Genomic DNA, 118,712 nt, shown 5'->3' with positions numbered 1-118,712 from the left:
TTAGCCAACGGACATTGCTGTGAAGCGGGATGTACTTGTCTGCACTGTACATCCCCTCAAGCAGAACATGAAACTGCCTGTACGTCAAGGCAAATCGAGCAACAAGAAAATTAACTGTCTTCACCACCGCAGTCATCACATTATTAAGCTGAGAATTAGAAATCTTAGCACAAAGATTTTCTTGATGAATAACACTATTGCGGTTCTGCGAAAACCAGCACTCCCCCGAGGCGATGGCACACAACAACAACGAGACAGTTATTTCATTAGTATTCGTTTTAGATCCAGTATAGATCCAGGTTTTAGATCTGCTTGGTAATCAATAGGTCGAAACCACCTCAAAATTTCTCTCATCTTTCTTACGATTTAATTTCCTCAGGTATGATTCTGATAGCACCTGTTGTGTTAGTGCAAGTAAGATTGTCGAAGTTTGAGGATCAGTTTCGCCCTGCACTGGTTTTCTATTTGTGTTTTTGTAAATGTGTACATTTTCTTTTTGCCAAACCTCACAAATCTTTGCTTTCCCCTATTGTACGAATATTGCTTTTGTATTAAAACCTTTGATTATTGTGCCACATACTTTTCCTCACCCTCGCTTGTAATAAATTGCTTATATTAAGCTTAGAGGCAACTCACCTGGGCACTCACCTGGTAGCGCCTGGATAAGATAATCAGGGAACCACTGATGATAGGCATGGATGACCCGCAAAAAAAATATATATATATATATATATATATATATATATATATATATATATATATATATATATATATATATATATATATATATATATATATATATATATATAACGGAGGAGAAAGTAAATACCTATGGATTTTTTTTTAAATGCCGTGAACAAACTTTGGTACATCATGGGTGATAAACGTTGTGGTCAAGTTTCATCGGAATTGTGTGTGTAGTTTCGGAGAAGAAGTTGCACGTATGTGTGGATGGACGGACGGATTGACGGACGGACAACGCGCCATCTCATTAGCGCCCCAGAACTATGTTCCTGGTGAGCTAAAAATGCACCCAGCTCGTCGTAGCTTTTCCTCCATTGTTCCAGCGTAGTCCTCATGTAGTGTTAACCAAGAAGTTTTACCACACCGATTTGCTCTGGTTCGCCAGCGTACACCTACTGTATCACTCGGCAGTAATCCGGGTGTGTGTTGAGGGCGCGAAACCCACCTGGTGCAGTCATCTAAAGGTAAGGTACCACAGAAAGTAGTGAAACCTTGCCAGGATTGGCAGTACAAATCAGCGTTCGCGGTTGCTTAACAACCCACCAGGCTGTGTAGTTATCCGTGACTGGTAGCCTCAGGACCGGGAGTTCGGGAGGAACTCGAGTGCTTCCCCTCGTGGTGAGCCTCGAACCCCGGGCCATAACAATACAATGAAAATTTACCATTGGGTGGCCAATTTGATCCTCAATGATCTCTACAAATCCCTTCTGTCTTGCGACCATAGCAGGGCACCGTCTGTTGTTACAATAAATATTTTTCTGATGTCAATTCCTCTTTTCTTCCCCTGTTGTGCCATGCATGGGCTTCAAGCAGCATACCTCTTCTCGAACTCCATCTGAGTCACAGTATCTTGCAGCAACTGCTAACAGCAGTGCATCATTTATATCCACATTCTCGTTAAGCGCGACACTAAATACCACTGCATATTTTAACGCCACCGTCTGTTGTTAACGTTTTCTGCCATTTCACTTATGCCTCTCTCCATCGGTACTTATATCTTTAATTTTGGAGATGATTGTGTCTTCATTGGGCAAACCATTGAACAAAACATCTGAACAATTGAGAAAAGCCTCCTTTATATATTCCCCGTCTCTAAATGGGTTTTCATGTTTTGCAGCACTTTATGTTGAGCTTTATGTTGAGCAAATCCGTATTCCTCTCTCGAAAAGAGCTGAAATGTGCGAGCATTTAACTTCGCTTTCTTAGGAACTGCCATTTTGTCCCCCCAAAAAAACACGTGATCGGTGGCACTTCTCACGAGATTTGCCACAAATTCAGATTGGCTGGGCCCGCTGAATGTAACACAGTAAGTAAACCAATTGAATCGTTTTTTGTTCTCCGTCAAAGAGCTTTCATTGGGTATAAGTAGCACAATGAAGACCCGAGTGCGAGAAGTACTTTAGTTACAAAATAACACTTTTGAGATATTGAGGATCAAAGTTTTCAAAACATGCTGCAGATACTTTTTTTTAAAGGTGGCATACGATGGAGCCTGTTGCAGGTTCCAGGGGCTATACAGAGCAGACAAACCCTTTTTGGTGGAAAAATAATCCTCTTTTATGAAGAAAACGAGAAAATTAGTTATGGACTTAAGTACTTTTTGTGGCCAAATACCTGGACTTGGGTACTTTTAACACACAAAGCCCTTTATTGCTCATTTGTGATTGCCAAACAGTCATTTTTAATACGTCTCATTGGGCTGTACGGTGTACATACATCCAATACATGGAGAATCTGGGTCAGCACAGCATTGCACTGCACTGCCACATGCACAGTTTTACGAGGGTTCAAAAGTTGATGACGAATGTTGTGCCTTTTTCAGTACCAGCAAAGTATAATGCATAGAAACGACATACCTGATGCTTTGGCATCCTTCATTCTCTTTGTAGCCCAGTCTCCAGGGTTTCTTTTACGTTTTTTTGCCCCTGTCATGCCTGTTATCAGGGTTATCCTCATTCACACTATGCTGTCCAGCCTCCATGGTCACCATTTTCACAGCTTGTCACGTGACACATACTAGCATTTTGATTGGACAGTCATGGACTTAGGAACTTCTTGCTCAAACATTATGGACGTGGGTATTTCTTGCACTACATTTTAGTGAATTCAACAATGACCATATACCAATATACAGGACTTGAGTACTTATTTTCGGAATTTTTTGGTATCAATTGATGCTCTGGCCATTACAGATTATAGTACTGGTGCCAGATCATTTTTTTTTCAAAAATGTGACTTAAGTACTTCTTGCACCCAGGTCTTCAATTTAGACTCCAAGTTACGCTTCCCAATGAAAGCTCTTGTTATTTTAATTTTAGAGATGGACAGAGCAGTCAAGCATAGTTTTTAATCAGGTTTTCTTTTCAACTTAAGTTTCTTCTCCGTTAATTAGATTTTTATTATGCGCACCACTCATGGCACACTTTCCGTACGTTGCTGACACTTGGGTTTGACCGTCCGCTCTGAATCCGAGCCTGGGAGGACAAAAGGCACAGACAAACAACCCTAACAACAATGCATTGTTAATCATCATGTGGGCCTGCTTTGATAGGCTCATGGCCTTCTCCTGCATTGAAGTTCCTTGGAAGGGAAACTCACATTATTATTATTATTATTATTGTTATTATTATTCTTATTATTATTATTACTGCTACTCTTTCTGCTGCCACTACCTTTTTCGGATTTCTTTCTCATCAATCTTCTCTCCTATCCTATTTGTAACCCTCAAAATAAATTTAAGATTTGATTTTCGTTGATTCAGGAAAATTTGGCCACGTGTCGGGAGGGATGTGTCGTCGATGCCGAACTTTTGTGCATGTTTGAAGCGAATAATGGAAACTTTACCCGATCCTCGAGAAATGGACGAACTACCTCTGTTGCCCACGCGGTGGTGCCACGAGCGTGTCAATTCGAGTCGGTTTCAGGAAGCCACTTGTGGTCTCGTCTCGCCATAGTGCGACAGGATGGTGATTTGTGAACTGGTCGCGCACTTAGCCTTAAGCTGCACAGAACTTTTATCTTTTTCTCTGCAACCGCTTGTCGGATTGACACGAAATTTTCAGCATAATCTTTTTATTGATAACTATGACATCCATATCAGAAAAACGGAAAAACTTTGGACCTCTGTATCTCTGAAACTGTACCAAGGAAAAAAAATTGAAACTTGGCATGTAGCAAGTACTCCTCATGGGGAATTAGTGTGATTTTTTAATGGCGTCATAGGTGCCCTCATTATGACGTCACAATTGCATCTGTAGAACGCCACATCCGATCAGTATGAACATTTTTGAGCGCCATCTAGGGATAAAATGGTCCACCGAAAAGAAATAATGACGTCATCGGTCATATTGTTTTAAAAAAAAAAAAACAAAAGCTTCAAAAATCTTCTTCTCTGAAGTGGCTGAACAGATCGAGGCGAAACTTTACGTGTATGACTGCCTGTCCATGAGGAACAAAAGGTTCACACATATGATGTCATAGGTCACATGGTTTGGCAGCCATTTTTGATTTACCCTAAAGCCTATAAAAATACCTATAAAAAGCCTAAAAGCCTATTAAAACCACTCAAAAAGAAGTCCTGTCGAGGGTCTGCAATCTCTGATTGCTCTTTTTCTTGTTTTAGGTTGTATTCGGCGAGGGATCAATTTTAATTCAACCCGTCCAGGATTGTGCTTTATGTTGTTTGTTTCTCACCAAAGAATCACCTTCCACCCTCCCCCCTCCCCGAATAAAATAAAAAAACTACAAAAAGAAAAAACATTTCACATTTTTCTTTTTCATCTCCATTTTGGGCTGTTGTTGATGCGGCACAGGCATGATGGGCCGAATGGCCTTCGCGTACGTCCAAATTCCTTGTGTGTATCGATCGTTCCCATCCGGATCCGGCCTCTTAGGACTTGGGGGGGATACAAATCGTGGAGTGTTCAGCTCGGAGGAGGTGTGTGCTCCACCAAGTCCTGTTTCAGTTCACACTGTGATGATACCAAAGCACGTGCTCTGTGCTGTGACGCAATCCAAACCGCAACGTCACACTTTTGGGAGACATAAATATAATCTCTTACTCCCGAGACCGATAATAATAATGAATACATTTATAATTTATAGCTGAGTAACGTTCCTACTTTCCCATGTCATTGTTATTACAATTTACGACCCGTAAACACGTACGTATTATGTCTATATGAAAAATCTTTGTATTGAATTGTTGTTGTTGTTGTTGTTCTTCTTCTTCTTCTTCTTCTTCTTCTTCCTCTTCCTCTTCTGGTTATAGTTCTTCTTCTTCTTCTTCTTCTTCCTCTTCCTCTTCTGGTTATAGTTCTTCTTCTTCTTCTTCTTCTTCTTCTTCTTCTTCCTCTTCCTCTTCTGGTTATAGTTCTTCTTCTTCTTCTTCTTCTTCCTCTTCCTCTTCTGGTTATAGTTCTTCTTCTTCTTCTTCCTCTTCCTCTTCTGGTTATAGTTCTTCTTCTTCTTCTTCCTCTTCCTCTTCTGGTTATAGTTCTTCTTCTTCTTCTTCCTCTTCCTCTTCTGGTTATAGTTCTTCTTCTTATTATTGCATCCATGTTTGAAGAAAAATAAGTATCTTGTATTAAGAAGAAGAAGAATAAGAAGAAGTATCTTATATGAATAAGAATAAGAATTATCTTGTATTAAGAAAAAGAAGAAGAAGTATCTTATATGAATAATAAGAAGAAGAAGTATTTATCAATATTGGAAAATAAAAGATATTGGTATTTGTTGGATCGTTGTGCGCTTCTTGCGCCGATCTCTTTCCAAGACCTTTATTGTTCGATGACGATGGTTTCGGCGAAATTGCTTCATTTTGGGAACGTTTTCTTCATCGGAGGAACATCAAGGATGATGCGGCTGTGTTTTGTTTGTCCGTACGTACGTACACAGTACGTCACACAAACAATTCACTTAATTCCTGTACTTGCAAGTCCACAGGCACGGTCTTCTGTTTATTGTAATCGATTTTTACTTTGTGGTTGTCTCCCTGGCAGGTTCGCATCCACCGTCGAGGTTGAGGTGGCTCTCCTCAGAGCCGGCCGGATCTGCCTTTTGGCGCGACACGGCTTCATCTGATCCCGCAAGAGTCACGGGATCCGTGGTGTCAGCAGGGGGCGCCGCATCTCGGAGGGGTCCGTTAGGAGGGGACTGAACGTCTCGGGGCGTTGTTGGTGTCCACGGTGGGCGTCACACACACACACACACACACACACACACACACACACACACACACACACACACACACACAACCGACTTACGTTTCGAAAGGAGGGGGCTAATGTGTGCCGGTGCAGATGGAAAATTTAAATTTGCGACCGCAGTATATAATATGGAGCACTTATATACAGCATACATACCCTTATATATCATACCTAAAATCATAAATGATGCAACCACCAGGACAGACTAGTTTGCGTTCACTCGATGGACACAACAATAGTGATTTGGATGAAAACTTTGAAATGAATCTTGTCGGTAAAAATATCTGTCCTTGTTGAGCACACAATCCCGTTCTGGAACAAGTGTAATTAAAAAAATGTTCTGTTGTGTACAACAGCAATTATACAGTATTGTTGTTATCATTGATGTTCTTAATACGATTATAATTGTAGAGATCCACATCAACCGGAGTTAATTTTGCTGTGTTCTTCAAAGTCTCTCTCTGCTTGCGATCTGTTGTGCGCATTGCATAACCACGTGACTTTACCCCCCCCCACATGACAGCAACCGCATTGCCGGATATTTCGGGGGCGGTTATGAAAGGGGCATATCGGATTTTGTGTCGCGCGCCGCGGTTCCAGCGGTGACGTTGGATCAGCAACTCGACTGTTGGTGCCTCGACCCGGGGAAGCCCTCACTGGAGCAGGTTTAACCACGTTAGCACGATCTGGGATACAGACCCCGTGCCTTCCCTTTACCCAGTGGATAACACTACCTTCACCTTTACTCTCCGGCTCATAACCTACCTTCCCTTTACCCAGTGGATAACCTTACCTTGTCTTCACCTGGCGAATCACCCTACCTTTCCTTTACACAGGAGGATAATCCTACCTTTATTTGGTCCAAGCAGCTTCACCAACTTTGTACGACCTTTACATTCTACCCCTGTACCGCCTCCACCTGCACACCTCTCTTGCCCGCACAGCTCCTCCTCCTCCACCACTCTTCTTTCGTTCAATGCATGGACGTTCACCGTAATTTGTTTTATTTTTGCGCTAAACGCGCCTCGTGCGGACATCTTGCCCGACACCCCCTGGACAACTCGTCGGCATCACTCGCAAAGTCCCCAACATGCTGTAACTGCGCCTACCACCGTGGAGTCCCACTCGTGGGACTCAGAGGGCCATGCCTCCGACGCCCAGATCCACAAACGGTACCGTGGGGAGCACCGACCTCTCAGACGCCTGCCACGCAGACAAGTCACCGTGGTTGCCCGCCTTAGGGGCTCTGATCGCCGTGTTCGTTCTCTGCGCTGTACTAGGGAACCTGCTCATCATCGCTGCTGTGGCCCGCGTGCGCCGCTTGCGCACACCGACCAACTACCTGGTGGCCTCGTTGGCATGCGCAGACCTCCTCATGAGCATCCTGGTGGTCCCATTCGCCGCCGTTCCCCTCTTCCTAAAGTGGCCGTTCGGGCAGGGCGCGTGTAAGTTGTGGACAGCCGCAGATATCATGTGTGTGACAGCGAGCATCGGTACGCTTTGCCTCATCGCCGTGGAACGCTACGTCGCTGTGACACGACCTTTGCGCTACCAGGCTGTGCTCACGAAGGCGCGCGTGTGCCTGCTCGTCGTGAGCGTGTGGCTCGTGGCGGCACTGATCTCCTTCATACCGGTGGGAACAGGCTGGTGGCAGGACCAGCGACAACCCGAAGAACTTGGGAATTGCAGCTCACGCGAATGCCTCTTCAACATCAATGCCACGTATGCTGTGGTGTCTTCTGCTGTGTCATTCTACCTGCCTCTCTTCGCCATGATATTTTTCTACTCTAAGGTACATGTCGTCCTAGGTCTTCGTGCATTGCGATGTTGCGGCTGTGTACAGTCCATGCGGTACAGAAATTCACCAATGTTGAGGTTGTAATCTCTATTAAGCACTGGTTAAACTCCCAAACTCTTGTGAAACACTCAATATACCTGAATATAATATATATGTTTTTTGTTTTTTTTTACACAAAGGTACCCAACGTTACCGGGTCACTCCTCCCACATCTTCCTCTCCCTCATTCCACCTCTTTCCTTACCCTCCCTCATCCCACCCCTTCCCCTCCCTCCTTCCATATCCTCCCTTATCCCCCCTCCTTCTACATCCCCACACCCCATCCCTTCCCCTCCTTCCTCCCACCCCTTACCCTCTGTCATCCCACCCTTCCCCTGCCTCCTCCCCCACCCACCCCTTGTCCTCCCTTCTCCCACCCACCCTTTGCCCTTCCTCCTGCCATCTCCTCATACACCACCCCCCCATCACTCCTTCCTCCTCCCAACACACCCCTTCCCCTCTCTCCTCCCAACAGTTCCCCTGCCTCCTCCCATTCCACCTCCTCCCTCTGGACTCCCACCCTTTCCCCATGACAGGTAAGATATTAGATAGCATAGCACTCATCCACTGGGTGGGTTGAGTTTGTGAATTACTTGCTGAAAAAAGTATGGTCTGTGTTTTTCCAAGAAGACTATAGATGTTTGTGTGGTGTGTGCTGAAAAGGTTTGAGATGGTCTAAACTCGAAAGGGTACATTCCAATAGTAGTTAATGTCTAAGGGGTCGATCTAATCTCTCAACCATGTAAAAAAGGTCCAAGTAGTCTAATCTGTGTGAAGGGTGTAAGGATCTAATGGGTCTTCAGAGTCAAAAGGGTCTTCAGGGTCTTAAAGGGTATTTTAGGTCCTGAGGGGTATTTTGGGTCTTAAGGCTCTAAAGGGTCTAAAGGGTCGTCACGGTCTTAATGATCTTAAGGAAGTAAATGGTCTTTGGGGTCGAATGGTTCTTTGGGGTCATCGGGGTCTTAAAGGGTCATCGGGGACTTTGGGGTCTTTCAAGGCTGAAGTGGTGGATGAAAATACCCTTAGGACAAGAGAAAGAGAGGGGGAGACAGAGGTGTGGGAGGAGAGTGCTGAATTTTACTAGGAGGAGGGAGTGAGGAGGGGACAGAGAGGTGGAGGGGGTGGGTGAGAGAGAGAAAGGTGAGGGAAGGAGGTGGGGATAGCAAAGAGAATGATATGTTATGCTGAATAACCACACACACACACACACGCAAATCTACATACATATCAAGTACATAAAAACGACAAACACAAAGATTTACCTTTGACTAGAGCTCTTTGAAAAAGGAATTCAAGTGGAAGATTATTAAAATTCAATTAAAAAAGAAATTAAACTACAGAACACAAAATGTCAGCCTTTGCTTTTCCCAACTCAAACCAACATGGCGGAACTCAGAACATGAGGTCGATGGAAATATATATATATATATATATATATATATATATATATATATATATATATATATATATATATATATATATATATATATATATATATATATATATATATATATATTGTTGCAAATTCGCGCCCGCCGGCGTGCGAGCGGCCACGTAACTCGAATCACGGCACGTCGCCCACCGGACGGACAATTCCGTCGTGACCCTCTCGGACTAACGCCGGGAACTAGTCACGGGTGGGCCTTTTGGCCTCACCACGATCGTGCCAACCGGCCCCCCGCGTGAGATAGGGTTGTTCGCCAAATTCGACCTACCTAAGTACCCACACGGAGGGTAGACCGGGCGATCGCACCTCTCCGCAGGTCGACTTCGGACACGGGCCACTTTAAGCGACCCGTTCCGTACTATCGGGATAACCGAGCGGTGTTATATCGTCGACCTCGACGGTTCCGATTAATTATCGGGCGTATTTAGCCCACTACCAACCCTCTACGTGAAGTAAGATGGAGATGCAATTAAAGAAAAGACGAAGCGAAACGGGAAAAACAGTTCAACATAAGGCACATTTATTCCGCGGCAAACGGAAATCACACATATACAATTACAACAATTATGCACCAAAAGCAAATGTAACAAAAGGAACACAACAATGCAGATCTACTACCGACTACGCGAGCACACGGCAACACTTACACAGTTTTACTTTACAGACGGCGCTGACAACACATATACTCAAAAGAAAAAGAAAAAGGGCCACCCTCAAATACAAGGGGGCAGACCTGTGGCACGAGACTGCGTGGAGCCTACCCGTCTTGTGATGATCCGCAAATGCCGCGGCGGTGCCCCGACTCCGCGCTCCTCCGTGGGTTTCGTTGGCACTGCTTGGAATGGGGTGGGAACGGGGCCCCCTTTTCGCACTATCTCAGCGCGGGGGGAAACAGGGGGGGTTGTTGATGCTCTGGGGAAAGAGGATAGCTGGCTTGCTTGGGTCCCGCAACGAGCGACTCCACTGCGACCTCGACCGCATTCCCGGCTTCCCCTCTCTGCAGCTCCCCGACAGACTCCGAACCCCGACAGACCGACCCTCCTCCAGACCCGTCTTGACTGCTGCTGCCACACTTCACCGCCGCCACACCTCTCCAACTCGCCCGAGCCCGAAACAGAAACTGACTGAATTCGCCCCGCGCTCGGTGCTTTATAGTACGGCAGGAGAATCCATATGCAAATTTCCGGATCAGGATGAGCTCGGGGGCGGAGCCACGCTCGCCCATTGGACGGAGGAAAAGTGGGCATGAACCTCCCCTGATCCTCGAATTTGCATATATCGATTCTACTCTGACTCGCCTGGAGGCGGGGCCAAATCGCCCCGCGCTCGCTGATAGGACGGAACAGAAGTGGGCGTGTATCATTCCTGATCCAACTTCCCCTCGGAAAGGCCGCTTTTTGCACCCGAGGCTCGGCGCGCGTCCCGCACGAGGTCAGGACAGCCTGACGCTCGGTGTTCACAAGTGGTGCGGGAATGGCCGCAGAAGGAGAAGAGGTGAGGGTGGTGGAGGGTTTATTGTGGCGGTGATAGCCATGGCGACGCTTGGAATGGTGGTGATGCGATGTTTGCGAGAGCGAGCTGTGAAGGTAAAGGTCGTGGCTGTTGGCGTTGTTGTTGTTGTGAAGCAGCATTGCGGTTGGTGGTTGTTGTGTGATGGCGGTTTAGACATGGTTGGTTCAAAATAAAGATAGAACAGAAAGACGGCTATCTTAAAGGGTCGCAGCCCGAATGAATCACTTTTATTCCCTCTAAACAACGGGTTTGGGGCTAACTACACATGTACTTACAGAGATATCTCACCTACGGGACCTGAATGGTGGTTTGTGAATTTCCTCAACCACAACAATATATATATATATATATATATATATATATATATATATATATATATATATATATATATATATATATATATATATATATATATATATATATATGAATTGATGTCGAAGTGACTGGTGGATAATGAAAGCAGATTGCACAAAGAGGTTAAACAAAGTGATATCGTCTAAAGATAAAATTGCACATTTTCAGCAGGCGAGACACCGCCTGAGGCACCGCACAGCACCATGAGACCCAACACAGCACCGTGGGGATTGACACCATGGGTGCATTTGCCATGTATCGCCATGACTTTGAAACAAACAACCAAGCAGCTTGTAGAGCACCAGCCAAGTGTCTTAAGTACTCAAGCAAGCACTCCAACAAAACTGTTGATAAGGAACGGCAGGCTTGGCAAGCGATTGGCAATTGCCGATCAGTTATATTAAGCACCATGCACCTGGAGACACTCGGAGTGTCAAACAATCTCCGATTTGGACAAATGAACAATTTTTTTTTAGCATTCAGAACTGCTGCTAAGGTCAACTCCACAGTTTAAATTTTGAAATTCAGCTCAGGTTAAGAGATTCTAGAGCTTATCGCATGTGCGGAAATGAAATAAAATCATGAACACTGGCATTTCTGGGCATTTATAAGCATTGCGATGTATCCAGTGATCCGTAGGTATAATGATCAGGCATTCGATGATATAAGTGAGGAAAGTGGGGGAAAAAAACGTTATTGTTAAGAAATCGTTTCAGCCTGTTCCAAGCCAAGATTGTTGAGCAGGCCAAAAAAATGGTGCCTTAAGACTTGTGATCTGACAAAGGGCTGACCAAGATGGCACGCTGCCATCTTGGTAGGGTTTATTTGGGTTTTTCGTGATGAGCACCACCAAAATTATCTTCAAAATGTGTGTTTAAATTAACTCAAACACCCAATTTTTATTCATACACCACCTTGGAGTTCCCTCAGTGTGCATGCAAAGTTTGGGGCCGCTCGGTTTCATGGTTTTAGAGTTATCGAGGAGACGGATGGACAAACGGATGCACACAAATAAAAGTGGGGGAGGAGATGCTCCGGAACTTGGCGCGGAAAGATACACACAGACCCCTGGAGTTTCTTCGTGGCACAAGACGCACCTGCCTGCAACCGTCTACCAGTCACCACCACAAGCCGCACCCACTTTCTCCTTGTGCGAGTTCCTGCTCACGGCACGAACTGTTTCCCACCGGGACTATATCTCTACTTCGAGAGTTCATACTAAGAGAGTTCATTCTACTTAGAGGAACTAGAGAGTTCATAAACCACGTTAGTTATTCTTTGCAGTGTTCAAGTATATGTTTCAATTTAATTAATATCATTGAAGATGTCAAAATTTAAGATAATGAATTAGTATTAAAATTTCAAAGATCATTAAAAAATGCTGGACGTTTAACCCTTTGAACCTGAGCTGCCGTATTACCAGCCGCTATTCAAACCTTCATATATCCGAGTGGCCGGATTTTTCTCCAGGGAGCGCAGGGTAGAGGAGCCAAAAGTCCAAGTAGCTCAGGGATCAAAGGGCTAACTCTATTGAAGCAGTCTTATATATCGCCCTCATACACAACCCTATTTAATATGTCCAAGTACTGCAAAATGGAGGGGTTTTGAAAGTGCAAAGGAGGCGATTTGTGTTCTCCAGTGCTCAAGTATATAATTCAATTTATATAAAATTAAGATTGTAAAAGTTGTATAAATAAAATAATTCTGGAATTTACTGCCATTTTACCACCATTGATGCAGTCTATTACACCATTAACGCGTTGCATTAGTTATTTGTCCCTGTTGTATGTGTCCTTTATAACATCTTTAAAAACAGTAATTTTCCTGTTTGAAATGATTTTCGATTTTGTTTGACTGCCAGACAGACAGACAGAGTAAAAACAATTCTCACTCCTCTCTGAACATGTGCGATCAGGACGAATTCAGAGACAAAGTACTGTTAAATAACATGTTTGTTTTCAGATTCGTGTTCATAAATTCGATTTGGATAAGTTGGTCCTCGATCATAAACTGATAAGACAGATGGAGGGACACCAATTCCTTCACCCTGCTTTTCACTTTGTGTGCGTTGTGGTAACTACTGTTCGTAGTGCTCTGGAGCATGTATGGGTGTATCATGAATAATTGTACTGCTTCTGTGTATTCCCACCCTTTTTGCTTGCTTTAAATACACTTTTACAATTATAAATCACTTGGTCACTCAGTGATCCAGGTTGCCCTGATAGCAAACGTTTTTAGTACTTAACATCTGTTAAAGGACCAATTGGGTTGTGGAGATTAGTGCCAAGTATGAAAACTTACCTGCATCCGGCGATCTCCACTCTGATCACTACTTTAGGTGATCGGGGACACGGTACAGATCAGCACGCCTCCGGATTGGCTCAGGTGTTCCACTGAGTACGGTAACGCGGCAAACAGGCCTGGGAACCTGCTCGGAGTGCCAGAATCAGTTGGCCAACATGACTGCTTTGACACAGTTTGTAGGATTCAGACCAGGCAACTGGACGAGTCTGGCAACAGCAACAATATGTGTGATACACTCTGGGATTGATTTTTTTAAACATTGCCAAACTTCAAAATTAATGGCAATTTTTTTTTTCTTGGAGCTAAATGTACACTTTCTCTGTACTTTATCAATTACGGACAAGTATTTCATCACAGCAAAATGAATTTAATTAAACTTTCTCAAGAATTAATTTATAATATAATATCTACAGCTTTACTTCAGTAAATTGGCATTATTGAAGAGCTCATTTCCTCCTGTTTGACAATACTGTACAGATATCGGTCAACAAATCTTTGCGCTTTTCTCTTCTCTTCTGTCATGACACGATTATTTTTCTCAAATAGAAACGTCAGTACAACATGCGTGATCAATTGTTTTTGCAGACAATAACTTGAGCCAGGATAGGTCTCAGTCGGTAGCATGTCATTCCCAGTGAGTATTAGTTGATAAGCGTAATGACTGTGTTTTGCCTGGTTCCTGGGGGTTCTCTCTCTTAACTGGACCCTTGATTTGACCATCAACTTTTCTTTTTTATGAGCTCATTAATTTTGCCTTTCTTTGTTGTATTTGGCTCAAATTTGTCTCTCATGATGGGAAGGACATACAACAGCAACAGCAATCCGATTTATTTAATGCCAATGACCTCATTCTGGGTACCATAACATAACCATGGGTAAAGTTTGGTGGAGATTGGCCCAGCTGCTTTCGATTCTATAATGATCAGAGGTACATACCCATGTACAGAGAATTGCCTTATTTTAGTTAGTTATAGACGAACACACTTTGAGTACCAAACACATTCTATTTAGTGATCCACAATCAACTTTTAAAATTAAAAGCACATTAACTCATAGTATATATCAAAGCAAAATAATGCCCCTGTGCTTGAATATGGCAGCGTTGGACTGATTTTGACAAGGTGCATTATTTTGTCATCCTGTACCTTGGCAGATGACAAAATAATTGCCTTGGTTAACATTCAAATGACACATTGTTCGAACACGTGGTAGAGCAAGTGTTTGACTCTTGATGAGATTCATTCCAATTATGCACAGATTTCTTCCCAAATTTGACAGAAATGACAGCTGTGGTGATTTTTTTATCCTTTGGCCAAAAATAATCTGAACTTGAATTTCAATAAAAGCAACAATCGTTTTTATTTTGTGTCTTGTTGACATGGTGAATTTGTGTATATATATATATATATATATATATATATATATATATATATATATATATATATATATATATATATATATATATATATATATATATATATATATATATATATTGTTACGGCTGTGGAAATTTTCAATACACCAGAAAGGTCTTCAGGTTAGATATATCGATAAGTTCATGTGTAGGTAGTCCACACCCGTTGTTTAAAGGGAATATGTGTGATTCATCTGGGCTGCGACGCTTTGAGTTAGCCGTTTTTCTTTCTCTATCGTTATTTTGGACCAATAATCCTCCAACAACTCAAACACAACCACCTTCGCCTCTTTACCTCCACAACTCCATCCCGCAAACATCGCTTCACCGCCATTTCCAAACGACGCCCGCTAACAAACTCAAACCACCACAGCAAACCCCCCACCACCTTCGCCTTTCTCCTTCCATGACCATCGGCCACGCCACCTGTCGGCACCGGGCATCGTGCTGTCCAGGGCCCGTTCGGTGATTCTTGCCGAACGCGTCGAGCCGCGAGTACAAATGGATGCCTTTACGGGAGGGAAATCGGATCAGGAGAGGCTCACACCCCTTTTTGCCTCACCAATGGCTAAACGGCGGGTGGTGTGGCCCTGCCCCCAAGCGCGATGCATGTGGACTCCTTTTAGGAGGGAAATCGGATGAGAAAAGGCTCACGCCCCTTTTTGCCCGACCAATGGCTAAATGTCGGGTGGCGTGGCCCCGCCTCTAAGCGCGTTTTGATCCGCGAATTAGCATACACGCTGCTCCCCCGGTCTATAAATACGCGAGCACAAGGCGACTCGTGAGTGTTGGGTTGTGCTGAGCTGTGGGTGCTGTGTTGGGCTGGCTGATCAAGTGAAGACGGAGGTCGTGGCGTCTGAGTCGTGTGTTTGCGGGGATCGGACGGCGAAGGGGACGGAGCTCGGAGTTGATGTCGAGAGACGAGTCGCGGAGTGAAGCAGGGACAGGGAAGAGGGCTCAGAGGCGAGAGTTCGCCAGAGTCGGTGCGGTCCCAAGGCCCCGCGAGCGGGACGGAGCATCCGCCATTCCCCTCTCTCCACCCCGCGCATCAACAATTTCCCCCATCCGCAATGACATAGCGCCGGTAACCCCGTCTGCTCCCCGCCCCAACTGTGGTGTCGACCGACCAACACGTGCCTGCGCAACACGCCTAAAAGAGCTCACCGACCACGCCAGTGGCACGGAGTCAGACACGTTACGCTGACATTGCGGCTAGCCCGCCATCGCGCCACGAGGGCACGGGTAAGACCCCTTCGGTCTCGTGGACCTGGCCGCTCACCCAGGTCCCACGTACATTTGGTCCACGGACCTGTCTGCCCCCTTGCCTATGAGGGTGGCTTTCATTTGCTTTTTGTGTAAATGTGTGTCTGGTGCCAGTCTTTTAAGTAAACCTGAATAAGTGCTTGTACATTGCTTTATTCGGTTGTAGCTCTGCGTTGCTTTCATTGCTTTGACTGTATACGTGCATTTTTGTATGGCTGTAAAATACGTGCTTGTCTGAGTGTGTAATAAACTACTTGCTTGTTGAACTGTTTTCCCGTTTCGTTGCGTCTTTTCCCTTGTTTGAAAGTTCCATATTGCATCACGTAAGGGATTGGTAGTGGGTTTAGACACCCAGCAAGTAATCTGAACCATCGAGGTCGGCGATAACTCCGCTCGGTTATCCCCTTAGCACGGAACGAGCTGCTTAAGCGGTTCGTGTCCGGAGCCGACCTGCGGCGTGGTACAACTCCTCGGTACGCTACTCGCGCGGGTACTTAGGTATATCGACATTCGGTGATTCACCCTATTTTGCGCGGGTAGAATGCGGACTGGGTTGTGGTGAGGTTAAACCTCCACCCGTGACTGGCTCCTGGCGGTAGTTCCAGGAGGGTCACGACTGAATTGCCCGTCCCGGTGGGCGAGGTGGCTGCTATTAGTTACGCGGCCGATCGCACGCCAGGCGGGCCAGAATTCGCAACAATATTATATACATATATATTTATTTATATATATTATATATCATATAGGAAATTCTGGTTAGTTTACATTTTGTGATTTTGTAATTCTGGTTAGTTTAAGAGATTCTCTCAGTTATTCATATGTGCAAATGAAATAAAGCCACGAATGCTTGCATCTCCAGGCATTTGCAAGCATTGCAATATACCCAGCGATTCATAGCTATGACGAACAGGCATTCGATGATATGAGTGAAGAAAGTGAAAAAAATATTTTATTGTTGCGGCCTGTTCCAAGTCAAATCTTGGTTGAGCAGGCCATAAAACATTGCGGCTTCAGACCCCAGTGAGGTTACCCAGGAAACACCTTAAGACCCCAAACAGCGAGGTGGCCAAGGATCACCTGATGAAGGATATAATTAAATGAGGCCATTAATTATCTTGAAAGGGGGTATTTTAATTAACTCAAACACCCAATTTTCACTCTTGCACTTCCTTGGAGTTTTCTCATATTGCATGCAAAGTTTCAGGCTACTCGATTTTTATAGTTTTGGAGTTATGGAGGAGACACGCTGACACGTACATGCATGCGTGTAAACATGTGGAGTGTCACGAGCACTCCACCGATCCCCATTAGACACAGTCTACACCAAAGCGTCACCTCCAACACAGAGGCCTCGGCTGAGTGACTCTGTCAAAGAGACAAAGATTATATGGTCATCATCAGTTAAACATCAAACAGAGCCACAGATCCGATATCGAGCTTATTTGCCCTCATCAGGACAGCACACGAATAAATATCCAACCGATAATGACCACATTAGTAGTTTATACATCAGGCACACCTCCCATCTGTTATGGTGAGCATCGCCATGGAGTATATCTCACACGGTAAAGCCGCATAATCCGCAAAGAACAACCGTCCGTCTGCCACCCAGATGATTGTTCCCACTAATGCGAACAATTCAACCAGATGGTGCATGATGCGATCGGCAGGTAAATCAAAATATGTGGAATGTGACGAGCACTCCCCTGATCTCCAATGGACATAAAATCTGGATTGGAGGTGACTCTTTGGTGAAGGATAAAAAAAACAAGCTCGAATGAGCGAAGATCCTCGTCCTCTTTATGATGACGTCATAAAAATGAATATGACGTCATTGTTGTGGATCAGCTTTGCAATAAATTATCTGTGCTAATGTCCAACTTGATTCCCACAAACAAAATTCAAACAGCTTGCCTAGTTTCGGAGGTCATGGTATAGACGATTTCCTCGGCGATATTATGACGTCAACTTTTTTTTCTAGGAAGAAATTCCAAAATCAGAGATGGTTACTCCCTGCGCGTGGGCTTTCTGCATATGCATGGCAAGTTTCACGAAGATCCGATGAAAACTCTGGGTTGTGAAACAAAAAATGTCAAAAAATAGGAATAACATCATAAAAATTGATATGATGTCATAGTGATGTATCATATGTGCGATAATTCATCTCTGCTAATGCCCCGTTCGATTCCCGCAAACAGAATTCAAAAACCTTGCCTAGTTTCGGAAATAATTTTTTAGGCGATTTCCATTAGCGGAGATATTTTGGTGTCGTAACTTTTTTTTCTAGGAGGAATTTTCAAAATCGGAGATGGTTACTGTCTGCGCAGGCTATTTTTACATGTAGATGCCAAGTTTTAGGAAGTTTCAATGAAAACTGTAGGCTGTGAAACAAATGAAACAAAAAACGTCAAAAAATAGGAATGACGTCATAAAAATTGATATGACGTCATAGCGATGTATCATATGTGTGGTAATTAATCTTTGCTAATGTCCTGTTCGATTCCTGCAAACAGAATTCAAAAAGCTTGCCTTGTTTCGGAGATAATTTTTTTAGACAATTTCCATTAGCAGAGATATTTTGACATCATAACTTTTTTTTCTTGGAGGAATTTTCAAAATCGGAGATCGTTACTGTCTGCGCAGGGTATTTTTTACATATATACGCCAAGTTTCAGGAAGTTTCGATGAAAACTGTAGGCTGTGAAACAAAAAAGCCCACAAGAACAACAACGTGAGTAAGACTTAGAGATCCTCCACAAGGATCTAAAAGAAGAAAAAAAAAACTTAATGCATTAAATCAAAGATGCTCCAAAAGCTCAAAAGCGTACTTGCACAACAGAGGCTTTTGATGCAAGGCTTTCTCAGCTTGTGTAGGTAAGCTTCTTTGGTGATCATTCTGATAAATTGATACACTGTACTGTGATTTCAAAATTCAAGTGAACAAAATTAAGTTTATAAATGATAACATTATACAAGTTATAAGTGATGTTCTAACTTAAACGAGAAAAAACACATATCTCAGAAAACGTAAGCGAAGAGGAAGAAGAGGAAGTTTCTCAACGAATGTAGGTAAGATTGTTCCGTGATAATTCTGATTATTCATACATTGTGATTTCAAAAGTAAGTTTACAGATGATAACATTATAATTTTCAAGTTATATTGTAGGTTTATAACTTACACAATAAAAAAATAGATCTTAGGAGAGCAAGGAGGAAGAAGAGGAGGTTCAGGAGTGTCCATAACAAAAAAAAAGAGTGGCTTGTGAGTGTCTCGTCTGGAGCGAACGTTCTGAGAGAGTGCTTAAGGTGCTGTCACACCTTGACGATTTAGCCAGCAATGGCAACGTATAAAAATGTATGTAAAACGTTGGCATACGCTGAAATTTTGATGTTTTTTTTTTAAGTTTTGGTCGTATTCATAACGTGTTGGTAATATGCATAACATATGAGTAACGGGCACAGAACGTTTCGTTGTCTTATAGATAACTTATACCAACGAATGCTTAGCCTGTTGTCCGCATTCACAACCTATGCCCAACGATAGTTTAACTTAGGCATAGCGCGCTGCACGTATCGCCGACAAACTCGTGGCGTAGCCTGTTAAAAACCTGCCGCACGCCGATTTAAATCATAACCGCCTGAGAATTGGAAGTGTCAACCACGCAGTCACACCTTGACGATTTAGCCAGCGTATGCCGACCTCTGAAAATGTGTCTAAAATGCTGACACACGTCGAATATGGTATGGGTAAGTTGTGTATACGTTAAGAGCACGCTGAAAAACGATGAAGTACGCTGTCATACTTCGTGGTACGTCTAGTACGTCATGAAATTTCAAGCATGTTGAAAATTTTACGAAGAACTCGCCGTATGGCTCACACGTTCCGCTACGCTAGGAATAAGTTGTAGGCATGATATGCGATCGTTGACACACGTCGACACAAGTTCCTTGTAAGTTACTCATAAGTCGAAACACGTCGAGGTAATGTTTAGCATACCCGAAACTTATTTTCTCTGTCAAGGCACATTTTCTTTTTTTCTCCTTGGCTCCGTGAAGGCACGTGACGAAATATCTGAAGTTGTTGTTGTTGTTTTTTTATATATATATATATATATATATATATATATATATATATATATATATATATATATATATATATATATATATATATATTTTAGTCTATCACGAATTTTAAAATATAATCGGACATTTGCTTTTAAGTTTCGAAGTCGACGTGACAATATCCTCAAACAGAAAATATTCACAGAGGATGAACTAAGAATAAGACATGAGCAAACTTAAGAGGCAATCAGACATGACGTAACAGCACGTGACGAAATATCGGGTTATTGTTGTTTTTTGTTGTTGTTTTTTTAAACGCTGCCAATACACCATAATATGGTAGCTGTAAATTAGGAACACGTTCAGTAAGTTCTGTGGTTGTCCGGAAGATGTCAATCATATATGTCAATATGCGTTGGAGGTACGTTACACATAGGTTCAAAGCACGTTACTCATAGGCTATAAATAAGTTTTGGGTACGCTAAGCATTACCTCGACATGTTTCAACTTATGAGTAACTTACAAGTAACGTGTGTCAACGATCGCATAACGTGCCTACAACTTATGGCCAGCGTAGCGGAACGTGTGAGTCATACGCTGGCATACGTCGTAAAATTTCAAGCATGCTAAAATTTGAGGACAACCACAAAGTACAACGATGAAAGCCAGTGTACTACGACGTATGGCAGTGTATTTCAGCGTGCTCTTAATGTTATCAAAACTTAAGGCCCGGTCACACCTTGACGTTTTAGCCAGCGATGGCAACGTATTAGAATGTATGTAAAACGCTGGCTTACGTTGAACTTTTGATGTTTTTTTTTAAAGATTCGGACGTATTCATAGCGACTTGGTCTTATGTATAACGCATTGGTAATGGACACAGAACGTTTCGTTGTGTTATAGATAACTTATACCAATGAATGCTGAACCTGTTGTCGGCGTACACAACCGATGCCCAACGATAGTCTAACTTAGGCATAGCGCGTTGCACGCATCGCCGACGATATCGTGACGTAGCCTATTAAAAGGCTGACGCACAACGATTCGAATCATAACTGCCGTAGAAATGGAAGTGTCAACATCGCGGTCACACCTTGGCGATCTTGCCAGCGTATACCGACCTAAGAAAAATGTGTCTAAACGTGGGGGCACGTCAAATACGGTATGAGTAAGTTTGGTATACGTGAGTAGAATGCTAAAGTACCCTATCATATGTCGTAGTAAGTAGAGTACGTCAAGAAATTTTAAACATGTTCAAAATTTTACGACGTACTCGGCGTATGACACACGTTCCGCATGCGATGGGGATAAGTTTTACACACGATATGTGGACGCTTACACACGTCCACAAAGGCTACTTATAAGCTACTCATAAGTCGAAACACGTCGCGGTAATGTCTTTTTTACGTGAAACTTATTTCTAACTTATGTTTGATGTGCTTTGAACCAATTCTTTACGTAGTCCCAACACACATCGACGTATGTAGACGTATTCCAATGACGTCTTCCGGTCGACAAAAAAAAAAAAAAATTAACGTGTTTCTAGCTTACAACTGCCATATAAAGACGTGTTCCTAGCGGTTTTGGGAATTGGTATATAAAAATGCTGCTCATAAAAGGGGAACCCAACAGTGTTTTCGAGTCCTTTTTGAGTCGATGTCCATGTCAGTAGTAACAGTATCAGTATCAGTATTAGTATTAGTATTAGTAGTAGTTTGTTCATGTTGGCAGTAGTAGGTGAGTGTGAGGGGGAGGGTGTGGGTTATGATGGATCGTCCTTGCGTCCGCATGTCCATGGGTAGGAGACATCTTTTCACCATTGTTCGAAGTTCTTCGCGGCTAATTTTTTATGGGGCTTTTTCAACAATGAGCTATAGCTTGTTTTTACAATTTAGGTCTATTCATAATGGGTTGGACAAATGCACAATGAACTAACAATGTGCATAGAGCACTTTGATTAATTATAGATACGATATACCAACGAATAATTATCATGAAGCCGGCGTTCACAAACTATGCCCAACGATAGCCTAACTTATCCATATCGTGCGGCAGTTTATCTTTGCCGGTGACGGAGGGTTTGCTATTCATAGGCTGCCACTCAACGATTTAAATGGCTGCATCTCCACTATTGAAAGTAGACGCTTGCGCTTAACAATTGGATTTTTTTTACACTCAACGACTTTTAAACGGTACCACTCAGCTATTTTCATTGTTTACAATGAACGATTTAAATTGGTCACTCGCCTTTGTTTTTTGACGCTGGGGTTTGGAAATTTTAATCGTTTCTATTGAACGTGCTAAATCGCTCAAACCCCACTATTGAAAGTAGACGCTTGCGCTCAACAATTGGATTTTTTTTACAATCAACGACTTTTAAACGGTACCACTCAGCTATTTTCATTGTTTACAATGAACGATTTAAATTTCTGTCACTCGCCTTTGTTTTTTGACGCTGGGGTTTGGAAATTTGAAGCGTTTCTTCTGAACGTGTTAAAACGCTCAAACTCGACTATTTTAAATAGACGCTGCCGATGGACAATTGGAATCATAGCCAAGCTAGACATCGAAGTGTGAACATCCTCATCATGCCGAAGATAAGTTTGAAGAATGCTGCAAATAAGTGTCCTGGCCGTGGCCATGGACGCTGACGCAAGAACGATCCATTATACCGACGTCTTTCAGCCTATGAGTAACTTAAAAGTAACGTCTGTCTGTGTGGCAACGATCACGTAACGTGCCAACAACACGTTAATCATAGGTTAGAAATAAGTTTTGGGTACGCTATACATTACCTCGGTGTGTCTCAACTTATGATTAACTTACAAGTAGCATGTGTTGACGTCTGTCAACGATCGCAGACTGTGCATACAACTTGTGGCCAGCGTAGCGGAATGTGTGAGTCATACGCCGGCATACGTCGTGAAATTTTAAGCATGAAAAATTTTGAGGACAACCAAAAAGTACAACGTTTAAAGCCAACGTACAACGACGTATGGCAGTGTTTTTCAGCGTGCTCTCAATGTTATCAAAACTTACCCATAACATATTCAACGTGTGCCAGCGTTTTAGAAAAAAAATTCAAAAATCGGCATACGTTGGCTAAAACGTCAAAGTGTGGCCGGGCCTTTACCCATAACGTATTCGACGTGTGCCAGCGTTTTATACAAATTTTTCATAAGTCGGCATACGCTGGCTAAATCGTCAAGGTGTGACAGCGCCTTTACAGAGGAGTAATATGCATAATAAGCTAAGAGGCGCTAGTCATGTACCCAACCTGTGCCCCAAGTTTCATCTGAATCCGTCAATAACTTTTTTGAGATATCATGCTATATATCATTTTTGGCCCTTTCTCACAATCGTAAAGAATCACTTTGAAAATTCGAGTATCCGGATCCGGATGTTCACGGAAATATATACATTTCATCCTTATCACACACCCAACCTCTCCACCAAATTTATTCTGAATCCATCCACAACGTTTTGAGATATCCTGTTCACATGCATACAGACAGAAAGACAGGGGTGAAAACATAACCTCCATCCACCTTCGGTGGCAGAGGTTAAATTATTGGTTAAATCAAGCACATTACCTTGCAGATTATACTCGCATTTCACAGCATGTAAATTTTGCTGACCACTAAATTGAGGTGTTATTCAAATACAGAACCTGCAATTTTAACACATTTCCCACCTGCTCTTCTGTGTCTCCTAGCAACCACTGAAAATACTTTAAAATGTATTCATTTCATTGCCTCATTAATATTTTTTTACCATTTTTGTTGTATTTAATAAATTATATTTGGTGTAGTTTTGTGAGCTTTAAAAACACTTATTTTACTCTAACTTTAGACATCTGACGAGATATTTTAATCGATTGATAAGTTTGGTTTTTATTTATTCGTATGCAGCCTGTGGCTGCTTGGCTGCATCATTTTCTGGGGGCGCAGCTGTGCTACAGATGCAATGCCCCTGTTGCCAGCACACTGGTACTCATTTTGCCAACCTCAGAAGGATGACAGACTGAGTCAACCCTACCTGGTGTTAATTCGATGGCTTGACAGGGGCTTGAATTCAAGACCTTAGGATCTTGAGACAAGCACGTTAACCATTAAGCCAACAACATGCCTTGATAAGCTTGGTGCTGTGTAAATGCTCCCACTGTTTTGATTACTTTACTTGCTCTGTACCAGAGAAGCACTTTTTAGGAATGTTGCTGCACAAGAAAGGCACTTGTCTTGTGTAGATTGGAAAATCATCTCATTTATCAAATAATTCAGTATAAAATTGATTATTATTGATATATATATATATATATATATATATATATATATATATATATATATATATATATATATATATTGCAATTCTAAAAAAAAAGGTGTAAGAATGAGTTTGGTTTTCCTTTTTTCAGCATTAAAAACACATACAGCATTCAAGCATTATCAGAACTCGAGAGTTCGTAGAACATGATACCCTGCACACTAGTGTTTAAGTACATCCTTCAGTTTTAATAAAATAATGATTTTAAAGATCGTTTAAAAAAAATCCAGAAGCTGAGAGCAACTGAAGCAGTCTAATACACCACCCTTATACACTGTAATAAGTTGACTCACAGTTTAGAAGATGAGGCTTTATTGATCACCGTCATAGTATGCAGCTTTAATCAGCAAAGTACATAGCCATATCGATGGCCTTTTCTTCATTCGGAGACTGTACCCTCTCACATACCACGCCCTCTCATGCTATATTATTGTGGGCTGGGCTTCGGTGGCAATAAACAACCACCAGGTGGAGCAGTAGAGTCGTCTCCCACCGAACACCCGGAATTTAGGTCGTGACCCTCGAACAACTCCGAAAGGACACAGGTCCATTAGCGGACTGTGGTCACCAATATTTCCACCGCGTGGCATAGGGTTAATTGTCTCAATCTCCAATATACCTAAATAATACGCAGTCTAGCTCCCGGGGAAACCACACCCTCGGCCGACTCTGTCCGATCCGAGTCGCAGGTAACGACTCTGAACCGGCGTAACTGAGCTGAGTTACCAGACCCGCGCCGGTCCCAATGACAACTTACCGGCCCCAACGGCCTTACTATTTCTCAATACGCACCTTGCTAGGCCAATGAGAGAAAGCACAGAAAACGAGCTGGTACATTTAACAGGGGTTTTATTTTACATTAGTCGGGAGGGAGACACAGAGGAGAATTATCCGAATAAAAGAAATGCAAACCATGTACAATGAAAAACACTTAATTTATACTTATACAGACTGGCGCCACACACACACACACACACACACACACACACACACACACACACACACACACACACACACACACACACACACACACACACACACACACACACCCAAAGAAATGATGGCCGCGGCCTGTACTAGCACCTGTACGCCTCGTGCGGCCTGCTCGAGCTTGTCCGGTGGTGGGACTCGGACCCGCCGCCAACAACGCAGCACCAAGGACCAAGAATAGCACCACGGTCACACGCGTGGGGCTCGTGCCCGCGGAGGAACTCAAGTCAAGTCGTCGGAGTCCCAGGGCGAGAATCAGGGTCCGTCCCGGACAAGACCCAGCAAATCTCCAACAGAGCTGCAACGAATCCTCCAACAAATGCCCCCCAAAACCATCAAGAGCTCACTTTCCCCACTCAGACCCCTCTTCAGATGGGAGGGATTTCTTTCCTGGCCACTCGCCTCCTGATTGGATGGTTGTATCGTGCGATCCGCAAGCCGTCCCTCATTGGACAGGCCCACGGTAGGCGGGGCAACTTCCACCTTTCTGGGGTGGAGTCGGAGCTGAGGCGATTGAAACTCTGCCTACCTCCTCACCTAAGGCCATGTGTGTAATGGCGACGGTGGAGCGAGGCAACGGTCCGCTGTCGTTGTTGTTGTAGTTGAAGTATAAATTCTAACTATAAAATAACTCGTAGCACACACACAAAATTCCCATTAGACAGAAGGAGAGATTCTAACTATAAACACATACTTATCGAAATAACTAAGCTATGGGGACTGCTGTCTGCTTGTGTGCAAAAGACTTGCAGATTCGTAACAATATATCGATACATAGCATGGTTCTTAGAAGTATTATGAAGGCGATTTGTGTTCTACAGTGTTCAAGTAAGTAATTCAGTTTAACTAAAGGTTTAAAAGCATACAAATATATTAATTCCAGGTTTTACCACCATTTTACCCAGTGTCATTTACCCAGTGTCAATTTACCCATTACATTAGTTCTTCATGCTTGTGGTTTGTGTCCTTTATAACATCCTTAAAAACAGTAAGTTTCCTGTTTGGAATGATTTTCAATTTTGTTTGACTGCCAGGCAAGCAGACAGGGTAAATATATTATCGCACCCATATCTGCGCATGCGCGATCAGGCCAAATTCAGAGCCAAACTATGGTGAAAGAATAAACTTGTCTTCCTATTCATTTTCCAATTTGTGTTCAAAATATAACATTAATTTTAAATAAGTTGTTTATCGATCACATACTGATGAGGTGGACGGATGGATGGATGGACGGACATGAACCAGTTGCTTCACCACGCTTTTTGCTTCGCGTGCGTGGGGTAATGAGAGATATGCCAATGTTTTTATTCCAAAATATAAGTACATATGCAGTTAGTTAAAAAAGTTTTACATATACATACTGGAATTTTTTTTCAACCACTGACTCACTGATATAAATGTTTAATACTTTCTAGGTGGGCTAAAAATTGAAATTTTGCTTACTGATTTAACTCAAAGCCACAATTACAGAAAATAAAATAACAATGGTTCGTAAATGTCTGAAACAAGTCAACAAAATTACATTTGATTAAGTCTTGTGGAGAATAAAGATTAAGTTCCAGACACCTACCCAACACCAAAAATGGTATAGATGTACTGGGGGGTATACTTGCAGACTGCGAGCAGATACTAGGATGTATCCTATGTGCAGACATAATAAATCTAATCGTTATGATGTATTTTTATGAAGTGGATTGTGCTTGCCTTCTGCTAGCAGCTAAATGAGTGATCAAAATGAGCTCTTAACTTAACAGTTTACAGGTATAGTAATTTTAATGTAAAAGTTTAAAAGTTATGAAATAAAACTATTGTTTACATTCTAATGGGTTACTAAGCAATGCTAACGGTAGAGTTTATGATTCTAAGTCAAAGACAAACATTAAGGGATGGAACTGGAGCATTAAGCCAAAGATGAAACGAACAGTGATTCTCGTGTTGTTATAGATGTTCTCATGTTGCATGTCGTTAACAACCGAGTGAATTTGAGTTATCATGTTAAGTTAGCATCTTTGTTTTTTGATACCTTGATTGAATTTAGATTAGTAACAATTGTGGAGTAGGTTACAAGAGAGATGGCTGTCTGTCTGGAATGGGTTTAATTCCCAAACTGACATGAACTGCAGTACAGAAGAGTACAAATCATTTTTGCAAATTTTCAATAGATGTAATGAATGACAAAAATTTTAACTTTCTCGCTCACCCAGAAAGTTCTAAACATTTATATCAGTGATGAGCAAGTGAATCAGTCAGTCAGTGGTTAGAAAGAGCTTTATATATTAGATATATTTTATATCTTGGACTTTTATGAGAATGTCATTTGTGGAACGTTCATGATATCTGTGTCATTTTATTGGAATTACCAAACAATCCATAGCACATTGACCAATTCTCCAATCGGTATGATCATACATTCTTTGCATAAAATATGTATCTTTTTGATAAGTGTAACCTTTAACATGATAGTTTTGTTTTATTTTTAACACTGCAGTGTTTGCGAAACTTTTCCACATTTTCTCTAAACGTACACAACTTATTTCCCTAAAACACCAGTTTTCCCTAACTTCATTTGTGTTTTCACAAAGTGCGAGCTCTGCCTTTTCCGGTAATCTTCCCGGTATAGCCAGCGGCTAGTGCTGGACTGCTGTGTTTGATCGTTTATTGTCCATTACAGTTCCCTCATCAATTGCTTGAAACATAGGCTTTAACAGGACGAGACATGCGTTTACTCACTCAGAGATGATTGCTGTTATGTCTGCCCAGTGGATATCAGTGGCACAACCACACCCTTGTAAAATGATGTAGCCAAGCAGCCATCGGCTGCTTACGAGTATACACAAATGCCATTTGTATGCAGCCCTTTGTGACATCATAGACATCAACTGATTGCATTTTGAAACAGCAAATCTTTCGGCATTCAGCAGGCCAACTATGCAGATTACAAATTTACTACTACGACTACTACTTCATTGGCACCCATTATTCCCACTTTCTTGTTGCTGTCGGCCAGGCAACTGTTTTGGCCTGTCTTTCACGAATTGGCTGGTTCAACTGAAGATGATTTGTGCAGGAATTTGTAATTGTTCAGGGTAACCCTTCATTAATAATATCGTAGAAATTTTATCATCTACCAACGACCAGTTTCTGCGTCCTTAAGTTTAACCTCCTTCCGAAGATGTTGTACACATCGCCATGCATGCAAAAGACCAGGATGACTGAGCTGTCTCGCCTGGGTTTGAATCTCAAGGTATAAATTTATGGTGAGTGCACATACCTCTAAGGTGAAGCTATCTTACCAGTTCTTACCCTTGTATGTCAAGCTGGCACTATCCTATAGATTGTCCACTTCCATGTGATGCCAGTAGTTAGTGGAACTGATTGTCTTAATTGTCCTAAAAAAATACACAATGCCATTTCAAGTATTCAATAGGTAGTGGATGTATCATCCACAGATCTAGGAGCAGTGCTCATCGAAAGTTTCAATTTACATTTGAAAACTTTGTTCTCAAACTCTGCACTCAAACGGCACGCAATGTTTTGAATATTCTGTTGTGTGTTAAATGGACTGTGGAAAGTGTTTTGAAAAAAAAAATTATTGTTTTGAGGAACTTCAACCACATTGAAACTTATCTGGTGTATCCACCCTCCAAAAACTCACACGTGATACGAAATAAGCAAATCTATGGCTAAATCACGTGAAATTGTTTAAAAAGTCAGAACCACTTTTGTGGTTTTTAATCGCAAAATAATGAGATAGCTGGAGTTTACAAGAGCCCTTACACTTTGGATTGCCATTATTTATTTCATCCTCATCTTGCGGTAATATCAAGAACAGGTGTTATATGTATGAGATGGTGGGTGTCGGGGAGGGAAAGGGGGTGGAAAGGCAAGCCTGCGAGGATGCAGGGAATATTTCCTTGGGGCCCACTAGGCAACAAGGGGGTCTTGGAGAATCTGTTCATTCTTTAACGGCCCCAATTGATACCATATTCTTGTGGGGTCAGCTGGGGAACATTTTGGTGCAAGCCTTTCATGAATTGGCTGCCCAGGCCTGATGATAAACTGGAACTGGTTTGTACAAGAATGTGTCATATGTTCAGGGTGCTAGCGATAATTTAATTAATGTCCACCAACTAATGCTAGTAAATGAAACACTGAGTTTAACCTCTATTAGAGGGATGGCACTCTTGGTGAGGTAAATTCCTGCTCACGAATCACCAATCTGACAGTTTACAGTCCAGTCTGGAAGCAAATCAGGGCTAGACAGCTCTATCTCTGCACCATCCTGTCAGGACTGGGGGTAAAGTGGGTGGTGGGGGTGCACTAAATTGACAAGAATTCAAGCGTAGAAAAAGAAAAGACTGGATGATATAGAAAAGAAAAAAGGAGTTCATGGGAGCGTGGGAGTATAGTGGGCGAGACGGAAGAGAAAGATGTTTGGGGAAGACATGCAGTAGTCTGCAAAATTATTCACCCCCCTACCTGTAATAATGTGCCACATTTATATGAATAACAAATTATGTTGAAACAATTTTTCCAAACGAATATTTTTATTCATAACTGAAGAGATGAAACTAAATACTGTTATTCTTGAATGAGGTTAACTGTCAGGAATACCTACAAAAGCATTTCCAAATCAAAATTCACTGGTTGTGCAAGTATTCAGCTTCTTCAGTGAGTACCTGGTGGAAGAATCTTTTGTAGCAATGACTGTTATGAGTCTTTTAGGGTTGGTCTCTACCAGCTTTGCACAGTGAGATGGTGAAATTTTTGCCCATTCTTCACGTGAAAATTGCTCTAGTTCTGTCAAGTGTGATGGGGATCGCCGATGGACTGCAATCTTCAAGTCTCGCAATAAATGTTCAAGTCAGGACTTTGACTGAGCCACTGGAGAACATTTATTTTCTTCTTATTCAGCCACTACAGTGTGGCTTTAACTTTGTGCTTAAGATCATTGTCCTGCTGAAATGCGAATCTCCTATCCAGTTTCAGATTCATGTCTGACTCAAGCAGGTTTTCATTAATGATTCTCCTGCGCTTTGCACCATACATTGTCCCTTCTATCCTGGCAAGCTAGCCAGTCCCTGCTGATTAAAGCAGCAACATGATGCTTCCACCACCATGTTTGACAGTAGATATGGTGTTAACTCGGTGATGTGCAGTGTTAGGCTTGCACCAGGCGTAACTCTTTGAATTTAGACCAAAAAGTTCATTTTTGTCTCATCTGACCACAAAACATTTCTCCACATGCCTACAGTGTAATTTAAGCTCCATGTGAGCTTTTAGGTGCGTCTTTTTCAGTAATGGCTTCTTTCTTGCCACTTGTCCAGAGAGGCCAGGTTTGTGAAGGGAACGGGATATTGTTGATCGACGAACACTGACCCCCATCTGAAACATTCAGCCTTGCAGATCTTTCAAAGTCATTGTTGGATTTACAGTGATATCCCAAACCATTTTCCTGCTTGCCTGGCAGCTGAATTTGGATGGACGACCTGATCTGGGTAGAGTCAGGGTGGTATGATACGTCTTCAACTTCTTAATGGATTTCACCGCACTCAAAGCGATAATGAGTGACTTTGAAATCTTGCAACCCTTTCCTGAACGGTGCTTCTCCACCACTTTATGTTTGACTTCTTTGGAAAGCTCCTTGTTCTTCATGTTTGCCTTGTTGGTTGACCAAGTGAGTTGCACGTTAAAAATCAGATAAGTGGGGGAACTTAATTTTTAAGTTAAACCACTGATTACATCCAGGCAAAGGCGTACGAGGCAGGAGGTCAGGGTGGTGGGGCAAATCCCCCCCCCCAAATCGAGCGAAGCTTTTATAATTCGGGCATAAAAATATCAGGATGACAAAATATTGCAAGATGAGAGAATGATGACAGCCTATGATGTAAAAACTCAAGTGAATTCTCATATATTTGAATATTTTTGCAATTATCAATTGTAATCTTATTGGGATTAAAATCCTAGTGAGACAAATAGAATAAATATCAAATTTAATATATCTCTAGCAAGTGGCAGCTCTGCCCGACTCCCGAGACTTCGCCCACCCTCAAGCCCTTTCAAAATGATGTATAATTTTTGTCTTTGAATGCGTGTTACGCAATCACACAAATGCAGAAACATAATTGGCTGATGGTCAAGCAATCGCCAATACGTTATGGAAGGGCAAAGTCGCCGTACAGGGTTCTGGGACCTCTAAAAATCTGATCAGAAGGCTTCTCAACAATTTGCTGATTGGCTTTCGTGTTGTTAGATAATGTCTACAGAAAGTCGAATTATTTCTACGGAAACCGTCCGCAATACCGGGACTTCGTGAGCAGGTTTGTTCTCACCTGCCTTCGAGGGAAGCTGTGCGATGTCTCGGGACTTCTAATCGGCGGTTCATTGAAGGGGTTTCATATGTTTCTTTATTGGCTGTTCGTGTCGTCTCGGAGCTGTTATTAGTTAACCAGGAAAACAACAATTGTTAGTTAACCATTTTAAAATTGATCTTAGTTGGATTATTTAGTTTGCTCAAAAGTGTTTAAAATTATGATAGAAGGAATCACCCCATGCAATGGCTGGCTTATTAAGGCTTGCCTTGCGTTGGGGGAAGGGGTTTCCGAAAACATGTGTGCAGCGCATTGCACCACTTGGGCTGGTGGAGGGTGGAGGGATGGTGGAGTGGCCGTTTTAATTTACACCATGTTTTGTTGCCTGTTGATGTAAATATTTCAATTCACTTCTTATATGTATATTCATTTTTCTTTGTTTCAGATCATTCGTCACCGTGTGTGATGAGGTTACAATAAAACAAAAAAAATGTTCCCCATGAAATCGCGAAAGTGACCCTATCGCTATCGCGTGAAATGTGATTATCGCAAAAAAGAAATGGACTCTGACTACCAGGAAACGCATGCCAAAAAAGGCACGTAATGGCTTGAAGTGTACATTCAGGCAACGTAGCCATCATTTGGTCAAATTTGTGGTCGCCTCCCTAAAAAAAATCGGCTCGTACGTACCTGCATGCAGGTGAAACCCATTACACTTATTTTGTAACTTTTCAAGGAAATAATTTGCTCCTTAAGTGGTGTAGGGTTAATTAGGCAAAGGATTGAATACTTATGCAACTGAGAATCATCTGATTTTCTCTGTTAATCAAACTTATCTTCACATTTTATCTGCATTTTTTTTAGCTTTATCACTTTGGAGAAGTTTGTGAAGACTATATACATAAAGTTTGATTTGAAAGAATCATGAAATCAGCTCAGGTGGTATTAAAATGTGAAAACAGTTGTGGGTTCTTCCATCAGTTGTGGATTGAGGGAATGGAAGCCACATTTCTACGCATCTCTCTCATCTCAGTTTAATTTCACTTTCTTACATTGCGGAGGAACTGCGTACGTTCCGACTCTAAATATCTTGTTTGCGTGTCACACAAAGTTACGTGACAACATAATGCAAAGAACAGACCAGTAACTTATAAACCAACTCAAAGCTGAGACCACACGATATGCTGTAGCTGATTACACCGCCATGGCCAACAATATGATAAAAGAGCAAGTGCAGAAAGAAAAGTGCAAAACCAGCACAAATACACAATGCACTGTGGATCTTAATTAATGCAATTAATTAGCAACAGCTTCTTTACACTTCCATTTACTATCGAACTTTCATTTAATTGTCATCCATTACCGATATCCAATTACTCTGAATGACAGTTTTGCATTTTCTGCTGTTCTGTTCCTTCGCCATTACTTTTCCACATATCTGCGCCATTCATTAGCGGACATAAAAGATTTTACAAAAAGCCTTTTCCCATTTTCCACGCAACAATCGTCGAATCGATAATCATTACCCATCAATCATCACCTGCCCTTTTCCTTTAATACTCCCACCGTCCCAAGACTACTCACGCTCATTACATTTTATGGCAACCCAACAGTTTCCCATAATTGGTAATAAGTATTCATTGCAATCCTTGGTGAGGAACAGAAGCTCTTTAAGTTTCAGCATTTTAGGAACATATATGCTGTGAGTTAGATGCTGTTCTTACTGCTGGCAAGCAAGCTTGGAGGTATGGGTAGTTGTGCACTCGTCATTGAATTGTCTCAGCTGGGTTCGCTTCTCAACCCAGATATATACGTGCAGGGTGATGCATCCACCCATCCATTGGGACCATGCTCTTATGCTGCTGCCGTGTCGCTGCTGCCAAAGCAGTCTCCTGGGCTATTGGGCACAATCCTGGACAGGTCAGCACTCCGACGCAGGATACTCGAATGGCTCAATCATCCCAGCAAGCTGATACTCATTTTGCCGACCTCAGAAGGATGACAGGCTGAGTCAACCCCACCTGATATTAATTCAACGGAAAGCGCAATTTGAACTCAAGACCCTAGGATCCAAAGTCCGCCACCTTAAACCATTAAGCCAACACCAGGCATGTTATGCATCATTGTGTGTGCAACACATCTCAAGGATGTTAAGTTCGAGGATCCGTCGACCTACACGGGTGATTGGTTAGCCAGCCATTCCTGAAAGTATTGGGCCAAAAACATTATCCGACTGATTCACAAGGCGGGAATAATTTGGGACAGTACTAGTAGTAGTGATAGTAGTAGTTAGGTGCTGTGTTGAATGCTAATTTTACCTTCGACATTTACATGCGAGTTACCTTGTACGACATTTAATTCAATGACTGAGTAAGAATAATTTGCCCCTTGAATGGTCCCTTGCTTGGCAAACATCCATTGATTTCAGTCCCACTTGTCAGTATGTCTCCCACAACAACCAGCCTTATCGAGTGGAGGAGGAAAGGACAGGAGCCATCATGCACATAATAAGGCCAAACAAAATGCTGGCAGTGAAACCGGAGACATCTGAGAGATCATTGCACCACAAGTCTTGTTGTTTTGTATGCAGCCAGTGGCTGCTGGTTGCATCATTTCTGGAAGCACGGTTGTGCCCCTGATGCAGTACCCCTGTTAATAGCAAGCTGATGCTCATTTTGCCGACCTCGGAAGGATGACAGGCTGAATCAACTCATCCGGTGTTATTTAAACGACACTACAGGGATTCCAACTGAAGACACGAAGTTCTTAAGCCAGCAACCTTAACAATTGTGCCAACATCAGGCTTACCACAAGTCTGATTTTATCAAAGAACAATCTTAAATCTTGCAGAATCCCAGGGAATAGATGGGTCGTTTACACTGCTTAGACAGATGCAGTCACGCCGACGCAGAAGAAAATATGAGCTGTCGTTGTAGCCAAAGACAGGTTCCCATGTGAAATGTGAACACCTGGAGGCATGAATTTTGTTTATCATGTGCGAACTGCTGCCCAGACAGCAACGGCACTCTCAGCTAGCAAACAATGTAACCTGATGTCAAGGAATACCAGAGAAGATCAAACCAAGTGTCAGTTACCTGCAGTTTGGACAGGAATTTGTAATTTGTTCAGGTTGTCACAGATAACTTGCTGCCTCTTCGCAAAATACACCGTGGAATCTTTAACTTCCAGTGGCTAATGCTGCCAGATAATGCTGGCTTAGTGTTCATCCGAGAGACGTCACACACACTGATGTCCTGTCCTGTACCAGTACCAGGGTGAGAGTTTGGAGCTGGGTCAGGATTTGAATCTCAAAGGCAAGAGGAGAATTAGAATGGAGAGATAATTGTAGCATTGGATCATATCTGGAGAAGTAAAGAATGTACGTTTCTGGTTTTTAAAATTTTTTACCATGGGCCTTACATTCCTGATGTCATTATGTGACGGAAGTAATACAAAATGATTGTACCTTATATACAAAGAAATCCCTACTGAGTTCTATCTCTCTATTTTGTCCCTCAACCATGCTGTTGGTGTGTCCACCCCTTTCTCTTTCTGCTGTTCCTTCTGTTCTGTTACGTCCTAATCTGTTTGATGTTCTAGCTCCTCCATGAGTCTCGACTTTGGACACAACAAGTACCTCTGATTGAGAATGCCATTAGCTAGCTATCCTGTGCAGCTGCTGGTCGCATCATTTTCTGGGGGTACAGCTATGCTGCTGATGCAATGCCCCTGTTACCAGTAAGCTGGTACTCATTTTGCTGACCTCGGAAGGATGACAGGCTGAGTCAACCCACCTGGTGTTATTTAAACGACACAACAGGGGCTCAAACTCAAGACCCCAAGATCTCAAGCCAGCCACCTGAACCATAAAGCCAACACCAGGCTTGAGAAGGCATCTGCACAGCGACCAAGGGCAGGTCTAAAGACAGGTGGACACATAACTCACACCGTGGAAAACGTATCCACCTGAGAATTGGTCTCCGGCTCGTTTCACTGCACTTTCATTTATCTGCCAAAGTCGTCATTCATGCCTTGAAAGGAAGGATATTAATATTGAGAGCAAAAAATAGCCATTTGTTTCGCACGTTGTCAAAAAACAATTGCGTCCCGGTTGTATTTCTTCAATACGTGTTTATAGCATGCGAGTATAAAAAGGGAGGCCTTGCAGTGAACAGGTGATACACATAATGAATGTTACAAGAGCACAATGTGCTGTCACCGGTGACTGTCAAACCTGAATGCAAAGGTGTGCGCTTTGTTGGAGAGGTTGTTCTTGCCTTTAGTTGTTTGAGTGGTTCAACAACAAATCTGTTTACAATGGAGCAAAAACGTTCTGTTCTTTCAGGAACTTCTATTTTCTGCAACCTGTACTTGTTTGAAAGGCAAACATGGTGGTACGTATGTCCCGAGCGTGGTGTGCTTCTGTGTCCTGAGTGTTTGCGCATTTGTTCTGCAAAACTGCCTCCCGGTTATACAAACAGCAAACTTGTAAACTCCTTGATGCACAATGATTGCTACTGGAAGTTTCTAAGCAGCAGCCGGGTAGAGGGCACAAACTTTACTTTCGGTAGCATTTTCGGTGCTGTATGAGTATTCACTTCTTTCAGTACCGTAGATTCCTTTTGTCAATCTTTATGGCATAACAGAGTTTTTTTTTTTCATGTGCATTGCAGCGAAGGATGGCTCCCATAGCTCAGAAGTATCTCATGCATCAGAAGCACATCCATGTCCCGAGAAAATGATCGTATTCACAGTCAGGTGCTGCACATGAAGGACGAAGAAGAAGTCAGGGGTTGCTCTGTCAGTTTCCTCGATTTTCAATCGTCTAGTCTGGGTTTGAAGCTCAAACAGAAGAACTGATTGTCAACGTGTTTCACGAGTGAGGTGATTCATCCCTGAGTATGCCTTGCTTTTGGAGGGGGCATCTACCAGCTCTCCAATCTGCGAGGACTACTCCATAGTCTGTAATCCATAGTGCATTTTAATAATCCCATGGACCATGATGTTTGTTTGAAAAGAGTAGGCAGTGTTCCAGTAGCCTGACGAAATTGCTGCCTCGCTATTCTCTGACCAAAGAATGCTGTAGGTGACATTACAGAGTAACAGAGTATCAGGCACTGCAGGCAGCACAAACCTGCAAACTATTGGAGACGTTTGTTCGCAGTGGTTGTACCCCCCAACACAAATCGTTGTGCCAAATCTTCCCCATTCTTCCCTGCTGCCTAGATTTGTCAGGGCAGTGTGGTCACGATCAGAGTGTCCCATGGACCGGCCGTTTCCCTCTTGTCTCTCTCTCTCTCTCTCTCTCTCTCTCTCTCTCTCTCTCTCTCTCTCTCTCTCTCTCTCTCTCTCTCTCTCTCTCTCTCTCTCTCTCTCTCTCTCTCTCTCTCTCTCTCTCTCTCTCTCTCTCTCTCTCTCTCTCTCTCTCTCTCTCTCTCTCTCTCTCTCTCTCTCTCTCTCTCTCTCTCTCTCTCTCTCTCTCTCTCTCTCTCTCTCTCTCATGGCCCTGACTTCGTGAAGGCAAGTGTACATTGTACATCATCCTGGATGTGGGGGATCTCTGGGTCGCTCCTGGGAGATCTGTCAGCTATTTCCGTGCTGCGAGTTTGTTTGAGACAACTGTCTGGGGCGATACAATAACAACAATAACAACAACAACAACAACAACAACAACCTGCAAACTGTGAAAAATACCATTTGGATTTTGAAAATTTTCCCCCTTTTCTCTGACTTATGCAACTGTTTTCCTGAAGCTGTTCAATCACAGTCTTTCCTCCAAAGCTTCCAGAATGGACAGTACATTGCCAACTTGAGTCTCTCTCCCTCTCCCTCTCCCTCTCCCTCTCCCAATCTCTCTCTTCTTTCAGTACCATAGATTCCTTTTGTCAATCTTTATGACTTAACAGAGTGTTTTCCTTTGCATTGTAGTGAAGGATGGCTCCCATAGCTCAGAAGTATCCCACGGTGTCCTTTGAGAAAGGTAGGCAAGCTCACCTGCAATCTTTTCCACTCACATTAACCCAAACTCATACAACCCTCTAGTTGCAGGTTACTGTGGTCCTCCTCTCTTTCTTTCTCTTTCTCTCTCTCGCTTCTTTTTTCTGTTCGTGTTCATTACCTTGCTCGTTGTGCCCAAGTATTGCCCCACTGTCAATAATGTATTGGCTTTTTACCCACTGTTACCATACTCTTCCATGAGCTCAAATTGTATATGAAAAATATATATTTTAATTCCCTCGTAAGGAAGAATCGAAGCAAGAACTGTTGACTGACCCATTATATTATTGCTGTTTGTTGAATTCATCATCGTCATGTATTGAGTTGTGTACATTGTCACATATTCACGTATTGAGTACCTTTCTTTTTACAGGAAAGAGGGAGCACTCGAGTCCATTGTTAATGATGGAATCGGACTCTGACTCGCAACGTTGCGACTAGAAAACTCAAATGGAGCACTGAGTCGAGCCCATTGTCATGATAATGTCTAAATTCCATGTATAAAGCATTTCCAATTTTACTATTAAATTATCCTCCTGAATATAGCTCGTATGCTCGTATTAGTGACCGCTGTTTCCGCCAAGAGTGCTTCATTTTATCCAATTTAATTGGCCATTCATCTTCGAGTGAATCAGACATTTAAAAGAAAGACACTAGTGGCATTCTAATGGTTCTATGACAGACAGTCACAATAGTCCAAGATGCATCAAAAAAAAGTATAATGATGTGCACAAGCCCTTATATAAATAAATAAATAAATAACTTTTTTTTGTCCTAACCAGAATCACCCACTCCTTGGCAGCCAGGGGTGTTGTGTTATTATTCTTATTCAAATGTGTAATTCAAAACGCCTCACTGTACTGTAAAGGGTGGAGATTTGTAATATCCTCTCCCACCTGAAGCGGCGCTACACGATACACATTTACATAGAGAATTTGTGTCCCCCCTTCCCGCCCCCCAACCCCGAACCCACTCCCAAGACCACTGGGAAAGATAAAACACCCCTATACATTAACAGGGTCATGCTGATCCTATGGAGCAAGTCTGGATGTAATCGGCCCAAAACTGGAGCAGGTGTAGCGTGTAACAAAGAAACACACACACACACACACACACACACACACACACACACACACACACACACACACACACACACACACACACACACTGGTCTGTGAATTATAGTAAAGATAATCTAAATCAATATTCTGGTTGTGAGTCTGCTTTCCAAAATTGCAGATGACACAAAGCTTGGAGATAAGGTAGATCGTGGAGAGGATGTTGATCAAATTCAAGAAAGTCGAGATACTTTAAAAGGTTGGCAGATGCTGTTTCACATCAATAAATGTAAGGTGCTGGGGATGGGTAAGAATAATAACAATAGAGATCACGTGATGCAATGGGCAGTCTCCGATTAAAGAAGTGGAGAGTTGGCATAAGGCAAGGGGTCTGCTCAGAGTGAAGTGAATCAGTAAATGCAGGGAGTAGTCTCCCTGCAAAGGTAATGATAATAGAAACAGGAGATAGTGCTTTTAAAATTGAATTAGATAGGTACGTAGAAGTTGTGGGGATGTGGGAATCCTTAGCTGTTGGCATGAATGTGTGCAAGCTCAATGGGCCTAATGACCTCCTGCCTTTAAGTTCCTTCTACTACTACTTCAACGGCCCCTTTTCTTCCCAACTTCTTGTGGGATGGCTAAAGTAATGTTTGTGGCCCATCTTTCACGAAACGGCTGTCCAGGCCTGATCAACTGAAGGGGATTTTGGCAGAAATTTGCACTCTAATGTCCACCAATGACAAATGCAGATATATGGGCCCTTCAGCCTAATTTCCTTCCTGTGGCCCAAGATGCAAAACACCAGGGTGACAGTTTATGGCTAAGTCGAGCTTCAAAGCTAGCCTAGATAACTCAGAAGTGAACGCACATATACTGTACCTGTCGAGTGTCTCGGCTATCGACATGGCAGATAACCGAACTGTGAAAAACTTGGTTTTACACTGTATGGTCCCTCTATTAGTCTTGTTCTTAACGTCTGCTTAGAACACTGTATTTACCTCATTCACAGCCTCAACACAATGTGGCATATATCCAAGTTGTTTCAAAGTGTCTAACATTATGTTAGATCATGCTGTTGGTATTGTTATTTGCAAGTGTACAACCTATGATAAACTTGTGACTTGGCCTTGTGTATTTTTATTTCCGTCTAGCTGAGCAAAACGTTTCAGCTACAGGATGGCTTTAACCAAAACGGAAGGCCTGTTTGATGACCGTGTCACATGACCTTACTCCTTTGGTAATTCAATACGCGTAACTTGTACCACCTCCGGTCTTCAATTTGCTTACGTCTTTGCCCCTTTTTAAAATCATTTTCAGGTTACTTCCTATTGTGCTGTACCTACAGCTTTGGAGTACTTGTTTGATCACATGTGACATCACCTGGACAACCTGAAAGGCACCTTCCACATTCTTGTGTTACGGAAAGTGATTCAACCCATTTTACACATTTTGTCGAGGAAGGCAAAATACGATCTTGTATAACTCTTAATAAAACTACCAAATGGTGTTAAGTGGTGTTTCGAGGGGAGGTTGAGCAAACTTCTAAAAACATCTTATTGGCGTCTATTTTTAAACGTCTCGTTTCCTTCTTGGTGTTTGTTATTCTCCTCCACTTATGGAGGGTGTCGGGAACCCGTGACCAATAAACGATTCTACAGCTGAAAATGTACTTCTTGACAGATCGTTAATCCATCACATGGTGCTGCCAAAGCTTGAGCTTTCAACTAGTGCAGGAATTTGAATTTGGCCAGCGTACACACACACACACACACACAATGGAGTCCAAAGGGATGATGCGCATTGAACACGTTTGCTTTTAAGCACACAAGTCTGGGTTCGATTCCCGCCTGAAATGACTATAAACTGTCGGATCGGTGCTTCGCATGTAAGATGTTGTTGCATCATAAAGTGTGCTGTCCCTCAGGTGGACTTTAAACTGGGTGTCCCATCTGCTAGTATTAGTTGGGAGATGTTATAAATCCCACCATGTCTTTCTCCAAATAGGCGAGTTATCGCCAGTACCCTGAATAAATTACAAATTTGTGCTCGAATGTGCTCTGCAAAGTCCAACCACCGAGATGGGGGCTTTGGTACCCACTATGGATCAATGGTCCATGACAGACCCTTAAGATAGGTAATAACAAAAAATAGCAGGATGACTCAGTTTATTTTCCAAGGTGAACCTCTCCATTGTTCTCCATTCTTGATGAGTTCCTTTGCAAGGACCTTCTACACAGGAGGAGGGCCTTAGGCCCATGAAAGCTTGAGCTGGTGTTGCCAACTTATGGTTGTTTGTCAGTTCTCTATCCTTTTTCTATGCTGAGGGTCAACAAGGAAGCAGCATGCACTATTTTCGAAGTCTTTAGTATGACTTGGCCAGAGTGTGAACAGCTGACCTCCCAGAATGAGGGAGATGCTCTATCACGAAACTGAGTTTGGTTGTTGGTGATTAGCCCCAGTCAGTTCTGCTCGAGCAGACCCGCGACATGTAGCTAGCAGATTGATCTCCCAGGAGCGACCCAGAGATCTGTCACATCTAAAATGTTTTGCTCTCGTCTTCATGGAGACAGGGTCTACCACGCAGTCCTCCATAATCAATGGAGTTTGATAGTTGGTGTTGTCGTCGTTGTCATCTTTTTTTTCAACTTGCACATTAACTAACATGTTACCTCTCCACAAAGGTATACATGAATGTGGATTGGTCAAGCCACTTCCACGTCCACCTTTTATATTCTTCTTCTTTGGAATGGTCTTTAGATAGGCCTACAAAGTTTGCTTTCTTATTCAATCATATTTCTTTTTTTCTGGACAGTGTGATTGTTCTTCTTTTCTCCTGCAGTGTCCATGAAGAACCCTGTAAATAGAACACATGCAGAAGTTGAGTGGTTTCATTTTCGGTTGGCTTGTTTTGTGGCATTCCATCGAAGCACTTGAATCTTGTTATGCTACGTTTAGCCCTTCGTCCAACTCCACTGTGCAAATTTGTGTATAGTTTGCGAATTGGCCTCATCTTTTGTGGGATGATATGATTGATGGTTAATTAGATCACTCGTTCCAGTGGACAATCAGTATTTAAATTTTTATGAAGACCCAATGGCCCTATAACTCAGCTGCACATGATCGTCTTGACCTTTTTCGATCCCAGGATGAGATTTTAGGAACTGGTTTGGTACACCGTCCTTGCAATCCAAAAAGGAAGTTCATTCTCCAACTTTGATCAAAGCCTTTGGCGAGCTTAAGATCTTAGGGTCTTGAGTTTGAGCCCCCGTCATCCCGTTAAATTGCAACAGGTGGGTTGACTCAACCTGTCATCCTTTTGAGGTCAGCTGCTTCAGTGGCACAGCCTCCAGCAATGATGCAATTAGCAGCCACAGGCTGCATACAAAATAATAATAATAATATTAATAATCAAAGCCCTTGGTATTCATGTAATGATGGAGTTGGTTTGGGGTTTTTGACCCTCACACTGACTCACATGAGATGTATATTTTGGGATCACTCAAATAAAGTTGTGATTGACTACTGTTCGGAAGGTTTCTGCCCCCAAGTGATATGAAAATCCCACCATCATTTTTGAAGAAGTTTATAATGTTACCAGATGGATGAACGGCTCAGATGGTAAAAGCTTCCCAGAACTTTGTCCCAGATTTGCTTAGATAAATATAGAATAGGAATGTTTTTGGAGAAATATACCCATTCAGAGAATTGTGGTAATATTAGATAAACCACTACTACTACTACTACTACTACTACTACGTTTAATGGCCCCAATTATACCCACCTTCTTGTGAGGTCAGCAGCGGGATTGGTTTATTGGCTCAAGTCGTTCTTGAATCGACTGGCCATGTCTGACGATCGGCTGAAGGTGACTGTCGTAATTTTAACATCCATCAACGACCAGTCCTGGCAGATAGGTCATCCGGCTTAAAACCCATCAGATGGACAGCGCACACATTGATGCCTAGTCCTCTTTGTGAAACACCAGGATGACACTTTATAGCTGGGTAGGGATTCAAACCCAGACTAGACTGCTCACAGGTGAGCATGCATACCTAGAAGTTATCCTACCAGGCCTACTAATTGATCATCTTATTGAAAGTTGACACTCGACGGTGAGCAAGCCGATGTGTTGTGAACAAGGCCTACAGTAGAAGAAGTGATCGGGATTGTCGCTGGAGTTGTACTTGACTGACAGCACGTTAATATGGTTTCTCCACTAATTAGTAACTTACACTAGTGTTTGATCGTTTTGGTGAAGACACGTCTTCCACAAATGTTTTCTCATTGGTTTTGAGATTTATGCCTTAAGGCTTGGTCACAACGAACCCACGACGCATTTGTGCCATGACACGACAGAAAATTTGGGCAAATCGGGGGTCGTCGCAAGACAGGCCTACGAAATTTTGAGCATCGTGGCATCGACTTGCCGTCATGAGGCAAAATTGGACATGCACCTTTTTTGCTCGACGATTTCTTTGTGGTATCTATGTCTTGTGGCTGTCGTGAGTCTGTCCTACGTTATATAGTCGGGAGACGGACGCGCGAGCGTCCCATGACTGTTGAGCGACAGTCGCACGACTGTCGCACCCGCATCCCACGAGTGAACCACGACCTGATCACGTGAAAAATAGCCCCCCGACAATGCCCGACAACTCACGATGGTCCCACGACTGTCGCACGACTGACTTGCGACACACCCACAACACAACCAAGACATATCTTTTTTTTCTGTCGCGTCCCCATCGCCAAACCATCTTTAATGTGTCGTAGCCCTTGTGACCACTCGAAATAGATTTCGGGCATGTTGCAAGATCTGCCACGACAAATATTTTATGGGTCTACCACGACAAAATTTCGTACGATCCATTGTGCCGGGGACTTAGGCCCACCTCACACAAGTCGACGCAATGCAACAACATTGTCGGCGACAGTTTTTGACAATGGTGTAAAGTGCGGCGGTTGACATGCCTTGTCAACTAGTTTTTCAGATGCATCAGTGACAATTGTAAAAGTGGAACATGTTCAACTTTTACGAAGTATTCACGGTAATCGTGCATCATGGTGTAGTGTGTGCCAATCGCTGACAATCACCGATGCGCGAAATCTATTGACAGCTTTCAGTAGTTTCAATCCGGAGTGCCATATCAACTTCAGCATAAATGTATTTTTTTTTTTTTAGCTTTTGTTAACTTTGAAGCCCAAAAAGTATGATGAAAGTTCAGTGTAGTCACCTGAACCTGTCTTGTGTTTCCTAAGTATTGAACAACAAACCTTCAGGAACAATACATTAGTGCTATTTGAGGCACTGTTTTATAAAAACTTTTAATGACAAAGTCTCTGCCTTTGAATTGCATTGATATATACCGACTAGGTAGGTGTGTGTGTGTGTGTGTGTGTGTGTGTGTGTGTGTGTGTGTGTGTGTGTGTGTGTGTGTGTGTGTGTGTGTGTGTGTGTGTGTGTGTGTGTGTGTGTGTGTGTGTGTGTGTGTGTTATTAATTGTTATCTCCATAATTCGGGTTTCAGAAGGTGGAACGGATCCCTCCCAGGACTCGAAGTATCCACCTCCGTTTCGGAGAAGTATCATGATTCATTTCCTCAGTTGCGAAGTTGTGTTTTTCTCAGTTTTGTTCCGAGGGCTCCTTTCAGGATCGTCACTGAGCCCTGGACAGCCTCCAACTGTAGCTCTTTTGTAGTAATTTTCCCAGAAATGGTTTTTAATATCCCTGTGATGTTCTTCTTTATCACTACAGAAGCTCCAACTATCACTGGGACAACTTTGGCATTCTTCAGTTTCCAGGATCTTTTCACTTCATTCTTGAGGTCTTGGTATTTGGTCATTTTCTTGATTTCTGCATCGTTTAGTCCAAAATCACTGCTATTAACACCTCAATCAGCAATGCTTTCTTCTCTTTTTTTGGATTTGAGTACTATGTCCAGTCACAGTGCTTTGTTTTCTATGTTCACACTGGATGGGATCAACAGGTCGTACTTGCTCATTATGTTCTTGTTTTCATTGATTGCTTTTGGTCCGTGATTCCATGAGTTTTGTGGAACTGGGATATTGAAATTTCTGCCGATATGCCAGTGGATTACTCTACATACCTCGTTGTGCCTTTGTGTGTACAGCTGTTCTGACATGAGTTTTTACCTCCTGATATGAGGTGACTCGTGCTTCTGTTTCTACATTGCAAAATCGACACTTGTCAAATTGATTCAGTCCGGCCATTTGTTTTTTAAGCCATTCGTGTAGCGTCCTTGATCTTGGGCATTTAAAATGATTTGCTCTCCGCCCCAATTGAGCTGACCTCTTCTTAGCCATTCCAGTGATCCTTCTTTATTTATCCCCAATCTGTCCAACCCTTTTTTATATATATATATATATATATATATATATATATATATATATATATATATATATATATATATTTTCCCCTGCTTTTTTGTCTTTCTCCCAGTTGTAACTATATATCGGTTGATATTTCGTCTTGTATTTTTCTACTGTCTTTTTTGCAATCATGGGGGTTTATTTGTTTCTGTTTCGATTTGGAGCATGACATCTTCTATTCATACCTGTTTTTGGAAGTTTTTTACAAGGTGAGTAAGAGATATCTTTTCTGGCTTGTTATGTTCATGCTTGTGTACAAACTGTATTCAGTAGTCTGTTGAACTTTTCGCATACTCTGATAATTATCTTACAGTCATCGCTCGGTGCACTTGATTGAGTTCCATTAGGCCGCCACCCCCTTTCCTCGGCAAGTACATTCTCGGGATGCATTGATTTTTGTGTAATAGTTTGTGGATAGTGAGAAGTTTCCTTGTTTTGATATCTAGTTTTCTGATTTCTGCTTGTGGCCAGTTTACTATTCCACAACTGTAGTGGAACACTGGTACTGCTAGTTGGATTACAGCTTTGATTTTGTTCCTTGGGGAGAGGTATGTTTTCAGGATCAGCCTCGTTCTCCACAGGTATTCTTTGGTAATTGTTTTGCGCATTTTTTAAGACATATTTGGTGGCCCTCTTCTACTCCAAGGTATTTGTAAGATGCTTCGTTGTCTTGCTCCTGTATTGTTGTATCGAGGTCGATTTTATGTTGTCTGTTTTTGTTGGTCTCCCTTGCACGAATGTGCACTTGGCACACTTTTCTTGGCCAAATTCCATTTGGATGTCGTCAGAGTACCGCTTCACTAATTTCAGTTGTTCTGTCAATTTTTCGTCATTCAGTGAAATGAAATCATCTATGTAAAGTAGATGTGTCACCTTTCTTGTTTCCTTGGACATTCTTTGATAGTTATCTGTGTGTGAATGTGTGCGTGTGTGCGTGTGTGTGCTTGTGCGTGTGCGTGTGCGTGTGTTGGGGCGGGGGGGGGGGTTATAACTGGTTGTTATCTCCATATGCAGTTTTTAGGAGGCAGAACTGAGCCATTCCAGGTCTCAAAGTATCCACCTCCGTGTGTGTGTGTGTGTGTGTGTGTGTGTGTGTGTGTGTGTGTGTGTGTGTGTGTGTGTGTGTGTGTGTGTGTGTGTGTGTGTGTGTGTGTGTGTGTGCGCGCGTACACAAGTTGCTGTTGTTTGCTGCTATCTCCACATGTCGGTGGGTTTTGGGAGGTGACAGAGACCAGCCAGGTCTCAAGGTATCCACTTCCTTAAACCTCTCAAAGTGTCCATTAATATCCTTCGTGTTACTGCCTGCTACTGGCACGACGTCTGCGATGGACCAGCACCAGTACCAAAACAGCTGCGCTCAGACCTTTTATTTCCCCTTATCATCGTCTCGCTTTATTGATTCTTCATTGCCCTTTTGTTTAACGAAAATAGTGACACAGACAGTCGTTTAGTGTGAGTCAAGTGTGCGGCAGTGTCCGAAAAAACAAGATTGTGCAAGATGCGTCGCCGACAATGATGTTGCATTGCATAGGTGAACATCGGTTAGTTTGTGGCGGCCTTAAGGGTGACTCTGCTTTCGATCGCACATTCATTCCTTCATTCTCCAGCTATGATGATGTAATGGTTGGAGCATCAGCTCAGAGTCTGGGATCCTTCATTCGCCAGCTATGGTGATGGAATGGTGAGAGCGCCCGCTCAGAGTCTGGGAGGTGAACGATTTAAACCCTGGCCGAGTAATCCCAATGACATAAAATAGTACGTGCTATCTCCTTGCTTGACACTCGGCATTTAAAAAGCTAGAACACTGACAGTCCCCATAGGTTGGCATCCATTGAAGAAGGAAATTCCTTCCGAGGAAATGCCCCACTGATTGCTGTGATAAAAGCGGTGACATTGTTATGGTGTAAATGGTACCCAGAGTGCCCCAGGAAGTGATGGCTTCCCCCAAGCTCAATGGATGTATTTGTCTCATTTAACAGTCCTGCATTGTGCTTCACATATTTGTCTGTATGTTTTTGTGTGTGCTCGCTCCACAACGAGCCTTTAGATCCTGTAAAAAAAAATAAAAAAATTCCCCTCAATTTCATTCCCAACCATTGGACAGCCATATAATTCTCGGGACCATTTGGTTGGATCACCAAGGATTCAAAGAGATTTTTTATTTTAAAGGCTTTTGGCCATCAAACCTCCCTGATGACCTGGATTAGGGAAGAAAAAGAGCACAAATAGGGAAGGAAATATGAATAAAGCATTTACTCCAAACCCTGTTTTGTGTTGTACCAATTTAGTGTGTTTTTAATTTTTTTTGTATACAATGTCAAGGCTTGTATAAGAGCCAACACACAGAATGTACAACAAGGGGAACAGGAGACAAGAGGGGAGGGAGAGGGAAGGACAAAACAGTGGGGAACAGAGACATTAGGAGGTCTGTGGAAGAGGGAGGGATGGGGTGGGGTATACGGGGTAAACAAGATGGACACAACAGGGACTTTCAGGACCTTACATGACAGGGACTTTCAGGTCCTTGCACTTCAGGGACTTTCAGGAAGGAAAGCAGGGAATTTGAAGGAGGTGGGTTTGGGGTGGATTCATGTGGGTAGAAAAGATCATGTTTTTGGATGGGGGAAGATAAGAGATGGTGGTGAACAGCTGTTTTGAAGACCTGGAAGGAAGAGTGGGATTAAAGAGAGGGTGGGAGTTTTTTTCAAATGTGGGGAAAAAGATGAATGAAAAAGTGAAGGTGAGCAATGATTCTTGATTTTGGTAGTTTTACCAGAAGGGGGTTGCTGATGGACCTTGAGTGCTCTGCGGAAATATGGGGGGGTCAGGTCAGGTCAGGTATGGGAGCATGTGCCAGAACAGCACGTCACTGCGTCCACTTTCCGCCGGTACTCCAGGGGCCTCCGTCTGGCCATCCCCCAGGCAGATGCCAGGCCCATCCCCATCTCCTTGAGATGATGGTCAACCTGTTGCAACCATGAGGCACGTGGTCGACCCACTGGCCTCCTCCACTCATGAGACTCCCTCGCTGAGAGAATCTGGTGAGCAGGATCAGAGTCAGGAAAACGAGCCACATGTCCATACAGCCGCAACTGACGCTCACGGACTATGCAGGTAACAAATCTCATCCGAGTCTCTCTCAGCAACCGTTCGTTGGACACAAAATCCGACCAGCGATAGCCAAGGATTCTCCGAAGAGACCTGGTACCAAAGGAATTAAGTCTCCATCTCAGATCCTTGGTCAGAGTCCAAGTCTCGCACCCATAGAGCAAGACTGGAAGTACCAAGGACCTGAAGACTCGGACTTTCGTCCTCCCGCACAGGTACCGGCAGCGCCACACCCCATGATCCAGTGAATCCATGACTCCCCAGGCCCGACGCAGACGTCTATTGACCTCTGACTCGCAGCCAGCAGAGACATGAATATCACTGCCAAGGTAAGTGAATCTCTCCACGACCTCAACATCCTCACCACAAACAGACACAGACAGGACAGCAGCATCCAAGATGTCACCGAAAGCCTGGATCTTAGTTTTGACCCAAGAAACCCGTAATCCCAACGGCTCCGACTCCTCATTCAGCACCTCGAGGGCCCCCAAGAGGATGTCTAAAGTCTCCGCAAAGATGACTGCATCATCTGCAAAGTCAAGGTCCGAGATCTTGACATTCCCAAATGACGCACCGCAACTTGATCTCTCCGACATCCTCCCTAGAATCCAGTCCAGACAAGTGCTGAAAAGTGTGGGGGCAAGTACACATCCCTGACGAACTCCAGTAACAACTGGAAATAAGTCAGAGATGGTACCACCACACTTCACAGCACTCTCAGTACCAGAGTAGAGTTCAGACATCAGATCGATCAGTTTTGGTGGCACCCCACGAAGACCAAGAATCCTCCAGAGGACATCCCGATTCACTGAATCGAACGCTTTACAGAGATCAACATAGGCTGCAAGCAGCCCCTGCCGAAACTCTCGTCTGCGTTCGGTGAGGACACGAAGAGCAAGGATACGGTCAATCGTTGACCTCTTTGGTGTAAAGCCTGACTGCTCTGGACGCTGGTGCTCAAGCAGATGGTGGCGAACCCTATCGAGAATTATCCGAGCAAAGACCTTGCCCGGCACTGAGAGCAGCGTCACCCCTCGGTAGTTGTTGCAGTCTTGGCGATCACCCTTCCCTTTCCAGAGAGGGACAACAAGGCCCCTCTTCCAATCAGTTGGGATGATGCCTGTGTTCCAGGCAGAGCACAAAACTGCATGCAACGACACGAGTGCAGCATTTCCACCAGCCTTGAGAAGTTCGGCATGGATGCCACAGATCCCTGGAGCTTTGCCCCGTTTCAACTGGTTCACCGCAGCCCGTGTTTCCACAAGCGTAGGTGGACCACAGTTGATTTGAGGGTCAGCAACAGGGATTGTAACACCCTTGACGTCCAACTCGACAGTTGGGGGATCAGCCTGGTACAACCGCTCAAAGTAACCGGCCCAGCGGGCCTTCACTTCAGACTCCTCTGTCAAGAGCCTACCACTCTCTGCTCGAACTGCAGTGCTCCGAGGGATGGGCTTGGATGAACGTAATGCGCGAATTCCGCTGTAAGCGGGACGAGAATCACCTGTCCACAGGTGATGCTCTACCCCCTCACAGATTCCTCGCACATAGGCCTCCTTGTCCACCCTCAGTGCACGTACAGTTTTACGCCTCAGCTCCCTGAACAGCTCAGCTCTGCCATTCAGCCTGGCCCTGCGACTCTGGTCAATGGTACCCAGTGTCCCTTGAGAGACAAAATTCTTCTTTGCCCTGCGGTGAGCTCCAAGGCATCCACCGGCAACATCAAGGACGGTGGTCTTGAAGGCGCTCCACAACTCTTCAGGACCCCCCAAAGCACCCAGACCCCCCAAGTGTCCACTCAGCCTGTTCGTAAACTCCTCAGCTACTCTCTCATCCCTGAGCTTGGCAACATCCAGCCTCGGCTGGGATGGTACCATTCTCCAGGATTTAAGGTGCAGCTTTAGAGTTGCTACAACAAGCCTGTGGTCAGTATTGAGGAACTGAGCACTCCGGTAGACCCTGCAGTTCTGGATCATCCTCCAACGACCGTCAATGAGGACATGGTCAATCTCCTTTGCCACACCGCCAGCGTTGGAATACCAAGTCCAGCGATGAGCTTGTGGGCGCTGAAACCATGAACCAGCCACCCTAAGTCCATGACTTCTTGCAAAGTCAAGGAACTTAGTGCTATTCTGGTTCATAGTTCCTGACCCATGGGGACCAACACACACCTCATAACCGTCCCTATCAGTTCCAGTCGATGCATTGAAATCCCCCAAGACTAGAAGTGTATCTCGTCTGGGGCACTGATCAACCACAGACTCGAGTGTGGCGTAGAATGCATCCTTCATGGTGAGATCACTCGCCTCAGTCGGAGCATAAACAGAGACCAGGGAAATGACACCTAAGGAGTGACGAATCCTTAATCTCATAATACGCTCGTTGACCGGTGTTACCTCAATTATCATTGGGGTCAGCTTATTGGACACAGCTACAGCAACTCCTTGGGTATGGTAACCATCAGAGCGACCAGACCAATAGTAGGTGTAACCACCCACCATTATCTCGCCGCAATCCGGTCTCCGAACCTCAGAGAGAGCTGCAATCCCGATGTCCAAACGCTTGAGCTCAGATGATAACAGAGACAGGTGATCATCCTCTCTTAAGGATAGGACATTCCAGGCACCCACCCGAAGGGACCGCCTCAGGTTAACCCAAGGAGACCGCCGTCTGGTGGACGACACCTCAGCACCACTCCGACACGCTCTCCCGCAATCTGACCCAGGGATGTTACCCCGTGGTTTCCCTCCTATCAAAGATTGGGGGTCCCGAAGGCTTTGCCCCAATCCCGTCATCCGGTGAGCTGCCCTGCGAAGGGAAGCTGCACAGGAGGTACTCCCACGGAGTGGGTTTTCAGATTTTTTTGCGTTTTTTGCGTTTTGCGGAATGAAGGGTTTTACGGTGGCCGGAGTGCAAATCCTGCCACCAACCTCCAAATAAGAAGTGACCCAACTGCAGGAGGACGTCCGCAGACACAGTTGGGCACTAGATATGGATGGCCGTTGGCTCACAAGGAGCTCCTCCGCCCTTTAACAGGTTTTGTTTTTAATCCTGCTGGGTGTCCATATCCAAACACCCTCCTCACCAGAAAACCTGGTGGGGGAGACGGTTTAGTCGCCGACAACCCGACCATGGAACAGGTTAGTACAGGTTTACATGGTACCTGTAGCAGGTCACAGATCGAACCTGACCTGACAGACGGGTGGGGGTGGGAGGGGAAAGATGACAGTCAGAGCCCTTGGGGCAAGGCTGGAGAGGAGACTGTAGAAGACAGAAAGACCACCGACCTGCCTTTTGTGAGAGAGTGAGTGGGTCAAAGACTCGGCCTCATTGCAGGAGGTACCAATGATCCTAAATGCCCTTGGTTTCCACAGCGTGAATCCAAGAAAGGTGAGAGGTAGGAGGACCAGCCCAGAGGGGAGAGCAGTACTCCATCAGGCTGTGGACGAAAGCTTTGTATGTGGTCAGGAGCTCAGGTGTGCCAAGGAAGGACTTTGCACGACGGAGGATGCCCAGACTTGGTTTGGAGGCCAGTTTGGAAATGTGACTTCCCCAGGAAAGGTCATGGCAGATAGTGAGACCCATAAGCAAGTGGATGGGGGTTAATTTCCAGATGGTCCTTTCAGAGAGACATAGTGAGAGTGTTAGATTTGTCAGGATTTAAAGACATGTTCCAAGTCTTGGATCAACTTGTGATTTTAACCAGACCTGCAGAGAGTGAAGAGGCTGCTGCTTGCTGGTCTGAGGGATGACAGATGGTACGACAGAGGGTGAAGTCATCAGCAAAGAGATAAAGAGGATTTTCCAGAAAGTCGGAGAGATCATTGATGATAACCCGAAAAAGCACAGGGCCCAGAACGCTACCTTGAGGAACTCCAGCCTGGACAGGAAGAGGGGATTAACGAACTCCATTTAGGGCCACACGTTGACTGCGACAGGAGAGGAAGTCTGTGACCCATGAGTGGAGATGGCCTTGGATATCATATGAAGAGAGTTTGGTGAGCAGGGCAGGGTGCCAGACCATATTGAAAGCACGCGATATGTTGAGGGAGATGGCTCTGATCTCGTCTGACATTGAGGATCTCCATCCATTATTGGGAAAGCAGAAGCAGCATATCTGGGGTAGAGTGACCTTATCTGAATCCAAATTGATGATCGGAAATCGAGCCATTGGAGAAGAGGAAGGATTTAATATCAGAAGCGATGATGGATTCCATAACCTTGCTGATGATTGGGAGAAGGCTGATTGGTCTGGAGTTGCAGGGATTAGTTTCTGCACCTTTTTTATACAGAGTGGTAATGTTTGCTGATTTGCAAGAAGAAGACAGATGACGTTGAGCAAATGAGAGGGTGAATAGAACAGAGAGAGGTTAAGCAAGAGCAGAGGAGCAGGTTTTTAGGACACGTGGGCTGATGCCGTCTGGACCGGTTGCAGAATCTCAGTCGAGGTTTGACAAATTTCCACCTTGTCAGAAGAAAAAGACACAGAGTCCAGGAACAGCTGGGTGCGACTGGGTAACGTGGGTGCAGAAATCGATGGGTTTGGGACAAAAGATTTAGAAGCAAACACCAAGTTTAGGCATTCAGCCTTTTCACGTGCAGTGTCAGCTGTGCGGCCATTTGACGTATCAGAGGGAATGGAGGAGGAACATACACCAGAAACATATTTAACTAGATGCCACCAGGATTTGAAGGAGGGAGACAGGGTTGAGAGCTCAGACTTGAGATTAGAAAGATGTTTCCTGGCTCTCCTGAGTGTAGATGCACTCCTGTTTCGAGCTTTGTGGAAGGAACTGAGATTGCCTTCAGTTGGATTTGCCTTCAATAAGGTGAAGGCAAGTTGTTTCAGGACAACTGCCTCGTCACAAGCCACAAATGTTGAATGCTTATCCACGATGCTCGCCGATTTATTGCATCGGCGATTCCACTTGTGGTCATTTCAACCTCGAATGGAATTCTACTTGACGATGTACACTACCGGTCAAAAGTTTTAGAACACCCCCATTTTTCCAGTTTTTGCTGAAATTTAAGCAGTTTAATGTTTCAATGTACTCTGAAATTAAAGCATAGAACAAATAAACAATTGCAGATAAAAAAGAAATCATGGAATCGTTTTGTTGAACAAAATTTAATCGAGAAATTTGACTCATCAAAGTTGCCACCTTTTGCAGATATAACAGCCGAACATACTCGTGCCTTTCTTTCAACAATGGAAATCAAATATTGTTCAGAAAGTTCTTCCCAACACTGTTGCAGAAGTTCCCACAAATGTGTTGCACTTGTAGGTTGCTTTTCTTTCACCCTTCTGTCCAGTTCATCCCAAACCAGCTCGATGGGGTTTAAGTCTGGAGACTGTGCTGGCCATTCTATGATTTTAAGCCTACCGTCTTGTTCTTTTCTTCTAAGATAGTTCTGACAGAGCCTGGAGGTATGTTTTGGGTCGTTATCTTGCTGTAGGATGAACCCCTGACCAACTAGGCGTAGACCAGAGGGTATTGCATGGCGCTGCAAAATGCTGTGGTGACCCTTTTGGTTCAGGGTAGCAGTCACTCTGTGCAAGTTGCCGACTCGAGATCCAGCAAAAGAGCCCCAGCTCATCACGCTTCCTCCTCCATGTTTTACAGTTGGTGTCACACACTGAGGAACCATCCTTTCGCCTACTCGATGACGTACAAAAACCCTGCGTGATGAACCGAAGATTTAAAATTTTGATTCAACGGTCCATAAGACCTTGCAATTTTCAGTAGTCCACTGGTGGTGCTTCAGTAGCCCAGGCAAGCCTCTTCTTATTTTGCCATCTTAGCAATGGCTTTCTTACTGCCACTCGACCCGTCAAACCTGCAGCTCGAAGTCTTCTCTTCACAGTTGAAACTGAGACTTCCTTACTTCGACCAGTGTTGAGCTGTGCTTGAAGCTGCTGTCCTGTGAGCCGCCGATCACGCAAGCTGTTGACTCTCGGAAACTTGTCTTCTGATTGTGTTGTGGCTTTGGATCTGCCAGACCTCTTCCTGTCAGAGTTTCCTCCAGTTTCCAAGTGCCTTTTGATGGTGTAGGAAACTGTACTCACTGACACCTTGGCTTACTTTGCAATTTATCTGAAGGAAAGACCTACACTTTTGAGGGTTACAATGATTTGTCTGTCTTCCTTTGTTAATTGTCTTTTTCTTGCCATTATGACGGCAATATACTACTTCCTGCAGTGCAATATTGTCCAAATAATGCTTCAGAGGGTTCAGCAACACAGTCTGTTCCAACACTGCTTTTATACAGAGGTTTTGTAACTAATCCACAAAAGTTGGGACACCTGAAGGAATTGTTTGCATCAACTTTCAAGGCTTAATTTACTTCTATTGCTGCAGAACAGCTACAGTTGCTAACCCATTACTTGTTCCCTGAAAAAGGCCTTTTTTAACAACTCTGACATTTACATTATTTTTCAGTTTTTGGTAACCTAAACTTTTTTTCTTTTTTTTCAACCTCTGGCAGTTTTCTGCTTAGCTTTATACCATTTCAGGTTATTCACTGGACTTGAACTGCTTAAATTTCAGTAAAAACTGGAAAAATGGGAGTGTTCTAAAACTTTTGACCGGTCGTGTGCATGTCTGGAGAGTATTTGTGTGGTGTATGCTTGTGTGGCATGTACTCATGTGCATTTGGAAATGGGGAAAAAAGCACACCCGAAGTTTCTTATTGAGAGTTAGACTATTATACTACTACTACTGCTAGTACTACTATGAGTCATCGTTTTCGTTTCACATGCAACCTGTGGCCACTGGTTGCATAATTTCTGGAAGTGCCACTGTGCTGCTTATACAGTGCCCCTGTTCCCAGTAATCTGGTACTCATTTTACCAATGTCGGAAGGATGACAGGCTGAGTCAACCCACCTGCTGTTATTTCTGCCACACAACAGGGCCTTGAACTCAAGACCCTAAGATCTCAAGCCAGCCATCTTAATAGTTAAGCCAACACGAGGCACTACTACTGCTTTACTATGACTTCTACTTCTACGACTATTCTACTATTGTTCTACTAGATCTGTTCTACTATTCACCGTTCCTCTTCATCGTCCTCCGTAACTTTTTATTTTGTTTTGCTTTGGTTATCTGAATCTAGTTGGTTAATTTGGTTATTTTTTTCTTTTCACGTTCTGTTAGGCTTGATTATTGTTTTTGTGTTCAGGCCTAGTCGGGCGCTTGGCGTGCCCTTGTCACTAGTCACCCAATGATGGCGTTTATATCGCTAATGTACTCACATATTTTATTGTTTTGTTTGGCACACTTTTGGTAAACGAGTGGGAGAGTTATTTTGTTAATAACGTGGTTTTCGTCGTTGGAGGTATAATTATTTAGGTATCATGCCTGCGAGAAAAGTGGGTTGAAGTCGCTGATGGCACTTCTATTGCAAACACGTACACCCATTTCAGTCCTTAACAAGGAAACATGGTGTGAGATGCGAGTGTTGGGAGAAACTACCCAAATAGAAGTGTACAGTGTTTGAGTGCAATGGCTAATGTTGTTGGTTCATCAGCAATAGTTGCAGCCTCGAAGATGTACGGAAGAGCTGTGTTCTTTCTCAAATCCGAGGCTGCAGCAAATAAGGTGATTGAGAACGGGTTATTTGTCCAAGTCAAACTGCTTTCAAACCTTGGTACACGGATCATCCTCTCTAACGTACTTCCTTTTATTTCCGATCATGTAGCGGTGCCATTCTTGGAGTGATTGGGAGTGCTAAGATCGTCCATTAGGCATGTGCCTCTGGGATATCGTGAGCCTGTCCTACCCTAGGTCATATCTTTTCCTTCAAAAAACAAGTTTCCATTGCACTGAATAATGACACTGAATTTGAGCGATCCTTTGTTATTCCTTTTGAAGGAAGCAATGATAACGTTTTTTTTAACATGGCTAATGATCCTTGTTGTTATAGACAAGATATGCCTGGTGTTGGCTTAATGTTTAGGGTGGTGGGCTTGGGATCCGAGGATCCTGAGTTCATATCCCACTCAGCTGTTGAATTAATTCCAGGTGGGGTTGACTCTGCCTGTCATCCTTCTGAGGTCAGCAAAATGAGTCCTAGCTTGCTGGTACTCACAGGATTAGGTATCCTGTGTCGGAGTGGCGACCCATCCAGTCTTGTGCCCGATAGCCAAGGAGACTGCTTAAGCAGCACCGATGCTCTGCACAGAGTATGGTCCCAATGGATGGATGGATAGACAAGATGAGATATTTTTAAAGGATACTTGAAGGGGTATTTTTGAGGAGAACTTGGTAACATATGTCACTACCCTAATTTTTGGGGGTGCTGAATCCAAAAAGTCCAAAAGGATGCCAAGCTCTATTTTTAGTCTTTGATCTTCAAAATTGAAAAACAAAATGCCAAATACGTAGGTGCAAGGTTGACCCCCGTCCGACCAGTAATTGTGGACCCCGGGCCTAAATTTTGATGTCTTTATGGAAGCTGGAATTCTGGGCCAGAATGCAATTGAGCAAGCAATGGCTGGGAAGACATACCATAATGCTATGTGAGCACATAAAATTACTTTGAAAGCCTTGTGGCATACACTGGGATCAAGCTTCCTTAACATTGTTGAAGCTGCTGACAAGCAATTATTACTTCCACCACTGAAGGTGAAGGAGATTATGTTTTCACCCCTTTCTGTCTGTTTGTCTTTGTCTGTTTGTTTGTTTGTGTGCAGGATATCTCAAAAAGTTGTGGACAGATTCAGACAGAACTTGGTGGACAGGTTGGGTGTGTGACAAGGAAAAATTGATTCAATTTTAGTGAAGATCCAAATCTGGATCCGATAATTTTTTAAGTGATTCTTCACCATTGAGAGATTGCGCTAAACCGATGTATGTATGTATGTATGTATGTATGTATGTATGTATGTATGTATATATATTTCACGATATCTCAAAAAGTTTTTGAAGGATTTTGATGAAACTTGGTGGACAGGTTGAGTGTGTCACAATGATGAAATGATTCGATTTTGGTGAAGATCCGAATCCGAATCTGGATATGAGAATTATTTAATTTTTAAAGTGATTCTTCACCATTGAGATCGGGCCAAAAATGATATAGTATTGTATAGCATGATATTTCAAATATGTATTGGGCCCGATATGTTCTTGTGGATCAGGCATTGCGTGGCGGAGGTATACGCTCCACCGAGTGCCCTTCTAGTTTGATGATGTTTCAAATGCTGCTGTTGGTTTGGCTGCTGCTAAGACCCTGATAACATTGCTTAGATGCCATCGATTCAGCACAGTGATGGAAGCCTTTCTAGAAGGAAAAGAAGAAGAGAACATCAACTTCTCTTTCTAGTTTGGATATATAGAAATGGCATCAATACTTCTCATGTTCACACAAGCTCCGCATGATGGGATATGAGACTTGCACCTGCACTCTTACAACTGTGGTAGATGAGGTCCTGTATACCTGGCAGAGATGAGGATGTTACCAACAGAAATATTGGCAGAGTTCCAGCAGGAGAACTTTGTCATTAACCGATCTGCCAACAAATTTAACCCAGTTGATCCAGACCAGGCACAAGAGTGTATCAGTGGAATTGGGAAGAAAGGAGGAGGGATAGTTTGCATCACAAAGACAACCTCTGCCAAAGCCACTGGACTCTCTCCGATAATTATCTGAGGTCCTGCAATGCAGCAGATACCCATGAGATGTATCATATCTAACCCAGTGGCATAGCCAGTCATAATGAGGCAATGCTAGGAAGACATCAGTGAGACAACAGAGATGAGCAATCATTAGTCTCGATGCAAAAGAATTTACAAGTATTCGCATCTAATGTGCATCCAACTGTGCTGCAACAGATTGCCACAAAAGATCTTGGAAATGAGAAAAGCAGAGGCTCTGCTAAATGCCAGAAAGCAAGGTCAACAACAACTGGATACATTTGTGAAGGACGGCCTTCACGGACAATCCTGAACACCTGGAAGTCATTCTATATATATTCCCATAAAGAGGAACAATGTCCCACGTTCGAGACTGCATGAAGTGGTACAGCACAGCAGCGAAACAAAATAAAACAAGAACACTGTTCTAAAAGCAGACTGGAATGTTCTGTAACACGTAACGCCTTATCATATCTCATGTGTCTGGTCGTAATATTTACATTGACAGCATCCTCAAACATGAAATAATGCCTGTACCACTTGCTCTTGCGCAGATGAATCGCAGCTTGAGAACGGGGAACAAATCCATGTTTGCTGACATATTGATTTCAGACATTGAATTTCCTGCAACACTCAATCTTTGTGGTTAATCTGTCTGGGTTGGTAAATCTGCATGTCTGGTGATAGATCGGCAGGCAGGAGTTGTCTCCATTGGAAAACCAAGTGGTTCAAATACATTTGGTGATTTAGCATATGTTTCGTCTGTCTTACAGTCAGACTCACCATTTTGGCGCATATGTTATATTTGTTCAGTATAGATTTTTAATCTATCAAAACAGATATGCGGCAAAGGTGAAAAAAGACCACACCAGCAATACGACATGTGATTGAAGGAAGAGATGTTCCACTTCAAAATTATTGGTTAAACTTCAATACCTTGTCACAAGGTAGAACCTTGCCTGATTCCAATCAGAAGAGATATTGGCAAATGCGTGACGTGACAAAGAAAATGCCATGACCAGTGGATTTGCAGATGAACAGGAAGTCACGTCATCTCATGCAGCCACTTATAACTTCACCACGCTTGGGACAACACACGAGGAAGCTGATACACGGCTTGTTTTACACACCATGAATGTCCATTTTGATGCAATGGTTGTACCAGCATGGAGTACGGATGTCATTCTTCTACTTGTATCACATTTCAGCCATGTGAATGTTCACCACCTCTGGATGATGACCGGAACTGCAAAGGAGAGAAAAATATATACCCGTTGATGCTATCTATCACAAGTTTCCACCCAGGGCTACCAGTGCATTTCTGCCATTCCATGCTCTTACCGGCTGCGATACAACATCGTACATCTGTGGTCACACATAGCGGTCAGCTTGGAAAACATTCCTCCATCACGAGGAGCTACTCGGTGATTTGGAAGAAGAAAGCCTGATGCCCAGGAAGCTTGTCAGTTCCTGACTCCTTCGTGTCTCTTCCCGGCTATTGTTTGGATTGAATTTTGGAAGACAGCAACTTGAAGGGGCATTTTTGAGTCTAAATTGGTAACGTGTTTCTACTCCAATTTTGGGGAAACTGAATCAAATCCGGTTTGATTGGCCTGAACCCTGTTCTGGTGGCGGAGTTGCGCTGTAGATCAAAAACTCAATTTCTCACTCTGGGTGTACTGCTCTTACACTTCCCAAACCCCAGGAGTACTTCTGGCTGCAATTTCCCCTCTGGTCTCACCTTATGTTTGTCATTGTGTTGTACCGTCCTCCCAACAGTGATGACTCCATCTACATCTCTCCCAGATGGCATGGACCAACTTTTAATCACTCATCCCAACTCTCTCTTCCTTATATGTGATTTCATTTGTCACCTTGCCAATTGGCTGGGTATTGGTACCTCTCTTACCAGCCATATAACACTTCTGCAAAAGACTTCTGTGACTCCATTGGACTGGCTGACTATGTGAATTTTCCCACCTGGATTTCTCCCAATGGCAAATCTTCCCTTCTGGATTTGGTGATGACCAACTTCCCCACCAATGTACCTTGCTCGTCCTCTGCTTCAATTGGCTCACCTGATCATGTGCTTGTGAAGGTCAACATCTCTCTGGACATTCTCAGAGAACAGCCTCAACGCCGGCGAGTCTGGCAGTTCACTTAGGCAAACTTCAGGACATCACACTTCAGGATTGGTCTCCTATATCTACCACCCCTGATATTAATTCAGCTTGGGAATTTTTCCACAGAAACCTGCACGTATTAATCCCATCTCATTCTTAGTTATCTTACCCATTCTCCTGCATTTCTTACTCTGAATCCTGTGGGGAGGCACTTGCTTTAAAACAACTTGCAGTCTCCTCCTGGAAGGCAAATCCAACCAAAGGCAACTTGGCAACCCTCAACATTCATGGAAAAGTTTCTGGAAACCTTCAACTTTGACTCTGCAACTAGATAGGATGGCATCAGCTCACGTGTCCTAAAAACCTGCTCTGCTGCTCTTGCGCTTCCTCTCTCTGCCCTTTTCACCATGTCATTTACCATAGGTCATCTACCATCTGCTAAGAAATCAGCTAACATTACAGCATTATATAACAATAGGACCATCTGTCCTGAAGCTCACCTGGATCAGAAGCAACAGTCAGTTAACCCCCTCCCCCACCCCACAGACCCCCTTAGACCCTGATTTTTTTTAATGTTGTGAACAAATTTTGGTGCATCACGGGTGATGAAGGTTGTGGTCAGGTTTCATTAAAATTGTGTGTGTAGTTCGAAGAAGAGAGCAATTAACTGTTTTTTGGGGGGGGGTGGTGGGGAGGGTCAAACCCTGCCCTGTAGACCCCCTTAATGAGCACAGATTTTTATGCAGACAAACTTTGGTAAATCACAGGTAATGAAGGTTGTGGTCAAGTTTCATCGAAGTCGTGTGTGTAGTTTTGAAGAGGAGAGCAAACACTTATTTTGGGGGAGTCATAAAAACCCCCTGTCGACCTAAATGAGCGCATATTTTGACGCAGTGAATGCTCTTTCATTAGGCATCAGATATGAAGCTTGTAGCCAAGTTTCATCAAAATGGTTTGTTTAGTTCAAGAGATAATGACTGAAGTGTTTACGGACTGACTGACTCACTGACTAACTCACTCACCTACGGACACTGCTCGGTCAAATAAGCTCATCTGACTGAAGTCCAGTTGAGCTAAAAAGTTGCAAAAAACGGATCCCCTTAACTGCAGACCAATTAGCTTCCATCCAATCAGCAAGGTCATGGAATCCATCATTGCAGTTGACATAAAAATCATTCATTTTTTCCAACAGCCTCATTTCAGATCCTCAATTCCGATTCAGACCTGGTCACTCTACTTTGGACATGCTGCTTCTACTCTCCCAACAATGGTGGAGACCCTCAATATCAGACATGAGCCTCTGGACATATCTCAAGGGCAGTTTCTCTGGACATATCTCAAGCTTTTGATACAGTCTGGTATCCTGACCTGCTCTCCAAACTCTCTGCCTATGGAATCCAAGGCCAATGGCACACATGGCTTACTGACTTTCTCCACTCGTGTAGCCAACATCATTCTTTCTCCTCTCTCTGTCAAGGCTGAAGTGCCACAAGGCAGTGTTCTGGGTCCCATCTTATTTGTAATTTTCATCAATGTTCTCACTGACTCTCGAGAAAATCCTCTTCATCTCCTTGTTTATGACTCCACTCGAAGCCGTGGCATTGCTTAACCTCCAACACAGGCAGCAGCCTCTTCCCTCTCCTCAGACCTTGACAAAATCACAAACTGGTCAACACACTTGGAATATGCCTTACAATCCTGAGCTCTCTCTCTCTCTCTCTCTCTCTCTCTCTCTCTCTCTCTCTCTCTCTCTCTCTCTCTCTCTCTCTCTCTCTCTCTCTCTCTCTCTCTCTCTCTCTCTCTCTCTCTCTCTCTCTCTCTCTCTCTCTCTCTGTCTCTGTCTCTGTCTCTCTCTCTCTCTCTCTCTCTCTCTCTCTCTCTCTCTCTCTCTCTCTCTCTCTCTCTCTCTCTCTCTCTCTCTCTCTCTCTCTCTCCGAAAGGACCATACCGCAAACCCTCCCATCTACTTTCTCAACAACCCTCTCAAAGAGGTTTAGTGTCTCAAAGTCTTGGGTCTCACTCTCAACCATTATCTCTCATGGGCAAGCCACATTTCAAAGTTGGCCTCCAAAGCCAGATGCCGACTGGGCATCTTCCGTCATGCAAAGTCATTTATTGGCACATCTGAGCTCCTATCCACCTACGAGGCTTTCATCTGCAGCTTGATTGAGTACTGCTCTCCCCTCTGGGCTGGCTTTGCTGCCTCACATCTTGCTGAGCTTGACACCATGGAAACCAAAGCTTTCAAGATCATTCAACTCTCTCAATAAAGCTGAGTCTATGGGATGATCACTTCAACATCGCCGACAGGTCGTTAGTCTCTCTGTGTTCTTCTGCCTCATTTCTGGTCTTACACTGTCTGCCTTTTCCATGCTTTGTCTCCTCCCCCCCCCCCCTTCCCGGGTATCTGCAGGATGCATGCGGTCCACCAGCAATCCCCTCCTGGTGAGACTGCCCAAATCCAGAACCACTGCTCACCTCCACTCATTCATTCCTCTTTTTTCACACCAGTGGAACCACCTTCCACACTCTCTTCAATCGCATTCTTCAAGATCTTAAAGGGTCTTCAGGTCTTTGTGGGTCTTAAGGGTCTAAAGGACCTTAGGGGTCTAAAGGGTCTTAGGGATCTTAAGGCTTTTGGGGTCTTCAAGGTATTGGAAGTATTAAAGGGTCTTCAAGGTCGTAAAGGGTCTTATGAGTCTAAATTCTAAAGGGTATAAAGTGTCTTTGGACTTTTAAAAGGTCTTTGGGGTCTTTCGGTCAGACTTGGTCTGTGTGCCAAATGTGGTGGTTGTCGACACAGTGGTCTTTGCGAAAAATGTGAACAGACACAGACAGACGGATGGACGGACGACAAATTAATCTTTAACATTAATTACAAAGTCTGGGAAATCAGCTGGCTAAGATGATATATACACAGAATTCCTTAAGAACCTTGGGCCAAAAGGTAAAGCATCCTTCTTTACTGATGTCCATCAGTCTGGCACCATTCCTTCGATGTGGAGAGAGGCTAACGGTTATTACGCTATCCAAGCCAGGGAAGCTGCTGGATGACCCTTCAAGCTACCGACCAATATCATTACTCCGCACATCATACAGGTTGTTTCAGCATCTTCTGCTAAGCCGTATGTCATCGCTAGTTGAGCCTTTCATCTCAATGAAGCAGGCAGGAATCGGACCAGGGAGAAGCTCTGTAGATCTGGTCCTGCTTTAATAACATACATTGAGGCTGCGACCAATGCTCTCTCAAGAGTGCTGTTAGCAGCTTATGTCACAGTTTGGAGACATGGGCTCCTTCTCAAGACAGCAAAGCTCCTTCCTTGCCATACAGCCATGCGAGTACCAGCATCTATGCTTAGCAACCATCGTATCAGAGTCTTACTTGAGGATATGATCATTGCACCAAGAACTCTGAATGATGGTCTCCCCAAGGATCAGTGTCAGCCCCAATACTTTTCAACATATATACAAGTGACCTACCTGTGACTACTTCACGAAACGTTGTTCATGCTGATGATCTCGCTCTTGCCTACCAATCATGCCGTCTTGATGATGTGAGCAGAATTCTGATGAACAACCTCATGGTTTTGGAGGAGTATTTCACTAAATGGAGACTCTGCCCCAATCCATCAAAAACTGCCGTCACTGCCTTCCATCTGAGTAATCACCTGGCTCATGCCAAACTACATGTTTCCTTCTGTGGTAAGTCGGTCCAGAATGAACCACACCCCAAATGTCTTGGAATCATGATCGATCGCAGCCTGACATATAGTACTTCACCTCAAAATTCAGCTTGGTATCCACAACTTGATTCAGTACACCCAAATTAGCTTAGAGAGACAGGTCACCAACTTCAACTCAAAAATGCCCCTCGGGCTCTTAAAATGAGCCTTTTCAAGAATTTGGTTTTGACTTATTTATCAGGCTAAGGATCACTTGAGAACACACTGCCCCACTGTCTTAAAAAAAGTTTCTGCTCCTCAGTGCCCTGACAGGCCAAGGGAAGTTGGATGTGTTACTCCAGATACAGGAGTACCTGCTCCTTGATGTCCTGAAAAGTCTAAAGAGAATGAAAGTATAACTTCAGAAGTTTATGTGCCATCTCCTGGTCCCTGCTTATCTTCTGCCATGGATTAATGGCAGACGATAAAGTTGGAGAAAAGGGGAAAAGCGTGCAGGAGAGAAAATCAGAACCAGCAGACGAGGGGGCTGTTGATCACGTTGGTACCTTTGAAGATAGAACTGATATGGACTTGGCAAAGCGATCCACAATGTCAATTGTTCTGGAAAAGATAGAGTTGGTTACTCAACATGAACAAATGGAAGAAGAAGATGATATTGTTCCTCAGGTAACAGATCATGAATGTGATCAACTGTCACATGCAGAGAGAGGCCTACCAAAGAGTGAATCAGAGAGATAGAGTATCCATTACCAAACCCAGTATGGTAATGATGACTGATTTGGTGGCATCTCCTGTCTTTGCAGAGTCAAATTAGACTGACATGTTTGTCATAAAGAAGGTACTTCCCAACGCACCAATAACAACTTTATTGAACCTTCAGAATAAACCAGTGATTTCTACATCCACGGTGGCAGTTCTGCAAGAAAGGAACACCACCGAAGGTTTAAATGAATCTGCAGAGACCTTTATTGTTGAAATAAAACATGCAAAAGGAACCAATCATGCAAGCATCTCAGGCTCTGTTCTTCATCGCACGGCCCGCGAGCCACTGGCGGCCCCTGTTGGCATAAAGTGTGGCCCCTGACATGTGGCCGATAACACACAAATGCGAAACACCCCATCATAATCCACCATAAATGCTATCAAATTGACTCCATGGTTTCAAATGAGTGTTCCAATGCAAAGCATAAAAGCAACATAACTACATCAGGATATGGTTACAGTGGACAACCAATTCTGCTTTCAGCCCAGTTAACCACAACAAAGAAGAGTATGTGGAGGCAGGGCCTCGTAGCAGCCATTATGGAGTGCTGCAGACAGTGTGGCAGCTGTCACACTGATGTCTTGTCAGTAAAAGTACCCCCACCCCCTCTAAACCAATCGTGAAGATCACTGGTCTAAGGCATCGCCTGTACTGTCTGAGGTCTCAAGTGTTGTCTGCATCCACGATATGCACAGATGGGAAGTTGACAAGCACATTCCACCAAAAGCACCTCAAACGGAAAAAAAAAAACTCCTTGTCTCCTTAAATGTAGCATCTTCAATTCCGACAGCTTTGCCTCATGGGGAAACAATGGCTGGATCATGAATACAGAAGCCTGTGCAAGATCTTTTTTAAAGTAACGACACGGTAGAAGATTTGGCACACAGTGAAGACGTACCAGAGGGGAGAGACCATGAGCTCTCAGACAGTGAACATGATGGGAGCATTGGTGACTGTGAAGGAGATCAAGAAGTGATGATGAGCTGAGTCAATTGGAAATGCCTTCAGGGTGTCATTCTTGTACTCCTGGCTATGAGGTATTAGAATTCCTCAGAAAAAAGTTTCCACAGTTGGAAGAAAGTTGAAATTGTCTTTAAATGGTGGAAAGACTATAACTTACTAGTGCATTCCCTGTGCATAATGAGAAGAGAAGGTCACAGAAGTAAAGCTTCTGGCTTGGCTGAACAAGTCCAAGTCAGGAAGTTTCTTTCAAAGTTGAGCTATGGGTCTAAGAATGAACTGGCTTAGGCTGGGGCTTTCTACTTTATAAAACATCGAACTCTAAATTACACAATGATGGCAACAGGTTTTCGTCTGGGATCATTGAATGTTAATAGGTGTATAGATGTGTTCCGATTACACCAGGTATTGTCCTGCTTGAAGGAGAAACTTGGAGTAGCCCTTCCACGGAAGACCCACACAACTCAAGATGCTGCCTTCTGATGGAGAAGTCAATGGCAACATCCTGTGGAGTGGCTATCCTCTTCTCATCAGTTTTTCAACCTGATATACTTGTAAATGAGCTCCAGATTAGGCCATTTGTTAAGGCGCTGTCACACCTTGACGTTTTAGCCAGCAATGGCAACGTATAAAAATGTATGTAAAACGTCGGCGTACGCTGAAGTTTTGATGTTTTTTTTAAGTTTTGGTCGTATTCATAACGTGTTGGTCGTATGCATAACATATTAGTAACGGGCACAGAACGTTTCGTTGTCTTATAGATAACTTATACCAACGAATGCTTAGCCTGTTGTCGGCGTTCACAACCTATGCCCAACGATAGTTTAACTTAGGCATAGCGCGCTGCACGTATCGCCGACAAACTCGTGGCGTAGCCTGTTAAAAACCTGCCGCACGCCGATTTAAATCATAACCGCCTGAAAATTGGAAGTGTCAACATCGCAGTCACACCTTGACGATTTAGCCAGCGTATGCCGACCTATGAAAAATGTGTCTAAAACGCCGGCACACGTCGAATATGGTATGGGTGAGTTGTGTATACGTTAGGAGCACGCTGAAAAACAATGAAGTACGCTGGCATATTACGTGGTACGTCTAGCACGTCGTGAAATTTCAAGCATGCTGAAAATTTTACGACGTACTCGACGTATGGCTCACAAGGTCCGCATACGCTGGCATAAGTTCTCGGCACGCTCTGCGATCGTTGTTACACGTCGGACACACGTTACTGGTAAGTTACTCATAAGTCGAAACATGTCGAGGTAATGTTTAGCAGACCTGAAACTTAATTTTTAACCTATGAGTAACGTGCTTTGAACCTATGAGTAGCGTGCTTTGAACCTTTGTGTAACGTATCTCAAACGCACATTGTCATATGTAGACGAATTTGATTGACGTCTTCCGGGCGACCACAGAACTTACTGAACGCATTTCTAACTTACATCTACCGTATAATGGCGATTTGGCAGCGTTTAGGTGAATTGGTATATACAAATGGGCTTCACAAGAGGAACCCGTCAGTGTTCCAGACTCCATGTTGAGTAGATGTCAATGTCAGTAGTATCAATAGTAGCAGTATTAGGTGAGCGTGTCAGTAGTAGTAGTAGTAGTAGTAGTAGTAATATTGGTAGTAGTAGTAGTAGTATTGGTTGTAATAGTAGGTCCATGTCAGTAGTAGTAGGTGAGCGTGATGGGGAGGATGTGGGTGATGATGGATCCTTGTTGTGTCCACGAATAGGAGACTACTTTGCACCATTGTTCGATGTTCTTTTCAGCTAATTTTTTTTACCTCATTCCCACGATGAACTATTTTTTTGTTTCAGTTTTTAAAGTATTCAAAACGACTTGGACAAATGCATAATGTACTAGTAATGAACACAGAACACTTCGATAACTTACAGATAAGTTATACCAACGATTGATTAGCGTGTTTTAGGCATCCACAACCTATGCCCAACGATAGTCTAACGTATGCATAGCGTGGCAGCGTATCGTCGACGATTACGTGAGGTTTTCTATTCATAGGCTGCAACTTCACTTTTAATAAATGGCTGTCACTCGCCTATTGTTTTTGGACGCTGGTGCTCGGCAATTCAAATCGTTTTCATTGAACGAGTTAAATCGCTTCCACAGCACTGCAGTCACGGCACCAACAGCAGCAGGCTCAGTGCCAGCCTCATGCCAGGCTCAAGTGGATCCCTGTATAAGGTGTACTGCTTGGTTATCCTCGGACCCACTCTGGCTAGCAGCTCGTCGAACATCGCTGGGGGCATTCGCAGGAAGTTGATGAAGGATGCATGGTCCTCGTTCTGGAGTTCCACCATGAGCTGGTCATATATGCCGTAATGGCGTCGCTTCCCGATCCATGGTCTCACCCAGTTCCTTCTCCTCCGTTCACGTCTTCTTCTCCCGGCTCTATTGGCACGCAACTGGTGCAGTGTCAACTCGATGAGGTGATGTTGATGTTGGAGGACAGGTAGGTATTGTCGTCTCAGCCTTGCCGTATCCTCCATCTCTTGGAATGACATGGACATGTACTCACCACGGTCTAAAAAAAGACGGGTTCCTCCTGCGAAGCCCCTTTTTATATACCAATTCCCCAAATCGCTGCCAATACGCCATTATACGGTATCTGTAAGTTAGAAACGCCTTCAGTAAGTTCTGTGGTCGTCCTGAAGACGTCAAATACGTCTACATACGTATTTGTGCGTAGGACATGCTTTACAAATAATTCCCAAGCACGTTACTCATAGGTTATAAATAAGTCATGGGTACCCTAAACATTACTTTGACACGTTTCGACGTATGAGGAACTTTCAAGTAACGTGTTGCGAAGTGTGAACAACGTTCGTGTAGCGTGCTTACAAAACGTTACTCATAGGTTAAAAATAAGTTTCGGGTATGCTAAACATTACCTCGACGTGTTTCGACTTATGAGTAACTTACAAGTAACGTGTGTCGACGTGTGTCAACGATCGCATAACGTGCCTACAACTTATGGCCAGCGTAGCGGAACGTGTGGGTCATACGCCGGCAGACATCGTAAAATTTCAAGCATGGAAAAATTTGAGGACAACCCAAAAGTACGTTTAAAGCCAGCGTACGACGACGTATGGCAGTGTTTTTCAGCGTGCTCTTAACGTATACAAAACGTACCCATAACGTATTCGACGTGTGCCAGCGTTTTAGACAAATTTTTCATAAATCGGCATACGCTGGCTAAATCGTCAAGGTGTAACAGCGGCTTTACATAAGTGGGCCTGTTGGTCCATTGGACAAAATTTTAATTTTCATTCTTCTTCATGGCTTTGTAGCACACCTGCCTGCTCTACTGCTTGAGCATTAGCGTGCCTTTTCACCAAGCTTAGATGTGCTTGGGCCGGGGAGGGATTATATGTTCGTTATTATTATCGCCAAATGATACTATCATTATTGTTGTTAATATTACTAGTATTAATTAATATATGCTTTGTTTTTGTAATTTATTTATTTTGTGATTAGAATTCCATGCCGTGGAAGGACCAATTAAGCTGCTCTATACACCTTAATGTGGCGTGCATTTAAAGAACGGGAATTATTCCAGATCCTTTATAGTTACTTAGCGTAATCAACTCAGGAGGTCATGACGATCATTTTGGTGTATCACATTCCACATCAGAAAGCTCCAGTAGAACTTCACAAAAAAACATGCCACACACTCCTCCCCCACCCACAGACACACACACACACACACCTCATCCATTTATAATATTGTTGCGGAAATGGCCCTTAGTATGCTACTGAATATAGGATTAGCTCAGATCCCCCATTAAATGCATGTTTAGCCAGGCTGTTTGGCAACATGGACGTTACATGTGTGTCGGGAGGTGTCACAGGCATATTTGTTTGTACAGTGGTGGTGTGCCGAGGGCTTCTTCTTCTTCTTCCCCTCTCCGGACGAGTCCCTGCCCAGTTGGCTGAGAGGGAGTGGCCAAAAAGAGGAAGTGAAACTAAGGGGAGGAGTTTGTCGGCTTCCTAAAGGGGAGGAGCCAGTGGGCAGCGAACGGAGACCTCTTGGAGTAGTTCAGTTGGGGGGAACAGTCGGTTTCGAGGCGTACTCGGACTTCGAGGCGAGAAGGAAAGGAAAAGGTGGAAAAGAACTGAGAGGACCTGGCTGCTGTGTGCGTCTGGAGTCGGCTTTGAGAGGAGGTGATCGACAGGTTCAACCTGCGTCTAACGACGGAGCCTCTGACTGTCCCGACTCACCTCACGGCTCGACGACGTTTTGGAATCCCATGGACCCAGCCTGCCGGAGCCCGGAACCCCGATTTGGCCTTGTCTGGTGAACAGGCCAGGCCTGGACTTGTATGCTGGACCTTGTGAGAAACCAGCTGGCGCCCACCGTCGATCTGGCGGTCTTGTGCCATCGACCTTACGCGGGGTGTGAGCGCGCGGAGGCCGTGTGCGGTGCGACAAAGGAGGGTGAGCGCCATCTTGCCACACGGCGTGCTTGAGCTTGGGGGCTCGAATCCATGAACATCCGCTTGTTACGAGCAACATTCGTGCTTTTGACACTTTCCTCTCGTCCATGAAACATCACCAAGTACTCTGTCTTGTCTGCATGTTGTTTAAGGCATATCTCGGTAGGGACCCCCTCGAAACCCGTAATCTGTAGTTCCCTAGCTAAGAACGGGTTATAGATTGATAAAAACATTGTCGTGAATATTTTGCTTGTGTTGTGTTCCCCGATGTTCCCCAATAAATCTGGCTGATTCGTATGAAGTTGCCGCTATGGATCAATTTGTGTCGCGTCGAGGAACGATACGTTCAATTGGTATATAAAACCAAAATGGTTACAGACTGGCAGAAAACGCTCGGCATCTGACAAAACCAGTCTGTAACCAGGGTCTATTTCCCCAACTGGTAAGGTCCAGGGGTAAGTTGGTATCGCGATTGAAGACGTGTGACCCGAGGCCTGTGCCGAGCCAGCCGGTGTTATAACCCCAGAGATGGCGGTGGTGAGGGTGGCGCCGAATCTGTAACGTTTGGCGCCAAGACTCGGGTGAGAATCCCGCCACCGCTGAATCCTTAACAATATATTTGAAAATACAGTTTAAAGATGTTGTTATTAACCTCGTGAACATTTATGCACCATTGTTAGACCTGTAAGAGTGCGTTTCTTTGATCACATGCGAATATTTATGCTCACCTTGCCTGGCAAAGAATGTGTAATTATAATTGGAAGGGTCTTCAACTACACTCTCAATCCCTCCCTTGATCGAGTAGGTCAAGAGCCGCATTGTCCTCCTGCAAAAGTCTTGCGCAAAATGATAATGCTGATTAACCTGAGAGATATTTGGCATATGCAGCACCCCCACAGACACATCATTCAAATGTACAAGTATATCTCACATTCCCGACTAGACAGAATGTATTTGTCTCACCACTGATGCAGGAATGTCAGTGGTATGAAATTTTCACATCTTACAGATCATAATTTGACCTGGATAAAGCTTTATGGGGCTGAGACAAGGCATTGAACTGAGTTTTGGCACTTTTTATTTGTTTTTTTTTTGTTTTTTGGCACCAAGATGTCATTGAAAGCCTGGATCTTAGTTTTGACCCAGGAAACCCATAATCCCAGCGGCACTGACTCCTCATTCAGCACCTCGAGGGCCCCCAAAAGGATATCTGGAGTCTCTGCAAAGATGACTGCATCATCTGCGAAATCAAGGTCAGAGATCTTGACATTGCCAAACGATGCACCGCAGCTTGATCTCTCCGACATCCTCCCCAGAATCCAATCCATCCAAGTGTTGAAAAGTGTGGGGGCCAGTACACACCCCTGACGAACTTCAGTAACAACTGGAACTAAGTCAGAGATGATACCACCACATCTCACAGCGCTCTCAGTACCAGAGTATAGTTCAGACATCAGGTCAGTCAGTTTTGGTGGCACCCCACGAAGACCAAGAATCCTCCAGAGGGCATCCCAATTCACTGAATCAAACGCTTTACAAAGATCCACATACGCTGCAAGAAGCCCCTGCCGAAACTTTTGTCTGTGTTCGGTGAGGACCCGAAGAGCAAGGATATGGTCAATCATTGACCTCTTTGGTGTACAGCCTGACTGCTCTGGATGCTGGTGCTCAAGCAGATGGTGGTGAACCCTATCGAGAATTATCCAAGCAAAGACCTTGCCCAGCACTGAGAGCAACGTCACCCCTCGGTCGGTCGTTGTTGCATGCCAATTGTAGATACGAATGATCTTAAATGCCTTAGTTTCCACAGCGTGAATCCGAGAAAGGTGAGAGGTGGGAGGAGCAGCCCAGAGGGGAGGGCAGTACTCCATCAGGCTGCGGAAGAAAACTTTGTATGTGGTCAGGAGCTCAGGTGTGCCAAGGAAGGACTTTGCACGACGGAGGATTCCCAGACGGCGACTGGCTTTGGAGGTGAGCTTGGAGATGTGGCTTTCCCAGGAAAGATCATGGCAGATAGTGAGACCTAGAAGCTTGAATGAAAGGACTTTTTCAACAGGATTGTTAAGAAAGCAGATTGTGGCAGGGGGGGGGGGTTTCCAGAGGGTCCTTTCGGAGATACATAGTAAGAGTGTGAGATTTGTCAGTATTGAAAGACATGTTCCACATGTTGGACCAGCTTGTGATTCTATCCAGATCTGCAGAGAGTGAAGAGGCTGCTGCTTGCCGATCTGAGGGATGACAGATGGTACGGCATAGCATGGAGTCATCAGCAAGGAGATAAAGAGGATTTTCCCGAGAGTCGGAGAAATTATTGATGAAAACAAGAAAAAGAACAGGGCCCAGAACACTGCCTTGAGGAACTCCACCCTGGACAGGAAGAGGGGATGAGAGAATTCCAGTAAGGGTCACACATTGACTGCGCCAGGAGAGAAAGTCTGCGAGCCAAGAGTGGAGATTACCTTGGATACCATAGGAAGAGAGTTTGGTGAGCAGGGCGGGGTGCCAGACTGTATCGAGAGCACGCAATATGTCTGGAGAGATGGCTCTGATTTCATGTCTGGCATTGAGGACCTCCATCCATTGCTGTGAAAACAGGAGCAGCAAGTCCAGGTTAGTGTGTCCTGGTCTGAAACCAAATGGATGATCAGAAATCAAGCCATTGGAGAATAGGAAGGATTTAATGTCAGAAGCGATGATGGATTCCATAACCTTGCTGATGATTGGGAGAAGGTTGATTGGTCTGTAGTTGCAAGGATATGTTTTTAGCACCTTTTTTATGAAGGGCAGTAATGTTTTCTGATTTCCAAGCAGTTGGCAGATGACCTTGAGCAAATGAGAAGGTGAATAGAATAGAGAGAGAGGGTGAGCAACAGCAGCAGAGCAGGTTTTTAGGACAGGTGGGCTGATGTCGTCTGGACCGGTTGCAGAATCTGAGTCGAGGTTTGACAGCAAACTCTCCACTTTCTCTGAAGAAAAGGACACAGAGTCCAGGGACAGCTGGGTGCGACTGGGTAAGGTGGGTACAGAAAGCGATGGGTTTGGGACAAAATATTTAGAAGCAAACATGGAGTTTAGACATTCAGCCTTTTCACATACAGTGTCTGCTGTGCGGCCATTTGAGGTAAGGGAGGGAATGGAGGGGAAACATACACCAGAAACAGATTTGATTAGACGCCACCAGGATTTGGCGGAGGGAGAGAGGTTTGAGAGTTCAGACTTGAGATTAAAAAGATGTTGTTTTCTGGCTCTCCTGAGGATAGAGTCACACTTGTTTCGAGCTTTGTGGAAGGAACTGAGATTCCCCTCAGTTGGATTTGCCTTCCATGAGGCGAAAGGAAGGCGAAAGTTGTGTCAGGTTTCCTTTATAGGGTGCACTACACCCATTTTTTTCATCGATTTAAAACGTTGCCTTTTCTATGGTATTGTGCCCTGCTGGAATTTAAAGTGGCTTTCATCTTTTGACGTTCCAATGATACCTGTCAACATTAATGTTTAATTTCCTTCTAACTCGGAGACCACAGCTCCACTGCTATGCATGACGTCCTCATGCCTTTCAGTATGAGATTTAACTTCCAACATGAACACCCACCCTGGACCCCCGACCAGCCAGTTCTGGTCCTTCCTCCAATCAATCCCTGACAAAAGAAAATTATCATGACATCTGATGAAAATTTCAGCAGATTTCTATCAGATCTTAGAACAAGTCATCAAAGATTTTTGAAAGGGATTCAGTTGTCAGTTCTCCACCATCCTACATCAAACCATGCATTTCACTCCGATCTTTCCTACTTTGTGTGGCCATCTGCCAGATCCATATCCATCTGTTCCTCTCATTCCTATTGTCAGTAAATACACAAATTTTGTTTGTTTGTATATAAACATATCAGTTTTTCTTTTCTTTAGAGTAAAGGTGAATGCATGAAGTGACATTTAAAACCTTCACTTATCCAAACATTTTGGCTGGTGTATCCCAACCGTGCACACCAGCAGGGTGTCACTCTGTGCATGGCTTAGTCCTGCCCAACACTCTTGCTGGTCTGGATTCCTAAAACAGCCTCCTGCATGGAATGAATCGGTCTTAATCTAAATAAGCAACCTCTCTGCTTCACTGGAAAAGAAAATAAAGCAAACAATACCATGGCCAGAGCTAAATGTTCTTGGAGTGAATCATTGTTGAGCCACAGTTGAGCTGAAAGCTTGCTGTGGAAGGTCACAGACATTATCGAAAGGAGATCATCTATTTGTAATGTATATGGCTGGCAAGGTGACCTACAGGTATGCACACTCACCTCTTCGCTATCTCGCCTGGGTCTGAATCTCAACCCAGCTATAAACTGTCATCCTGGTGTCTCACAGTCAAAACCACTGCATCAAAAGTGGTGGGGGACTAACTCCAGCCAAGAAATTGCTTGAGCATCCTCATGTGTCTAGTGGCTCAAAGATTCTAAATGAAGAATAATTTATAACGTGTCTAAATACGGCAAAACCTTTGACTCCTCTCCATCCATATGTATGCATCCAAACTTCTCGACTCCTCGCCATCTCCATCCAAACTCTTCCTTGTATGCTCCCGCCATATGCCTCTTCCCTTCCCTACATCATACCCCTTCCAAACCTCCATCCCTTATCTCCCCCTCCTCCCACACATCACAAATCTTCCTAATTCTCCTTTCGATCATTTTTCCATCTTTCTCTCCTCAATTTTTATTTTTTTCATTTTGCCTTAACCCTCACCACTTCCCTTGCTGATGGTCCTAAGATAATAGATAGATGGCCCTTAATGGATCCAGACAGCCATGAGTATCAGTCACCTTTGGAATGGTTAGCCTCATACAGTACAGCAGAATGTTTTGAATTTTACTTTTCTGTTTACTATAAGCGATTGATGCTGGAGGCAGATGATATGGTCAAGTTAAAATAATGAGCAATCCACTTCACTCTCTGCAGGTGTTTCGTGAAGCACAGCAGCAGGTGATGAAGATTGAGCGCTGCGAGCTGAGGAATGCTGAACGTCCGGCCGAGGATGGAGATGAGGGCAGTAGTCAAAACAAAGGGTCAGCACCACCACGTCTGTCTCGACACGAGCATCGCGCCTTAAAAACCCTGGGCCTCATCATGGGGGTGTTTACAGTCTGCTGGCTACCCTTCTTCATCATAAACATCATAGACCCTTTTTGCAAGTGCGTGCCTCAGACCATACTGGTGCTTTTCAATTGGTTCGGCTACGCCAATTCAGCGTTCAACCCGATAATTTACTGCCGCAGCGAGGATTTCCGGGCAGCCTTCCGCAGGCTGCTCTGCCCATGGCAATTCTCAGACTCGTGGGCAGACAGGTGGCCAACCCGAAAACTGCTGTCCGGGACTATGGCCAACAAACATTTGGAAAAGGTCACCCGCAAAACGTCGGTGGCCAACAATTAAACCAGGAAAATGATCAACTCGAAAATGGAGCTTTACCCTCACTTGGTCAGCAATGAAAATGACGTGTATTTGGGATTATCGGATCAATGAGTGCCCGTATTGGCCTGTGGGTTGAGGAACTGCACTTTAGATTGTCAAGATGTTCCAAGGGCATGGAAAGGGATGATATATAAACGTTGAGTCAACGAATAAGGCGTGGAGGTAAACGTTGGACGATGGTTGTTTATACTATTGCAAAGTAGCTGCAACAAAAGCCCTGACAGGAGGAGTGGATGGTTTATTTGCTAAACATTCAAAAGGATGTCTCCCTCAATGGTGGTGCTGCCCCACATATGAAAGGTCAATGGATACTCATTGGTCACGGTAGTTGATTTCCAAATGAAGATGACAGTTTCACTCTCAGCGACTTAACAACAAACTCATTCTTAATTCGTCAACTGCTGTTACAGAAAAAAAAAAAAAGTTTTTTTTTTTTTTTTTAGTTTAACAAAAAGTTTCCTTTTGTTCAGCAACTGAATGCTAATGTTACAATGGTGGCAAAGTCTGCATTTTAAGGATCATTTCTGGATATACGTTTCTCCAATGAAAAATTCAATTTTTTTATAAGTAATTTAAAAAAACAAACAATGTTGACAGGTCAAGCACATGCACTTTAGCTCAAAGACCAAAGTACTGCATGTGGTTATGTAAAGCTATAGGATAAGGTGCGTAGAAATGGTACTTTAAACCCTTGCTTCTAAGACTAAAATGTGTGGCCATACAAGATACCCACAAACCTTGGCCCTAAAATCTAAATGTGTGGTTATATAAGAAACTCATGAACCTTGCCTCTGAGGCTAAAATATGTGGCCATACAAGACATTAATGCAATGTGTGGCCATACAAGATACACATGAACCTTGGCCCTAAAGTCAAAATATGTGGCCATACAAGAAGCTCAGATCCTTGGCCCGAAAGTTAAATGTGTGGTCATACAAGATACTTCTGAATATTTGCCCTAAATTCAAAATGTGTGGCCATATAAGATGCTCATGAACCTTGGCCCTAAGGCCAAAATGTGAAGCCCTATAAAGTACAACAGCTGTGTTCAGTCTTGGTCAGCAAAACGAAATCAGCATAAAGCATCGTTTTACAAACAACCTTGGTATATCGTTTAACACCACATAGCACGGAGGTCATCAGGGAGCAAAGTGAAGCAGGATGCCTCCTTTTATCAGGAAGCAAATTGATTCAACACGTCATCTGTGACATTATTACTTCAAGGTTGACGGGGGTCAAACATGTTTTTTGGAACAGCAAAAACATCTTCAATGAGACACCCCAGGTCAGAGTGCATCATCCCCAAGCTCAAGTGATAATTATACTTTACGGTCCAAGAAGTCCATTGGCAGACTATTTTTTTTTTAGGCGGTGGAGGTCATTTTCTACACCTATTTAACCACTACAATGGCAATGACCATGTATTGCTGAGCACACGGAATGTCAGGCATTGTAAGCCATTACCAATCATGGATGAAGAAGCCTCGAAACTGCATAAAAAGAATCTGATAAACTGCCACGTCATCGTTTCCTTTTCAGTGAGCAACTGGTACTGCAGTTGAAAACTAGAACGGCACTCGGCAGAGCACATACCTCCGCCAGGCTAAACATTTTACGTTTTGTATCCCACTGGTAAGCCGGATCTGCATCCAAGATCTAATCAGCTTGTTCTTGTCACCCACCCATCTCATCCACCAAGTTTCGTCTGAATCCGTCCACAACTTTTTGAGATATCGTGCTATTTATCGTTTTTGGCCCTCTCTCAATGGTGAAGAATCAGTTTTGAAATTCTTGTATCCGGATCCGGATCTTCACCAAAATCGAATCAATTCAGCCTTGTCACACACCCAACCTGTCCACCAAATTTCGTTCGAATCAGTCTGCAACATTTTAAGATATCCTCCTCTCAGACAGACAGACAAATGGAGGTGGAAACATCATCTCTGGCCATCTTGGTTGGTGGAGGTAACAACTTTCCTGAAATTTTCCACCTTGATTGTTTTAGAATGGAAAACGATTTCTACCGATGTAAATGTTCTATGCAATGGTGGTTTCGGCTTATTGCGAGACGTTTCGGACACAGCGCGAACGATCACCCATCAAATCATTCACCTGCTCTATGTCTTCCTTGATGGAGCTTCACTCCATCCTACTTGTGACCATCTTGGCCGCTCCACAGCCAAGAGGGAGCCAGAATTGTTTACATGGAAAATAAAAGAACGCTTCTCATTTGGTTTTACTTTTGTTTTCACGAAACACCTTCAGCTACTTTTGAGGCTTGACTGCTAGTACAAGTACTGGCAAAGTGTCGTTAAAGAGGACGGTCACCTTTGTATCCCTGATAATTAATCAGGTCTTCATTTTGGAATACTGTTAGATGAACCCTGAGGACTGAGAATGAAGAAAAGGAGATCGAAATCCGATTTGAAAACGGCTGCTTTGGATTTAGTATCGAGGTGGCGTAATGATTGGATCGTTACACGGGGGTGCTTCACCAAAGCACCACATGGGCTTAAGGATTGGAAAAAAAGGTCATGCTACAAAAAATTGAATAACCTGTTATTCTGTTGACGTCATCATCTTTTAAATATCTTGTAAATTGGTATGCATTCATAAAGATCGACTGTTAAATTCCAATTGGGGCATTTAGAAATTGAAATTATACTGTTTTGTTGTGTTTTTACAAGACAGTTAAGAGATTATGATGTCACAATGATGTAATCTCACCTATTGTATCAGTTTAATGGATATGATGACATCACCATTGAATTCCTTAACCTCAAAAACAAACTGTGACTTAAAATCTCACCTCGTCCAGGAGCATAGAAAGTCCCGTGGGAATTTTTTTGATGAAAGCATGCCACGACTTTGGATATATGAAGGGGGGCCAAATAAACAATACAAACCATGATGGCAGTCAGGCAAACTGTTCTGGGGTCTGCAATGAATTAAATTATTGAAGTCTACCTCTAAAATACCAGTTTGGATTTTATTTTTTTTGACAATTTACAAGTATTATTGATTGAATTTATTTTTCAAATTCAAATTTATTAAAAAACACAAATATACTAACTCCCTATAGTGTGTATGCAGCCAGACACATATTATATACACCTTAATGGTACTCATAAAGGACACACATTTTTGGAGGTAACTTCAAATGGACAGCTCATCAACCTCATCCTCCTCATCTTCTGTATCGTGTTCTTCCTTGTGTCCTTGTGGGCCACATTGTCACATTCATCATCTAGGTCGGAACATCCATAAATATCCATACAACTGAAGCCTGCTTTGAGACATGTCCATTTTGCTGTCTGGCATCGTGACTAGTTGCAGTTACTTTTTACCAAGGTGAGTACCGATTTTGGGGCTGAAAGTTGTATTGTCATGATTGGGACCCATGTTCTTCCTTATAGTGTCCAGCCATAATCGCTGGGCGGTGGGATGTCAGGATTTGCGGTAATGTCATTGTACCACACAATGGCTTGAGAATGCAAGTTGCTTGGTGAAGAGCAAGCATCCTGTGATGGTGGTAGCATTTCTGATTGTGATTGCTTTTTTGAGAACATCCACCATCGCAACTTCTCCACTGTCACAATCGAGATCTCGGGTAGGTATACTATGCAGATGAACTTTTCAATCGCATGAACAGTGTTGTCCATAGGCAGTGGGGTTGTGCCAAGGATACCAATGCCGTCATCACTCTCATGTTGGAATGCTTTCCAGAAAGCAAGTTTTCTCTTTCCAGTAAAACTGCCTGTATTGTTCGCTCCACTGAGAACATGAAGCATTGGCAAAGCAGCAGTTCTACTAGGTCCAAGGGCCTCATAGATGGGTAGAAGTGGGATGACACAAAGCCTCTGACCAGCTACGGTGACAAAATAGGTGTTCTAACATCATTCTGGATACCGACGGTGAACTAACATGAACACATCAGTGTCTGGTGGATGAATGGTGATACTGGATGCTCCACAAGCTGTTGCATCCATAGCATGTCCCAACATATTTGTATCTGCTTCCTCCTGGTTGCTTTCAAGGTAGTTCATATTTCTGTGAGTTGCTTTGTACTGAGATCCCCATGCAAGGACTACATGTTTCTCATCAGCCATCATTTTCCATTAACTTCTTGGCCAGGTTGCAGGTGTGTTCCATGTTTGTGTTGTTGCTTAACAGGAGTTGCTTCGTAAGAACATTCACTATGTTGGTTGTATAATTTATATGGTATGATATAACTGACTGACGTCCTTGCCTTCTGTCACGAACAGCTGTCGTCAAAGACATGGGCACATCTTACTGGTCAAATATGAGGAGCATTTCATCCACATTGTTGTATCTGCTGAGTATACGGTTTAGGAAGTGTTCAGCCAGTTGATTGCAGTTCTTTATGTGTACTGGTTTGTCCAATGATTGGACTTCTGCCATTGCATCTGCAAGTGCTGCCTTTACTCCAGGATCTCCAATACTGTCGTCTGAATGGTTACCTCGATTACAAATTTCACCTTGAATGTCATCTTCAGGTTGGTTGGAGATGTCATATCTTGATTCATTGATTTCAGGTAGCTTTTCCAGAATGCCCATCAGGCTACTCTTCAGTTGACAGTGCAGCATTGAAACATCCATTGCAAACATCAACCATGGCGCAACTGATAGCTTGTACTTTCCTGCAGTTTTAGTAAGGTTGATATGTGGTCTAGATTTTGAGGCCAACATCATATGGGTGAAAAGGTTCCGGTCTTCTTGAAGCTCAATGATCTTGACTCTGGTGTTCAGTTTCAGTTGCTTTCCCGTAGTTTTCCATGTCTTTAGTTGGTGTTTCTTCATTAGGGTCCATATGTTAAATGTGTCTGACTTGATGCGGTCCTTGATAAATCCTTCGAATAGCTTTCTACCAATGGTGTTCTGTTCGCAGAGATCGTTTCGCACTTTCTCAGGCATGATTTCCTTTTTCACCAAGTTGTACAGTTCATCACTATCATCTGTAAACGGATTGGTGAAGCTCTGGATAGCTGCAGTGTGGGCTGTTATCTTCTTCTCGTGCCGCATCAACACAGTCAGAGAAACAGCATGATGATGCATGTGGTTAGGAGAGGAGAAGCCAGCTACTCGGTGAGCTTCTCCTGAAAGCTGTACTCGTTCAAGCGCGACGCCAAATAACCTTGTGTGAGCATTCATGATAAGGGTGATGAAAAAAAAACAGGAGATGAACAATTGAACATTTCAAACATGAAAACAATGTATGGGTGGAGTTGGGTTAAAAAAAAACATTACATGAGTGGAGGAAGGTTAAAAAAAAAACATTACATGGGTGGAGGAGGGTTAAATAAACATTACATGGGTGGAGGAGGGTTAAATAAACATTACATGGGTGGAGGAGGGTTAAAACAAACATTACATGGGTGGAGGAGGGTTAAATAAACATTACATGGGTGGAGGAGGGTTAAATAAACATTACATGGGTGGAGGAGGGTTAAAAAAAAACATTGTATGGGTGGAGGAGGGTTAAAAAAACATTACATGGGTGGAGCAGGGTTAAAAAAAAAACATTGTATGGGTGGAGGAGGATTAAAACAAACATTACATGGGTGGAGGGGGGTTAAATAAACATAACATGGGTGGAGGAGGGTTAAAAAACATTACATGGGTGGAGGAGGATTAAAACAAACATTACATGTGTGGAGGAGGGTTAAATAAACATTACATGGGTGGAGGAGGGCTAAAAAAAAAACATTGTATGGGTGGAGGAGGGTTAAAAAACATTACATGGGTGGAGCAGGGTTAAAACAAACATTACATGGGTGGAGGAGGGTAACAACAAACATTACATGGGTGGAGGAGGGTTAAATAAACATTACATGGGTGGAGGAGGGTGAAAAAAAAACATTACATGGGTGGAGGAGGGTTAAGCCAAACATTACATGGGTGGAGGAGGGTTAAATAAACATTACATGGGTGGAGGAGGGTTAAAAAAAAACATTGTATGGGTGGAGGAGGGTTAAAAAACATTACATGGGTGGAGCAGGGTTAAAAAAAAAACATTGTATGGGTGGAGGAGGGTTAAAACAAACATTACATGGGTGGAGAAGGGTTAAATAAACATAACATGGGTGGAGGAGGGTTAAAAAACATTACATGGGTGGAGGAGGATTAAAACAAACATTACATGGGTGGAGGAGGGTTAAATAAACATTACATGGGTGGAGGAGGGTTAAAAAAAAAAACATTGTATGGGTGGAGGAGGGTTAAAAACATTGTATTGGTGGAGGAGGATTAAAAAACATTACATGGGTGGAGCAGGGTTTAAAAAAAAAACATTGTATGGGTGGAGTAGGGTTAAAAAAAATTTATTTGTATGGGTGGAGGAGGATTAAAAAACATTTTATGGGTGGAGCAGGGTTTAAAAAAACATTGTATGGGTGGAGGAGGATTAAAAAACATTGTATTGGTGGAGGAGGATTAAAAAACATGGGTGGAGCAGGGTTAAAACAAACATTACATGGGTGGAGTAGGGTTAAAAAAAAAACATTGTATTGGTGGAAAAGGGTTAAAAAAAAAAACATTGTATTGGTGGAGGAGGATTAAAAAAAACATTGTATTGGTGGAGGACGGTTAAAAAACATTGTATGGGTGGAGGAGGGTTAAAAAACGTTGTATGGGTGGAGGAGGGTTAAAAAACATTGTATGGGTGGAGGAGGGTTAAAAAACGTTGTATGGGTGGAGGAGGGTTAAAAAACGTTGTATGGTGGAGGAGGATTAAAAAACATTGTATGGGTGGAGGAGGGTGAAAAAACGTTGTATGGGTGGAGGAGGATTAAAAAACATTACATGGGTGGAGCAGGGTTTAAAAAAAAAAACATTGTATGGGTGGAGGAGGGTTAAAAAACATTACATGGGTGGAGCAGGGTTAAAACAAACATTACATGGGTGGAGTAGCGTTAAAAAAAATTATTGTATGGGTGGAGGAGGGTTAAAAAACATTTTATGGGTGGAGGAGGATTTAAAAAAACATTGTATGGGTGGAGGAGGATTAAAAAACATTGTATGCGTGGAGGAGGATTAAAAAACATTGTATTGGTGGAGGAGGATTAAAAAACATGGGTGGAGCAGGGTTAAAACAAACATTACATGGGTGGAGTAGGGTTAAAAAAAAACATTGTATTGGTGGAAAAGGGTTAAAAAAAAAAACATTGTATTGGTGGAGGAGGATTAAAAAAAACATTGTATTGGTGGAGGAGGGTTAAAAAACATTGTATGGGTGGAGGAGGGTTAAAAAACATTGTATGGGTGGAGGAAGGTTAAAAAAACGTTGTATGGGTGGAGGAGGGTTAAAAAACATTGTATGGGTGGAGGAGGGTTAAAAAACATTACATGGGTGGAGGAGGGTTAAAAAACATTACATGGGTGGAGCAGGGTTAAAAAAAAAACATTGTATGGGTGGAGGAGGGTTAAAAAAAACATAACATGGGTGGAGCAGAGTTAAAACAAACATTACATGGGTGGAGTAGGGTTTAAAAAAAAAACATTGTATGGGTGGAGAAGGGTTAAAAAAAACATTTTATGGGTGGAGGAGGATTAAAACAAACATTTTATGGGTGGAGGAGGATTAAAAAAAAACATTGTATGGGTGGAAAAGGGTTAAAAAACATTGTATTGGTGGAGGAGGGTGAAAAAACATTGTATGGGTGGAGGGGGGTTAAAAAAAACATTGTATGGGTGGAGGAGGGTTAAAAAACATTGTATGGGTGGAGGAGGGTTAAAAAACATTGTATGGGCGGAGAAGGGTTAAAAAACGTTGTTTGGGTGGATGAGGGTTAAAGAACATTGTATGGGTGGAGGAGGGTTAAAAAACATTGTATGGGTGGAGGAGGGTTAAAAAAAAACGTTGTGTGGGTGGAGGAGGGTTAAAAAACGTTGTATGGGTGGAGGAGGGTTAAAAAACGTTGTATGGGTGGAGGAGGGTTAAAAAAACATTGTATGGGTGGAAGAGGGTTAAAACACATTGTGTGGGTGGAGGAGGGTTCAAAAACATTGTATGGGTGGAGGAGGGTTAAAAAACATTGTATGGGTGGAGGAGGGTTAAAACACATTGTGTGGGTGGAGGAGGGTTAAAAAACAGTGTATGGGTGGAGGAGGGTTAAAAAACGTTGTATGGGTGGAGGAGGGTTAAAAAACATTGTATGGGTGGAGGAGGGTTAAAACACATTGTGTGGGTGGAGGAGGGTTAAAAAACGTTGTATGGGTGGAGGAGGGTTAAAAAAACGTTGTATTGGTGGAGGAGGGTTAAAAAACGTTGTTTGGGTGGAGGACGGTTAAAACACATTGTGTGGGTGGAGGAGGGTTAAAAAACGTTGTATGGGTGGAGGAGGGTTAAAACACATTGTGTGGGTGGAGGAGGGTTAAAAAAACGTTGTATGGGTGGAGGAGGGTTAAAAAAACGTTGTATTGGTGGAGGAGGGTTAAAAAAACGTTGTATTGGTGGAGGAGGGTTAAAAAACGTTGTATGGGTGGAGGAGGGTTGAATACATTCCAGCCTATCAGTGGGATACAAAATGTGAAGGAGTTATCACAGACATCCTGAAAAACATTAAAAAAAAAACAAAAAAAAAACAAGGGCACGCGGTGGAGCCCATTTGGGTGTACTGGCCAATTCCCCAGGTTTGCCAAGTGTGAGTTGCTGAAACAGTTGGAGAGTATTTCGTAATTTGATAAGAGAGCCAGAGATCTCTCACATTCTCTTGGGGTTTTTGACGTTCATTAACTAATGCTAGCAGTCGGGATGCTTCGCTTCACGTTCGTCTGAGGTCCGGCACACACATTGATGCCACGTCCTGGATGTGAAACGTCAGGATGGTAGTTTATAACTGGGTCAAATTTTGAAACCAGGTGAGACAGCCCAGAGGTGAGTGTGCGTACCTCGAGGCCATTCCTCTAGCAAAAAAATTTCATCGGATTTTAAAAACAATACAACCACAATACGCCACAACCTGCTGAACGCCATTTACATATGCGCAGAGTGAGAAACTCTACCCTAAAGTGTCTGTCGTGGATTGTAAGGTACCACAACATCTGCTACTTATGAAGGAAAATGGCCCAGACCGGTGTGCTGATGCTTTCATTGAGGTTCACAGTTGGGGGGGGGGGGGGGGGTCTTAGCAGTTATTGAAAAGAGAATTCTAAATTCACCTTTCCACATATACCATATGCGTTACTATTGTTCAATCAAATCACGCAATGCATCCTGGTTATATAAAGTGATGTGATCTGGTGACCCCTTTGTAAAACATCTACTTATTACGTGTACACAAGGTAGGGAGGGGTGGGGATGGGGGGAATTGGAAATGCCAACATTGAGAACAGGAACACAAAGGAAGAGGATAGGAATTGAGGTATCTCCTTATTGTGTACATGAAAAGGTAGGGAGGAAATTGAGGAAAATAAGAGCATGTTGGATGATTGCAGAAGAAAAGGAGGTGAGCGGAGTTTGGGAGAGAAGGGAAGGATATATAAGTAGGAGGGCGATAAAATAGAGGGAAGGAGCAGAGAAAAAGAGTTTAAATAAAAATTCTGCCATGTTAGCATACAAATGAAACAGACGACTCCAAAAGTGAAGGACAACAGGGTAGCAGAATTAAATGTCTGAGTGGAGACAGAAGGGATGGGAACATTGGATGGGATGTCAAGAGAACTAGGGAAGGGAATTGTATGATATACCGTTAAAAAGGGGGGGGGGAGGGTGGTGGCTGTCTGGTGGGGTTTCCCATTTAATTCTCCTTAAAATAATTTACTGGATTATGACGTCATTGCCATTCAGAACAGAAAAAATAGTTAAACAAGTCAGATAAAAACACTTAAAGGAGAAAAGCACTCAGTAGAGCGCATACCTCCGTCATGTAATGCCTGATCCATGAGAACATATCGGAGCCTAATACATTTTTAAAATATCTTGCTATACAAGTACTATCTCGTTTTTGGCCCTGTCTCTCAATGGTGAAGAATCACTTTAAAAATTAAATAATCCTTGTGTCCAGATCCAGATTTGGATCTTCACCAAAATCGAATCAGTTTGTCCTTGCAACACACCAAACCTGTCCACCAAGTTTAGTGCAAATCCGTCCAAAACTTTTTGAGATATCGTGCTATATATTGTTTTTGGCCCCATCTCTCAATAGTGAAGAATCACTAAAACAATTCTAGTAGTCGGATCCGGTTCCGGATCTTCACCAAAATCTGAGCAGTTCGTCCTTGTCACACGCCGAACCTGTCCACCAAATTTCGTCCGAATCCATCCACAACAGTTTTGAGATACCTTGTACACAAACAAGAAGGCGTCATGGAGCGCACGATACTTGCAAAATCCATAAAACAAATTTGACCTCAAAAATAATTGGCTCGTTGAATTCAATGACCTGAAATATAAATCCTGTTCAAATTTCAAGTCAATGGGATGAAAATTGAGGATTTTAGAAATCTCACCTAACTTGTTAACTTTTGACCTCTATTGACCTTTTGGTCGATGTTGACCGAAAAAATAATTTGCTGGTTGAATTCAGTGACCTGAAATATAAATCGTCTTCAAATTTCAAGTCGATCGGATATAAATTGAGTATTTTAGAAACACCTCCTTAGTTGTTGACCTTGGGCCTATGTTGACCTTTTGACCTCAAAAATGAAATTGCTCATTCAGCAAGGAATTGCCGGAATAACTTTGTCATATCTCCATGATCTCTGAAAAAACAAAAACCTGGAAATCAATTTGGTTCTTATAAGTCGATAGTGCTACTGTTTAATGAGTTATAGCACTTAGTTTGGTCATGATCATAACTTGGAGGTCAATCGGACTTGAAATGGCGTTTTTATCGCAATTTGAAATTTTTGACCCGACCCCCCTGATCCCCGATCCATTCGACCCCCGACCGGTAAGAAGGGTGTTGGTGTGACACCCCAATGAGACATATGGTTGGATGCAGAATTGGAAGATACACATTTTGGATTTGGTTTGAAGTCGATACGTCCATTTTAGCGGACGTTATTGCGAAAATAAGAATTCCGGTTTTTTGGTGACCTTGACCTTGACCTTTGACCTAGATTCACCAAAATGACAAGTGTCTAAGTTGGACCATGGCCGACGTCTGTACCCAGTTTGGTCATGATCACTGAAACCAACCCACACCACAAATCTACAACTACCCCCCCACATAAATATTTTCATACAATAACACCAACCCACACCACAAATCTACAACTACCTCCCACATAAACATCTTCATAGAATAACACCAACACACACCACAAACCTACAACTACCCCCACATAAACATCTTCATTCAATAACACCAACCCACACCACATATCTACAACTACCTCCCACATAAACATCATACAATAACACCAACCCACACCACAAATCTACAACTACCTCCCACATAAATATCTTCATACAATAACACCAACCCACACCACAAATCTACAATTACCTCCCACATAAACATCTTCATTGAATAACACCAACACACACCACAAACCTACAACTACCCCCACATAAACATCTTCATACAATAACACCAACCCACACCACAAATGTACAAGTAGCTCCCACATAAAGATCTTCATACAGTAACACCAACCCACACCACAAATCTACAATTACCTCCCACATAAACATCTTCATACAATAACACCAACCCACACCACAAATCTACAATTACCTCCCACATAAACATCTTCATTGAATAACACCAACACACACCACAAACCTACAACTACCCCCACATAAACATCTTCATACAATAACACCAGCCCACACCACAAATCTACAACTGCCACCCACATAAACATCTTCATACAATAACACCAAGCCAGACCACAAATCTACAACTACCTCCCACATAAACATCTTCATACAATAACACCAACACACACCACAAACCTACAATTACCTCCCCACATAAACATCTTCATACAATAACACCAACCCACACCACAAACCTACAACTACCTCGCACATAAACATCTTCATACAATAACACCAACCCACACCACAAATCTACAATTACCTCCCACATAAACATCTTCATACAATAACACCAACCCACACCACAAATCTACAACTACCTCGCACATAAACATCTTCATACAATAACACCAACCCACACCACAAATCTACAATTACCTCCCACATAAACATCTTCATACAATAACACCAACACACACCACAAACCTACAACTACCTCCCACATAAATATCTTCATACAATAACACCAACCCACACCACAAATCTGCAATTACCTCCCACATAAACATCTTCATACAATAACACCAACCCACACCACAAATCTACAATTACCTCCCACATAAACATCTTCATACAATAACACCAACCCACACCACAAATCTACAATTACCTCCCACATAAACATCTTCATACAATAACACCAACCCACACCACAAATCTACAACTACCTCCCACATAAACATCTTCATACAATAACACCAACCCACACCACAAATCTACAATTACCTCCCACATAAACATCTTCATACAATAACACCAACACACACCACAAACCTACAACTACCTCCCACATAAATATCTTCATACAATAACACCAACACACACCACAAACCTACAACTACCTCCCACATAAATATCTTCATACAATAACACCAACCCACACCACAAATCTACAATTACCTCCCACATAAACATCTTCATACAATAACACCAACCCACACCACAAATCTACAATTACCTCCCACATAAACATCTTCATACAATAACACCAACCCACACCACAAATCTACAATTACCTCCCACATAAACATCTTCATACAATAACACCAACCCACACCACAAATCTACAACTACCTCCCACATAAACATCTTCATACAATAACACCAACCCACACCACAAATCTACAATTACCTCCCACATAAACATCTTCATACAATAACACCAACCCACACCACAAATTTACAACTACCTCCCACATAAACATCTTCATACAATAACACCAACACACACCACAAATCTACAATTACCTCCCACATAAACATCTTCATACAATAACACCAACCCACACCACAAATCTACAACTACCTCCCACATAAACATCTTCATACAATAACACCAACACACACCACAAATCTACAATTACCTCCCACATAAACATCTTCATACAATAACACCAACCCACACCACAAATTTACAACTACCTCCCACATAAACATCTTCATACAATAACACCAACCCACACCACAAATTTACAACTACCTCCCACATAAACATCTTCATACAATAACACCAACACACACCACAAATCTACAACTACCTCCCACATAAACATCTTCATACAATAACACCAACCCACACCACAAATCTACAATTACCTCCCACATAAACATCTTCATACAATAACACCAACACACACCACAAATCTACAATTACCTCCCACATAAACATCTTCATACAATAACACCAACACACACCACAAAAAATTTTTGTGCGTAAATGTGTGTAACAAATGTGTGCGTAAATTACTTTTTGTCACAGTGGTTGTTTTTTGAGAATATAATTACAAATTGACATTCAAGACAATGTTCGGTGATAATGTAAATGGAGTACATGTATAAACGGGTGTTAAATGTGACAAAAGTTTAAAATATAAACCACCTCAGAGCAGTCATCCTGAGCACCGTCTGGAGATTCTCGGAGACGCCCCTCTCCCCTCCCCCTCCCCCTCCTCCGGTGGAGAACTTCAGACTTTAGAGGTTATTAGGGGAAAGTGGTTTCCAAAACCCAAAGTCATTGCAGATACCACAGGGAATGTAATGGCAGACGAAGGAACATCAAGTAGGAACTCATTTATCAATCATTCATTCATTCATTCCCGACACCACATGTTCGCTCTGTGAGATTGGAGTATCATGTGTTCATGAACAACTGTGGAACTTGGTTTGAATCCTCTTTCCATCCCTTCCCTCCATCCATCAATCCCTTTCCCCAATCTCTTCGTTTGTTCTCTCTCTCTCTCTCTCTCTCTCTCTCTCTCTCTCTCTCTCTCTCTCTCTCTCTCTCTCTCTCTCTCTCTCTCTCTCTCTCTCTCTCTCTCTCTCTTTCTCTCTTTCTCTCTTTCTCTCTTTCTCTCTTTCTCTCTTTCTCTCTTTCTCTCTTTCTCTCTTTCTCTCTTTCTCTCTTTCTCTCTTTCTCTCTTTCTCTCTTTCTCTCTTTCTCTCTTTCTCTCTTTCTCTCTTTCTCTCTTTCTCTCTTTCTCTCTTTCTCTCTTTCTCTCTTTCTCTCTTTCTCTCTTTCTCTCTTTCTCTCTTTCTCTCTTTCTCTCTTTCTCTCTTTCTCTCTTTCTCTCTTTCTCTCTTTCTCTCTTTCTCTCTTTCTCTCTTTCTCTCTTTCTCTCTTTCTCTCTTTCTCTCTTTCTCTCTTTCTCTCTTTCTCTCTTTCTCTCTTTCTCTCTTTCTCTCTTTCTCTCTTTCTCTCTTTCTCTCTTTCTCTCTTTCTCTCTTTCTCTCTTTCTCTCTTTCTCTCTTTCTCTCTTTCTCTCTTTCTCTCTTTCTCTCTTTCTCTCTTTCTCTCTTTCTCTCTTTCTCTCTTTCTCTCTTTCTCTCTTTCTCTCTTTCTTTTTTTTTTTTTTTTCTTTTTCCAACTTCCATGAAGTGATAAACAATGCGTGGTCGTAATAAGTTCCCACAGGTGGTTGTGTTGTGGTTTTGGAGGTGGTTGCCTTGTGCTGTGGTGTTTGTGTTTTGTGGTGGGCTTGGACGGATGGGCACTTTTTGTGGCGGTCAAGGCGGCTGCTGCTGGGTTCGATTCCAGGGTTTGAATTTTGGAATTCGGCTCCGGTTGAGAGATTCTGGTGTTTACCACATTTCGTTGTGAAACGTGTTCCGAAATTAAATAAACGCACGAAACGCTGGCGTCCCCGGGTGTTTATAAGCATTGCATCTATGATGTGATGGGCTCCAGAGCAGGTCAACAGGGTGGCAGTTGCAGTTTGAGTCGCATACCTCAAGTGAAGTCCATGCTATCCAGTTTGAATGTGCTGTTTTAAGGTCCCGCATTTTGTTCAATCCAGTACTAATGCCGGCAGATGGGGCCGTACCCCCCCCTCCCCGCTTCACCTTAAGTCCCCCTCCCAAATGCAAATGGAACCCCCCCCCTCCTCCCTTCCCTTCATGTCCCACTACCAAAAGCAAGTCCAGAACACCCACTTTCCCCTCATTGATCTCCCATCCTCATCGCCCCCACCTCCTCCTCGCACCCCCTACCTTCTGGAGTGTATAGCGACATGTGGTGAAGCATTGCTCTTCCTCCACCCCTTCCGCACTGTCCCCTCCTAGCTCCTCCGTTAACCTCCATATCCCTCCACCCCTTATCCCATCCTCACTCTCTCCTCCGTTCAACCTCATTGCTCCACCACCCTTCCCTCCTCTTTCTATCCCACTCCCTCCCTTCTCTCTCTCACTCCCCCCCCTCTTCTCACCTCTCTGCCCCCCCCCCCCGGCGGGTGGTATTTGCTCATTCAAAATATTTAAAATGGTGTTTTTTGGAGTAGGCTATTTCTATTTTCTTGTTCAGAGAAAAATTTCAACATCTCTCGTAGTTCCCACCACAAAACCAGATCCCTTTCAAATTGCAAAGCCTATTGACATCTGCTTTGTACTCAAACTAAACTCAATAAAAACAACAGCTAAAAAAAGGAAGAAGTAAAATGTATTATCTGTGTTCTCCATGTTGTCTTAATAATGGATTGTTGAACATTTGAAGACAAAAACTCAAATGGGAGAACCGTTACAGCCTGGACAGACACTAACTAAAAAGCGATTCATTCAAATGTGGACGTTTTTTGTTGCAGCATCTGAAGTATTGAAGGTCACGAGTTCAGATATCCCACTTGCGTATCAAAAGCTGATTACGTCATTGACCTCTTCATCAAACACAATAAAGTGCAAAGGGAAGGAAGGACACAATGTCCAAGGAAGATAAATCGTAAACAAGGAAAGAAATGTTTCTGCCAAATCATTAGGTTCGCCTGCAATTAGTTTCCATCTGAATCCCTGGTTCATAGTGCAAGGGAACCGGGGATCGAATCCCATTCCTATACACCATTTTACTGGCCCTTCTCGACTACACATTCATGGAATTCATACGTCTTTGTCCTGCATGTGATGGATTATGTACAAGCTCCTCTACAAGCCTGAGATCACTGCAAAAAAAATAAAGCGGGGAGGTGCTCGTAACATGAGATATCGTAAAATAAATAACCCGACAATGAAATATTGTACCGCAATGTTCGTGACGTCACAATGATTGCTCATCCTACTTGTTTCACAGATGATCGCGTGGGGTTGATCCATAAGCTATTTTCGTTCATTCATTGTGTGCGGCGGTGTCTTGAAGGACTTGGCACGTTATTGATATCAAATACAAGTTTATAAGTTAAAAGGAATAAATACACAAGAAGAAGACGACGTCGTGCAGAGCACGATACTTGCAAAGTCCAGAAAACAAATTTGACCTTGATCATAATTGGTCGTTGAATTCAATGATCAAATTTGCAACTCCTCTTCAAATTTCAAATCGATCAGATGAAAATTGAGAATTTTAGAAATTCGGCCTATGTCGACCTTTTGCCCTACATTGACCTTAATAATCGGTGGTTGAATTCAGTGACCTGAAATATAAAACCTCTTCAAATTTCAAGTCGATCGGATGAACATTGAGGATTTTAGAAATACCACATTAGTCGTTGACCTCGGGCCTATGTTGACCTTTTGACCTCAAACAATGGGCTTCTTCCTTTAGACAAACTCTACCTTGTGGTGAAGTTTCGTGAAGATCAGTTTAAAATTGTGGCCTGTAGGCGACAGACAGACCGACAGACAGACAAGCCGGTAGGCGGCGATGGGTCGCTGAGCATGGAAACTATAAGATATAGAGCAAAATGGATGTCATATAGCGGATCAGGAATCACCTTAAGATTATGCATATCAAATCTCATCCAGTTCCATCTACTGATAACTACTCGGTCGGTATCCATTTGAATGAAAAGTACCGAAAATGCGGTTTCAAATCAGAAATCCCCAAAGTTCGAGGGGGTGCTGTGGGTGAACAAAGGTCTAAATCGAAAAACTGGCTCGATCGTTTGTGCACAATGTATTCCAGATCAGGCCAGGTGTAAACAATCACTTATCCACACTTAAGTTACCTACAAGTCCTGCCAATGTCCGTGTACCCCTCTATCGATATCGAATCCCAATGTAAACGTATCTACCTTTTACTGCTGCAACTACCTTTCCAGGGATACCATTCCATGTATTCATTAACTGCTCTCTTCTTGATGTGTTTGAGCATGTTTGCGTCCAGCTTATTCACTTCCTGTGTGCTCTTTCACCTCCCTTTGATCTCATTCTTCCCCCCAGGTGCCCCTCCATTGTCTCTCCCTCTCCGCTGCCGTTGGTATGCTTCCCCCTTCCCACTATGTTCTTGTTCTGTTATGTTCTGGTGCATTCTGTGTTCTCGCTCTTCTATGAGCCTCTGTTTTTTTTATAGCAATGCGCTAAATAATGGTGTAAGTAAGATATTAAATATTTTTCCTGAAAAAGGGGGGATCCAGATCTTTTGTTTACCCTTTTTCCCTGGATCAGCCAATGCCAAGGTTCTAAATGACCATTTAGGAGATCCTCGGATTTGCCCAATCTCAGGCACATCCCCTTTACTCATCATCTTTGTTACAAACACAAAACTCAGCAACGCCAAGGCATAGACATCGACTCGCTCGAATGACTATAATAGGAAATGCCTGAGAATCCCGAACGTCGATGACAAAATGACCTGGCACGGCGATAGCTTCTGGAAAGTGTGACAAAATCTCCAAAATATAATCATTGCAATCGTAGTACCCCCTTTGTCATGACGTCAGCCTCCTGGGGAGTCAGATGGAAACAGGATGTGTGGCTGTGACCACACCTGCCAGATAAATGGTGAACAAACCTGATGTTTTATGAGCCTAAATCATGCGTTCCGTGTACATGGTTCAGTAATATGGCGTAAAAGTAAAAGGTCACGTGTCATGATGAAAAGAGGGTGGCTTGTGGCATGTGTGTGTTACATTCTTGAACCTCTCCTCTCCTTTCCCTCATCGAAGGCTCCACACCTGCCCTTTCCATTTCCTCCCCTTACTCCATTTCCCAGCAACCAACCGACTCTCCCCTCATTTCTCCAGCATCCAGAAACCCTCCTAGATCATTATTCCTTCTCTTTCTTTTTTCAATTACAGTTCTTTCCTTTTTGCTTCCAGACCCACCTCCGAAACCACTAACCCCCATGCGTATGAAATAAATAAATTAACTGATTATTCCTTAAGACTAAATAATTTGCGGTGACACCCCAACTTCTCTCCAAAAATCCAAAATGGCCGCAAAGCTCAACCATAGCTTCAGTCATCAAATATGCCCTTGACCACCAATGCCCCATAAAAATTATCTACGATGTGGTTTAGAAAGAAAGTTCATCACCGAGTTGTTGTTTTTTATGCCTCTGCTGACAAAGTCGCCAGAAGCGTTATGTTTTTGGGTTGTCCGTTGCTCCGTCCGTCCGTCCGTACAGGCAAGTTACCTCCACCACTGAAGGTGGAGGAGGTTATGTTTTCACCCCTTTCCGTTTGTTATCTTGCCAAAACGAAGTTTTTGCAAGATATGTTGGTCAGCTTGTATGTGTTTTTGTTTGTTTGTTTGTTTGTCTGTAATCACGTATAAAAAAATTCTGTAGAACACAGTTATTATCGGAAATTTTTGTAACTTCGCATATCAGAGGCCTATAGGAGGTCCCTTTCAGTGCACAAAATTTTGAAGGTCAAAGGTCAAGGTCACTTTGTCGCAAATCAGGGGAGTCGACGAAACCCTTATTTTTTGAGTAATTTTCATCGGATCGTCTTCAAACTTCATGGGAATATCGTTCATGGTCTGGCGCTCAGCTGATTAATTTTTGGTGGCGATTGGCCTTGACCTTCATGGTTAGCGCCTAAGGTCAAACATATTTGACCCCAAGGTCAAATTTTCAAGTTTTAGGAACCATATCGTGTAGTACCTCAAATTGAACACCTCGATGAGTGCTTTCTAGATATGTCAAGCTTGAGACATTATGACGTCATTTGGTGACGTTATGAGGCAAAAGCATATTTTTCATGGTTACTCTGTAGAACGATTCTCATCGGAATCTCTCGTAGGCAGATATTCCACAAGGAGTCGCTCCTGGTGGATAGCAGCTCTGTTCACCTCAGTGTGACCTTAAAGAAGTCACACGTGGTCACCTTTTGGCAAGATACGGGTGACCCTGCGGGTGACAGTGGTTTGTTTGTCTGTCTGTTTGTCTGTTTGTTCGTTTGTCATCAGCATAATTGGTAGTAAACGTGGGCGGATTTTGACCAAACTCGGGTGGTAGGTACATCTTATGAGCTAGTGCTTTGGAAATTGTGATGGTTGCTGGGGACGCTTTGGTTCCCTAGCAACAGCCGAAAAACCTTCAAAATCGGTACCGTTCATGCGAAATCAATTCCGAAACCAATTATCCCACATAGGCTTATGAAATTTGGCATGCATCATCTACAGGTGATGCTCCACAAAATATATTCCAGTTTTTTGTGATGTATGGAATAGTTTACCCGCAGCGCTCCCTACAATTAGGGTATGCCAAAAAATTGGCGAAAATTGAAGGCCCCCTAGCGACCAGGTGAGTGCATCGATCCGAATGAAACTATGCAGGTTCATAGCACGAAATGAGTACGTTACAACTTTGCCTCAGTACATATTGACCGATATTGCTTAGGTCAGGGGTCAAAGGGCAAAAATCGATATGCGAGAGCTGGAGGTGCCTTTGCGCCAAATGCTACTCCTCCGAGGGTTATGGTCAGATTGTCATGAAAATTCACACTAATCATATGGAATGCATCGTACACAAATGATCGATCAAGATTTTCGATTTATATCTTTGTTCACCCACAGCACCCCCTTGAACCTTGGGGATTTCCGATATCAAACCGCATTTTCGGTACTTTTCATTCAAATTGATACCGAGTAGTTATCAGTAGATGGAACTCGATGAGATTTGGTATGCATAATCTTAAGGTGATTCTCTATCCGCTATATGACGTCCATTTTTTTCTATATCTTATAGTTTCCAAATGGTAACCCTCTCAACTTGGGTGTCCGAGGGCCATTGATCATTCCCGCTGAAAATTCAAAGTACACTCGCCTCAAGACGGTTGAACCGAATTGAATGAATCTTTACATGCTTATAGACCGTAATGAGTTCTACAACTTTGCTCCCTTGCATAATGACCTATCTCGAGTAGGTCAGGGGTCAAAGGTCAATAAGTGCATTTTTCGGGCGAAATTACCATTCAAGGCACCCTTGCTCCTACACGGGTTAACCGATACGAATGAAAGTTCATAGGTACATAGTACTCAATGGGTACTACAACTTTGCTTCAGGACATATTGACCTATCTCGGCTAAGTCAGGGGTCAAAGGTCAATAAGTGCATTGTTCGGGCAAAATGACCATTCAAAGCCCCCTTGCTCATTCACGGGTTAACCGATTCGATTGCAATTTCGTAAGTACTTAGTACTAGATTAACTCAGATCAGGGGTCAAAGGTCATCGGATGCTCGGCGACCCATGGCCGCCTACCGGCTTGTCTGTTTGTTTGTTTGTCTGTTTGTTTGTCTGTGTGCAGGATATCTCAAAAAGTTGTGGACGGATCCGGATGAAATTTTGTGGACAGGTTGTGTGTGTGACAAGGACAAAATGATTTGATGTTTGTGAAGATCCTGATCTGGATGTAATAATTTTTAAAGTGATTCTTCACCATTGAGTTATTGGGCAAAAAACGATATATAGCACGATATCTCAAAAAGTTGTCAATGGATTCGGATGAAACTTGGTGGACACGTTGGGTCTGTTGCAAGGGCGAATTGCTTCTATTTTGGTGAAGATCCGGATCTGGATCTGGATACGAGAGTTATTTAATTTTTTAAGTGATTCTTCACCATTGAGAGATCGGGCCAAAAACGATACAGTACTGTTTCAAAAATGTATTGGGCTCAATATGTTCTCGTGGATCAGGCATTGCGTGGCGGAGGTATGCGTTCCACTGAGTTTTCTCTGGTTTTTTTTTCTGCAACCGCCCCGATTGACAAACACTTTTCACCATGTGGTAATGATAATTATGATGTCACCGGTCACGTTGTGTGGCAGCCATGTTGGGAAAAAGGAAAAACTTTGGACCTCTATATCTTCGAAACCGCACCAAGGAAAAAAATTGAAACTTGGCAACTTGTAGCAAGTACTCCATATGGGAAATAAGTGTGATTTTTGATAATGTCATAGGTTGCTTCGTTATGACATCATAATTGCATACGTTAAACACTTTATCCGATGAGTATGAAAATTTTGAGAGATATCTAGGCGTGGATAACCCAAAAATATTTTAACGGGGAACAAAGTGAATACCTTTTGGATTTATTTTTTTTCATGTCATGAACAAACTTTGATACATCAAGGGTCATGAAGGCTGTGGTCAAGTTTCATCAAAATTGTGTGTGTAGTTTCAGAGAAGAAGTTGCAAATGTTTGTGGATCGATGGACGGACGGATGAATGGACGACATGGCATCCCATAAACTCTCTGGAAAATTCGTTCCAGGTGAGCTAAAGAGGGGTTTAGGGAGAAGTAGTTTTCAGCACAAACATTCGAAGGGGGAGACAACACGCTTTCTTCATGATTACCGACACATATTCTTATTGCGGTTCATTATACCTCATTCTAACATGAAAGCATGAACTAAGGGAAATAACTATTTTAATCGATACATTCTTAGCCCTTATGAGTCATTTCCGCAACAATATGATAATGGTGACTTCCATGGTAACTCACGTTACATTTGAAGGTCATATGAGAATGTATCTAGTCCCCCACAGCATTGCTAACAACTGCAATGATCCAGATTATTGGTCAGGCGAGCATTGACATTGAACCTATTCTGTGGTATGGTCTGATGATGAATGTCTTCATTGTGTGGTGTAGCATGTGGCCTTTTTAGGCATGGTAACTCGTGTTACAACAAATGGACATTGTCAAAAACAACTAAACTTTATTAACTGTTTCTCCTCAAACAGACGTATGAATTACGGAGTGGCCAGTTATGTATAATGATTGAGGGTCCATACTTGAATTTTAGAAAGAATGAAAAGTGAACTGCAACATGTAACTTATATAACGATGAAAAAGTGAGTAACTCACGTTACACAGTAACTCACGTTACAGTTTATGGATGACTGCTATGTACTTTAGCATAGAATCTGATCATTGTTTTGTTGCCAATAGGTCAAGGTCACTCAAACGGGCCAGAACCTGGGGATGTTTCCCAACGGATATATTAAAAAATTTAGTGTATGGTTCACTTTATTTTTTTTTCAACCAGTGTCCACTTTTACATGGAAGTACCCTAATACGAGTTCCCTGACACGGAACTTCAACTTAGGCAGAGGCCATTAAGCCCATCAAAGTCTGTGTTCATATTAACAACTTGAAGTTGTTTGTTTTCACCAATTGTGTTTTTTTTTTTTTAACAATATTTAACAAAGGTCAAAAGTTACTCGATTTAATGTACCATTAATGAAATACAGCACTGTAAATGACATGTGGTGTTCTATCATTATTCAGGTCACACACTGTTTAGTCTACCCTCCCACTTCCCCGACACCACAAATAAAACAAAATATTTAATTAACTAATCTCTTGTTACACAGGTTATCAAAGTTTGCCACTCAAGGAAGTATAATTACCTTGTTTGAGTGAATTGGTTAACAAACAGCACAAGACTAAATCGTCTTATCTCGTATCTTGTGATTACGCTTGCTCTTAAATAACAGAATAGTCATTGAATATTGAACCTTTGGAGTAAACCAACCCAAAACAAGGAGTCTGTGCGTACATGGATCGTAGTACAGTCTCCACGGTACAATGGCAAACACAACTCCAGGTTTCAAGATAAAACGCACAAAGCACACATGGAAACTTTTAGACTTTGTGTGCGGCATGTGCTGATTTATTGAACACATATATCCGAAGTATGCAACGTGTTACGAATTGTATTCTTTGACATGATTCACGAGACCCAGCGTCTAGCCATCTGGTAAGAATGAGCCAACAACAAAAAAAAAACGATTGAACCATCGAGATCAGGAAAGAAAAAAAAATAAGTTTTTTTTTTTTTACCTTCCCTTCCTTATAGTCCCAGAAAACATGGATGGCCAGTCGGTGCTTCGTTAAAATGGTACGGACTAAGGTAATTGGTGACTACTGCACCTTTTTTGTTTTTGTTTTTATACATGGTCTAGGTTCGTGGAAGAGTTAGCAAAAGGAACAGCAGGAGAAATGGGAAACGCCAACAGCAGGGTGGAGGGAGAAGGTAGATGGTGATGGACAAACAAGGTACGCAGGTAACCATGAGGAGGGAAAAAGAGAGGAATAAATGAATCGAGGTGAGCAGTGGTTCTGGGTTGAGGCAGTTTGACTAGGAGGGGATTGTTGATGGGCCGCGTGCATCCTGCAGATACTTGGGGGGCTGGGGAGGGGGCACAGAGCACGGATGGGGCAGAGGGTGGTGCAAGACCAGAAATGAGACAGAAGAAGACAGAGACCACTGACCTGTTGGCGATGGCGAAGTGATAAGAAATACCTGATCATATTGTAACTGTTTGTGGGTGCGAATGGACCCCGAGTCAGTTCAGATGAGTTTAGTTCGACATGTGGTCACGTGGTGAAGCGGCTCCATAATGTGTGGAATCGATTTGTCATGATCATATATGCTGACTGCCTTTGGTCCCACGATTCTGTCATGCAAATTCCCCTTTTGAGGTTTCATATTTCTATTCACCATGAAGAACTTTGGTCACACCCTTCTGATTTGCTCAGAAAATCTGCTAATCCTGTTCCCAACGAAGAATGGGGCATCCCTGGTGTGTGTGTGTGTGTGTGTGTGTGTGTGTGTGTGTGTGTGTGTGTGTGTGTGTGTGTGTGTGTGTGTGTGTGTGTGTGTGTGTGTGTGTGTGTGTGTGTGTGTGTGTGTGTGTGTGTGTGTGTGTGTGTGTGTGTGTGTGTGTGTCATTGATTGGTATGTACATATGTGGGTTTCAGAATGTGGAATGGAACCCTCCCAGGGCAGGCTCAAAGCATCCACATTCATTTCAGTAAGGGGTCACGATTCATGGACCAAGCTGTGAAGTTTTCTGTTCTCAAAGTTTTGTGCCGAGGGCTCTCTTCAGGATCATCGCTGAACCCTGGACACCTTCCAACTGTAGTTCGTTTGTTATAATATTCCCAGGGATGGTTTTTTAATATCTCTGTGAGGTTCTTTGTCATCGTTCCCATAGCTCTAACTATCACTGGTACAACTTTGGCATTCTTCAGCTTCCAGGATCTTTTCACTTCATTCGTGTGGTCATGGTATTTGGTCATTTTCTTCATTTCTGCATTGTTTAGTCCAAAATCACTGCTATTAACACCTTATTCAACAATGCCTTCTTCCCTTTTTTGCACCTAAGCATGACATCTGGTCACAATGCCTTGTTTTCAATGTTCACACTCGATGGGATCATTAGGTTGCACGTGAGTATGTGGGTAGTACGTGGCTTCATTGTTTTCAGTGATTACTTTGGGTTCGTGTTCCCACAAATTTTCTGGAACTGGAATATCAAAGTTTCTGCAGATGTGGCAGCGGATTACTTCACAAACTCTGTTGTGTCGTTGTGTGTACAGCTGTTCTGACACTTTTTTTTTTCGTGTTCGGTCATTAAGAAGAACATCATTCTCTTTGCTAACCCACCCTCCACCCCTCACCTGTTTTTCTCCTCCCTGCACCTCTCTCTCTCTCTCTCTCTCTCTCTCTCTCTCTCTCTCTCTCTCTCTCTCTCTCTCTCTCTCTCTCTCTCTCTCTCTCTCTCTCTCTCTCTCTCTCTCTCTCTCTCTCTCTCTCTCTGTCTCTGTCTCCTCATCGCTCCCCCTTCTAATAAAATGCAGCACTCTCCTCCCACACCTCTGTCGCTCTCTCGCTGTCTGTCTGTCTGTCTGTGTGTGTGTGTGTGTGTGTGTGTGTGTGTGTGCGTCCCTCTCACCCACCCCCTCCTCACAACCCTCTCTCCCGCAGTGCATAACAATGTTTAGTGAGGTGTTGCGCTTCCCACCTACCCCCACCCCACACTTTCTCCCTCTCCCCTCCCCATTCCTGTCTCCCCCTTCTTCACCCTCTGTGCCTCCCCTCCCCCTCCTTTCACCTGCCTCCTCTCTCTCTCTCTCTCTCTCTCTCTCTCTCTCTCTCTCTCTCTCTCTCTCTCTCTCTCTCTCTCTCTCTCTCTCTCTCTCTCTCTCTCTCTCTCTCTCCCTCCCTCTTTCCTCTTTCTCCCCCAACCCCACCTTATTGTCCACGTCAGTGAAGTGATGGGTTGTATTTGCCTATATATATATATATATATATATATATATATATATATATATATATGATTGGGGTGGTTGTGATTATACATTTTGAAAGAAGAAGAAGGCGCTTCCAACCAAAAGTAAAAACGAGATCGACTCCGCTAATTTGAGTGAAAAAGCGAGAGCACAATCGGTCTCAGGCGATGTTTCACCAGCATCACAGCTGGCTTCCTCAGGCACAAAAGATCCTGAGCCTCGGCACATGTCCGTTTTTTATTTCGATACGACGCCTCATTTCCGGTCATGTGCTGGTGCTTGAGGTCAAATGGAGGAATGCTTGTTTTTTAATGAACTTTGGTCACACCCTCCTGATGTGAGTCTTCCCTCCCAACCCATTTGTATGTATGCACCCACATCCCCAATTGGTGTTTATTGTGGTTTTCCCCATTGTAATCTGTCATTTTGTGTTTTTCTTTTATAATAAATAGCAACCACGATGCCTGGGTTGGACCCGAGACCGCAAAAGTCAGGAATGCACTCATGGAGCCAGACAGTCACCTGGAATGGAAGCCTCCAGAACTAGGTTTGGCCACTTGAGGGAGCACGGCAGTACTCCGGAGAGTGGCCAATCAGTGCGGGCCGGGCAGCGATAGCCCTGCCTCGCAATAAAGTATAAAAAGACCGTGAACAGTGGAAACCATCCCTCTCTGTGCTGTGGACTCTCTTTGTTCAGCTCTCGACTACCTGCTCCTTGGACTCTGTCTCCTTTGCTTGGTTCCTTGTTTGGCTCCGCAAGTGCTCTGCTACTGAAACTCTCTTGGTGTGGCTTCCTGCTGTTCATGGTGCACTGTGGTGCCGGGCAAGCAGAAGAGCCCTTCGTGTCACGTGCTCCTCGAAGCATTTTGGCAGGAAATTCTGACACGAGCCAGGAAGTCTACGCCGCATAATTCTTTTGTGTCTAGTCTTCTCCCTCTAAATGTCCTGTCATCCGATTGAGTGAGGGGTTTAAGGCATAAATAACTCAGTTCATCATTGATACCATTGGCCTGAGGGATATTATTGTTATTTATTCATTAGTATAAGTTTATGTTGCTGCTTGTGTCCATGTCCCCTTCCTTCCCTTGCCCCCCCCCCACCATTTTTTGTGGTTATTAAATTATTCCTGTAAATGAGAACCTGTGTCATGGCCATCGGGGAATATGGAACTCCACAAGTGCACACATTCATTGGCGGAGTAAACCCGAAAGAGGGTAATAACGTGGCATCTCCTGTTCCCTCTACTCTCAATTTTTTTGTTGTTCTCTTTTGCTTCTTTTTCATCTCCTCCTCCCTCTTTCTTCTTCTCTTTTCTTCTCTTCTCTCTCTCCACTATCCCTCCCTCCCTCCACCTCCTCTCTCTCTCTCTCTGTCCACCAGTTCTCTTTCTCTCCCTCTTCCACCCATTTCCCCCCTCCACCTCTCTCCTATCTCTCCACCCCTTCTACACTCCCCTTTCTCTTCCTCAGAACCATTTTTCACTTTGATTGCATTTTATTCCAAGTTATCTTCGCCAGTGATCTCAAACTTCATTATCAAATCAAAAGCGAGGAATCATATGATGGTATCAGAAAACCCAACTCTTGTACAATCGGCCAGGCTAGTGGCGGGGATGGATAGCATGCAAAGGAACATTCTGAACAAAAATTATGGTCCATGGAAATCTGTCTTCAAAAATGTGATTTTTCATTAAATGGTAGGAAATAGAACTTCCCTCTGCAGATTAGTATTATTGGTGATCTCCTTCGATGGGAATTGATGTCGAATTGACAACCAAGCGCAAGGGGCCAGTTTTTCATTGCTTCCTGCTGTAAATCTTGTGTTCCTATGCTTGGCTTTTTACAGGCGAGATGTTACATCAAAAATGCATTAAACTCCCCAGTGCCCATTTCAGTGAGACGTGCGAAATGTGAGCTTTAAATTGCCCTCTTTTGCTGAGCGTGAGAAACACAGCCCCTTCATTGTTAACTTACCAGCTTATCAACCTTCCCTGCAGTCTTCCTGGCTTTTAAAAAAATTAATTAATAATTAATTAATTAATAATATTAAAAAAATTAATAATTCTTTATCAGGGTGCACAATCCCTGACCCCTTTGAAAAGAGAGAAAGAGTGTGGGGTATTTTTGGTCCACAAGCTGAATTCCAACTGAAAGACTAGCTTTACATGCACACCTGGATGAAGGCTTGCTCCAAGATGCAGCACCCCCAGCATGGAACTGCACCAGAAAGGAAGGAAGTTTTCATTGAATAAATACTCAACCCCATCAGGAATTCGAAAGCAGGGCTAGAAAGTTCAGAGATAAGCATACTAACAACTGGGGTATCCATCACCTTATCGGAAGAACATTTAGTTCAATTTACATGGTTTTCACCTCTCTGTGATGTTCTGCCCGACGGCACGTTGGATGCTCATGTAAAGCAGCCCCACGGCAAGTATTAGAGTGGGTGGTTTGCCTTTGCCTTCCCTCGCGGTAGTCAGGGTACCGGTGATAACTCACATACTCTTCACGAAAGACACCGTGACATCTTGAAGTCAAACTTGCAACAGGACTTCATCCGATGGACTGCACCTGCCTGTGAAACACCAATCTGACAGTTTACAGGGGTTGATCCAGATTTTAGGGTAAAGGGGGGGGTGCAAAAATTTACATTGCATTGAAAACTAGAAGGGCACTTTGTAGAGCGCATACCTCCACCACGTAATGCCTGACCCACGAGAACATATCGGGCCGATTACATATTTGAGATATCGTGCTCTCCAGTACAATTTCGTTTTTGGCCCAATCTCTCAATGGTGAAAAATCACTTTAAAATTTCTAGTAGTCAGATCCGGATCCAGATGTTCACCAAAAATTGAATCAGTTCGTCCTTGTCACACATCCAACCTGTCCACAAAATTTCATCCGAATCCATCGGCAACTTTTTGAGATATCCTGTACACAAACAGACAGACAAGCCGGTAGGCAGTGATGGGTCGCCGAGCATCGAAACTATAAGATATAGAGCAAAATGGATGTCATATAGCGGATAGAGAATCACCTTAAGATTATGCATATCAAATCTCATCCAGTTCCATCAACTGATAACTACTCGGTATCCATTTGAATGAAAAGTACCGAAAATGCGGTTTGAAATCGGAAATCCCCAAAGTTCGAGGGGGTGCTGTGGGTGAACAAAGATCTAAATCAAAAATCCGGCTTCATCGTTTGTGCACAATGTATTCCAGACGATTAGTGTGAATTTTCATGACCATCCGACCATAACCCTAGGAGGAGTAGCATTTGGCGCGAAGGCACCTCCATCCAGCTCTCACATATTATCGATTTTTGCACTTATTGACCTTTGACCCCTGACCTAAGCGAAATGGGTCAATATGTCCTGAGGCAAAGTTATAGTACTCATTGAGTACCATGAACCTGCAAAGTTTCATTCGTATCGATGCACTCACCTGGTCGCTAGGGGGCCTTCAATTTTCGCACATATCCTAATTGTAGGGGGCGTTGCGGGTAAAGTATTCCATATATCACAAAAAACGGAATATATTTGGTAGAGCATCACCTGTAGATCATTCGTGCCAAATTTCATAACCCTATGTGGGATAATGGCTTTCGGAATTTATTTCGTGTGAACGGTACCGATTTTGAAGGTTTTTCGGTTGTTGCTAGGGAACCAAAGCGTCCCTAGCAACCATCACAATTTCCAAAGCACCAGGTCATAAGATGTACCTACCACCCGAGTTTGGTCAAAATCCGCCCACGTTTACTACCAATTATGCTGATGACAAACGAACAAACATCCAAACAAACATCCAAACAAACATCCAAACAAGCATCCAAACAAACAAACAGACGGAATTACTGGCAATAAGGGTCACCTATTTCGGCGACCCAACAGAAAGGGGTGAAAACATAACCTCCTTCACCTTCAGTGGCAAATATAATTTTGCCGAGCAGTGCAAGGGGGATATTTTTTGTTGGTGTTCGTTTTTGATGTTCATTTCACTTGCACACAAGTCTGACAACAAAAAGAAAGTCAAATTGGGATGTTTTCTTTTCATGGGCTCAGTGGATAATATGGATTGATTTTAATAGGTTATTTAATTGTTTATCATTTCAGAATGTTTACGATTCACGAACAGATTTTGATTACAAATAAATAATTAAATGTTCATGGGATGGGATAAGAACTGGGGATCACTTGTATGCTAAACAATGGTTCGATTAGGTTATAACACACAGTGTGCTCTCTTTCTTGAATGGATAGTTCATGATCACGATAAAGGACCAAACCAACAAAAAAATATGACCAACAACACTGCGAAAAGCCTACTGGGAATCATCATGACACAATTCTAACACACTGACGAGGCTCCACCAGTTAGTGGAGTTACCAAACCAAATTATAACAGTTTAACTATTTATTACCTTCTTTCTGCATGCACATCATGGTCCTTAAATTTTGTCTTTAAAAAAATAAAATAAACTGTGAACACTCCTTTGAATTTTTACCCTTTTGAAGAACTTCATCATTCTGCATCTTCTTGCTGCTTGCTGCTGGTTCTTGTTCAGTTGTGATAATTAAAATGACAATAACAGAAATTACACCAAAAATACCTAATTGATGCACACCCCAAACATTGAGTAACTAACACACCCTGATTTTTGGGCACAATGTATTCGTACTTCAAAAACGTAAACATGTTAAACACTTAAAGCATTTTCTTAAATGTAATAATTGCAGATTTTTTTCGTTTAAATTTTTTTTAAACACAATGCACTATTAGGTAGACTTACCTACCGGATTATATCCAAGCAAATAAAACCCATCGCTTCGCTGACGGGAAAATTAAGAGGGGGGTGTAGAGAGAGGAGGGAGGGGAGAGTGTAGAGGTGGAAGGGTAGAGAGAGAGGAGAGAGAAGGAGCGGGTGGGGAGGAGCAAGAAAGAGGTGGAGAGGGAGATGGAGAGAGAGAGGTGGGAGGGGGAAGAGAGAAATGAAGAAGGGGAGAGAGGTAGAAGGGAGAAAAGAGAGGATGAAGGAGGGGAGAGAGAGGAAGAGGACAGAGTGATGAAGGAGGTGAGTGGAAAAACTGTTTGATCCATCCATCCATCCATCCCTTCTTTCCATCCATTCCATCCCGTCCATCCGTTCTCTCCATCCCATCCATTCGTTCCCTCCACCCATCCATCCCTTTATTCCCTTCCCTACATCCCCTCCATTTCTTCCTTCAATCCAACCATTAATAAGGAATGGCAAGCTTGGCACCGCCCAACACTGCAAGGCACAACACCGGCAGGTGGTTGTGCAGATGGACAGTGCGGCTTGCAGTGCGGCCAAGTGGCTTAGGCACTCAAGCAAGCACTTCAACGAAACGACTGATAAGGAATGGCAGGCTTGGCAAGTGATTAGCGATCGTCGATCCGTCATATTAAACACCTCACAGAGATGCCCAAATGTCAAACTATGTCCACAGTGGACAAATGAACACTTTTTTTTAGCAGTCTGAACTGCTGCTAAGTTCAATTCTGGAGTTTAAATTTTGTAATTTGGTTTAGTTTAAGAGATTCTCGAGGTTATGGCATGTGTAGAAATGAAATAAAGCCACAACCGCTGGCGTCTCCGGGCGTTTATAAGCATTGCAATGTATCTAGCGATTCGTCGGTACGATGATCGGGAATTCGATGATATGAGTGAGGAAAGTGAAAAAAAACATTTTGGGTGCTTTATCGTTGGTAAACCGTTTTGGCCTGTTGCAAGTGAAGGCATTGTTTAGTAGGCCGAACAAAATGGTTAATTCAGACCCCAGCGAGGGAGAGCAAGGAGACTGAGGATGCGCCTTGATAAAGGACATAATTAAATAAGGCCATAAATTATCTTCAAAAGGGGTGTTTTAATTAACTCAAACACCCAATTTTCACTCATGCACCACCTTGGAGTTTCTTTAGTATGCATGCAAAGTTTGGGGCTACTTGGTTTCATGGTTTTGGAGTTATGGAGGAGACACACACACACAATGACTGACTCCTGATTGACTGACTGACTGACACACTGATACATGCTGACATTTATTAGTATAAGATATTTAATCATTACAGTGGGAATTGTTGGAGAAATTCACTGCACGAAACAGTTTCCTTTCCCTCCTTCTGAGACCGCATCTTCGGTTATACGAGGTCCGTATAAAAAGTAACGGAACTGAGCCTGCTGTGTGCTCCACTTACACAACTTGAATGAGCAGGTTGCGTCACAGTCTTTCACAACATTCCAGCGATGTATATGATTGGTGATGGTTGAATTCACTCATTGAGTGATTTTTTACAGGTCATGCTTTACATGTTGTCTAGTCTGAGTCGTCGCGCTATGAGTGGTATCCAGCGATTTTAACATCAGCAGAGAGCCAATCTGAAGTTTCTTACCAAGCTTGGCTAAACACCTTCCCAATCCTTTGCAATGCTGCAGCAAGTCTACGGGGGAAGAAACCATGTCACGTACACGTGCATTTGAATGGCACAAGAGGTTCAAAGAGGGACGGGAGGAGGTTGAAGACGATCCACGGTCTGGAAGACCTTCAACGAGCAGAACGGCGGACAACATCGAGCATGTGAAGCAGATGGTGCGTGCAGATCATCGACTCACGGTGCGGATGATTGCTGAGGACCTTTCCATTCAACAAGGACACTGTCTGGAGCATCATCACGGAAAATCTCGAAATACGCAAGGTGTGCGCAAAGATGGTCCCCAATCTGTTGTCCGAGGACCAGAAACAGCAAAGAGTCACTGTCTGTCAAGAGATTATCGAGCGCCTCGAGGACGATCCAGACCTGGTCGGGAGAGTCATTACTGGCGATGAATCGTGGATATTCGAATACGATCCCGAGACCAAACGGCAAAGTAGTCAGTGGAAAAGTCCGGCGTCACCAAGACCAAATAAAGCAAGGATGTCGAAGTCGAAGGTCAAGGTGATGCTCATCGCATTTTTTGGCATCAAGGGCATCGTCCACTTTGAGTTTCTACCACAGGGTCAAACAGTGAATCAATACGTGTACAAGGAGATCCTCTAGCACCTCATGACATCAGTCCGGGACAAGAGGAGGGATCTGTGGGAGAACAACGCCTGGGTGCTCCACCATGACAACGCCCCTACTCACAGTGCCCTGAGCATCCGACAGTTTCTGGCGGAGTGGAATGTGCCAACTCTGGAGCAACCCTCGTATTCACCAGACTTGGCCCCTTGTGATTTTTTTCCTATTCCCCAAGCTCAAGGGGGTGATCAAGGGGACCCGATTTCCTGATGTGGAGGACATTAAAAGGGCCATGACGACGGAGCTCCGGAGGATTCCAGAAGAAGCCTTCCGAGGGTGCATCGAAGCATGGAAGAAGAGGATGGACAAGTGTGTGAGACTGGAGGGAAACTATTTTGAAGGGGACAAGCTGAGATTTCAACATATTTTTGGGAATAAAATTTCTGTGAAGTCAGTCCCGTTACTTTTGAGACAAACCTCGTATGCACCTCTTGACGTGAAAAGACAATCTCTTTAGATGGGAGGGGAGGATTTAGGGAGGCCGCACGCTAGGTGCGCCCCCGAGGGGTTTACGGAGGGCGGGCGACTGGTGCACCTCACCCCCCCTCCTTGGATCCGCCCCTTGTTTATAGTCGGGTCAGGATTCAAACCCAGACTAGACAACTCAGAGGAAAGCTCACTACATCTGCACCATCCTTTCGATCAGTTTCACCTTGATTCGTACAAGGAAAGGCAAGGTGTACACAATCTATATATAATGGAGCGAGTGTATGTCCAGACACTAACCCACGTGACTATGTCTCTTAATGAACGTCAGTTGCACCGTGACTACGTCCATTAATTACATACTATTGGAATGTACCCTTTAGACTGCTGAGACCCCTTAGACCTTTGAAGACCCTTTAGATGTTGTTAGACATTTACATTCCTTAGAACCCTATATACACTTCGACCCCTTAAGACCCTAGAGACTCCTAAGATCCCAAAGACTCTTTCAACCCCGTTGGACCCTTTTGAACCCGAAGACTCTTATGACACCCAAAACCCCCTCCCACTTAAGATCCAGTAGACCCTCTCGACCCCGTTACACCCTTTAGAACCATTAGACCTCTAAGACCCTGTTGACTCTCGATCCTGTTAGACCCTTTAGACCCAATTAGACACCCAAGATCCTTTATAACCCGAAGAACCCTTAAACACCATTAGACCCTTTGGAACTCTTAGACCCCTTTGGACTGTTTATACTATTTTGACCACTAAACCATTTAAACCCCACAGACCCTTACATCCATCGATTCCCTTTAGACATTAACACCCTTTAGACCCCTTATACCCTTCAGACCCTTTAGACTTGTTAGACATCTTTAGACCCCTTCAGACTGCTTGGACCCTTGACCATTTAGAGCTTTATACCCTTAGACCCTTTAGACCACTAAGACCTTTTTCGACACTTTACATCCCTTTCGACCTTGAAGACTCTTCAGACCCCAACCACTATTGGAATGTACCTTTTCAGACCTTTTGACCATTTCGACCATCGAGAACCTTTTAGGTGCACACCACACAAACATCTATCGCCTTTTTGCAAAATGCAGACTATACTTTTTTTCAACAAATAATGTGCAAACTCTACGCACTCACATGGTGGGTATACTTTGCTAGATGTGTACAGTGAGCAAGATGAATGTCCACAAGTTGCACGATTATTCGTTGCTCGTGTTTTCAAAAATTCCAGAGACTGAACTTTAACCACAGCCTGCATTTGGATTCATGACTTTGTTTGGAAGCTCTGTGCAGAGAAATTATGAACAATCGCCGTATTCTGCAACCCGAAAAAAGCTCTAACAAGCTTTTTTGTGTACATAAAGTCGAGGCTCATGGAGGAGTGAGAACGTAGAACGGATCAGGATGTAACAGAAGAAAAGGAAGGGTACAAAGAGAGGGTGAAGAAACATACCAATGGCAGGGTTGAAGGACAAAATATTAGGAGACTTGGCCAAATAATAAGGGATGTGGGGAAGAATGAGGGGTAGGGGAGGATACACAGGGTAAACAAGATGGATACAGAAGCATGCTCTCAGGAAGGAAAAACTAGAGATTTGGAAAGAGGTGGGCTTAAGGAAGGGTAATGAGAGTGGAAAGATTATGGATTTGGATGGAGGATGATCTGAGATGGTGGTGAGCAGCGATCTTGAAGACTTGGATGGAAGAATGAGATTGAAGGGAATGTGGAAGTTGATTCCACAGGCGGGGGGGGGGGGGGAGAGGAATGAATAAGTGGAGGTGAACAGTCATTCTGAATTTTGGGAGTTTCATCAGAAAGTTATCATGTTTCACTGAGTAAACCACAAAAACACATGACTTGATAGATGACGGAGCAATGCCTCAATGCTCTTATTGAAAGGAGAGGGGACGCATCAGAAATCCATGTCCGTCCCAGATCCAATTCGTGGCCAAATTTGATCTCGGGCACAGATTCCGCACTGCGGTGGGATTCTTGCCAAGGCGCTTGCATTGCTTAGCCAAGCTGTTCCCATGATGTCAATGCGATAACGTATCCCATGTCCTCCATATTTATTTCCAACCTCAGAAACCTTGTGGATTTGTGCAACAAACCGCTCCAATCATGTCCACAATCGCTCTCGAACTTTCAATCCAATGCTGCAGATTGCGCGCAGTACTTTGATGCCGGAGTTGATTTGTACACCAATAAATAATTTCTTCGTTCCTTGTGACAGGCAGAGCATGGCTTTTTGACAAGCTCAACTCAACTGAAAGGCTACTCTGCCTAATTGTGAATGTATACCAGACATTGTCCTCTGGACAGTGCATTGCTTGGATTGTTGTATAAAGCCAATGGCTCAAAATAACAATCAAAACAAAACAACAATTTTGGGTTTTTTTTGGACCCTCTCAACAATAAACCTGAACTTATCATAGTCCTCCATTTATTACTCCTGTGAACACAATGCAGAGGGAGAAAGGCTCCATTCGGGTGCTCAAGCAAATTGTCCACCTTATCTTGACAAACAGTGATATATCAATAAACCTGTTTTAGTATATTCACCCAGACAAATATCGTTCCTCCACATCCTTCTGCAGAATTCATTTTCAATGGTATAAATATGTTGTTGTACCATCACTCATTGCTTGGACAGTGCTGTCATGTCAGATGAATAAGGTGGTATATACCTTTTGGCGATTGGTGAGTGCGAGTGTAACATGTTCCATTGTTCCTCTTATGTTATAAATATACCAGTTGATTGTGCTTGCATTCTGCAAACAGATAAATCAATGAATTAAATGAAGAACTTGAACGGCACTTTGTGAAGCGCACACCTCCGCCAGGCTGAAGAGTTTACGTTTTGTATCCATTGATAGGCCGGATCTGGATCCAGACCTGGAACCAAAATCGAATCGGTTTGTTCTTATCACCGACCCAACTCATCCACCAAGTTTTGTCATCATCCGTACACAATTTTTTGAAATATCATGCTATGTATCGTTTTTGGCCGCATCTGACCCCGCAGTGCCGATCGAAAGTCTCGACCCCATTTCAAAATGTTCACCTTTTTATGCCTTAGTGCAGGGGTCTCCAACCTTTTTGGGCGGAGGGCCACAAAACCAAAGTGGTGAGGTGTGGAGGGCCGCACCCAAAAAAAGGATGCTAAATTCCGGAAAAAAAAAACAAATATATATAATTAATATGCAGAAATTTAAACAAAAATTAGTGCTGAATATATTTTTCTTGCCAACGAATATGATAAATGAATAATCGTGTTAAAAACACGTGTCTAATATGAATCAAAATCATAATAAAAATTACAGAACGCTTTGATCATTGACCCTGACAAATTGGCAGTATCGCGGGCCGCATTGTAATTTAACTTAATATGGCACCGCGGGCCGCATAAATCCATCTAAGGGGCCGCATATGGCCCATGGGCCGCAGGTTGGAGACCCCTGCCTTAGAGCCTGGAATTAAATTAAATTAAAACTGACTTTTTTTCACCTTTATTTACACATCGTAACCCACAACATCCAAGTGAAAAACAAATTCCACAAATTTCAGAAAATTAATAAAAAATACAAAACTAGAATATCTTGGTTGGATAAGTGTCCACCCTCTGCCGTACCATCTGTCATCCCTCAGATCGGCAAGCAGCAGCTTCTTCACTCTCTGCAGACATGATAAAATCACAAACTGGTCCAACACTTGGAACATGTCTTGAAATCCTGACAAATCTCACACTCTCACTCCGTCTCTGCGAAAGGACTGCCTGGATTGAATTTTCATCCGATTGACTTGAAATTTGAACAGGATTTACATATCAGGTCAACGAATTCAACCACCGATTATTTTTGAGGTTAATATCAGTCAAAAAAAAAAAATCGGCCAAAACGTCAGTTCATGGGCAAAATTTCTAAAATTCTTTCTAAAATTGTCAATTTTCATCCGATTGACTTGAAATTTGAAAACCATTTGCATATCAGCTTACTGAATTCGACCACCAATTATTTTTTCGGTCAGCATATGCCAAAAGGTCAACAACTTAGGTGCACTTTCTAAAATACTTAATTTTCATCCGATTGACTTGAAATTTGAACAATATTTGCATTTCAGGTCAATTAATTCAACCACCAATTAATTTTAAGGTCAAAATGTCAACACAGGCCTAATTTCTAAAATTGATAGATAGGGACAAAAACTATATATATATATATATATATATATATATATATATATATATATATATATATATATATATATATATGTCATATCTCAAAAAGTTGTGAACGAGTTGTGAAACAGCGAGGTGGATGAGTTGGTTAGGTGACAAGAACAAGCGGATAAGATTTTGGTTCAGATCCAGGCCATCAGTGTAATACAAAACGTGAACTGTTCAGCCTGGCAGAGGTATGCACTCTGTCGGGTGCCGTTCTACTTTGTTCTGCTTTGCCAAGTGTCGCTCTGCGAGTGGTTTTTCGTTTGTTTGTTGTCCACCGCTCCTTCCCAATTCCATATCTCCCAAAGGATGGGAGTACTCAGTGATTACTCCGTTTGTTTTCTTGCTCTCTGGCTTGTCCGGGCGAATATCTCAGCCATCCTTTGAGCGAGGAAGCTGAAATTTGGGGACAAAAGTGAAGATGTTCTTTAGCAAAAAATGTTATTTTAAATTTTTTTTTATTAATCAATCAATTACTTATCATTGATTTATTAATTACTGTACTTATTTATTTTATTTCTCATCTGGGTGATATCTCAGGCACCTTTTGAGCTGGAAAGCTGATATTTGGACATGACAGTGACCAAGTGATTTGGCTATAAAGAATATTTTTGATTTATCATTTCTACATATTTACCTCAAAGTACATTTGTACACATAAACTAAGTATCATTTGTACATATTCACCTCGAAGTACACCGCTCCCTCCCAATTCTGTCTCCACGTGCTGCACCGGCGGCATTGCTGGGGCGCCTTTGGTGCCCCGGCAATGTCGTGTGCTGGAGGATTTATTTATTTATTTGGCATGGGGTGGGGTACTTCGTAGTTTTCTCTGTTTTCTCTGCAACCGCTCCAATTGACACACAATTTTCACCATCGGTGTGACTACTCATGTGCAATGTTTTCATAATTATGACATCCTACGTCACATGGTGTGGCAGCCATATTGGCAAAACAGAAAAACTTTGGACCTCTGTATCTGAAATCACGCCAAGGAAAAAAGTGAAACTTGGCACATGGCAAGTGCTCCTCATGGGGAATAAGTGTGATTTTTTTTTTATGACATCATAGGTGCCTTTGTTATAACGTCATAATTGCATATGTAGAACGCTACATCTGATCAGTATGAAATTTTTTGAGGGTCATCGAGGGATAAAATGGTTCACAGAAAAAAAAATTGATGAAGTCATCGATCATGTGATTTGGCAGCCATATTGTTAAAAATAATAATAATAAACCTTCAAAAATTTTCTTCTCTAAAGTGGCTGAACAAATCGAGGCAAAACTTTACAAGTACATCAGGAACTAAAGATTCACACACTTGATGTCATAGGTCACATGGTTTGGCAGCCATATTGGATTTACCCTAAAACCTATAAAAATCTTCTTCTCAAGAACGGCTGGACAGATCGAGGGGAAACTTCACACAATTGTTCCCCAATCTGTGTGTGTACAGGTTTCTTCAGGAATAATTGATAGGTCACATAGTTTGGCAGCCATATTGGATTGAAGAATATATTAAATACCATTTTCTCTGGAACTGTTTTATCAATCGACATGAAACTTCACAATTATGATCTAGCAGTGATTGGGAATACGTTTTAAATTTAAACTTGATGGGACACATGGTCTGACAGCCAGAATTATTGAATTATTTTTATTATTTGTTTTTGAAATAAGGTTCACTTGGCTCTACCTGGATGGGTTTGAGGGTCGAGGAGGAGCAGCTGAAATGCGAATCCCATCCAGGTTCCTCCTGATCACTTCATCTTTCCTTTTTACTTGTTCGAGTTCCTTCTGATTACTCCAATGCAGGAATGTACCGATTTGGTCCAAGTTGAATTAATTTTAATCCCATTCTAAATTAAATTGAATAATAATAAAAAACGTCATGGGTCAGGGTCAGGTGTCCAATCAAAGCGGAACGTCTTGGTACCCGGTCATCACTGCCAGCAGTTATGAAGTGGCAGTTTTAATTATGCCTCATTAATTACGTAACACACCAGTACACAAACACCACACAAAATACACCACACAAAACAAGTCCTGGTGAGGGTCTGCAAACTATGATTGCTCTTTCTAGTTTTTTTTTTTCTGGAATTGTAGGTTCGAGTTACATCAGTATGCAAAATTTCAACTCGAGAGTACTAAAGATTTATATCGTTGAGTGAATGAGTGAGTGAGCATGAGTCAGTGGTTAGAAAACGCTTGACACGTTTGTTAGCAGAACATGGATGCAGAGAAGAAGGATGTCCATGTATAGATCAGAAATTAGTGCTGTTGTGATAGCTATATCCGACATCAAGCATCGCTGAACCTTCTTTGTACCGAATAACGTACAGCGAGTCACATTGATGTGCACAGTTGGTTTGAATTCCCAGCATCACCAATGCAAGCAAAGATTTTACCTCTTATGTGTGTAATACTAATAAGGTAGCTTCCAATTCCAGCTCTCCCACGTCGCATGTCTGGTGAGCTGTCCAGACCCGTTCTTTAACGAGGTATTAATCACATACGGCTGCTCTTGCTTCAATTAAATTGCCTTCCCTCGCCCCTTTATCTCATGCAGTGTCAAAAGCTCATGGGGGAGGTTGAACGAACGTCATGAGCAGGACAAGGACAATCAGGAGACATCAGGATACTTTTACATTCAGTACCAGGGCTTCAGTTGATAATGGAGAAACACTACGTGGGATGTTTTTAAACCTGGGGTCCAAGGATTTTGCAATATGTGCTCCGATGTGAACATCAAACCCTCCAATGGGTTTTGGCATTAGACCGTGCAAAGGCGCATCACACTGGGATCAGGCCAAATATGCGTCAAGATGACAGGTGTGGAAAGAGTCAGTGGCCTCGAGAGTGACAGCCTTCAGGTAGCCCTTTGGCGGTAACTATATCTTGTTTTTATTGGTCCACCCCAAGCGCACAAATAATCTAATTGAAATATTATTTAATCTCAAATGGTATTTCATGACCAACTGGAAATCAATGGTCTATGCTCTATGGAGACGAGCCATCGATCTCCAATATAAGATGATGGCCATCCTAACTAAAACACACACACACACACACACATACACACACGGATTTCAAATTCGGAAAGATTTATTGTCCCATTCAATCGGTTTGATTAACTGGTGTGCAATAAGATTAAAGGAGAGGCAGAGGACTTTATGGGAAGAGAACATTTCGCAATCTCCACGCATCATCTGAAACTGGGAAGTGTGTGTGTGTGTGTGTGTGTGTGTGTGTGTGTGTGTGTGTGTGTGTGTGTGTGTGTGTGTGTGTGTGTGTGTGTGTGTGTGAGAAAGGCATAAATAAACTTATGCACTCTTCTGTCTGGTGTCTGCTGCTTTAAAGCGTCATGCAAGCGCTCCATAGTCTGTAATGGTCTTGAGCTGCTATGGATAGAAAAGAACACTGTCATTCCTTGTTTTGTCTACCTAAGTCGAGAAATATTTTAAAATGCCATCTAAACCTAGTTGACTGGAGGCAGGGGGGTGGGGGCATCATGCGTCAATGACTCGATTGTAGAAACCTGTAATAACTATCATCAGACGGTTCTCGTATTCCCAAATCCTTGCAAAACTAAAGCCATTCCAATTAGCCATCCTGAACAGGTATGAGGGGTGTGAGTACATTATCATGGAATATCAACAATACTGCACAAGGAAACAAGAACGGTACTCGGTAGAGCGCATACCTCCCTCCGCCAGGCTGAACAGTTTACATTTTGTATCCCACTGATAGGCCTAATCTGGATCCGGATCTTCACCAAAGTCAAATAAATTCGTCCTCGTCATACACGCAACCTGCCCACCAAATTTTGTCCAAATCCATGCACAACTTTTGGAGATACAACTCTTTTTGGGATATGCTTTGAACTTCGAATTCATAGTCTCTGACCTCTGAGATGGTTCAGTCCATTTCAGGGAAATCTGGCAAGGCACTTCGGACATGTTTACATGTTTGGAACTCAACTTGACAACACTTTTACGCTTCTCAGCGGTCAACTGGGAGAGATCCACCAACTCCTGTGAGCCATGTCTCTTTAGCTAATCTAAAAAAGAAAAATGACTAATTTGATCTTGCACAAATGATGACGCAGATGTCAATTCCCAAATGTTTGGAAAGTCTATACACCCACGGGCCACCACCCATGTGTAGATGTGTGTGTATATATATATCTTCTTCTTCTTTCGGCTTGCCCCCGTTAGGGGTCGCCACAGCGGATCAACCCTTCTCCATTTCGCTCTATCCTCCACATCTTCCATTGACACTCCAACCACCCGCATGTCCGCCTTCACCGTATCCATGAACCTCTTCTTTGGCCTTCCTCTGCTCCTCCTGCCTGGCAGCTCCATCTTCAACATCCTTCTCCCGATATACTCCGTTTCCCTCCTGTGCACATGTCCAAATTATCTCAATCTCGCCTCTCTCACTTTGTCTGCAAATCGTCCTTCCTGCACTGTCCCTCTAATATACTCATTCCTTATCCTGTCCATCCTCGTCACTCCTAATGAGAATCGCAGCATCTTTAACTCTGCCACCTCCAGCTCTGCTTCCTGTCTTTTTGTTGGCGCCACCGCCTCCAAACCATACAACATAGCTGGTCTCACTACGGACTTATATACTTTCCCCTTCACTCTTGCAGCTACCCTTCTGTCACAAATCACTCCTGCAACTCTTCTCCACCCACTCCATCCTGCCTGCACTCTCTTTTTCACTTCTCTCCCACACTCTCCGTTACTTTGGACAGTTGATCCCAAGTATTTAAACCAATCCACCTTCCCCACCTCAACTCCTTGCAACTGCACCATACCACCACCCTCCCTCTCATTTACGCACATGTACTCCGTCTTACTCCTACTGACTAACATTCCCCTTCTCTCCAGTGCGTACCTCCACCTCTCAAGGCTCGATTCAGCCTGCTCCCTACTCTCCCTACAGATCATGATGTCATCCGCGAACATCATAGTCCATGGAGACTCCAGTCTGATCTCGTCCGTCAACCTGTCCATCACCATTGCAAACAGGAAAGGGCTCAGAGTCGATCCTTGGTGCAATCCCACTTTTACCTTAAACCGGTCCATCATTCCTACCGCACACCTCACCGCTGTCACACTGTCCTCATACATATCCTGCACGATCCTCACATACTTCTCCACCACTCCCGACTTCCTCATACAATACCACAACTGCTCTCTTGGCACCCTATCATAAGCTTTCTCTAAATCCACAAACACACAATGTAACTCTTTCTGGCCTTCCCTATACTTCTCCATCAACATTCTCAAAGCAAACATCACATCAGTGGTGCTCTTTCCTGGCATAAACCCATATTGCTGCTCACAGATCGTCACCTCTCCTCTCAACCGAGCTTCCACTACTCTTTCCCACAACTTCATGGTGTGGCTTAACAACTTTATCCCTCTGTAATTTCCACAGCTCTGCACATCACCGTTATTCTTGAAAATCGGAACCAGTACACTTAATCTCCACTCTTCTGGCATCCTCTCACTTTCCAAGACTTTATTAAACAATCTGGTTAACAACCCCACTGCCATCTCTCCTAAACACTTCCATGCCTCCACTGGTATACCATCTGGGCCAACCGCCTTTCCACTTTTCATCTTCTTCATAGCAGTCTTCACTTCATCCTTACTGATCCACCCCACTTCCACATTCACTATCTCCACCTCTTCCAACCTTCTCTCTCTCTCATTTTCTTCATTCATCAGCTCCTCAAAGGACTCCATCCACCTTCTCAACACACTCTCCTCGCTCGTCAGCACATTCCCATTTGCGTTCTTTATCACCCGAACCTGCAGCACATCCTTCCCAGCTCGGTCCCTCTGTCTTGCCAATCGGTATAAATCCTTTTCCCCTTCATTTGTATCCAACTTCTCATACAGCTCGTCATATGCCTTTTCCTTGGCCTTTGCCACCTCTCTATTTGCCTTTCGCCGCCACTCCTTGTACTCCTGCCTACTTTCTTCATCTCTCTGACTATCCCACTTCTTTTTCGCCAACCTCTTCTTCCTTAT

General features: G+C 43.2%; 1 protein-coding gene across 5 annotated transcripts; it reads left to right on the top strand.

Annotated features, from left to right (window-relative positions):
- Positions 1–6,475: 6,475 nt before the first annotated feature.
- Positions 6,476–102,624, top strand: LOC147033279 (beta-2 adrenergic receptor-like). 5 transcript variants are annotated; one of them, XM_085871512.1, is made up of 4 exons: positions 6,492–7,743; positions 74,888–74,994; positions 97,012–97,107; positions 98,699–98,717. In XM_085871512.1, the coding sequence occupies exons 1-3, from the start codon at positions 7,096–7,098 to the stop codon at positions 97,082–97,084; spliced, it is 828 nt and encodes a 275-aa protein (XP_085727638.1). In that variant the 5' UTR covers positions 6,492–7,095; the 3' UTR covers positions 97,085–97,107; positions 98,699–98,717. The 5 variants fall into 5 exon arrangements, with proteins under 5 accessions (XP_085727635.1, XP_085727638.1, XP_085727637.1 ...); XM_085871511.1 differs by lacking the exon at positions 98,699–98,717 and adding an exon at positions 97,789–97,894; XM_085871510.1 differs by lacking the exon at positions 98,699–98,717 and adding an exon at positions 101,370–101,501 and having other exon boundaries at positions 6,493–7,743.
- The last annotated feature ends 16,088 nt before the right edge of the window (positions 102,625–118,712 follow it).

This window comes from Eptatretus burgeri, chromosome 2 (genome assembly GCF_056783735.1).
Source record: "Eptatretus burgeri isolate ZD-2024b chromosome 2, Ebu_testis_v1, whole genome shotgun sequence".
In the NCBI taxonomy this organism is placed as follows: Eukaryota; Metazoa; Chordata; class Myxini; order Myxiniformes; family Myxinidae; genus Eptatretus; species Eptatretus burgeri.
Note: the sequence above shows the minus strand (reverse complement) of the source record. Positions and strands in the feature narration are given on the sequence as shown.

What these genes read in the sequence shown, in the direction of transcription:
- LOC147033279 (XM_085871508.1), top strand. Translation starts at nt 7,096, where the DNA reads ATGCCTCCGACGCCCAGATCCACAAACGGTACCGTGGGGAGCACCGAC. An exon ending in TGATATTTTTCTACTCTAAG is followed by an intron (nt 7,744 to 74,887) that starts GTACATGTCGTC and finishes CACTCTCTGCAG; the next exon opens with GTGTTTCGTGAAGCACAGCA.